At 44.7% G+C, this 144,179-nt stretch overlaps 1 protein-coding gene and 1 long non-coding RNA gene across 2 annotated transcripts; one reads left to right on the top strand and one right to left on the bottom strand.

The window, feature by feature from the left end:
* Positions 1 to 37,956: 37,956 nt before the first annotated feature.
* Positions 37,957 to 99,917, bottom strand: LOC130358399 (uncharacterized). The gene is made up of 4 exons (XR_008889507.1): positions 99,812 to 99,917; positions 85,090 to 85,164; positions 83,348 to 83,368; positions 37,957 to 38,523 (listed from the first exon to the last, which is right to left on the bottom strand). It is a non-coding gene; the product is annotated as an uncharacterized LOC130358399 (long non-coding RNA).
* On the top strand, positions 99,908 to 102,918 carry LOC130358397 (protein spinster homolog 1-like). The gene is made up of 2 exons (XM_056561592.1): positions 99,908 to 100,017; positions 101,359 to 102,918. Exon 2 carries the CDS (start codon positions 101,384 to 101,386, stop codon positions 102,896 to 102,898), a length of 1,515 nt encoding a protein of 504 aa, XP_056417567.1. The 5' UTR covers positions 99,908 to 100,017; positions 101,359 to 101,383; the 3' UTR covers positions 102,899 to 102,918.
* Positions 102,919 to 144,179: the final 41,261 nt, after the last annotated feature.

The raw sequence follows: 144,179 nt of genomic DNA on the forward strand, positions 1-144,179 counted from the left end.
TACCTGAAGGGTTAACTGTATCCCGTGCCATGAAGAATAGGTGTTTGAAGGTAATAAGTATGCAATTCATATCAGGGTTGAGACATGTTACCTTCTGAGCCCTGTGATATGATCAGTCACTTTTACAAAGCACTCTGAGCTTTATGATACTGAGAATACCGGAGGGAGCTACCTGCATTATTCAGTCAACACATATTAACCCGAGGTAACAATTGATGTCTCACAGAATCGTTCCTACGCTTCACCTCTTACTTCATTGTTAACATTCTCAGGTGGCGGCGCGGGGATAGAACGAGATATTGAAAAAGTAAACAGATGGAAACTTGACATTGGTATAAACCTGATATAATGCGTCTATACAGCAAACTAATCCCCATTACAAGTCCCTGTCATTCATCCCGAATACTAAAGTGCAACTCAATCAAATTACCGTGAATGCTTTAAAACATCAGACATATAGAACCACCTGCCATATTGTGTGGACACCAAAAACAGCTCTCACCCATCCAGGAATTGACTCTGTTCAGTGACTAGTTTTATAGTAGAATGAAAAGAGAAGCAGTCGGCACTGCGGCTTGTACCCAGTGCACGTGAAAGGTAGTATAGAAAATGAAGAAGGTCCCGGCACACGGTAGATAGCGTTACACTGTTTTATTAAGCTGCACGTGTTGTGGCTCCTCCTTAGCCTTTCTTAACAGCTGATCATACATAGCGAAATTACATCTTATAGCATCACATGGGTGTAACAACATGCAACATAGTATATGCAACAGTTTTACAGTAGGTCTTCTATGGTTTCAGAACAGATGGACTAGTCTTGGGAAACCATAACTATGTTGCTGGCTGTCCTTCATTGAGCCATTTTTGGTATGAACTGACCTGCATTCCAGGAACATCCAATACCTGCTATTTTGAAGATGATCTGCCCCATTCACCCAGACCAGTGGTCCCTAACCCTGTCCTCATGACCCATCATTCAGTTTTTTTCAGTTACTCCATTGGAACAGAACACGGAAAATTCCAATCGTGGACTGTGGGTGGGCCTCTAGGACTGGGTTGGGGACCTCTGGCCTAGACAACACTATTTGGCTCCTGTCAAGATTGCTCAGATCCTTCTGCAGATTTTTTCTGCATTTCAACACACACATTTCTGGAATTGACTGTTCACTTGCTGCCTAATATATCCCACCCCTTGATAGCCACCATTGTCACAAGATATAGTCATAATTTATAAGTCATAAGTTATGGCTGATGGGTGTATAACACCACAAATGATTGAAAACATTCTCATTGTCCTGAGTTCTGCTACAAATAGGGATCATGATATTTTGCGGATCTTCCTACGAAGCCAGTAATGTTTTACTGAGCCAAAAAATAGAAGGACCAATAAGACTATTGGCCCTAAAAATGATGGTTCTCATTCCTAAAGGTATTAAATATGGGGTACTGGAGGGACATGTGCCGTAAGTGGTGAATGAAAGGGGAGATGTGCCAAAAAGCTAATTTGTACCGAGCTTGGGCTGAATACTGAATGTTTAACGCTGAGCTACACCTACTGACTTTACTGATTAAAATATGGTACCATTTATTTACTGATAATGAGACCAATAGTGTCCTCTGCAGATCCTAGGATTTATTTTCTCTACTAATCCAAAGAATGAAAGGATCCTTTCCTATGAATGCCCTGGGAAGAAGAGGTCTCTTTCCTTTTTAAAGGGTACTCCGTCGCTAGACATATTATCCCCTACCCAAAGGATAGGGAATAACATATTTGATCGCGGTGGTCCAGCCGCTGACTCCACTCCGTGACGGATGACTGGCGAACACAGACGCCACACCCCCTCCATTTATGTCTATGGGAGGAGACGTAACGGCTGTGTACTAGCCGTCACTAGCCATAGGCATGAATGCAGGGGGTGTGGCAGTGATACCACATCTCGGAGGAAGCGCCGGGCACAGAATGCCGGGGGCTGCACCGAGATCGTGGGGGTCTGCAACCTTTAAGTGAGTAATGTCAAGTGAGTAATGTACTTTACATCCTCACCAGTTCCTCGCGTGGTGCCTTCCTCTCCTGGCGGCGCTCCTCGACTGAGACGCAGGCCGGCGACGTCACTGTCATGTGACGTCACATTGTCACATGACAGTGAGGATTCGCGTGGCCCCGGAAGAAGAGACTCCGCTCCGATGGCACCAGGGCAGGTAAGTAAACCGACGACGCCGTGACGGCGGCTCACGGGCTCAGATCATTCCGAGACACTGCATTGTCCCGGAATGAGGGTGACCGGGACCCGGGACAAACTCGCGGAGCCGCGGCAAAGGAGTAAAAGAGCCGCATGTGGCTCCGGAGCCGCGGGTTGCCGACCCCTGGGATAGGGGATAGGATGTATAAGGCTGGAATACCCCTTTAATGAAATGTAGCAGTAACCAATGTAGCTCAGGCAAGCTGATCTTGTTTCAGACCAACTCCTTTCTGCTGCTCTCTGGCAGTGCCCACACATCTGGGAGATCAGGTTCAGGACTCCAACACACCACAGAACTGGAGTATGGGACTGACTTTATCTCCAGAACCTTTGGTCACTACCAAAACCTGGATCCAAAATCCAGTCTTATCCTGCTGAGGAAAGAAGCCTCAGTGATACATACCTCCCATCCACCATTTTCCCAGCAGCTTGCTTACACTACATACAATTCTGTAGACATGGATGGAATTCATCAGTCTCTGCACATCAAGATGCGGGTAGTACTTCTAGAAACAATATGCATTCCTGCTCTATTTTCTTTGACATAATCACTCCACTGCCCTAGATTACGAATGATTTAGACATTAACCCTTTCTGTGCCAATGTTTTGGCCTATACCACAGTGATGCAACCATTGTCCCCTTCTCTGCCCTATAGTGCACATTTTGATAAATTTTAGTGGTGCCCCCGAATCACCGAAACAGACACACAGCTGCTTGTCTATTTGGAAGACTGTTTTGGTACTACATTTCCCTGTTGAAGACACATTACTTACTCTTGTCTCAGGAGATATATCAAATCCATAGAATTAACACACTGTTACAGTTTTCTAACCTTAGAAAGTATTGTCATTTATTTATGCTTTATAAAGGGAAAATCACTCTTGTTTATCAAAACTTTTAATATTTGTTCTTAGGAAGAACATTCACTACCGGTGATAGTACTTATTTAAAGACGTTCTCCATTGTCCAACTTAAAGGAAATATGCAGCCATAACAACTTACAGTGGGGATCAAAAGTTTGGGCACCCCATGTAAAAATTTGTATTAAGAAGCCAAGGAAAGATGGAAAAATCTCCAAAAGGCATCAAATTACAGATTAGACATTCTTATAATATGTCAACAAAAGTTAGATGTTATTTTCATCATTTACACTTTCAAAATAACAGAAAACAAAAAAAAAATGGGGTCTGCAAAAGTTTGGGCACCCTGCAGAGTTAATATCTTGTACTGCCCCCTTTGGCAAGGATCACAGCTTGTAAACGCTTTTTGTAGCCAACCAAGAGTCTTTCAATTCTTGTTTGAGGTATCTTTGCCCATTCTTCCTTACAAAAGTCTTCCAGTTCTTTGAGATTTCTGGGCTGTCTGTCAAGCACTGCTCTTTTAAGGTCTATCCATAGATTTTCAATTATGTTGAGGTCAGGAGATTGTGAAGACCATGGCAAAACCTTCAGTTTATGCCTCTTGATGTAACCCCCCCCCCCCCCCCCCCCGTGGATTTCGAGGTGTGTTTAGGATCATCCTCTCTTTAACTTCAGCTTTTTCACAGATGGCATCAAGTTAGCTTCCAAAATTTGCTGAAATTTTATTGAATCCATTTTCCTTCTACTCGTGAGATGTTCCCTGTGCCACTTGCTGCAATACAACCCCAAAGCATGATTGATCCACCCCCATGCTTAACAGTTGGACAGAGGTTGTTGCCATTAAATTCTGTTCCCCTTCTTCTCCAAAGTACCTTTGCTCATTCCGGCCAAAAAGTTTAATTTTAACCTCATCGGTCCACAGAACTTGTTTCCAAAATGCATTAGGCTTGTCTAAATGTTAATTTGCAAAGTTCAAACGCTGATTTTTGTGGTGAGAACATAGAAAAGGTTTTCTTCGGATGACTCTTCCATGAAGACCATATTTGTACAAGTATCTCTTTATAGTGGAATAGTGTACCACAACTCCAGTGTCTGCCAGATCTTTCTGGAGGGATTGTGCAGTCAAACGTGGGGTTTGAATTGTTTTTCTCACAATCCTGCGAGCTGTTCTGTCTGATATTTTTCTTGGTCTTCCAGATCTTGCTTTAACTTCCACTGTTCCTGATGACTGTCATTTCTTAATTACATTCCGAACAGAGGATATTGACATCTGAAAACGTTTTGTTATCTTCTTATAGCCTTCTCTAGCTTTGTGAGCGTCAACTATTTTCAGTTTCAGATTTCTAGACAACTGCTTAGAAGAACCCATGGTGCTGATTGTTGGGGCAAGGTCAGATGAGTCTGGGCATTTAAAACCTTTGAGATTGACATCACCTGGTCTTACCAGATGATGATTGAGAACAATCCATGACACTGGCAGGTCTCAGCTTTGAAAAGGGGGCAGTGCATGCTATAAATTCTGCAGGGTGCCCAAACTTTTGCAGACGCCATTTTTTGTTTTCTGTTATTTTGAAAGTGTAAATGATGGAAATAAAATCTAACTTTTGTTGACATATTATAAGAATGTCTAATCTGTAATTTGATGCCTTTTGGAGTTTTTCCATCTTTCCTTGGCTTCTTTATGCACATTAATACAAATTTTTACCTGGGGTGCCCAAACTTTTGATCCCTACTGTATCCCCTATGCACAGGATAGGGGATAAGTGTCTGATCGCGGGGGGTCCGACCGCTGGGATCCCCGGCGATCTTCTGCATGAGGCGGCCGACACGCCTCCTCCATGTAGTTCTATGGGAGAGGCGTGGAGGCAGCGTTTGTGCCTCCCTGCCTCTCCCATAGAGCAGTATGGGGAGCGGGTGTGCCGCCTACCTCACGGTGGTCGACACCACGTGCATTAGCCGCTCTCACAGAGCGGTAATGCCGGGGCCCATTTGGGAGATCGCGGGGGGTCCCAGCGGTCGGACCCCTCAAAATCAAACACTTATCCCCTATACTGTGGATAGAGGATAAGTTGTTATGGCTGCAGTTGTCCTTTAAAGAGGGTCCTTGTATCTGAAGCACAAAGAGCCCTTCAGCACTAGCTAAATGGTTCTTTAATCTGACATGTATGAGAGCCATGCTCTATGACTCTTACAGACACTTGAATGCTTTTAGAGGCCACATCATACATCTATAACACATCCTTAATCATTCTAATTTATATGTGTCTACCCTCCTGGGGCTTTATAACAAAGGCTCCTCCATAAGGCATTGTTATTAAAGGGCTTGTCGCTATTTTCAATTAAAGATTACTGGGGAATGTTAAGGCTGGCCATTTATTTCCCCTGAGGCAGCCTCTACAGGAGAAATATACAGTGGGGCTTGAAAGTTTGTCAACTCCTTTCTCTATTTCTGAAAAAATCTGACCTTAAACTATGTCAGATTTTCACACAAGTCTTAAAATTAGATAAAGAAAACCAAATTAAATACATAATTTATTATTTTGAAAAAAATATCTAATATCAGGAAGACAACAATGGTATACATGGCAGGACTGTAAGGGAAAGCTGCTTCTCTCTAAAAAGAACATTGCTGCCTGTCTGCAGTTCTTTTAAGTTCACCTGGACAAGTCAAAAGGCTATTGGAACACTGTTTTGTGGACAAATTAGACCAACATATGGCTTGTTTGGCATAAATGATAAATGGAGAAAGTAAAACACTGCATTACAGCATAAAAACACTCTAACATCTGCAAAATATGGTGGTGATAGTATCATGGTTGGGCCTGCTTTGTTGCATGTAAGCCAGGACTGTGTGCCATCATTGATGGAACAATAAGTTTTGAATTATACCAGCAAATTCTAAAGGAAAAAAGTCAGGATGTCTGTCCGTAAGCTGAATCTCATGAGAACACTGGTCATGCAGCAAGTTTTGGAATGACCAAGTCAAAGTCTTGATGCTAATCCAATAGAGATGTTGAGTAAGGACCTGAAGTGAAAAGTTCATGGGAGGAAATCCATCAACATAACAGAGTTGAAGTTGTTTTGTATGAAGGAATGAACTAAAATTCCCACAACCTGATGTGTAGGATTAATTCAACAATTACCAAAAACAGTAAGATGCACTAAGTGTTGCACGAAACAGTCATACCAGATACTGAGAGCAGAGGTTTCCATGCTTTTTAACTCATTTGTTGTATTTGTTACTTTATCTACTTTTGAGACAAATGTTAAAATCTGATGTAGTTTTAGCTAAAATTTATGCAGAAATATTTAAAACTCTGAAGGGTTTACAATCTATCAAGAACCCCTGTAGAAATATCTCCAAGAGAGAGAGAGAGTGTTTTTTTTTAAAGTGTATCTCCTCTCTGGCTCATAAAGAGGCAGATTAAATCCTTCCTTTATTACATCTATAAGATATACGACCATTGTATGTTCCATAACTATATGGAAACCTGCTAATTGGATCTGAAGCCCTCAAAATGTCATCCAGAAGTAGGAAAAAGTGAGGATAAAAAAAAAAACACTAAAACTAAAAACACTAAAACAGATAAAGTCCTTACATATAAAAGTAAGAAAGCTGTAAATCACTGTCTATGTAGAGAGCAGGAGCTTCTTCACGGTCCTGTACTGTACACGCAATGTCCTAAAAAACTGATAGCCGCCTTCACCTGGTGTCCAAAGGAGCAACTAACCCTGGCACAAGTAAAGAGTAGTACAGAACATCTAATACCTCCCTGTACTATAGGGGGCGCTTCCAGACAGACAGGGCTTCCATCAGAAATTTTGGGGCCCCTTACACAGCTCAAGGTCTGGGCCCACCCTAGTGGCCCGCCCCATCCCCTAGGGTCCATCCCAACTCCGCCCCCTGAATGCCCCCTCCCTAGGACCCACCCCAAATTAAATTTTTATTTTTAGAACTACAAAGTCAGTAAAAAGTGAGTCAGACCCTCATCAATGATTTCAGTACGTTATTCAGTGATGAATTATTTTACTCTGCTCCTTTCTTCAGCACAATAATGCCCACTTCTTTACAATCTCCCCATTCATATTGCCCCATACAGAGATAGTGCCTGCCTTGTGCCGCCAATATGGTTGTAGGCCCATTTGTGCCCTCACATAGCTTTTGTAGGCCCCTCTGTTAACAGTTGCCCCCAAAAAGCTTTAGTAGGCCCCTCTGTCAATAGTAGCCCCATATAGTTTTGGTAGCCAACAACAACAGGTATTTGCCCAACGCCAAAGAAAGGGTGCCCCAGAAATCAAACAACACATATACCCAATACCTTTAAACCCCTCTACCGACTAAAATATAACTTTTATTGAATAATTACCAATAAAAGTGAACATATAAGAAAAAAATTCTAATGACATCCCTAAAACAAAACAAATTCCAATATAGAGTTGCTACCACGGAAATTTACCAGAGCTGTTTATTGATCAACAGAATAATGTAGTGGTGCCATGAGTAGGAACACTATTCCTCTTATATAATTCAATATCCACTAGCCTCCTATGACACGATGTCTATCATGGACCCTAAAATAACCTGGTTAATAGGTATAGAATTGTGGGTGTTTCCACTTGGGTGCCAAGAGTGATCTTATGAAGCTATTGCACCTTAATAAATGCCGTACACCTCCACAATAAATATATTTGGTGAACTAAAACTGGAGCTGCTAACTAAAACCTAACATTGCTACCTCCTACATGTTTCACCACTATACTGTGGCTTTCTCAAGTAAGACGCAAGCAGACCATATTGGAGTTTTTCTTGTTTTGCATCATGAGTAGTGACCTACCGGAGCTGTAATTTTAATTAACTTTTCTTATCTATTCACTTTTTATTGGTAATTAACTCCTTGGGGATGCAGGTATTTATCATTTTTGCACTTTTGTTTTTTTCTCCTCACAATCTAATAATAATGTTTTCAATTTACTACAACAGGCTTGATTTTTCCACCAACAATTCTACTGTGTAATGACATCAATCACTTCACCACATAATCCATGGCAAAACCAAAAGAAAATTATTTGTGGGGTGAAAAAAAAAGCCATTTTGTTTCTTTTGGGGGCTTCTGTTTCTCTGTAGTACACTTTTTGGTACAAATGAAACGTTATTCTAATTCTGTAGTCCATATGATTAAAATGATACCCAACTTATTTGGGTTTTATCTTATTTTAATACTTTAAAAAATATGAGGGAGATTTATCAGAACTTGTGTAGATGAAGAGAGTGGCCAATCAGATAACTTCTTTCATTTTTTAAAAAGAAAAAAAAATCTGATTGTTTGCTCTGGGCAACTGGTAAACGTTTCCTCTGCAAGGGTTTTGACGCAAGACGCGTTTCGGCTGTGCAGCATTTCTTAATATGCAATTGAGAAACGCGTCTTGTGTTAATCAACATAGTTCCACATTGAAAAAGAAACAGTGAGCGCCGAGATTCATTTCTCTACATTTGTAAGTAACATAGACCATTACCATCTGGCCTATTCTTTCTTTATGCCAAATAAGTAAAAAATTTAAGCAATCTTATCCACACCAAATTTACACCAACATCTGCTACCTCTAATATGGAAGCCAGTAAATTCTATTTTAGACGCACCAGATGTTGGTAATAAATTACATTTTAAATAGATTCATTTACAAAAGAAAGAAAAGATTTAGGGCTCAGTGTCGGCAGTGATTCTGTCTACAGAGGCTTCAGGCTCATGCCATGATTCTAAAAACAGCACCAGATAATCATTGGGGGTATTACTGAGGTATTGGGATCACTCATCTTGGCGACTAAATGTCTGCTGTGAGATATACTTCATATGTCGGCATTAGAAGTCTTGTGTGTAGAACAATGCTTACTTCTCCTCTGTAGGGAGACCCTGCACCCCATGAAATGGTCCCTACAGATACAATGCAAATGTAGTTCTAAAATCCATATAGGACACACCATCAGTTACCATTTCTTTTATCGCACAGGTTTAAAGGTGGAAGCCAAGTGTCAAAGCAAAGTGTAAGAGTCAAATTTATTAAAAAGAAATGACTGCATGAACATTTGTCTTCAGAGCCTTTGCTATGACATGGAAATTTAGCTCTGGGGCCTCCCCATTCTCTTGATCATCTTTAAGATGTTTGCAAAAAGCACCTAAAGGACTCTCAGACTGTGACAAAAAAGATTCTCTGGTCTGATGAAACCAAGATTGAACTTTTTGGCTTTAATTCTAGGCGTCACGTCTGGAGGAAACAGGCCCTGCCCATCACCTGCCCAATACCATCCCTACAGTGAAGTATCGTGGAGGCAGCATCATGCCTGGAGGAAACCAGGCACTGCCCATCACCTGCCCAATACCTTCCCTACAGTGAAGTATGGTGGGGGCAGCATCATGTCTGGAGGAAACCAGGCACTGCCCATCACCTGCCCAATACCATCCCTACAGTGAAGTATCGTGGGGGCAGCAACATGTCTGGAGGAAACCAGGCACTGCCCATCACCTGCCCAATACCATCCCTACAGTGATCATGGTGGGGGCAGCAACATGTCTGGAGGAAACCAGGCACTGCTCATCACCTGCCCAATACTATCCCTACAGTAAAATATGGTTGGGGCAGCATCACATCTGGAGGAAACCAGCCACTACCCATTACCTTCCCAATACAATCCCTACAGTGATCATGGTGGGGGCAGCATCATGTCTGGAGGAAACCGGGCACTGCCCATTGCCTACCCAATTCCATCCCCACAGTGAAGCATGGTGGGCAAGATCATGTCTGGAGGAAACCAGGCACTGCCCATCACCTGCCCAATACCATCCCTACAGTGAAGCATGGTGGGGCAAGATCATGTCTGGAGGAAACCAGGCACTGCCCATCACCTGCCCAATACCATCCCTACAGTGAAGTATGATGGAGGCAGCATCAAGTCTGGAGGAAACCAGGCACTGCCCAACACCTGCCCAATAACATCCCTACAGTGAGGCATGGTGGGGGCAGGATCATGTCTGGAGGAAACCAGGCACTGCCCATCACCTGCCCAATACCATCCCTACAGTGAAGCATGGTGGGGGCTGCATCATGTCTGGAATATCCCCTCCCCTCAAATGAACCATGACATGCTCTAAACCCTGCAACATTAAAGGGGTACTCCGGTGCTTAGACATCTTATCCCCTATCCAAAGGATAGGGGATAAGATGCCTGATCGCTTGGGTCCCACCCCTGGGGACCCCCGTGATCTTGCACGCAGCACCCCGTTAAAATCAGTTCCCAGAGCATGTTCGCTCCGGGTCTGATTACCGGCGACCATGGGGCCGGAGCATCGTGACGTCACGATCCGCCCCCTCCATGCAAGCCTATGCGAGGGGGCGTGACAGGGGGTGTTCCTCGCTGTGGGTGTTTCCTCCCCACCGGGCGGCATTTTTTGTCCTCGTAACGGCCAGTGTAGACTTGGAGTTGGTTGCCAGGGGTGAAGACACTGCGTTTGGAGTAAACAAGGTTTGGTGTGCCAAGGGATCCTCCATTTCGGGACCTGATTCCATAGAGTCCCCATCAGAGAAGGTGAAGCTAACCTTCGTGTCTTTCTTGGTGTAATTTCTACAGCTCCGATTGTTCTTTTAAATGAATCAGTGAGTTGAGTCAGTTGCGCCTACATCAGGCCATTGGAAAACAGAGTCCGTTCTGTAATCCTGTAAGTCCTGGACAAACTTTCTCTATTTAACCTCGGCTATAGAGTCCTCCAGTTTGGCTATTCCCTCCATCATTCTGTTATCATATTCAGCAAAGGAGGGGTGATTTTCAAACTGGGTTAAGTTAGCTTGTAGGTCAGTGATTTTTGCGGTGGCAAGAGACAGAGCTTCTTCTTCATACATTATGATGATTAATTTCATGAAGCGCATTGAAGACTCCGCCAGCAAATTGTCCGAGTCTCTGCAGCATTGGTCTGAAAAATACGTGGTTGGGAATGTCTTAATGCAAAGGCCACGTGGGACCATATTTTGTTCAGCATAATTCTTAACCTTAATGTTGAAACATCCCACCATATTTTGGTTTCAGACACTATAGCGTCCTCTAGTTCCCGCATAAGGATTCTGATCTCCACCGAATCCTGTATGTTGGTGTCTTTAGCATTAAAAATATGTTGCATACGTTCACGTCGAGATGGACGTTCTTCCAAGGGCTTTAGGCATAAACTGTAAACCATGTTGTATACACTCTGGATAAGACTGAGGGAGCAGATGCAAAGGTCCAACAGTTCATGGTCAGCAGGTGTGGTCAGCCAGCTCACCTCCACGTCCGGCCAATGCAAGGAAACTGTAAACAAGAATTTCCAGCACGGCAGCTTCTCATATGAACTTCCAGCTTTATTGCAATGTAAATAATCCAACACACATGACAGGAGAATGGTGACGCGTTTCGGTCTGTTCACCAGACCTTAGTCATACAACAGTGGATTAACCCCTTAAGGACGCAGCTCATTTTCACCTTAAGGACGCAGCCCTTTTTTGTAAATCTGACCACCGTCACTTTAAGCATTAATAACTCTAAGATGCTCATACCGATTATTCAGATTCTGAGACAGTTTTTTCGTGACATATTCTACTTTATTTTGGTGGTAAATTTTCGTCGTTACTTGCATCCTTTCTTGCAGTTTTCTAACTTTGAAACTCTCTGCTTGTATGGAAAATGGATATTCCAAATAAATTATATATTGATTCACAAATACAATATGTCCACTTTATGTTGGCATCATAAAATGGACATATTTTTACTTTTTGAAAAAATTTGAGGGCTTCAAATTATAGCAGCAATTTTCAAAATTTTCAAGAAAATTTCAAAATCTGAAGGGACAGATGTTACAGAACTACAACTACCAGCATGCCTGGGCAGTCTAGGCATGCTGAGAGTTGTAGTTTGGCAACATCTGGAGGGCCACCGTTTGGGCACCACTGCAATAGTGGTCTCCAAACTGTGACCCTCCAGATGTTGCAAAACTACATCTCCCAGCATGCCCAGACAGCCTTTGGCTGTCTGGGCATGCTGGAAGTTGCAGTTTGGCAACCACTAGAAGGGCAGCAGTAAAGATCGCTTTATTGCCGCCTTCCTCCCCCCCCCAATCGCCTCCCTACCTGTGCAGCTGATCTCCCCAGTCTCCACCGATGATCGGCGGTCCCCACGGCATCTTCTCCCCTCAGGTACCCGCCCCCATCTTCTCCCCCCGTTCTGCCCTACATCCAGAGGTGGGCAGAGCGGGGGGTTTCCATGGCAACCCCCTGTTGTGCGCTGCCATTGGTCAGAACTCATTTCTGCCTAATGGCAGGGGATGGGAGGAAATCGCAGCACTGCAATCTCGCTCCTATCCCTCAGGATGATCGGGGCTGTCACTGGCAGCCCTGATCATCCCTATTTTCTGGGCGATTGGGTCACTAGAGACCCGATCAGCCCGGAATAGCAGAAAATCTCATGTCTGAATTGATATGCGATTTTCTGCGATCGCCGACATGGGGGGGTGGGGGGATGTCGATGCCTGCTGAATGATTTCAGCAGGCATCCCGGTCTGGTCCCCAACCGGCTAGCGGCGGGAACCGGAATTCCCACAGGCATATGCATACGCCCTACGTCCGGAAAAGGTTAAAAACTAGAACCCTATGTAGGGAGAGGAAGCTGGCTTGATTCCAAACATCTGTGGAACCCAGTCAGCTTAACTCTTTACATATTCTTAATACACAGTGAGTTAAAGTCATTCATGTTTTATAAACATAAATAAGGGGCAATTTCAAAAGTCACAGGGAAATATATAAGAACACAAATGTAAATGTAGAAATATGTAATACCCTAGACCAGTGTTTCTTAACCTTGTTGGAGGTACTGAACCCCACCAGTTTCATATGCGCATTCACCGAACCCCTCTTAATTGGAAAAATAAAATGTGATTTTTTCAAATTCAAAACATAGGAGGTATATATTTAAGTGTATATTTATACATAGGGGCACAAAATGAACAAAACCATTAAGAACAAAAACCATGAAAACATGATTTTCATACAAAAACATAATGAATATTTAGTGCAAATCAGTGTGACTTCTGCTGTTGTCTTTCAGAGACCAGTTCAGAAATGCGCGGCTTTACCTTGGCAAGTGCCACTCTCATGTCATTTTCGCAACAATGGCAGTGTTCCCCCACATTAGGCAGGCAGTGTTCCCCCACATTAGGCAGGCAGTGTTCCCCCACATTAGGCAGGCAGTGTTCCCCCACATTATGTAGACCAGTGGTCTCCAACCTGCGGACCTCCAGATGTTGCAAAACTACAACTCCCAGCATGCCTGGCCAGCACGCGTCTCCTCTTTCTCTATCCTCCGGTCCTCGGCGGCTTCGTTTCCATGGGCGCACGCACGGGACGTCAGTGACCTCCCCCGCCGAACCTGGTTCGAACCCAGGTTAAGAACCACTGCCCTAGACATATAGCGGGAATATAGAGAGAGACGCACAAATAAACCGTATCAAATCTGCAGGGTGTGAATTGGTGTCAACATCCCATATAAAAGATGATGAGAGACAACCACACCCAATGCATAGATGGAAAGCAGTGAGACACTTCACATTTCACTGGAGGCTTTTTCATACCATAAAATAACCAATCAATAATGAACTAATCAATAATGAAATCAAGGACATTTTAGGAAATACAGCAGCTATGTGACATCGACTTCTATTCTTCAGGTCTGCAATATGGCTGCTTTACCAGACAGGTAATCTCTTCAAGAGACTGGACAAGCTCAGGGAGTACTGTGAGCCCTGCACGGTGTACTGCCTGCTACCTAACTTTCCCAGTGTCCTAAAGAGAATATCTGTCTGGTAAAGCAGCCAAATTGGTACCTTTCAGGAGACTGGAAAAGCAGGGTGACCCCCATAATATTACATGCCAACCAGCTTTCCCAGTCTCCTGAAGCCCCATAGGCAGCTCATCCCCCCTGCACTTCTCACTGCTGCAGCGCTGCCATGTCCTTTATCTGCCCCCGCACCGATGTCTTCTCTTCCCTACCACCCAGACAATTTACAGGAAATATCATGATTCACTGTATACTGGTGCGTGGTGGCCATTTCTGCTGTGGCTCTGTGTCTATGGGGTGGCATGGCCCAGACTCCGGGGGCCAGGTCCGTCAGTAGTGGAGTAGCTGGACCACTGGGCCATTAACCCTATGGGCACTGGTTTGAGAAATAAGCATACTAACTACCTTATGTTAAAAATGCACTGAAAAGCAATAGATCAATGTATAACATCTTTAATTGGTTATGGGTCTATATAAATGGATGGTATGGAGTTTTTATTATTGTGTGGGGGGTTTGTTTGGGGTCCGTATAGAAGCCAGGTCTGATGTGAGATCTTTTTAAAAAGGGGGTGGGGAATGGTCTGTAGTTTGTACTAATGGGGAGTTCTGCATTTTTTAAGAGTTTTTATTTATTTATTCTTGGAATCATTGGGTCTGTATTTGTTTGGGACCTATATTTATGTAGGGTGGCTGGAGTATTATATATTTCGGGTTTTGGTCTATACAGTGATCCCTCAACTTACAATGGCCTCAACATACAATAATTTCAACATACAATGGTCTCTTCTGGACCATTGTAACTTGAAACCAGACTCAACATACAATGTACAGACAGGCCAGATCTGTGAAACCCGTCAATGGCTGGAAGAACTGACCAATCAGAATGGGCATTTTACTGGTAAAACCCCTGTATTCCTGAAGCGTATGCACTGACTGATGTCTGGTAGCGCCCCCTACAGTACAGGGAGGTATTACATGTTCTGTACTACTTTTTACCTGTATTACTGAAGTGTATGCACTGACTGGTGTCTGGTAGCGCCCCCTACAGTACAGGGAGGTACTAAATGTTCTGTACTCTTTACCTGTGCCAGGGTTACCTGCTCCTTTGGACACCAGGTGATGGTGACTCCATTACTTTTTTTTAGGACATTGTGTGTACTGTACAGGACCCTGAAGAAGATCCTGTCCTCTACATAGACCAGTGTTTCCCAAGCAGGGTGCCCCCAGCAGTTGCAAAACTACAACTCCCATCATGCCCGGACAGCCTTTGGCTGTCCGGGCATGCTGGGAGTTGTAGTTTTGCAACAGCTGGAGGCTCCCTTCTTGGGAAACACTGACATAGACAGTAATTTAACGCTCCCAGCAGATCTTTTTTACTATTATACGTAGGGATTTGCTTTATCTATATTAGTTATCTTCTTATTTTTCTTTAATTCTCCCTTTTTCCTATTTTTGGATGACATTTTGGTGCCTTTAGAACCAATTACCAGGTTTCCATAGAGTTCTTGTCTCAACATACAATGGTTTCAACATACAATGGTCGCCCTGGAACCAATTAATATTGTAACTTGAGGGACCACTGTATATGTTTTGGGGTTTGATGTGTTGTCTGTGTTAGTTCAGGGGGTTTGTATTTATGTTTAGGTGCAATACATTGTATGTGATAAATTTGTAGGTGCATCCTGTACAAGCAAGGGGCAGATGTCTAATAACATTGACCGCTACCGAGCGCCAAGAGTCATCATGAAACAGAATTCTTTGAGGGATAGAGAACAAAGGTTGGGCATGGCGGCAGTAACACAACGATGTCAGCTGGGTGTCATTCAGTGTCTGGAGTACAGCAGATTCCCACCACCTTTCTACTCCATTGAAGTCCCAGCAGGTTGTACTCTAGTTCAACCCTGTGCACTGAATTGTCTGCAGCATAAAACTACAAAGCAAAGCTGGATCGACGCTACATTTGGCTGCGATTTGTTAGTAGATCATGATGGACAGGCTGCAAACCAGACTGACAGCAACTGGCACGTATAGAAAGAACACAACAGGCAGCTCCTAATCTCCAATTTCCTTTATCTTTTCCATCAAACCAGTAAGGGAATCAATGTGAACGGGAAAAAAAAGGTATTTAAAATCAAATTTTAATAAAGTGTGTGTGTTTCACTTTTTTTCTCTATTTAAAATTTTTTTTTTGGTAGTACCACTACTCCCAGCATGGAATAGACTATCTATCGGATGGTAGCCAATCCCCGCTCTCAGAGGGAGTACAGAGCAAAGATGCAGAGCGCGGGAGAAAGCCGCTCCGCATCTCTGCAATAGATAGGACGATCGCATCGGGTGTCAGTAGTGACACACGCTGTGATCTGTCCTTAACTGCAGGTACTACTGCTATCAACATGGAGCACACTCTGCGCCATGCTGAGAACATTAGAACCTGCATTAATAGACAGATCGCAGCGAGTGTAACTTCTGACACCTGTTGCGATCTGTCTTTTAATGCAGGTAATACAGCTCCCAGCATGGAGCAGAGTGTGCTCCATGTTGGGAGCAGTAGTACCTGGAGTTAAGGAAGATCACAGCGGATGTCACTCCTGACACCTGTTGCGATCTTCCTGTATAATGTTTAGATGCGGCCGGCCGCTCTTCTATGGTCCCCTGCACTGACGTATCTATACACCTATTCATTTTTACCACAGAGAGTTGTGATTGGCTGGAACCCTCTGGCCAATCACAGCTCTCTGTGGGAAATATGAATAGGTGTATATATACAAGGCAGTGCAGGGGACCATAGAAGAGAGGCCGGCCACATCTATAAATTATACAGGACCCGGGGCGATCTGTCAATTAGTACAGGTACTTCTACTCCCATCATGGAACAGTGTGTTCCATGCTGGGAGTAGTAGTACTACCTAAAACATGTAAAAAATAAAGAATAAAAAGTGAAAAACATACACACTCTACATTTTTATTATTGTCGGCTAAATTTTTAGTGCCCTACCTGCCGACATAAATTGATCCCTGTTTAAAAATTTTAAAAAATTTCGTTATAAAAAAGATGAATTTCGTTAAATACAATTTTTTCCTTCACTACTGTATCTTTTTTTATCATTTCTTTTTTAATGGTACCCTACAAAATTTTATAAAAAAAAAGGTATGTCCATCGCTTTTTTGGATCGCTAAAGTCCAAAAATGAAGTTAAAGAAGTTAAAGCTTATACAGTGTATGAAAACTGTCCAACCCTTGATATACTTTGTCAGGAACTATTACTGTTGCTGAATAAATTCATATACTGTAGACCTGAGCAAACACATAATAATCCTATATTCTGCTCTAGTCTTAGATATAGAAAATGTCAAATTGCACCCAAAATGTATAATGTTGCCTGTGATCCTCTAGATGTTCGGCTGCAGGGAGCCCAATACAACTGCAAAAAGCCTGTACAACTAGAGCGGTGTTTCCCAACTAGGGCGCCTCCAGCTGTTGCAAAACTACAACTCCCAGCATGCCCGGACAGCCAACGGCTGTCCGGGTATGCTGGGAGTTGTAGTTTTGCAACAGCTGGAGGCGTCCTGATTGGGAAACACTGCACTAGAGCTTCAGGATTTCCCTGGTGAAGTTACCATAGATCCTACGTCTCTATTTACTGCACCACACAGATGGAGTAGGTGGCAATAGGGGGAATCATGGGGGAGATCTGTTAGGAAGGAAGGTATGGAGACAAGATTGTGTCAGAGGGGGTCTTAAGCTACAGTCTATGGGTGGTCACTGGGAGCACAGTTTATGGGAAAACAGTATGTAAAGGGAGGCATGGGGAGCTGTTTTTGTGAGGGGAGGAATTCTGAGTCGTTTGTGAAGAGGAGGGGGGTCTATTGATTTTAACTGGGGTCTGAATAAATTTAGCAATTTGGTATGTGGTGTCTGGGGTGTTGCAACGGTGTAGCAGGGTCTGGTGGTATTAACCCTGTGCGGTAAGGTATCATTGACCTCTGATTTGTCGTGACGCCAGGATGTGGTTATTTTCTGCATATGGCCCTGCCAACAACCAACCCAAAAACGGCAGGCAATAAAGGAATGTCCACAGCAGGAATTATGAGATAACTGGACCTTTACTTAAACTTCCTATGAAACAGTCTTTACAATTATGCAGTTTCTCTAGAGGCAACCGGGATGCAGGATACGTCACAGGCTTGCTGGGACTTGTAGTATCGTGCTCCATGCAGGCCACTGTGCTACTAATTGTATACCTGAGTTGAGTAGTAGTCACTAGAATTGTAGATAGAGCTTAATAACTCACAGTTTGAAGTGGCTGCAGGTTCCTTAGGCTTTGGCCTAGATGAGATGAATTTAGTAGTATATGCTGAGATTGTGCCTGGCTGAAATCCAGGAGATAAGAGAAAAGAGAGAATTTAGAGACTGCAGCCCCTTATATACTAGGGGGTTGGTTGCAAAGCCTGTAGGTCCTGTACCCAGGGAACTCTGGGTACATCACATGAAAGTAGATCACATGACCCAGAAAGGTCCTATACATTTTATACATTTGTACAAACTTTATTTTCTACACACAAACCTTTACTTATGATTTGCAAATGGGAGGATGGGGTGCAAATTCAATATTCGCCTCAGACAGCAGGAAAGCTAGGCTGTGTCTTCTCTTATTGGAGAATCCTTCTCCATATGGGTCAGACCGCCATGATGACTTCCAGCCACAACTCCTTTCCACTCCTCTCCAAGGCTCTTTTCTAACACCTTTTTCATTTTTGCCTCACCCATGGTGTCCCAAATGGTAATTATGCCCCTATTGGTTGGTAGATTCCCCCAATAGGTAGAAAGTTGCCTTCTAGTAGGAAGAGTTACCTCCAAGTGGGTAGAGCTTCCCCCAGTTGATATAGCTACCCCCAGTAGCTATAAGTAGCTAATAAGTAGAGCTGGCCCTAATAGATTACATTGCTCCCAGCAGACTGAGCTCCCCCCAGTAGTTGAGGGTTCTCCCCAGTAGGTAGAGCTGCCCTCCAGTAGGTAGGCTTCTCCCAGTAGGTAGAGCTGCCCTCCAGTAGATAGGCTTCCCCCAGTAGGTAGAGCTGCCCTCCAGTAGGTAGGCTTCCCCCTGTAGGTAGAGCTGCCCTCCAGTAGGTCGGCTTCCCCCTGTAGGTAGAGCTGCCCTCCAGTAGGTATGCCTGCCTCCTTGTAGGTAGAGTTGTGCCCCAGTAGGTAGAGTTTTTCCCAAGCAAGTATAATTGCTCCAGTAGGTAGAGCTGCCCTTCTGTAGGTAGGCTTCCCCCTGTAGGTAGAGATGCCCTCCAGTAGGTATGCCTTCCTCATTGTAGGTAGAGTTGTGCCCCAGTAGGTAGAGTTTTTCCCAAGCAAGTATAATTGCTCCAGTAGGTAGAGCTGCCCTTCTGTAAGTATAATTACCCCAAACCCTCTAGTAGGTATAACTGCGCCTAGTAAGTAGTATTGCCACTCCAGAAGGAGAGTTGTCCCCATAAATAAAGCAATAACTAAATGTACTCAGGTCCTTTTCTCTCGCACACTGACAATTTATCCTCTTCCTATGGCTGTTGCAGGCTGTGCACAACGACTGATGTCATCTTGGGTGCGCTGTGCCATTTCTGGTCTTCAAGAGGGAAAGGGAACACTTTTTGACTCTTAGGGGGAGATTCATCAAGACCAATGCTGAGGAAAATGACCAGTTTCCCATATCAACCAATCAGATCGCTTATTTCATTTTTCAGAGGCCTTTTCAAAAATGAAAGATGCGATCAGATTGGTTGCTATGGGCTATCTGCATATTGATGAATCTCCCCCATAGTGACTGACATTCTATCTTTGCTGCTACACACAGTCACTCACACAGGACAGTGGCAAAGCACCAACACCAAGTTAGGGTAGGGTCACACCTATCGGATCAGCAGCGTATTTTATGCTGTGTATACACTGGTGACTCGACCCATAGTGTGCCTCCAGCTGTTGCCACCCCGCCTCACCCCGCCCCCTGGCCTACTCACAGCGGCAACCTTCTGCTCCGAGCAGCCACACGGGCCTGAGAGTCTCCGAGTACACTGTGCATTTGCATGGCCACTGGCAGGCCCCTGTGTTGCTGTTCGGAGCGGAGGGTTGCCGCTATGAGAAGGCCAAGGGGCAGGGCGAGGCGGGGTGGAAACAGCTGGAGGCACAATATGGATCGGGTCACCGGTAAAAAACACTGTGGATCCATTACGTTTGACCCTACCCTTACATTGATAGCTGCCTCTGTCTCTAATCCAGACCCAAAAAAAAAAGAAAGGGCATTAGAGTCCTTAGGGTGTCTATCTATCTATCTATCTATCTATCTATCTATCTATCTATCTCATATCTATCTCACATCTATCTCATATCTATCTATCTATCTCACATCTATCTGTCTATCTATCTATCTATCTATCTATCTATCTATCTCATATCCATCTATCTATCTCACATCTATCTATCTCATATCTATCTATCTCATATCTATCTATCTATCTCATATCTATCTATCTATCTCATATCTATCTATCTATCGCATATCTATCTATCTATCTATCTATCTATCTATCTATCGCATATCTATCTATCTATCTATCTCATATCTACCTATGTATCTATATCATATCTATCTATCTCATATCTATCTATCTATCTATCTATCTCATATCTATCTATCGCATATCTATCTATCGCATATCTATCTATCTATCTATCTCATATCTATCTCATATCTACCTATGTATCTACCTATCTATCGCATATCTATCTATCTCATATCTATCTATCTCATATCTATCTATCTCATATCTATCTATCTCATATCTATCTCATATCTATCTCATATCTCTCTCATATCTATCTCATATCTATCTATCTATCTCATATCTATCTCATATCTACCTATGTATCTATTTATCTTCCCTGCTGTTCAAGTTTACAGATAGCCAAGAATTACGAAAGCCCGGGCTCCTGATCCATCTCCACTAATGACATTATATTTTACATGATGCTTTACATATTTTTTATACAAAATCTATAATTAGACTGGAGTTAAGAGGAATGTATTCTTCATATCTGGGATAAGTCAGACAATGTATTCAGATCTGATCCCCATCAGTCAGATGACTTCTCATTATTCTCATCTAATCACCAAGTGGAATAATGTGAACGTTCCCTGATTAATAAAACAATACGACCACATAGATCATGGACGGAGAACAATACCTGTATAATCTACAGGAAGGGCCTGCCTCATTGGTGATAGGGATCATCCCACTTAGCATTTATTTCTACAACATATTCTGTAGCGCTGTACAGAGGTTGTTATCAATGACGTCAGTCTCTGCATCCAATGGGGCTCACAATCTAATTTCCCTATCTCAGGGACAGCCAATAAGGAACAACTCATTGAAAGCCAATTCTTGGTTTGCAGAGACCCACCAAACATGATGAGACCATAAATATTACATATAGATGTCCTTGGAACTCAAGACCCCAGCCCAGGGAAGTAGGTCTGAACTGAGACTAAAAATCCACCCTGGCACACAACCCCCACCACACCACATACCATATTGACCTCCCTATCGATATTCCAGAAAAATGACTACACGCTATGAGCGCTATGGTGAATTGTGCTATACAGGCGGTATCACAGTCACATGCACAATACATAACTATTATAGCTGAACTGTCACCTCTCCTATAATGCTATTGTAGTGAACACTTGCATTACCTATGAAATCCCAATTACTTGGTACTCTACATTGTGCCGTGCACCATTGACTACAGTCCTTGACAAACTCGGCCTTGGACTAGTAGAAATGTAATGCTGGTCTTCCTTTCAAAGACCGTTGAAGTAAGATGTCCCCCAGGCCATGGCAAAGCTGGTACATGGGTTAAATACCTCAGATCCTTGCAGGAACCAGGATAGGCCTTGACAAATTACTCCTTATTGCTTCCTGTGGTCGTTCTCTGTCTCCCTTACTCTTGCTTCTGTGTACTCCATACTTAACTCAACAGAGGATTCACAGGGGGCTTAAAGGGGTTATCCAACATCAGGTGACTTTAGTAATTAAGTGTCATACAGTAATGGACATGCTTACCAAGGATCTGTGCTTGTGTTGGTGGTAAATGGCCGTGTCCTGTGTCCCCCATTACGCTGCTGGCTTGTTTTTGGGAACTGGCTACTTCCTGTTTCTCTGGCCTCCCACAGACTACAATCCCCAGGATTCTTTGTTTCAAGGTGGGAGGTGACTTATTTCCCTTCCACCCACCCATTGCAGCACAGCCCAACCTGACACACAAGCTGTGGACCTGTGTGATGATAGATGCACGTACATGTGCACCGATAACACCCAACAGATGAAGCAGCCAAGCCCCCTTTCAGCACCTTACTTGTGATGTATTGTTTCAGGCCACACAGCAAGCTGGGAAATGTCCGAGACAAAACTCATTTTGTAGGGTGGCGAAAATGAACCTCCGGAGAAAAGCAAGACAAGAAATTTTTATACCAAACACCAAACACAGGTGACGTATATTAGTAACTAGACTTACTTTGCTGTCATAAAATCCCATAATACCCCTTTAAATAATATTAGATTGGGATACCCCTCCTCAGGTTCTAAATGCTTAATACCTGACTAAGTAGAGCTGGTTAGGAAGAAACTACATCTGAGCTTGTTGTGTGTGTAAAGTTGTCCATAGCAACCAATCAGATAACTTCTTTAATTTTTCGGAGACCTTTTTAAAAATGAAAGAAGCCATCTGGTTGGTTGCTATGGGCAACTGCACCACTCTTCCAATACCCAGGTTTTGTTAAATCTCTCCCTTAGTATACTGCCTATAGGTAAATAGATATAAAAAGAGCGAAGCCGGGTAAGACGATGGACCAAGAAGACCCCTCGGGGTTATCCAGGAAAAATCTTTTTTTTTTATATAAATCAATTGGCTCCAGAAAGTTAAACAGATTTGTAAATGACTTCTATTAAAAAATCTTAATCCTTTCAGTACTTATGAACTGCTGAAGTTGAGTTGTTCTTTTCTGTCTAAGTGCTCTCTGATGACACCTGTCTCGGGAACCGCCCAGTATAGAAACAAATCCCCATAGCAAACCTCTTCTACTCTGTGCAGTTCCTGAGACAAGCAGAGATGTCAGCAGAGAACACTGTTGCAAGACAGAAAACAGCAACTCAACTTCAGCAGGTGATAATTATTGAAAGGATTAAGATTTTTTAATAGAAGTAATTTACAAATCTGTTTACCTTTCTGGAGCCAGTTGATAAAAAAAAAAAAAAAAAAGTTTCTTCCTGGAATATCCCTTTAAATCCGTCTCTGTCATTCTAGATGTCACACAACTTTAAATGGAAGCCGGAAATCAGCAGAGGCCATCTGCCTCAATTGCTCCTGTCATGTCACTACCTGCTGCCAAATTGGTGGGCGAAACAATCCCGCAGGACAAGGTGGAATCATGGGTAAAGATGTGAGACAACTGAGGAGAAGGTAAACAGGAGTTGTTAAATAGAGTGGTGGCCTCCAAACTGTGGACCTCCAGCTGTTGCAAAACTACAACATCCAGCATGCCTGGACAGCCAATGGCTGTCCGGGCATGCTGGGAGTTGTAGTTTTGCAACAGCAGGGGGTCCGGAATTTGGAGACCCTAGATATAGAGGTTATATAAAGGAACACATACATGAATACTGTAAGAAGTGCAGGAAGTACATAAGGAAGCCAATTTGCCAAATAAGAAGACACCATTGTATTTGTAGTATGGGGTGTGATGCAGGGCAGATGGAATTACCCTAGGGACAGATGGCATTAACCCCTTGTATTCATGATGCCAGGGCATGGTTTATCCTCAATACCACCCGAAGGTATACCGCTGGATCCTGGGCTAGGCACAGGGGGCATTAATGACTCCGATGCCAAGTTATGGGCAATGGTAGCTTTTCTGAGTGACAGATGGCACAGTCTATACAGTTCAGCCAGGGCCCACAGAGGTGACCAGTGACTTCAGAGACCTTAAGGGCTTGCTGGGACATGCAGTGGTGTCGGACAATTTAGTGCAGGCCACATTGACTTGACAATAGATGACAGTGACTGACTTAACTTGACTGGAGACAGACTGAGCTGTGACTGTAGTTACTTGTAGACTTGTATCATGTGGCTGCAGACTTGACTTGAGGCTCCTATGACTCCAGACTCTTAGGCTCGACTGCACCTCAGCAAAGACTCAGGAACTAAGAGAGAGAAGAGACTCCTCCCAGGGCTTTTATGGGGGAGACTCTGGTGGAGTCCCATTGGTCACCCTTAAGTCACCTGGTCACTGATACCTCCTGGGTAACAATCACATGACAACTCACATGACAACTGATGATCACATGTTAACCTTTCTTAAAGATACAACATTCTTATGTACATAACATAGGGGTTATTATACAATTACAGTAGAACAGATGCAGGGGTGGCCCAGGGGACACTGCAGGGAGGCTGCCTGACAGGGCAGCAAGGGAACAGGGTAACAGCTCCCGTACTGGGCCACCGCATATTTATAGGGGCATTACTAAAGTTCATGCGTTTCACCATACTTGTGTGTGATCTGTCACCAGGTGTCCCAATTGTGGTGGCGGGGTGTGTGGTGCAGGGTAGATGTTGTTACCCTAGGGGCAGATGGCATTAACCTCTTGAATCCGTAATGCCAGGGCGTGGTTAAGCCTAAAACCACCCGAAAGTATACCGCTAGATCCTGGGCTAGGCACAACACCAAGTTACGGACAACGGTAGCTTTACCGAGATTAGACAGTTGGTAAAGTCCATACAGTTCAGCCAGGGCCCAAGGAGGTGACCAGTGATCAGAGACCTTAAGGGCTTGCTGGGACTTGTAGTAGGACTGGACAATTGAATGCAGAGCACGCTGACTTGACAGATGACAGGGACTGACTTGACTTGACTCATAAAGCTGTGACTTTAGCTTACTTGACGGTGGCTGCAGGACTGGACATTGAGGTCTCCGACACTCTGGACACACACACTAGGCGACTCCACTGGACCTCAGCAGAAGAGCAGAGATCAAAGAGAGAGAAGCTCCACCCAGGGCTTATATGGGGGAGACTAGTAGGGAGCCCATAGGTCACTCTTGGAATCACCTGGTCACTGGTACCTCCTGGGTAACTATCACATGACATATCACATGGTATAACTCTTAAAGCAACATTACATTTTATAACACTTTACATGGTAAAACATATTTACAATGGGGAACAAGTGCAGGGGGCCTTGGGGACATTAAAGGAGGATGCCTGACAGGAAAGCAGGAGAACTCCTTCTCTTAATTAAAGTCTTCCTCGATGCCCAGTCTTGGAGGGCGGAGGACTGAAGTGGCCACTGAGGCCTAGTGACAGTTCCTGGGGGCATTTATGCACAATGTCCTTTTCAGGTCTGGATTACGAAACAAGATAAATATGAGTTCATGTGGCATGGTGAATGTCCATACATGCTCTTTAAACATATGGGGTTAATTTGACCTTGTAACTGCTTTCTGAAGACACTCAAGACAACAACAAACATATCAATATACATAGATTCACGGATTGGGATGCCGGAGGCTATCTACCCAAATGCCTTGGCTGATGGGGCCCCTCGGTTCTCAACTCTTCTCCCCAGAACTCAATATACGTTGTTGCACTATACAACAGTGTTACCTTTACATTTATCAATTCTGTCACTCTACGTGCATTATCTAGAAATCAGGTGAACCCTCTGGCCAGTAGAGTACCCTGTACACGTGGACAGGAGAGAAAACATTAGACACGTAACTGTATATTAGGGATCGACCGATATCGTTTTTTTAGGGCCGATACCGATACCGATAATCGGTGCAGGTTAGGGCCGATAGCCGATAACTTATACCGATATTCCGGTATAAGTTATCGGCTATTTAACCCCCTGCAACACCGCTACAGATCATTGATTTAAAGCGGGCGCTTTAAATCAAGGATCTGCAGTGGCTTTTTTCGGGGCCATAGGCCGCCGCCGCCACCACCCGCTTCTCTCCCCCTACCTGTCAGGGTGGTCTGGGCCATCCTTCCTGTAGTGTCCGGGGGCATTCCGGGTGAAGAGTGAACTCGTCCGGGCTGTTCTTCTTCTCCGGCGGTCATCTTCTCCACTCCGGGCAGGCTCCGGCCTAGTACGCTGCATAGACGCCGCTGCGCAGTGACGCCCGTGCACAGCGACGCCCGTGCGCAGCGACGCACCTGACGTCACGGCGTAGCGGCGTCTATGCTGCGTACTAGGCCGGAGCCTGCCCGGATTGGAGAAGAGGACCCCCGGAGAAGGACAGCCCGGACCGGTTCACTCTTCACCCGGAACGCCCCCGGACACTACAGGAAGGAAGGATGGCCCGGACCACCCACATTACGGGTAAGTAAAATTTTTTTATTGACTCGGAGGGTGGGGGAGGGGCCCGACCGGTATAGCGGTATGGGCAAAAATCCATACCGGTATACCGCCCAGCATCACGGTGGGGGGTGCGACGCGGTGCGGTGGGTCGGGGGTGCGGTGCGGCGGGTCGCGGTGGGGGCGGACCGGGGGCGGGGCATTATCGGCTTATCGGCAAGGTAATTGCCGATACCGATAATGCCCAAAATTGTGATTATCGGCCGATAATATCGGCCATACCGATAATCGGTCGATCCCTACTGTATATATTTAGAACTTGTGGATTGGGATGGCAAATAATGTTACAGTCCTATCTTAACTATTTGCATATGTGTGGACTACTTTTACCATATGTGAACTGACTATGTGTGGTACATAACTTTACATTATGAGTTAATCTTTGTACCTGGCGGGAATTTGTCATGGCAGTGAGGTAGTGGCTACACTTTTCCTGACCGGGTCAGAATACCTCCTATATAAATTGCCAGGAACAGCAGACACTGTACATCTTGACATTTTGTACAAACACATTATATACATTTTATTACAATACACAATAACCATTATAGTATACTAATGTAAGAATTTACTTGTGCAAAGGTAATGAGCAAATATACATTACTCTAACGGTATATACATATTTTCATTGTACCTTCATTGTACCGCTCCACAGTCCTGGTACATTTTAGAGTTCTTAGTAAGGAATCATGGCTAGAAGCCGAGCACATACACTTACGCAATTGGTCACAAATAAACTTCTTTACAAGTTTGTCAGGCACTTTTCTTAAATGTTGCATAACCTGTGGAGGACAAAAGTACTTCACAAAGAAAGTTAATGATATATATCAGAATAATCACGGGTAGACTTCCCTAACATGGGAACTTGTAATCCCAGTCTCGCCGGTCGGACTGCTTCCGAGGCTGGGACATGTAATGGCGTCCAAGGGACTGTGCCCCCTCCATGGGGCTCATGCGGGTGTTCCAGTTCACCCATGAAAAGGTGGACTCTGTAATGGTGGGGCTGATGGTAACCCCCATTTGGATCACAGCAGCTTGCGCCACTGGGGGAACAACGGTTGGTGCCTGTTGGGCTGGCCAAACTTCCTCTGTGGGAGTATCCGAGGCACTTCAGTTGCTGCCTGCTGGTTAGGCCAAACCTCCTCGCCCACAGGAGTAGGCCTGGGCACATTCACATATGACCATGGTAGATACTTTGTTGCCATGACAGGAACTTCGGGCATGTAGACCTCCTCTTCCTGGACGGTACCTCTGACTTTAGGCAAAGGGATCGGCATCCCAGTCATCCAATGGGAAGTAGGCAAACAGAATCTGGGTTGGATTCTTCGGTCGGGTCACCGCTGCTGCCCATTCTCCTCTCAAGCTCTGTACAGGAGTATACTGATCCCTTGCATGATTTAGCCTAAAACCACTCAAAGGTATACCGCTGGATCCTGGGCTAGGCACGGGGGGGGCAATAAAGACTCGAACGCCAAGTTACAGACAACGGTAGCTTTACTGAGGGTAGACAGTTGGTAAAGTCTAAGCAGTTTAGCTCAGGGCCCAAGGAGGTGACCAGTGAGGCAGAGACCTTAAGGACTTCCTGGGACTTGCAGTAGGACTGGACAATTGAATGCAGTCCACGCTGACTCGACAGATGACAGGGACTGACTTGACTTGACTCATAAAGCTGTGACTTTAGCTTACATGACTTGATGGTGGCTGCAGGACTGGACTTTGAGGCCCCCAACAATCTGGACACACACACTAGGCGACTGCACTGGACCTCAGCTTAGCAGAAGAGCAGAGATCAAAGAGAGAGAAGCTCCACCCAGGGCTTATATGGGGGAGACTAGCATGTAGCCCATTGGTCACTCTTGGGATCACCTGGTCACTGTTACCTCCTGGGTAACAATCACATGACATATCACATGGTATAACTCTTAAAGTAACATTACATTTTATAGCACTCTACATGGTAAAACATATTTACAATGGGGAAACAAGTGCAGGGGCCTTGGGGACACTGAAGGAGGCTGCCTGACAGGACAGCAGGAGCATGGGGTAACACCTCCCGTACTGGGCCACTAAACAATATCCCCCCCCCCCCCCCCATTTATGGAAGCCCTTACGCCATACAAAGCTGAGAAGAAAGGTGAGTATCTAGAAGTGTTCACAGATGTGGACTTGGTGAGTGCAGATTTATTTGGCTGTTTCGCTCCCATCGCTCGGCTGCGGTTTTCTAATGATAGGCTGAGAAAAGACTGAATTAGCAGTAAAATGTGCTGATCCATTCGTACGCTCGCTCGCATGTGTCTGTACAAAGCAAATTCTCACATCAGAGAAGTTTCCTCAGTAAAAAAGATCCTGTTCATTAAAATTCACACATAACACTTTGTAGGCAAAACTCTACTTTTAATTACATTTAGCAGTATAAGGCTTTATGAGTCACTTTGTAATAATTTTATTGTTTTTTTTCTTTCATTCATTTACTGTCATTTCACTTTGTATTATTTATACATTCAAAAAATCATACTATTAGGGGGAGATTAATCAAAACCTGTCCAGAGGAAAAGTTGCTGAGTTGCCCATAGCAACCAATCAGATCACTTCTTTCATTTTTTCTGAGGCCTTTTTAAAAATGAAAGAAGTGATCTGATTGGTTGCTATCGGCAACTCAGCAACTTTTCCTCTGGACAGGTTTTGATTAATCTCCCCCTAATAGTATGATTTTTTGAATGTATAAATAATACAAAGTGAAATGACAGAAAATGAATGAAAGAAAAAAAAACAATAAAATTATTACAAAGTCCATAACACTTCTGTGAAATCACACTGTCCACTCAGGAAGCAACACTGATTGACAATCAAGTTCACATGCTGTTGTGCAAATGGAACAGACAACAGGTGGAAATTATAGACAATTAGCAAGGCACCCCCAATAAAGAAGTGGTTCTGCAGGTGGTGACCACAGACCACTTCTCAGTTCCTATGCCTGTCATCAATGAGATTATTAATGGTCTGAGGAACGTTCTGCCATGGCGAATGCCCTTGGGCACTCAAATTATCAACATCCTCTACTGGCTGCTCTCTGTGCAATTGCCGACCAATAAGGCTGGGTTCACATCACGTTTTCTCCCATACGGGAGCGCATACGGCAGGGGGGAGGCTCATTTTTGCGCTGTATGACCTTTCCCCCCGGACCTAAAACTGTGGTCAACCATGGTTTTAGGTCCGATTGTAAATGCGCATACGGTGCAAAAATGAGCCGACCGGACCAAACGTTTCACTCCGGCCGGCTCATTGAAATGAATTACATAAGGGAGCGCATAGAAAGGCATACGGGAGCGCAAGGTTTTAGCTCCCCTCTGCCATATGCGCTCCCGTACGGGAGAAAAATGTGATGTGAACCCAGCCTAGCACAGATGTTTTTGAAGGGAGGCAAGCCCAGAGATGCTGTAGGCCATGGTAGCACATTTAGGCCACAGAGGCCGCTTACAGTAGTACAGTAGTGTGCGGTCTGGCTTTGTCGTGTTGAAAAACTGCTCCTTGGACACTTCGGAGAAATGGCCATACTACTGGTTACACAACCAAATCAATGTAACACTGATCTGGTAGAATGCTTGGATGAAGACTAGTGCCACACCACACCATGATTCTAGGAGTAGGACTGTTGTGACCTCTGTGAAGGTCTCTATTCATGGCGCTGCCCAAGTTATCTCCAGACCAATGTCCAGCTATTATAGAGTCTGAGACAAACGGCAGACTCACAGCTGAAGAGAATAGACCCCCATTGGCGTCTTGCTCTACACCATAATCTTAAAGCTTGTTCTTCTGTGTTGCAATTTCAGTGTTGAGGAAGAAACGTCACACCCATCCTACAGCTCGGCATTAGATTGATTTGGTTGTGGATAGGGCTGGGCGGTATAATGGTTCATACCGAATACCGAAATTTTTGTGCTGCACGATATGAATTTTAACCCATACCGCAATACCGGTTTGGCCCCTCCCACTCGGGAATCAATTATCAGCCCAGCGCTGCGCTGTCCCCACATCGGGGAACTAATCCTATATGACCTGCGAGCGCTGTTCTGCCCCCCCCCATTAATTATTAGCCCAGCGCTGTCCCCATCACGGTACTACTCACATGCGCTGCCCTCCTCATCCTGTTTGTTGCGGCCGCCAACCTGCAGACCTCCAGATGTTGCAAAACTACAACTCCCAGCATGCCCGGACAGCCATCGGCTGTCCGGGCAAGCTGGGAGTTGTAGTTTTGCAACATCTGGGGGTCCGCAGGTTGGAGACCACTGCTCTATACTGTGCGGTATCCCTATGCCCAGGCTGCAAAAAAAATAAACAAAATAAACTTTAACTCACCTCCCGTTGGTTGGTCCGGTACCGGCCTCACTTGTTTCCTGGGGACGGGAACGTCGCACAGCTGTCAGCCTATCACCAGCCACAGCGATGCTTCTTACACGACAGTGGGCTCAGCCTATCACCGGCCGAGGCGGAACATCGCTGCGGCTGGTGATAGGCTGACGGCTGTCCGACATTCCCGTCCCCAGCGTAAGGCCGACGTAGGTGCATTAAAGTTTATTTTGTTTACCTTCTGCAGCCCGGGCATAGGGATAATGCCAAGTGTAGAGTGCCAGCGCCGGCGGCCACAACAAACAGGATGAGGAGGGCAGCGCTTGCGGGTGATATGTGAGTATTTACCCCGATGGGGATATGGGCTGATAATATTGGGGGGGCTAGGAAATACCGTTATATAATGTGGAACCGCCAAAAGTTTAAAAAAATACCGTGATACAGACAGTTTGTCATATCGCCCAGCCCTAGTTGTGGATCCAACAGCCATTTCTCCGAAGGGTTCCAGGAGCCGATTTTCAACATGACAAAGCCAGGTCACATGGTGCTTGTGGTACTGTGAGCAGCCTGCGTGAGCTAAACTTACTACAATGGCCTGCAGCATCCCTGGACTTGTCTACCAACGAGCACATCTGGAACGTCATTGGTCAGCATTTGCCAACAGCAGATCTTGCTGATTTGTGTGCCCAAGTGCATTCAGCGTGGCAGAACATTCCTCAGACAGCTGTTAATAACTTGATTGATGACATACCAAGGTATGTAAGGGCGAGTATTTTGAAGCTCATACTTCATTCTGAATAAATTGAGATGTTTTGAATATTTTGTTTTCATTTTTTATCATATGCATATTATTATAACATGTCTATCCTGTGATTTCCATAATTACTTTACTTTTCCTTCTTGGTGTTACAAGGAGCCCTTAGTCATAAACCCCTATTCAGATATTGCCCATTAAATGCAACTTTAGATGAAAAAAATAAAAATCACTCCAAACTCCGAGGTTAAAGGGGTATTCCAGGAAAAAACTTTTTTTTATATATCAACTGGCTCCAGAAAGTTAAACAGATTTGTAAATTACTTCTAGTAAAAAATCTTAATTCTTCCAATAATTATCAGCTGCTGAAGTTGACTTGTTCTTTTCTTTCTGGCAACAGTGCTCTCTGCTGACATCTCTGCTTGTCTCGGGAACTGCACAGAGTAGAAGAGGTTTGCTATGGGGATTTGCTTCTACTCTGGACAGTTCCTGTGACAGGTGTCATCAGAGAGCACTTAGACAGAAAAGAACAACTCAACTTCAGCAGCTCATAAGTACTGAAAGGATTATGATTTTTTAATAGAAGTAATTGTAATTTACAAATCTGTTTAACTTTCTGGAGCCAGTTGATATATATAAAAAAAAAGTTTTTTTTTCCTGGATAACCCCTTTAAAATATTGCTACTGTGAGGTGTCACGAACCCTATAAATAAGGGGATTCCAATGATTAGTGAGGTATCACAACTTTCTTATAATACTGTGTTAAGGAGTCTGCAGACCTCCACAACATCCACCACACAGTATATACTGTATATATATATATATATATATATATATATATATATAAATATAATTTTTGGTTATAGTTCTATTATTGTACTGTAATACTGTACAATACTTAACAATACTAATACTTTTGTATACTATGCTATAGTTTACTATTGTATACTGTACTATGCTGTTCTACACTGCACTATACTATACTTTTTATGCTTTTGTTATATTTCAGCATGTTTGGTATTTAATGTACTGGAAATGCAGTAGAAATCTCCAAATGAGGTTAACTAGCGAGGAAACAGAGTGTGATTTAGTTTTAGGTGAAGGTTTTATGATGTTTCCTATTTGGCATGATGAGGTTTCATCCAAAATGCATTACAAGTAATTACAGCTAAATGTATTAAGAGATGTAGTCAGGAGCTAATAGTTGGTGTCATTTTCTGGTTGATAGAATGATACTTTGTAACTCTTTAATTTACTATAATTACGTTTTCTGTGAGTCCCCAGTTCTATCGTTTTCCTGCCTATTTTAACCCCCAAAATTATTTTTCAAAACATATATTCCTGCAGGAATGTCCTCCCTGCTATTACGGCACTCTGCATGATTTATACCTAGGTTTTATAGGGGGGAAAAAGGTTCTTATTAGTAAACAGAAATGACAAAGTGTGTATTGGGTCCTATAACAGATATAACTCTTATTGTGATAACATAACAAATCATTAAAGGGGTACTCCGCCCCTTAGACATCTTATCCCCTACCCAAAGGATAGGGGATAAGATGTCTGATCACGGGGGTCTAGCCGCTGGGGAACCCTGCGATCTCCCTGCTGCAACCGGCATTCGTTTAGAGCGTCAGGTGCAGTGCCGGTGGCTCGTGATGTCATGGCCATGCCCCCTCCCATAGACTTGCCATCACGCCCCCTCCCATAGACTTGCTGTCACGCCCCCTCCCATAGACTTGCATTGAGGGGGCATGGCCGTAATGTTACAAGCCTCTGCCCCGTATCGCCAGTCATTTAGCATGGAGTGAAGTTCCCCCGTGCACCGGATGTCTGGGGTGCCGCAGCTGAGATCACAGGGGTCCACAGTGGTGAGACCCCTGCGATCAGACATCGTATCCCCTATCCTTTAGATAGGGGATAAGATGTCTAGGGGCCGAGTACCCCTTTAAAGGGGTATTCCAGGAAAAAAAATTTTTTTATATATCAACTGGCTCCAGAAAGCTAAACAGATTTGTAAATGACTTCTATTAAAAAAATCTTAATCCTTCTAATAATTATCAGCTGCTGAAGTTGAGTTGTTCTTTTCTGTCTGATGACAGTGCTCTCTGCTGACATCTCTGTCTGTCTCGGGAACTGCATCTCTTTTTTTGGGAGGGGGGTAGGGAGGCTGGAGGAAAATAATGATGAATTGCATTTTAACACTGAGATTGTTTTTAAAATACATTTTTCAAACGTTTTTAAATGTGTACGTTTGTAAAATACACCAATATATGTATTGCAGTGTACTGTAAAATTGTTCTATGACACCCTGTTTATGGAATAGTATAATAGAAGTCCAATCATAGCATCTAAGGAGGCAAGTGATTATGGGGTGCCAAATACCACACAGAGAAAACAGTGATCTCGGCACCAGCCACCTGCTGCTGTTCAGAACAAGGCACTTTCCCGAAGGTCTATCGTGTTCCCTGGAAGTCACACCTGTAGCCCATCTGGTGCTAGACCCGCCATGTAAAGCAGGACAGTAGAAAATATATTGAAGAACAGATGCGAAGCCCCGGCCCAACAACGCGCAAATGGTCCGTCGTCAGCTTGAATTCCCCCGCATGCATTCCATCTCGCTCCCCTGTATGTGAACCCGCTATTACCTTTCATAAGGAATAAAGAAGTCCCTGTTTCAAGAACTTGGTGAGTGCTCCGCATCTGTTCTACAATATATTGATTATGGGGTGTGATTGGAGGCCAGATTGCCCCAGATACTGTCATCGAACCAGAAAGTCACTGCTTGTGACGGAACGCGTGGGGACCTGTTTCTGGGGGGTATTTTTTGCTCATACTGTGGTTATGTACACTGCTGCTATCTAATAATGTATAGGTTATTGTTTATTATGGAAATATTTGTTAGTCCTACTCTTTATGGATTTTTTGGAATAGTGCAATAATACCCTTACCTGTTTATTTGTACAGGGGTGCATGGTAGAAAGGAAGTGTTTACGAATATCAATTGGGAATTGCAGGTGTCCTTTGGGGGAACCCTCCTGGTTTGCTGGGGGTTCTCCTCCGTGGCTTTGGGAGACCATATATTATCTGTCTCCCTTATTTTAAATGTTTTTAAATGTGTGTCACATATACAGTTTTTGTATGATTTGAATAAAGTACTTTTTTGCTATTTATATTATTGGTGTGCGCCCTTCTGTGCCTTCCCTTTTTCTTGTTTGTAACTTTTATGACTACAATATATGACATTACTGATACGGGTCCTTATGCAGCGAATTGTTTTCTTGTCAGTCATTAAAACATATGTTGTATTTTCCTGAAATTGATAATTACCGACCATTTTTTAGAGAAGGTTCCTAATGGATGACAGAAATGACGGCTTTCGCTCTCCACGTACAATTTACTCGGTAATCATACAAAAGCGGGAAATTAGGCCATGGATCTAAATGTGAACAAATTGCTCCAGTCGTGGAGATTAGGCGCAGCTCATAATAACCGTGTGAGTTACTGAGCATCTGTCTGCAAACACATACATGGTAATCACCATTTCCTCAGGCTTTGGAGTCAACAGATTCGGAGACAACTCGGCCAAACATGGCTTAAAGAAGACATGAAGTGTAGATAAGAAGAGGGAGCGCGACAGGTCCGAAGATAAGTGGATACGAGAAGGGAAGTCTTTCATCATTGAGTCTCATAATGACTTTTTTTTTATCCCTCTGCCTCCGCCGTATTCCCAGACTGCTGATATCTCATTTACTGGTAATTTGGGATATTTTTGAATAATTTCTACTTTAGACATTTTACACACAGTTTCTAAGTAAAAAATGAATATAGTCTAAAATGGAAGAATAAGGGTGAACACGTTGATGGTAAAGTTATGTTGCCATGAACAGGCCTGGATTGTGGAACTTGTAAATGTAGTATTTGGGTAGTATTTTTGGGTAACTAGTGCTTTTTGAATTGAGGGTGCATATTGTCAGATGCCAGTGCTGAGTATGAGTCTTATTTGGACCTTAAAGGGATATTTCAGCCTATTTACAGAAAATAATATAATATGTCGATGGGGCTGGGAAAAAAACTGAAAGAAAACATACTTAACTAGCCCCATTCCCCTGAAGCTTCTGTTCACCTCCCTCTGGTCTCCTGATCTTCTCTCTTCATGTTAACTCTTCTATGTTTGAAGAGTACCTGTTATATTCCACAAAAAAAGTTATGTTATTCAGTAGCTAATCCTGATCGTGTACAGATGTACCTATATTTCTCTCACATTTCTTCTTTCTGTTGCTCACTCTTCATGACTCATCTTCCTGTGCTGAGTGCTGGGTCTCTTCATCCAATCACTGCAAGCTGCTCTGCTCTCATGCTGCAGTTTGATAGCAGGGAAAAACAGGATATCCGGCTCCCAAGAAAAAATAGTTAAAAATCCAACTTAAATGAAAAATCATATAAAAGCACAAAATATAGGTGGAAAAATGGTGAAAAATGAAAACATAAAAACACAAACAAAACTCTGACACGTTTCAACTTATCAATAAGTCTTAGTCATGGCATTGACTAAGACTTATTGATAAGTCGAAACGCGTCGGCGTTTCATTTGTGTTTTTATGTTTTCATTTTTCACAATTTTTCCACCTATATTTTATGCTTTTATGCGATTTTTCATTAAAGTTGGATTTTTAACAATTTTTTCTTGGGAGCCAGATACCCTATTTTTCCCTCATATTGCTACACTTGGAGAATCAGCTATAGTGATTTCCTCCGAGCTTCCAGCCGCATACAATGCTGATGCTGCCTCAAACACCATCCGTATAGGAAGGGTGAGCTGATCTATATATCTACTGTGTCCTGCAGTCTGATAGGACAGGAGTGAAAACAGAGGAGTGCTAGTCCCGCCCTCACTTCCTGGAATTTGTCCCTGCCTGTGCTTCAGCTGGGACAAAGACGATGCTGCAGCCAGACAGGATTATGTTCTGGATGGTTATGGGGTGTTTTTTTAATTTATTTTTATAAGCACTAAATCCTATAAAAAAGGAATAAAAAATTTCTTATGAAGAATTTTAGAAAGGTTAAAGGGGTATTCCAGGAATTTTTTTTTAAATTTCATTATGCTACAGGAGCTGTAAAGTTAGTGTAGTTCATAATATAGTGTCTGTACCTGTGTGTGACAGTTTTATCACAATTCTTCTGGGATTTTAACCCCAACATTTATTTTTAACAGCATACAAAATGACTGTTGTCTCAGATTTTTCCCAGGTTGCAATCCGGCCAAGACCTGACCTCACTAGTCAGCTGATGACAGGGAGCCTGTCTGCTTCAATGGGTGGAGGGATCGCTTGGTGGGAGAGAGATCAATCTGCAACTAATGCAACAGCTGTAGGCACCCTGATTGAAAACCACAGGTCTTTTGAATGGATGCAGCTCATTTACGTTTCAATGGGTGGGGTGGCTGATGTGTGGGAGGGAGGAAAATGGAATTATGGGATTTGTAGGCAAAGAAGAAAACTCAAAAAGGAAATGCCAGTCCACAAAAAGCTAGCCACAGTGTTATGGTAATCTCACAACATAGCCATTTAGCCCCAAGACAAGCGCCGATCCTTCCTAAGCATGTCAATTACTGCCTGCCAGGTATGTACTAAAATCCCCTCATGGTGGATAACATCTTTAATGTTTTGCCAAGATTTACAACATATCAAAAGTGTTTGTATTTGACATTGCCCAGTTTTTAACTAAGGGAGTAAAATGTCTCCTTGAAAGACAATCAATCTGACTTTAGCTTAAAGTCCAAACAATGCTTTCTGGGAAAACAATAAGCAAAGTAGCTTCCATCCTCCAATTGTAAGTGATCTCCAATAAATGGCACCCGATATCAAACTTCTTTCCTTTTGGATGATACCTAATTTGTGTAAAATCATGTTTATAAAAGCGATTTGGAATCCTGGGTAAATAAAATCCAATAGACCATACAATTTTTTTCTGCAAAATTTGTACAAAATCTGATTAAAAAAAAAATCTCTGTAAGCCTCTGTATGAAATCAGATGCATATGGAAATTTTGTAAGGGTCCATATACTTGTATAGGTGCAATAACAGAACCATGTGCACGAGACCTAACTGTGCTGTCACAAAAAATTCCCTTATTATAGTGAGTCTGCAATGCTGCATACATTTCCCATGAATCTTCTGACTGAGGGTGGGGTAATTGATCCCTGCACCTGGTCATCAAATTATCTGAAGTAATTAGACTTAAAAATGAGTTGAGGATAGTTCATATCATGAGTTATTACTGCATTTTCACTCATTCTTAGCATTTTTGCAGCGATTTTTCAAAATTACTTATTTTTACCATGGTTTGCGCAATTGTGGTAAAATATAAACATTTTTGCCTCAATGTTGGGGAAATCATGATAAAAAAACACAAGTTGGGGGAGGGGGGGCAGGGGTGTGGGAGCTAACAGGAAGGGATCTGGTTGGTGACGATGTGGTTCGCAAGAAGTCATCTGACCCAGGCCCAAGAGTGATTTGTGAAAGTTAGACTGGTGATCACTTGAACAAATAAGAGCAGTAAAACTCATAGATGAAGCTGTGCTGGAATGAAATAAATGGAGCTATATGACTAGTGATGGTGAGTGTCTAGGTAAGTCATTGACTGTCAGGGCCATCCTCCAACAGGTGCCCTTGTACTCCTGGCAGTCCAGACTGTTCTGCATACTCCTCCCAGCAGTGATCCCACTTGTGCTTTAGTCTGACCAGGCTCCTCCCGGACTGGAGCATCTCCCTGTAGGCTGCAAATGCTGGGGTTCTCCTGAATTGCCTCTTCCTCTGTAGCTACAGGAACTGCTAGTAACCACTCCTGGCCTCTTAAGGGAACATGCACTCTTCTCTTCCCGATGATAGTTGTTGGGTGGCTTCTGCCGCTGATGGTGGATACATGCCCATTATTATAAAAAATGTCCCTAGCACTCCTGTGCCACTATTCTTCTACTCAATCCATCTATTTCCAATTTCCGGAAAATAAGAGGAGTTCACTGCAAGAAAAAGGAGAAGACCAAAGATGAAGAATATTGATTCCCACTTCATCACAGTCGGCTCCCGTCCCTTCTACACTCCTATGTTTCCATACTGTGGTGACATAACGTATGGTTTTTAATAACACATAACACGACCTTGATTTCTTCTCAGGTACAATAAGCCCCCAGGAAGCAATAGATTCAATGATATTTATGATTTTAATATCCAAAAGAAATGCACTTTTTGAAATCTGTTGTTCGGTCAAAATCAAATAATTCTTGTTGTCCAATGAATAATTTACCAAAACCTAGCAATAAAGGAAATCTTAAAAAAGGGTCGAGAAATGGAGATGAAAGCACTAATCCTCGGAGATATGTTCTGGGCAAGCAAACCACCCGAGGTCTATAGTCATACTGCATATAAAAAAGTGTCATTTTAGTGAGTTATAGCCCAAAGTGTCTGTACTGTACTCAACAACTTCCATGTACCCTCTCAGGATTTTAGGCTTTTAAAGTCATTTTAGCCTCTAAAACAAAAAAGTATTGCCCCACAAAAGTGCACAATTCCATATATTTTAGAATTTTGCCTTACATATATATTTTTTTCTGGCTCCGTGATACATTATATGATAAAATAAAGCATGCCAATGAAAAGTACAATGTTTCCCTCAAATAAGAAGCCCTAATACAAATTTGTCAATGGTAAAATAAAAAAGTTATGGGTCTCAGAATGTGAGGAGCAAAAAATGTTAGCCAACAAAAAATAAAAAATTGCTGGGTCATGAAGGTCATGGGTTAAATGGAAGTCATTGGTAGTATAGGCTTATATACTCCATTATATGATCCACAGATATAGGGGGAGATTTATCAAAACCTGTGCAAAGGAAAAGTTGTCCATTTTCTCATTGCAACCAGTCAGATCGCTTATTTATTTTGCAGAGGCCTTGTAAAAAATGAAAGAAAAGATCTGATTGGTTGCTATGGGCAACTGGGCAACTTTTCCTCGGCACAGGTTTTGATAAATCTCCTCCATTGTCTTTTATTTCTATAATTTCTTTTATTTTCTTTGTGTTTCTGATTATTAGGGTTCCAGCAGCCGTATATAGCAACATTAGAGGGCCAGTACAGTGCCAGTGTACATATAGTTTTTTCAAGTTATAAAATAAAATCAGGACATCATATTTCACATAAAGGACTCCATTTTTACATGAATGTGGTTTGGATCAGCCTCATCAAGAAAGATCTGGACTCAGAGGGCATTTCCGTTGATTAACTCTCCCTTTTTTCTTTGTCTGGCCAAGATCGCCATGAGGACTTCTTCAGGCCACAACTCAACAGTGCCACTGAAAGTAACAGTAACAGAGAGATAATGACCAAACCTGTAATAGTAGTCTGCTGTCTTTGAGCTGCTGGGTTTCCGATGTCATTGCGCTTGCCTGGGAATCTGAGTATTATTCTTATCAAAAAAATTTCTGTTAAGGCACAGGGGACATTATTACTATATTGGAGCACAGGGGACACTATAACTATATGGGGACACAGGGGACATTGGTATCTCCACCGTAGTGTGTGTGTGTGTGTGGGGGGGGGGGGGGTTGTTGGTATTGGTTGTATCAGTATTTGATGTAGATCCTGTATATGTGGCCAGGTTGTGGAGTGATTATTTGTATATTGCTAGTAAGTGCAGGACTGTATTAGGCAAAGTTTTGCTGTTGTATAAAGAAACAATTTGGGGCAAGGCTAGCATTTCAATGGGTACAGGTTTTATGATAAAAGAATATTAGAGAATATTAATGAGGAAGTGCATCTAGGTGTGGTGACACGGGGGGTGCAAGTTATACTTGTCAGGTCGTAATGCAAGGGCACCGTTATCCTATACACGGTCTGTGGTGGAGAAAGCGTCTCCTGGGCCAGGCCCAGGGGCAATTAACACACCAATGCCAGGTTACGGATAACTGACTTTTATGGAGGCAGGAGTAGATGGTACAACACTCGCAGTATGGAGCCGAGTAGAAAAAATGCAGTGTAACCCTTGGGACCCCTGTTAACTTGCTGGGACATATGGTGCTTTTCACCCATTAGATAGACTGGAAACTTGAGACTTGGAGATTAAGAGATATCCCATGCTGTCTAGGGTGCTGCAAAGGTCCAATTTCGGACACCGCCAGGGTATGGCTCACCAACTTCTGTATGGGGAACACTTGCAGAACGGCGGGGCTGATTTGATTAAAAGCTTCTCCTTAGGCTTCCCATGGAATCACCTCACACTTCTTCCACCTCCTTTCCAAACTGTAGCTCACATAGAGCTCTGCACACAGCAGTTACTAGACTCACTCACTCAACTGGGGCAGCTCCTCCCCCCCTGCACTATATACAGGGCAATTTGGGGTTCCCATTGGGTAACAGGGTCACCTGGTTACTCTGCATCTCTCTTCTTAAGGGAAAAGTACACAGATAACATAATACTGTCAATACAGCAAAGTGCATAAACAAATTAAACAATAGAACAGTGGGCCCAACACAGGAGCAGCAGGCTTGCCTAAGGAGATCCAGGACAGCCTTTGGTGCTGGGACACCACGCATTTTATTTTTTTTATAGATCCTAGTAACACCCCTCATATGAACAAATCTATTCTATTTGATTGGCTCCTCCTCTTCACAACTGGCTGCAGGAGAACACCCATTCCACAGCTCTATTTGCAAAAGGAGACATAAAACATTAAGCCCCATCCCGGCTACACCTCAGGGTACATTCACACTATGGAATGTCCATTGATAACTACACTACAGATAAATAAAACAACAGCAAGCAATGCAAAAAAGAAACAAGCAGTTTGAGAAAACACACAATACATGTATATGCCATTTTAGGGCCAGATCCATGTATACCTATCCCAGCGCACATTTCACTGTTGGGCGCTTCATCAGAGGGGCATGAAAATTGTGCAGTGTGCACAGTGCAGCAGGATCCCATTGAAGACAAAAGGATCCTGCACACAGACAGTGTGTGCCGCTTATCTCCTGAATACTTTTTTTTTCTTTCAAGGTTTAGTGTCACTTTAATGCTTTGTCAGGCAAAAAGTTCCAGATAATATCTTTGTCTCTGGGTTAAAAATTACCATTTCCATCAAATGGCAAACTGGTGCAGAACTCATAAAAGTCATATGGGGGAATTTATTATTCTCTGTACCAGCGCAGAGTGCCAAAATTGCGCAGATTTTTTCTTCTTCTTTTAGAAAACCCATCTTTGTGCAAAAATGTTGTGCAAACTCCAACTTTACGCAAAAAAATAAATAAATTGAATGTAGCCTGAGCAAAAAAATTGCACAATATTCCCACTCTGTGCTAATGCAGGGAATCTTATATCCCTATCATAGTTTTCTGTTTACAGGACATGTCCTAAAAACGACTTTTATAAGATATCAAAGGACTTGGAGGCTTCTGTAACTCATCCATTATACCAGCGATCGACTACAAGAGAAGCCTTTATTTCACTGATTGTGGAGTACTATGTAAATGGTACTTGGGAGATTTCTGAGTGATTTCTAAAGTTGAAAAAATAATTTCGATCCTAATGAAAACATTTCTGCTTCTACTGAAATTACAGAAATATTGTTCCAATAAAAGCAGAATATTAGATTGTTTGTGCGGCCACATGTACAGATGCGTCCACCATTAACTTTCTTTGGTTAAAGAATTTATCTGGTGCAGGACACCTTATCCCCATCCAAAGGATAGGAGATAATTGTCGGATCGCAGGGGTCCAACTGCTGGGACCCCCCGCGATCTCCTGCATAGCGCCTCGCTAGGGCTGGGCGGTATGGCCAAATATGTGTATCGCGGTATTTTTGTAACTTACGGGGTTCCACGGTATATAACGGTATCCCCCCCAAAAAAATTATTAGCCCAGCGCTGTGCTGTTCCCATCGGGGTACTACTCACGTCACCCGCAAGCGCTGCTCTCCTCATCCTCCTGTTTGTTGCTGCCGCCGGCGCTGACACACTCTATACTGTATCCCTATGCCCGGGCTGCAAAAGGTAAACAAAAATAAACTTTAACGCATGTTCCTACATTGGCCTTACGCTCTTCCTGGGGATGGGAACGCCGGAAAGCCGTCAGCCTATCACCAGCCGCAGCGATGTTATGCCTCGGCCGGTGATAGGCTGAGCCCACTGTCATGTAAGAAGCCAGCTTCTTACATAGCAGTGGGCTCAGCCTATCACCGGCCGAGGCGGAACATCGCTGCGGCTGGTGATAGGCTGAAGGCTCTCCGACGTTCCATTCCCTAGGAAGCTGATCCGGACCGACGGGGAAGGTGAGTTAAAGTTTATTTTGTTTACCTTTTGTAGCCCGGGCATAGGGATACAGTATAGAGCAGTGGTCTGCAACCTGCGGGCCTACAGATGTTGCAAAACTACAATTCCCAGCATGCCCGGACAGCCAACGGCTGTCCGGGCATGCTGGGAGTTGAAGTTTTGCAACATCTGGAGGTTGAAGACCACTGGTATAGAGTGTCAGCGCCGGCGGCCACAACAACCAGGAGGACAAGGAGGGTAGCGCTTTCAGGTGACATATGTGAGTAGTACCCCCGATGGGGACAGCGCAGCGCTGGGCTAATAATTGGGGGGGGGGGGGGGGGACGACGATGGAGAACCGCACTCGCGGGTCACATATGATTAGTTCCCGGATGGGGAAGCGCTGGGCTGATAATTCATTCATTCCCGAGGGGGAGGGGCCAAACCGGTATTGTGGTATGGGTTAAAATTGATATCGTGCAGCACAAAAATTTCTGTATTCGGTATGAACCGGGATACTGCCCAGCCCTACGCTTCGCTCTCCTAGTGCACGTGGTGATTTCGGCTCTGTGCAAGGAGACTGTCGTCCCCTACTTGAAGCGGGGGACAACATACTCCCTTCAAGTATCTCTATGGGACAGGCCGAGATACAGAAATAGTGTGTCTTCACCTTTCCCATGTGTGTTTTTCACAACTTCCTGCCATTGCCGACACAGCTCCTTCCCTGCAGAAAACTGGGGTGCCATGTAGGAGATCACAGGGGGTACCAGTTGTCCTGCACCACATAAATACTTCAGGGAAGCCAATTCTTCAATATAAAATTTCAGTACAACATGGCAAAATGCTACCAAAAGGCTGCAATGCACAAAACATCCACTTGGTGGCCACAAACAAAAACATGTCGCTTATACTGTACTCCAATCGGAAAGTTTGGTACGGCCTTGTGCTACAATTAAAATGTAAATGACAAAGTGAAAACAGAATGCTAGAAATGTTTGCTAGTTTATTGAAATAATAAAAAAAAAAATATTGTATTTACATAAGCACCCCCTCCAGGGATGAGGCCACAAGGTTTCCACACCTGCGTTCGTGGACTTTTTGCCATTTTTCCTCTCAAGCTCTGTCAGGTTTGATGGGGACCATCGACAGACGCCATTTTTAGGTCTTTCCAGAGATGTTCAATACGGTCAGGGCTCTGGCTGGGCCACTCAAGGACATTCACAGAGTTGTCCCTGAGCCGCTTCTGTGTTGTCTTAGCTGTGTACTAAGGGCAGTGTTTCCCAACCAGGGTGCCTCCAGCTGTTGCACAACTAGTTTTGCAACAGCTGTAGGCACCCTGATTGGGAAACACGGACTTGGGGTCATTGTCTTGTTACAAGGTAAATCTTCCGTCCAGTCTGAGGTCCAGAGCGCTTTAGATCAGGTTTCATTAAGAATATTTCTCTACTTTGCTCCATTTAGCTTTCCTTTAAAGGGGTATTCCAGGAAAAAACGTTTATATATATATCAACTGGCTCCAGAAAGTTAAACAGATTTGTAAATTACTTCTATTAAAAAATCTTAATCCTTTCAGTACTTACTTACTTTCAGCTTCTGAAGTTAAGGTTGTTCTTTTCTGTCTAAATCCTCTCTGATGACACATGTCTCGGGAAACGCCCAGTTTAGAAGAGGTTTACTATGGGGATTTGCTTCTAAACTGGGCGTTTCCCGAGACAGGTGTCATCAGAGAGGATTTAGACAGAAAAGAACAACCTTAACTTCAGAAGCTCATAAGTACTGAAAGGATTAAGATTTTTTTATAGAAGTAATTTACAAATCTGTTTAACTTTCTGGAGCCAGTTGATATATTAAAAAAAGTTTTTTCCTGGAATACCCCTTTAACCCTGACCAGTCTCCCTGTCACAGGCGCTGAAAAACAATCCTACAGCATGATGGTGCCCCTGCCATGCTTCACTGTAGGGATGGTATTGGGCAGGAAAAGCAGTCTCTGGTTTCTAGACATGATTCTTAGACTTGAGACCAAAAAGTTCAATCTTGGTTTCCTCAGACCAAAGAATGTTGTTTCTCACAGTTACTGAGGAGAGGCTTCTCTCTGGTCAGAGAAGAATGACCATTGGGTTCTTGATCACTTCTCTTACCAATGCCCTTCTCCCTTGATGAATTAGTTTTGGTGTGAAGGAAATTTTTATGAAGAGTTTTGATTGTTCCAAACTTCTTCCATGTAAGAATTATGGAGGCCACTGTGCTCCTGGGAACTTTCAGTGCAGCAGAAATGTCTTTGTCCCCTTCTCCAGATCTATGCCTCCAAACAATTCTTTCTCTGAGCTTTACAGGCAGTACTTTCCATCTTATGGCTTGTTTTTTGCTCTGATATGCAATGTCAGCAGTAAGATCATATATATATATATATATATATATATATATATATATATATAGACTTTGATAAGCAATTCCTTACTAAACACACATTTTTGGGCATAATGTTCTTGCAGAACAATATTTAGTTTTTTAATGGCACTATTTAACGTACTATTGAAAGAATTAAGAAGCGTTCAAAAAATATTTTTGGTATAGAATGAAAAAATAACCTTTGTTCCACCACTTCCTATACCTCCTGTATACTGCTTCATACAGATGAGAGAGCCGTGGCAGGATTCTGGAGATCACAGATGGTCATAGCGGTCGAACCCCCCTTCACGATTAGATGCTTTTCACCTAGCGTGTTGATAGGGGAAAATTTATTTTTTGAGGGTTAACTCTTGATGGATGCATCAGCTGGCTACTGGAGCCCATTGCAAGTATTATTGCTACCAAGGCTGCAGTTATTTCGATATAGGAAATGGCAGGGATAAAAGTTTTATCCGTGAGAACTTGGACATCCTAATACTAAATAGTAGCAGAGTGAGCAATTTCTAGTATCGCTTCCCCGATCCAAAACATATGGAGCTGTTCAGTCCTCTGATTATAGGACAAAATTGTGGTTTCTCTCAAATGTCCATGTACTGCCGCTGACCTCAGAGTATAATCCATCTGTACACATGGAGATATTTTGTGGTTTCCCAAATATCATCTGGGCAAACACTGTCAGTTTTGGTCATCCTGTTTTTTCCATTAGATCTTTTTATTTTTTGTAATTTCTTTACTTTATCTGATTCACTTAATCCATTGAGAAAATTGTGCTTCTTGCGATGCCATTCATCTTTCCCGGGTCACCTCTGTCACAAATTGTTCCAGTTTGCAATCTGTTCCGTGTGGAGAAGAAGGTGTTCTCTCATTCTCATAAATGAAAGTAATAAGGAGATTGGTTGGGCAGCAAATGGCTATTTTTTATCTCACTGATATGATGATCTTTAAGGGGCCACCTAAAGGTAGTTTGCCCCCTGTAGGTAGAACCCCTTGTAAGTAGTTTTCCCCCTGTAGGTAGGACCTGCCTGTAGTTAGTTTTCCTTAGTTTTCCCCTGTAGGTAGCTTGCTCCCTGTAGGTAGGACTTGCCTGTAGGTAGTTTTCCCCTGTAGGTAGCTTTCCCTCTGTAGGTAGTTTGCTTCCCTGTAGGTAGGACCTGCCTGTAGGTAGTTTTCTCCCCTGTAGGGGGGGGGGGGGATACAGAAAAATCTGAATTCCCAGCCACTGGCAGGGGATTCAGATCACCATTGCAACTACTAACCATGACCATAGCAAAACCCCACCCTCAGCAGCCGTCGTCCCCCATTGAATTCACCCCCAGCCCCACTTCCCCCATTACCCTGGGACCCCCACCCCGGTGCCCTCAGGTGGCACTGCGATGGCACAGGCCATCTGCTTCCTCTGGCATTGCAGTGGCTGATGGGAGCAGATGTGCCGACGTGCCCCGTGCAGGCCCTGCATCTGATCCTAGCCCCTAAGGTTCCCCTGTCTGCAGTTGCTGGCATACTTAGTTGCGGGGGAAGGAGTCAGTGTGGCCTAGCTATGAGCGCAGCCTCTGGGCTGTATCCCGAGACCTGATCTGCGGCGCTGATTTCCACTTTTGCGGATGCAAATGAGAGGGCCAAGGACGATGTGTGTGTGTGTATGGGAGATGGTGAGAATGTATGATGTGTGTATATGTGTGTAAAACTCGGCCACACAGGCTGCTGAGATGATACGAGGCACAGGTAGGATATAGCAACTCGTAGTCAGGATAGCAGAAGGTCAGGGCAGGCGGCACAGATGCGTAGTCAGGGATGTAGCAGGAGGTCAGAATGCAGACGGCAAATGAGCAAGGTCAGGTCACAGAACTAAGGGTTAGAAACACGGCAAGGCAATTCCGAACTCCGGCAAGCGTGCCCTATGGGGACAGGGACACGCGCACCAGAGCAGAGAGACAGAGGAGGAGGCAGAAGGAGCACTAGGTGAGTGACGGGCTGGGATTCGCATGTGGAAACGTCCCGCGATGTGAATCCCAGCCCCGCCAGCAGCAGGGGTAAACGGGGCCATGCGCTCACGGCCAGCGTGTGCGGTCGAAGCGCGGAACACAACAATGTGTGATGTGTGTATGTAGGATGTGTGCATGTATGTATGTATGATGTGTGTGTAGGATGTGTGTGTTTGTATGACAATATACATCCCGGCTATTCAATGTTTGTATTATGTGTGTATGTATGATAGATGTGTGTATGTGTGGAAGAAGGTCTGAGATGCAGGGCATATGGAATTACCTTAGGGGCAGACGGCATTAACCCTTTGTATTTGTGACGTCAGGGCGTGGTTAATCCTCAGTACCACCCGAAGGTATACCGCTGGATCCTGGGCTAGGCACGGGGGCAATAATGATTTTGACGCCAAGTTACAGACAATGGTAGCTTTCCTGAGTGACAGATGGTACAATCTATACAGTTCAGCCAGGCCCACGGAGGTGACCAGTGACTTCAGAGACCTTAAGGGCTTGCTGCTACTTGCAGTAGATTTTGACAATTCTCTGACTTGACAATAGATGACTGTGACTGAAAATGCTGTGGTTGTAGCTTACTTGTAGAATTGTGGCTGCTGGACTGAATTGAGGCCTCCTATGGACTCCAGACACACTCTAAAACTTGACTGCACTGCAACTCAGCAGAGAGAGAGAGAGAAGAGACTTCTCCCAGGGCTTTTATAGGGGAGATTCTGGTGGGGTCCCATAGATCACCCTTAAGTCACATGGTCACTGATAACTCCTGGGTTACACTCACAAGACAACTGGTGATCACATGTTAACCTCTCTTTCTATATTCACTATACAGTATAACACATGGAAAACAATATGTACATAAGGGGACAGGTGTAAGGGGACCCAGGGGACACTGTAATGGGGCTGCCTGACCGGGCAGCAAGGGTACGGGGCACAACTCCTGTACTGGGCCACCACAAACTCCCCCTCAGCCGTCACAGCCGTCCTTGGCACCCAGTCCTGGAGGGCGGACAACTGGAGGTGGCCACTGGGGCATGGTGATGAGAGTTCCTGGGGCATTATTGTTGAATGTCCTTCACAGGTCTGAACATGAAAACATAACTGGGGATGAGTCTATGTAGCCCTTTGTGAAAATGTCCATACATGCTCCATGTGATAATGGGACATAAACATGTGTTTATTACCCTTGTAACTGCATTCTTAAGACAATTAAACATACTTAAACACATTTGTTGTGGATTGGGCTGCTACTCCTCCCCAGAACTCTATACACGTTTTACACCATACAACAATGTTACCTTTGTATACAGCAACTCTGTCTCTATACATGCTTTATTTATATCTCAGGGGAACCCTCTGGCCAGTAGAGCTCCCCGCACACGTGGACAGGACAAGACAATTGTGGACTGACAATATACATCCTGGCTAAAGTCCTAACTAGCTACTACATGTGACCAGTCTATATCCAAGCTCTATGTACATCACTAAATTAGTTATGTGTGAATTGACTAGATTGGACTATATGTTGTACAACTTTATACATTGTACTGCAACTTATTGTTTGTACCTAGCTGGTATTTGTCCCTGCGTCAACCTTTGCGATCTGCGCAACACCACCTCTGGAGAATCTGGAACTCTTGAGGTTTCTGGAGCTCTTGGGACTTCTGGCGTTGCAGCTTGCTCTTCCTCAGCGAACTCAGGAGCTGATATTCGTTCAAGAATGGCTGGATCCAGAGTTGCTGGCAGCTGTGCTAGAGAGGCTGGAGACAGGGTTGGCATCCTGGAGGCTGGTGTATAGCCAGAGCCAACAGTGACAAGACTGGGACTGGCGTGGAGACTAGTGTGGGTTGAACCAGCCCCGGGGTTGGTGAGATACAGAAGATCGCAGGCTGATTTGGAGAAAACATGGGCAAATCGATAGATGATTGTGATTAGAATAATGATCCACCATGGTGAAAACATAAGTATACCTGGACCGGGTTGGAGACAATTTGACATGGTCTAGCGCAACCAACTGGTTGGGCCTTTCACTCTGGATGGAATGGAGTCCTTGCTTACATTCTTTGTGACGTTACAGACAGCACATTCACTGCACTGTTTCTCATTGTCACTCCACATTCCGATCCAATAGAATCTTCGCCTGACAGTAGCTTCAATCTTGTGGACTCCAAAGTGTCCTGGCTGATCATGATATGCGTTGAGGACCATAAATCTTATCTTAGGGGAACCAGAATCTGATTGAGTCGATCACCATATACCGGATCCAAAGAATTTCGGTACAATAGTCCTTTGTGTACAAACAGTTGCTTCCTCTGACGCAACAGACGTTTCAGCTCATAATCACAGTGGGCCCGGTGTAGATGGGTTGGTACCTTTTTTGCCAGAAGGTAGTCCAACAGATCCCCCATGACCCGACTTTCATCTTGAAGGGTCTTCACTGTCCATCAGTGCGGTCACCACATTCTGGTTCACAAACCGTTGATAAAATGGGGCATCTCCACGTCTTCCCACAGGTCTTCGACAGGTGGCTCTTCGCCGGGGGTCATTCGAGATGCATTGGTATTAACGTTTGACTTGCTGCTTCTGTACTTGATAGTGAAGCTGTGATGGGCCAATCTTGAACCCCTTGCTTTTCAATGGCACCCAACTTGGCAGTGTTCAGGTGGGCTAATGGGTTATTATCCGTGTAGACAGTGAATGGTGTGGCGGCCAAATAGTCTTTAAACTTTTCGGTCACTGCCCAGACCAGGGCAAGAAGTTCCAACTTGAATGAGCTGTAATTAGCATTGTTCTTCCCTGCTCCTTGCAGGTTACTTGCTCTTGTCCACCCTGGACCTGGGATAGGACGGCTCCCAGACCTTCAAAACTGTCATCAGTGTATAGCTGAAATGGCTGACTGTAGTCTGGAAACACCAGGATGATTGGTTCTGTCAACAAATGTTTAAGAGCTCAGAAAGCTGTCTCTTGCTCTTTGGCCCATTCAATTGGTAGTCTTCCAGATTGTGAGGGGTTCTGCAATCTGGGCGAAGTGTGGGATGAAGTGGCGGTAGTAGCCGTCAAATCCCAGGAAGCTCCTGACATCTTTCACCTTGCGCAGGGTTGGCCAGTTCTTGACAACTTCCCCCTTTTCAGGATTGGTCTGGACTCCCTCTGCGTTGAGAACATGACCCAAGTATCAAAGCAATGGACTTGAGGTTTGAGCAAATGACACTTTGACCGTATATTCTTCAATCCATGCTTGATTAGGACTTGAAGGACGTCTGACAGATGGCTGAGGTGTTCCTGGTAGGACTTGGAATACACAATGACATCGTCGAGGTATAATAGGACACTTTGAAAATTCAGATGGCCCAGACACCTTTCCATCAGATGCTGGAACGTAGCAGGGGCATTGCACAGCCCAAACAACATACTTTTAAACTCGAACAGTCCCAGGGGTGTCACGAAGGTGGTCTTTTCCTGGTCCTCCACAGCCATGAGCACTTTCCAGTATCCGCTGGTTAAGTCCAGGGTGGAGAAATAAGCAACAGTCCCGAGGGCTGTGAGTGAGTCTTTGATCCTTGGCAAAGGATAAACGTCTTTATGTGTAACATTGTTCAGTTTCCTGTAGTCAACACAGAAGGGGATGGTGCCGTCTTTCTTCTTGACCTGGACAAGTGGCCCTGCCCAGGTGCTTTGATTTTCTTGGATCACGTCTGCCTCTTTCATGTCGGCCAGCATCTTCTTGACAGTCTGATACATGCCTGGCATGACCGGACAGTGTCTTTCCTTGATAAGTGGGCTGCCACCTGTGAGGATTCGGTGTTGGATCATTGAAGTTTTCCTAAGTCTGTGGGGTGCTTGCTGAAAACCTCATGGTACCTCTTGGTAACATTGATGATCGTTTCCAACCTGGAGTTGCGCCCACCAGGGCTCTGGAGGGCTCACACTGGATCCTTTGGCCACTTGAGCTGCATGCTGTCGGGCCACCAGATGCTCTGTCACAATGTCCTTCAACTCTAGGAGGTACTACTGAGCTACCGGAGTGTATTTTTTTTAAACAGTAGCAGAATCAGACAAGTTTACTAATCACACCGTGACAGTGACAAGGCTTCTCGCAGCTTGGACAAGAGGATGATTCTAGTTGCATAGGTTCTAGCAGGGCCTAATGGTCCCTATTCTTGACTCCGGGACATGCACGACACCAGATAATAGTCTCTGTGTTGGGTTGTAAGCTCACCGACCTGATGTCTTAAACTCGTACTCTGCAGATTTCACCTTGCTTGTAGGCAAGCTTCTGCTTCGCCTGTAGAATTCTCAAGTGGTGCTGCGCAGCCCGCTGGCCTGAAGGGGACATATGGGGAAGAGAGGCATGCAAGGCTTGAAAAAACTATTTTTCATAATATTCATTCCCAATATAAACTCACCAGACCCCTTATCTGTCACATTAGTTACAATTACTCACTGCCCAGTACCGTAAGTACATGCTTTCCCAACATAATAGTTGGCTCCCAGTATCCATGTCTGGGGATTGGTTGCTCATTTCCTGCTACTACCCTGAAATTGACATCATCAGGCTCACACAATAAACTAGCATCCCAATGCTAATAAAAAACACTTTTAGGTATGGTAGACACTTGTGATGTATATATGTATGTATGATGTGTGTATGCATTATTATGTGTGTATGTATGATGTATTTGTATGATATGTGTGTATGTATGTTTGATACAAGTATGTATGTATTATGTGTGTATGTATGATAGCTACAGTGGGGCAAAAAAGTATTTAGTCAGCCACCAATTGTGCAAGTTCTCCCACTTTAAAAGATGAGAGAGGCCTTTAATTAGCATCATAGGTATACCTCAACTAAGAAAGACATAATGAAGGGAAAAAAAATCCATAAAATCACATAATCTGATTTTTAAAGAATTTATTTGCAAATTATGGTAGAAAAAAAGTATTAGGTCGCCTACAAACAAGCACGATTTCCGGCTCTCACAGACCTGTAACTTCTTCTTTAAGAGTCTCCTCTGTCCTCCACTCTTTACCTGTATTAATGGCTTTTGTTTGAACTTGTTATCAGTATAAAAGACACCTGTCCACAATCTCAAACAGTCACACTCCAGACTCCACTATGGCCGAGACCAAAGAGCTGTCGAAGGACACCAGAAAGAAAATTGTAGAGCTGCACTAGGCTGGGAAGACTGATACTGCAAAAGGCAAGCAACTTGGTGTGAAGAAATCAACTGTGGGAGCAATTATTAGAAAATGGAAGACATACAAGACCACTGATAATCTCCCTCGATCTGGGGCTCCACGAAAGATATCACCCCATGGTGTCAAAATGATCACAAGTGGAAAAAAAAAAAAGACTGAAATGCCACAATGCATGCACACTCAATACACAATTTAATGCAAAAAATACAAGTTTATTAACACCATGTATGTATATAAAAAAAAAGACACAATAAAAACATTAAAAAGGCTACATGGAGCCACACTACAACAGTGGGACCTGTAAAGATAACCTTTGGACATGGATGAAACATACAGGGACCCCCTGACCATGCAAAGTGGCCTATCAATAGAAAATACAATGTATTTACCAATATCAAACATGCACCTTGACACAATAGCAGCATAAATGACAAAGAATAAAGTGCATAATGTGCAATGCACAACTGCAAAAAGGCAATGTGTATGAAAATAGATGAAACAAAAAATTATATGCTTTAATACAATGTGTATACCAATATCAAACACACACCTTAACACAATAGAAGCATAAATGACAATGAATAAAGTGCATAATAGGCAATGCAAAACTGCAAGAAGGCAGTGTGTATGAAAATGGATACAACAAAAAATGATATGCTATAAAAGAGATCACCACAATATGCAGGCCACAGACGGAGGAAAGGAGGGACAGTAACCCAGTCAGCTCATGTTCACAGGAACAAACCCCACACGTTCCGTCACCAGATGTGACTTCCTCAGGGGACATAATGAGAAAAAAAATCCATAAAATCACATTGTCTGATTCTTAAAGAATTTATTTGCAAATTATAGTGGAAAATAAGTATTTGGTCACCTACAAACAAGCAAGATTTCTGGCTCTCTCAGAGCTGTACCTTCTTCTTTAAGAGTCCCCTCTGTCCTCCACTCGTTACCTGTATTAATGATACCTGTTTGAACTTGTTATCAGTATAAAAGACACCTGTCCACAACCTCAAACAGTCACACTCCAAACTCCACTATGGTCAAGACCAAAGAGCTGTCGAAGGACACCAGAAACAAAATTGGAGAGCTGCACTAGGCTGGGAAGACTGAATCTGCAATAGGTAAACAACTTGGTGTGAAGAAATCAACTGTGGGAGCAATTATTAGAAAATGGAAGATATACAAGACCACTAATAATTTCCCTCGATCTGGGGCTCCACGCAAGATCTCACCCCATGGTGTCAAAATGATCACAAGAACGGTGAGCAAAAATCCCAGAACTGAGGGGAGTGGCTTGCCATGGCTGAGTGAGGACGCATGTAGCTGGAGCTCCGATCCTGCACTCGCCATTATTGGTGTACCTGGCCTAAAATATGGGGAGAACTTACAGGAAGCACAAGAAGGGGGCCCTCACTTGTCCCCCCTCTCCTCAGAAGGACTTAGGAGTTTATTTCTTGGGCTCCCAGCCCTGCCGGAGCGCATCTTTACCTCCTGGCAATATGGCCGCCGGCTCCTCCATGTCTCCGGGCACTGCCACTGCTCCGCTGGTCTCGGCTTCTCCGCAGGCTCCGACACCTGTCTCCTCCAAGCCAGCGGGATCGGCTGCTGCATCCCCGCTGCCACAGGGATCAGTCTCCTCTGCTGCTTGGCAGTCTCCTGTGAAGACCCTGCTGACCGGAGCCTCTCAAAATGGCAGCGTCGGGCTGTCAGCCCGCGCTTCTCCTGCTGGGGAGGCCTGCCCTCCTACTTCAGTGCTGGCACCTCACGGCACTCAGGTAAGCACAGTGCTTACCTCCACTGGCCCCCAAGATGTAATGTCCGCACATGCTGAGCCCTCTGGCCGGATGGACCAGGCCCCTACTCACCTGTGCTCCTCTCCAACAGACAGCAGGCGGGCCTGTCAGCCCTCATCTCCTGACATCCCCATGGCTCCCAAATAACCCACAGCCCTGCTGGAGGCTGTTCATGGCAGCAATCATGCTGTGGAGCTGTGGACCCCTGAAGAGTGGCCCTACATCTCCCAGTGCACCCCTCCTCCTGTGCTGGCTTTCTACAACGTGCCCAGTCCCCTGCCACCACAGTACAAAGGGACTGCTGCCTCTCCCTCATGGTCCTCGGGCTCTCCATGGGATTCCCCCTCCCATCTCCCCTCCCCCATGGACCATTTGCTACCCATGCCTGATGCTACCCAGGGGCGAAACACTGTGAGGAGCTGACCCCTCATACTCCATCTCCAGTCTGAGGTGTACCCCCTCCATCTTTGGGGTTTCTGCTTCTGGACATGTTGCTACCCATACTACACAGGCCCTGACAGGGCTGCCCCCCTCCCCATCTCCGGGACACTCTCAACCATCTCTTATTGATTGTCCTGTTACTCTGGCTGATCTATGCTCATTGGTGGCTTCACTCCCCACAAAAGATGACCTCTCTTCTTTGGCTAAACAATTGGTAGCGGAGTTCAAGGAAGAATTTGTTCAACTTCGCCAGGACTTTTCTGCACTGTCCACTAGGGTGGTGGCGGTGGAGGCCGCGCAAGAATCCTCCTCTTCTTCTATTCAAGCCTTGCAAGATTTTGTGAGGCAAATAGTGACCAGCTCCTCACCCTGCAACAGCATCTCGACGACGTTGAGAACCGTAACAGATGAAACAATATTCGCCTGCGTGGGTTACCTTAAGCAGTAAGCCCGGATTAGCTGTACCCTGCCCTGTTGACCATCTTCAATGATCTTCTGGAACATGCACCTGACACTCACATTGAAATGGATAGGGCACACAGGGCCCTCAGACCTCTTAGTCCTGATGATCAACATCCCAGGGATGTTATATGCCAGGTGCACTTTTATGCCATCAAAAAAGACATCCTTCATGCAGTGCGGGCCCGCAGGTGCATTTTCTACAGAGATGTTCAAGTCCAGCTGTTCCTGGACTTATCCCATCACGCTCTGGCCCAGAGAGCTGCTCTCAAACCCATCCTTGAAGCCTTAAGGGAGCATGACCTCCCCTGCCGGTGGGGGTCCCATTTCCCCTTTCAGTCCGCAAAAACATGAGGATCTTCACTGTGTGCTCTCCTGAGGATCTGCTGGGATTCTCACGGGACCTGGACTTATCTTCCATCACTCTGCCTGATTGGCCCCAACTGACTTCTGGTGCCCCAAAACGCCCTATGATTAGGTCCCCTCAACAGCCCAACAAGCTATGCTGCTCTATCCAGCCCCCTCAGAGTGGTCACTGGCAATGGCTGATCCCCCGTTGGGAATCTGTCCCCTCAGGGTCCAAGAATAGACCCCCCCTCGGCCACCTTATTGTCTTGATTTTGTTTTTGGTATGTTATGTTCCCTTTTATGTAGGATGGCTGTCAGGGTCCGGACTGGTATGCAGCGAGGACACTGGAGGTGGATCCTCTGTGTCAGTGAGGTGATGGCGTGGGCCGTACCAGGGGAACGGAATCTAATGGGTTACTGGTTTTCACCAGAGCCCGCCGCAAAGCAGGATGGACTTGCAGCGGCAGGTAACCCCCAGGTCGTTCCACCTGATAGCGACTCAACCCCACTGACAGCTGAGACAGGCGCGGTACACAGGGACAAGGCAAGAGCAAGGTCGGACGTAGCAGAAAGTCAGGGCAGGCAGCAATGGATCGTAGTCAGGGGCAATGGCAAGGGTCTGGATACACAGACTTGGGATACACAAAACGCTTTCTCAGGGCACTAAGGCAACAAGATCCGGCGAGGACAGGAAGGGGAAGTGGGTTTATATATGAATGGGAAGTGATTAACAACTGATTGGGCCAGGCACCAATTAGTGGTGCACTGGCCCTTTAAATTTCAGAGAGCAGGGACGTGACAGCCGGAGAACGGGACAGGTGAGTGGATTGGGATGCGACCCGCGGGCGGGCGCGTCCCGCTACGCGGATCGCATCCCCGCCGGCAGTGACAATGCAGTGCCCACACATACACTATCCTCCCTACAATCCACATTCCCATTCAGTTGGCCAAGGGGGGGGGGGGGGGGGTTGGGAATCACGTACCTAGGAACGGTGATTCCGGCCAACTTCTCCTCTCTGCTGGCGCGTTTCCGAACGGATTTAGAATCCTGGAATCGTAAGGATTGTTCATGGTTTGTCCGAATCTATATATATAAAACTCAATGGGGGATATTTATCAAAGGATATAGACTGGTTTTTCCTGTCTAAATTTGTCGCACAGTAAGTCGCAGTCTAAATATGTGCGACTTTTCTGCGACTTTTGCTTTAGAGGATTTTTAGAACATGATGCATTCTAGTCTATTTTAGACAGAAAAATGCATTGGTGCTGAATTTATCAAAAGTGACTTTTCAGCGACAAGTCGCATCGGCTGAAAGTATTCCGAAATGTCAGACCATGCTGGAGCAGGTTTAAATACAGTCTAAAGCATAGATCAAGAAGTCCGTGCACAGAATTTATCAAGAGCCGTGTGCACAATAGACCAGCCTAACCCTCTGTAGTTTGGTCTATACTGATGCAGGACATAGACAGCTTTGATAAATCTCCCCCAATGTGTGTATATATGTGTGTATGTGTGTGTGTGTATATATGTTCCAGCATCACGTCCAAACCGCTAAAGATATTAACATGAAACTTGGCACACATGTTACTTATATGTCAACAACAAACATAGGATAGGTAATTTATCCCTTACCCACCCTATTTGCCAGGGTCGGGGTTTTTATTTAAAGTCCCATACAAGTCTATGGGAAATATATGTTACTGCATAACTTCCAAACAGCTGGAGATATTTCAATAATACTTTGTCACATGTTACTTATATGTCAAATAAAAATATATAATAGTTAAATTAACCCCTAACCTGCCCCCATATGTGAAGGATGGGGTTTTTGTTTCAAGTCCCATGGAAGTATATAGGACTTCTGGTGCCTTACTCCACAAGCTCCGCTTTGCATCTCCTGGTGAATGTGTCAGTCCGGCTGGTAAGCCACACCCCACCTCACAAAGAAATGCCCACATTTTAGGCCACACCCATTTTATTTTCAGATTACAATATCTTTACCACAACGCAGCCCCACCTGAGGACCGGATATGAGGATTAGAAATGAGGATTAGCTATGGTGACGGGATATGAGGATGGGATATGAGGTTGGGATATGAGGATGGGATATGAGGACGGGATATGAGGTTGGGATGTGGGGACGGGATGTGGGGTCGGGATATGAGGATGGGATATGAGGTTGGGATATGGGGTCAGTATATGGGGATGGGATATGGGGACAGGATATGGGGACGGCATATGGGGACAGGATATGAGGTCGGGATATGGGTTCGGGATATGAGGTCGGGATATGGGTTCGGGATATGAGGTCGGGATATGAGGTTGGGATATGGGGTCAGTATATGACGTCAGGATATGGGAACGGGATATGGGGACAAAATATGAGGACAGGATATGAGGTCAGAATATGAGAAGGGGATTTGGGGTCGGGATTGGAGGAGGGGGATATGGGGGTCAGCTTCCTCCTTTGTTGCTTTTCCCCCACATGGATAAGGTAGGAAAAACCGGGCAGCGCCGGGAACTCAGCTAGTAAGTATTATAAAAATGACTCTGCTACTCCGCTTATTATATTTACTACAGACCATTCCCAATTACATCCCTTCTCCATTCTGGAGACAGTTTCAGACATGCTTTGGTTCATTTGTATGGGCTTCCGCACGCCCTCGATTGAACCGACTCACTCTAAGTCCTAAGGTGCTGGGTCGGTCTCCCTGACTGCCATACATACTACCTGGCCTGCGCTCATTCACGTGTTCCAGATTTGTTCCATAATTCATCTTCCAAACTGAGGGTTCGCCTAGCACAGGAGATGTGCCTTATGGCTCTCTCCACCCTGCCCTGGACATGGTCTCAGTCCCTCCAAGCCTCTACCCCGGTGTCTTTTACTACTCGCCATACCCTGGCTACTCTACATTATGTGGGGACACAGGCTACTCTGATTGATCATAATGGCCCCCTACTTCCCATCACCGACAACCAAACCAGGGTCCTCCTTCAATAAAAGCTTCTTTGGAGTCTCGTTGACGAACCCCCTTTGTTTTCATCATGTTCTAGCTGGTGGTGCATTGGATGCCTTTTTGGGTGATCGCCCGTCATCCCAACGTGCTCCCTTGCCTACCTCCAGATGATGCTTCATTGTTGGTACACTTCTGTACCGAGCTCTTGTTGGTAGTGTGAAGGTGACGAGGGTACCATGACTCACATATGATGGAGTTGCCCTAAGCTAGCACCCTTTTGGAAGTCGGTTCTTTGGGTTATCCAAGAGGTCACTGGGGTTCATGTGCCTCCTAACCCTGAGACGACCCTGCTTTATATGGTCCCCATGGCGCAAGCAAAATACAAAAAGTCCCTAGCGCGTCACTTCCTCCAGGTGGCTAAAACGATTATTCCTAGATGGTGGAAAAGCCAGGACCCCCCTCCCTGGAGGATTGGTTCACTGAGATTGCCCATATCAAACACATGGAGGAACTTTTGGCCGTCCAACCTGCTGATGTCACCAGGCTTGGTGCTACCTGGCTTCCGTGGTCGGTTTTCTGTTCCTCTCCAGCTTATAGACTTCTGTGCTGAGCTCCTGTAAGCTTCAGATATTGTTTGGCTTCTCCTTGGTCTTTCCCTATCTTGTTGTAGTCTTCTTTTCTTTTTGAGTTTGGTGTTTTCTGTTTTCCGATTATACTCTCTACTTGAGAATGGATCTCTGTATCTAACCCCCCCTACTTTACAGTATGTCCCTCCTTGTTTCTTGCCTTCCCTGTTCCTTTCCTCTGTTGTTTTTAAATTCATGCCCAGGCAAGAGTTATGGCCTATCCCATAGGTTCAATTTATGGATGTATAATATGGTTACTTCTGAACATGTTCTTTTTTGTGTTATCTGACCCTTTCCCTTATGTTTTGATTTGCTTGAAAATGTAGGCCTTGCAAGGCCAATGATGTTATTCTAAAAATAAAAAAAAATCTCAGAACCACACGGGGATAGTGAATGACTATAGTGAATGACTTGCAGAGAGCTGGGACCAAATTAACAAAGGCCACCATCAGTAACACACTACACTGTCAGGGGCTCAAATCATGCAGTGCCAGACATGTCCCCCTGCTTAAGCCAGTACATGTCCGGGCCCACCTGAAGTTTGCTAGAGAGCATTTGGATGATCCAGAAGAGTATTGGGAGAATGTGTTTGGAGGAGAAAGAATGCTGAGTTGCATCCAAAGAACACCATATCTACTGTTAAGCATGGGGGTGGAAACATCATGCTTTGGGGGTGGAAACATCATGTTTTGGGGCTTTTTTCTGCTAAGGGACCAGGACGACTGATCCATGTAAAGAAAAGAATGAATGGGGCCATGTATCATGAGATTGATTTTGAGTGAAAACCTCCTTCCATCAGCAAGGGCATGGTAGATGAAATGTGGCTGGGTCTTTCAGCATGACAATGATCCCAAACACGTCACCCGGGCAAAGAAGGAGTGGCTTCGTGAGAAGCATTTCAAGGTCCTGGAGTGGCCTAGCCAATCTCCAGATCTCAACCTCATAGAAAACCTTTGGAGGGAGTTAAAAGTCCGTGTTTCCCAGCGACAGCCCCAAAACATCACTGCTCTAGAGGAGATCTGCATGAAGGACTGGGCCAAAATACCAGCAACAGTGTGTGAAAACCTTGTGAAGACTTACAGAAAACATTTAGCCTCTGTCATTGCCAACAAAGGGTGTATAACAAAGTATTGAGATGAACTTTTGTTATTGACCAAATACTTATTTTCTACCATTATCTGCAAATAAATTCTTAAAAAATCAGACAATGTGATTTTATGGATAATTTTTTCTCATTATGTCTCTCATAGTTGAGGTATACCTATGAGGAAAATTACAGGCCTCTCTCAAGTGGAAGAACTTGCACAATTGGTGGCTGATTAAATACTTTTTTGCCCCACTTTATGTGTATGTATGATAGATGTGTGTAAGCTAGATGTATGTATATATGATGCATGCAAGTATGTACATACATAAACATATCTGGTATCACTGTGTGCGTAAATGTTTGAACTATAAAAATATAATGTTTATTAAACTACATGGTCAATGGCGTATATGTAAAAATATACCAAAGACCAGAATTGCATATTTTTGATCACTTTGGATACCCTAAAAAAATTTATAAAAACCGACCAAAAAGTTCCATCAAAACAATAATGGTACCGATAAAAACTAAAGATCACGGCGCAAAAAATTTGCCCTCACACATCCCTATTTACGGAAAAATAAAAAAAGTTATAGGAGTCAGAAGAGGACATTTTTAAACTTAAATTTTCGTACAAAAAGTTATACAAAAGAAAACCTATACGATTTGGGTATCATTGTAACCATATGGACCAACAGAATAAAGATTGCGAAAATTGCTCTGCGTAGAATCGGAAGCCCCCAAAATTTACAAAATAGAGGGTGCAGCCTAAAATGTTTGTGTGGCAGGTTTTGTTGAGACCAGTTGTGGGAGGAAAAGCCGTGGATGTAACTACTATATGGTCACTGTATGGGGGATTCAAGTCTGTCTATGGTGGTTTTATTCAGTATCAGTATGGTAATATTATCCTGTCATTATATGGCGGTAATGATAGTCGTCCTGGTGTAGGTATTATTTTATGTGAAAATCCTGCGTGCGCCCCTGGTAAGTGGTGATACATACTCTATATGCATCACCACCATTCTCTTACATTCAAAGGCCACGGGGGGATGCACAATATTCTGCGTTGCCTGGGTGCTTCGAACCCATGGCTATGTCAGTGATGGGGGGCACCAAAATACACCTTTGTTTGTGGAAAAAAATAAATCTTGCACTGCCCTACTGCCTGTAGGTAGTCCCCCCTGTATGTGGGCCCCATGCTGATAGTTTGCCTTTTGTAAGTAGAACCCCCTTCTCCCCTCTGTAGGACCCCCTGCAGGTAATTTGCCTTTTGTAAGTAGAACCCCCTGTAGGTAGGACACATTGCAGGTAGTTTGCACTTTGTAGTTAGCTTGCCTACCCTGTAGGTAGGATCTCCCTGTAGGTATTTTGCCTCCTGTATGTAGGACTTCCTTGTAGGTAGTTTACCCACAGTAGGTATGACCCCCTGCAGGTAGTTTGCTTCCTGTACGTAGCTTCTACATAGTTCCCTCTGTCTGTGGCCCTGTCCTGTGTTAAACTGTAGCTTCGCTCTCCCGGTGGCAGAGTAATGTGAATGGTCACACCTGCTTGTCCTCAATGTACAGAGCCCTGCTTGTCCTCAGTGTACAGAGCCCTGCTTGTACTCAGTTCACAGAGCCCTGCTTGTCCTCAGTGTACAGAGCCCTGCTTGTCCTCAGTTCACAGGGCCCTGCTTGTCCTCAGTGCACAGAGCCCTGTTTGTTCTCAGTGTACAGAGCCCTGCTTGTCCTCAGTGTACAGAGCCCTCCTTGTTCTCAGTGCACGGATCCCTGTTTGTCCTCAGTGCACAGAGCTCTGCTTGTCCTTATTGTACAGAGCCCTGCTTGCACCAAGCCCTGCTTGTCCTCCCTCACTTCCTGTATTTTGTCTCTGCGCAGAGACACACAGGCAATAGCTACAGGGACAAGATAGAATTTTTTACCCAAAAATATAAAAACAAATTTAACCAATGTATATGACAACTATACCTATAAAGTTATTATCCACATTATATGGAAAGTTTTATTATACACATTATATGAAAACGACAATTCCTATATCAGCAATCTTATTGACCCAGCAGACGGAGGCAAACACTTCTAACAATCCAGGAAGATCAGGAACTGAAGTATGTGCTCAGTCAGCAGACGTAACATCAACCCCAGGACAAGACATTGTTCTGATTGACTGAGGAATTGGTCAGTATGCAAAGGGAAAAGAAAAAAAAAAGAAACAAAATTTTACTAGGACAGAAAAAAGCTGCTAATAGAACCAGTAGGTTTTATCTTAATTGAAAATACTGTAAGGAAATATTTAGTGAGTACTCCAGTGGAAGTGTATTTTTCCTCTTGAACCGGGTTGCAAAAAGTAAAAAAAAAAAAAAAAAAAACTTTAACTCACCTTCTGGCGTTCCCTCGATAGCGGGTCTCTTCCTCCGGTCCCGGTCCCACAAACCAGTCAAACTGTGAATCCTATCAAGATTTATTCAATGACAGTCTTGTCATCATCTTCTGGGACATCCTCATAACAATCCAAACCCTGAATTTCCTAGTGAATTTCTTTGTGACTCCATTTCTTTCAGGATCAATGGCCCAAATCTCTCATGTCTAGCAATAGCACTGTCCTTAAATGAGTACTTCTTGTCAAGGTAGCCTGCTCGTAGTGCATTTGCAATGCAACTGTCAGTGATTTTCTCCCATGAATTCTTCACCCAAGTCACAACCTCTTGCAGTTAATTTTCACAAAGTTTCCATGCTGATTTCTCTCCATTCTATTTTTAGTGTTGTCATTAATTTCCATGCGCAAATTGTCCTTGAATGGCTTGTTTATTGCAATATCAAGAGTCTGGAGATAGGCTGTTGTTCCTATGGGAATCATTATTTGATCTATTTTTTTTTTGTGAAGAAATTTCTTCATGTCTTTAGCGCGGTGAGTGCTGGCTGCATCCCAGACTAGCAGACCTCTTTGGCTCCCTCGCGGCAGCATTAAATGGACCCACTTCCTTATAACTGCTTGTGTGGCCCAGGCTTTTTCAGTTTCAAGAATAAAAATGCCTGAAACACGTTCAATCTTATCCTTCTTGCCCTTAGAAATGATTAAAGGTGGGACTTAAGTGCCATCCAGACAAATTGTCAAAATACAGGTAACAAGTGCACTTTCGTAAGCAGTAAATGTACACTCAGGAGGCACCCTGCTGTTCAATTGTTGTTTGAGATGCTTGGTCCAGAAACACTGCAGTTTCATCCATAGCAATCATGTTGGAAAGATTGTATTTAGAGAAGTCAGTGTCTTCAATAAAGGACTTGAATGCAAGTGCTCGCTTAATAACTTCAGCAACTTCCAGCCTAAACAGTTCACTTTGCTGAAGGAAATTATCCAACCAGTGTTAGGGTATGTTCACACTAGGGAATTTCCCAGCGGAATTACGTAGTATGAACTTAACATTAGTGTGAATGGGTCTCCGCACACTGCAGAATTTCATCGGCTGACAATTCCGCCGCTGAAATTGTTCCACGCAAAGAAAGAACATGTGCATTCTTTGCATGGAAGTCCGCGAGCACTGCATAGCCGTCAATGGTGATGGCGCAGTGCCGCACAGTCCTTCCGCCGCTGCCTGCTGCCAGTGTGAACATACCCTTAGGCTCAATAAAGAAACTTCGCACAATACTTACCTTTTGTTGGATTATATTCAAGCGGACTGTGCCTCGTACCCCGGCATTTTTCAAGATAGCATCGCTATCCCCATACTTATCTGCTACTATCAGCTGGAACTTCCATACCTGATCTCCGGGTGGTTGCACCGCACTACGTACCATGGCTAAAAACCTTACTCCAGCGGATGTGTCTGCCAACACAGCCCAAGAAGGTGAGTCTATCTCTCACCACACTACAAAATTGACAATCTATCAGACGTACTGTCCCATGGGAGGCTCTGCCTTTTTTTCTCCTTAGTACTTTATCCAACCAGTGTTGTGAAGCTTTGAATTCTTCGGGAGCTATGTCAAACTGTGGAGCCATTGCAAGGACAAATTCTTGAATATGAGCCCTATTCACAACCAAAGCCTTTGCTTTCCTGTCAACAACCCATTCACAGATCAGATCTTCCAGCTCTGAAAATAATGGTTGCCAACCTGATCCACACTTGCGCTTTTTAGCATTTCCGTTGTCCACTTGTTGACTGAGGTTACCATACTCTACTTGCCATTTTCAGACCAATCAGATACTCAACAGCTTCTCTTTGCAGAAAGCAGTCAGATTTCCCCCCCCAAGAGTCTTTTCTTGTACTCCATGGAATAGCTCTTTCTTCTTGCGCTCATGTCTAGGGGTAAAAATATACAAGCACTGTTTACCGGTATTTCTTGTACTTTAGACCCTTCACCAGAAAAGCAGTCACCCCCTAAAGAATCAAAATGACACACTAGATCAGAGGGGGGATTGAAATGGCCCAGGGGTATCAAGGATGTGGGGAGGATGATCACTTAGTACCCCCTTCTGATCCTGCTGAATCCACTGGCACAGAACAGGGGTGAGGCTGGGACAGAACAGTGGATTCTCTAGTCTCCCCCCACCTCACCTCACCAGACATTCCCCCCCCAGGCACCCTTGTGTGTCTGTGCCACTTCCAGCCGGATTCCACAAACATTGCCCGATTCCTGCCCCGCGCGGCAGAGCGAGCAGCAGCAGGTGGCAGCTTGTCCTGGCTTGGCAGCGGCGCAGGCTCTGTGATGACGAGGGATATTCCCCTGCGCAACTTCAGGGGCGTCACTCGTCATCCAGAGAGCTGGCCACCGCAGCTTACTGATTTAAAGTGACCACGTGCTGTCTGAGCAGCTCGGGCTGCCTGCTGCTACTGAGAGGTCAGACGTCTTATTTTTGGGGTGAGGCCCTATTTTCAGGGTGAGGCCCTATTTTCAGGGCAGGGAGGCATTATTTTCGGGGCAGGGAGGCCTTATTTTCTGGGGAGGTCTTATAATTCGCCAGTAGGTAAAACATACAATAGGCCTTATTTTTGGAGGAAGTTCTACTTTCGGGGAAAGACAGTACAGACCCATCTAAGGGCTTGTTTTTTGCGTCACCAATTGTACTTTGCAACGACATATCCTATTTTATAACAAAATCTATGGCGAAACAAAAAAAAATTAAAAATATTTGTGGGGTGAAATAAAAAAAAAAAACAACAGAAAAACAAAAATGCAATTTTGTAACTTTTGGGGGCTTCCGTTTCTACACAGTGCACTTTTTGGTAAAAATGACACTATATATTTATTTTGTAGGTCCATATGATTAAAGTGACCACACAGTGTCTGCTCTCACTCAAGCCAGAACAAATGCGGGCTTGAGGTGAATGGATTCGCCGCTGTAAAGATCTGTATTGTCAATAACGGTGATTAGTGCGCACAGACAGTCTCTGCTCTCAGAAATGCCCGTCTTTGGCAATGGCTGACAAATATATAGGGCTCTCCTTCATATAAGATAGGGATAGGTATAAGGCTATCCTTCATGTAAAATAGGGCCAGGGACTATTGATAGGATTCAGTTTATTGGGCAGACTAGATGGGCCAAATGTTTCTTATCTGCCAACACAAATTCTATGACATCACAGGGCTAGCTGGCTGCTGATAGGCTGCATGCCGCCATGTGATTTAGGGTGATCCCGTCTACCCGCCTTCCCAGACTTCCTTGGCCCATGTCCTCACACGTGTAGCCGCCATTTTAGCCACCCGGCCCGCACAAAATGTAGTGAATGAAGCGATTCGTTACCACGAAGCGCGAGGAAATTTGGATTCGTTCAGAATCAAATTTCTAATGAAATTTGGAACAAATTTGACTTCGTCAGCTTTGATTCGCCCATCTCTAGTGTATGCCATCGACCGTGCAATTTATTTAACATAATATTTTAATAGTTCAGACATTTACACACGGCAATAACTGTCACGATTCGGCTTCCAGGTAGTGGATCCTCTGTGTCAGCGAGGGATTGGCGTGGACCGTGCTAGTGGACCGGTTCTAAGAGGCTACTGGTATTCACCAGAGCCCGCCGCAAAGCGGGATGGTCTTGCTGCGGCAGTAGCAACCAGGTCGTATCCACTAGCAACGGCTCTACCTCGCTGACTGCTGAGAAGGCGTGGGACAGAAGGACTAGGCAGAGGCAAGGTCAGACGTAGCAGAAGGTCGGGGGCAGGCGGCAAGGTTCGTAGTCAGGATGGGTAGCAGAAGTTCAGGTACACAGGCTTTGGACACACTAAACGCTTTCACTGGCACAAGGCAACAAGATCCGGCAAGGGAGTGCATGGGAGGAGGTCAGATAAAGGCAGGGAGCAGGTGGAAGCCAATTAAGCTAATTGGGCCAGGCACCAATCATTGGTGCACTGGCCCTTTAAGTCTCAGAGAGCTGGCGCGCGCGCGCCCTAGAGAGCGGAGCCGCGCGCGCCAGCACATGACAGCAGGGGACCGGGACGGGTAAGTGACCTGGGATGCGATTCGCGAGCGGGCGCGTCCCGCTGTGCGAATCGCATCCCCAACGGCCAAGACAGTGCAGCGCTCCCGGTCAGCGGGACTGACCGGGGCGCTGCAGGGAGAAAGACGCCGTGAGCGCTCCGGGGAGGAGCGGGGACCCGGAGCGCTAGGCGTAACAGTACCCCCCCCCTTAGGTCTCCCCTTCTCTTTGTCCGGTAACTGCCTCCCCTGGGATGAGGACACCGGGAAAGAATGGAGGGTTTCCTCAACGGCAGGCAGTACAGCAGGAGTGGGAATGGGGAGGGAGGGCAGAGGGCGAGGCCTGGCACGGGGCAGTGTGACACCAGGACGGGGGCCATGGGGAGGCACAGAGGCTTGCCTGACGGGACTGGGAGGGGGGGAGAGGCACTTCCTGTGGCAGGCAGAGTCCCAGTTCCTGATCTCCCCGGTGGTCCAATCAATGGTGGGGGAATGAAGCCGGAGCCAAGGCAGACCGAGGAGGACCTCAGAGGTACAGTTGGGGAGAATGAAGAACTCAATCCTCTCAAGGTGGGGTCCAATAGACATGAGGAGGGGCTCTGTGCGGTAACGCACTGTGCAGTCCAATCTGGCTCCGTTGACCGCGGAAATGTAGAGCGGCTTGACGAGACGGGTCACCGGGATGCTGAATTTATTAACAAACGACTCAAAAATAAAATTTCCAGAGGCACCGGAGTCCAAGCAGGCCACGGCTGAGAGGGAGGAGTTGGCTGAAGAAGAAATCCGCACGGGTACCGTGAGACGTGGAGGAGCAGACTTGGAACCAAGAGACGCCACACCCACGTGAGCTGGGTGCGTGCGTGCGTTTCCCAGGCGTGGAGGACGGATAGGGCAATCCACCAAGAAATGCTCGGTACTGGCACAGTAAAGACAGAGATTTTCTTCCCTACGGCGATTCCTCTCTTCCTGGGTCAGGCGAGACTTATCCACTTGCATGGCCTCCTCGGCGGGAGGCCCAGGCGTAGATTGCAACGGATACTGTGGGAGAGGTGCCCAGAGATCTAAGTCTTTTTCCTGGCGGAGCTCTTGGTGTCGCTCAGAAAAACGCATGTCAATGCGGGTAGCTAGATGGATGAGTTCTTGCAGATTGGCAGGAATCTCTCGTGCGGCCAGCACATCCTTGATGCGACTGGATAGGCCTTTTTTAAAGGTCGCGCAGAGAGCCTCGTTATTCCATGATAACTCGGAGGCAAGAGTATGAAATTGGATGGCGTACTCGCCCACTGAAGAATTACCCTGGACCAGGTTCAACAGGGCAGTCTCGGCAGAAGAAGCTCGGGCTGGCTCCTCGAAGACACTCCGGAGTTCAGCGAAGAAGGCCTGGACTGTGGCTGTGGCAGGATCATTGCGGTCCCAGAGCGGTGTGGCCCAAGACAAGGCCTTTCCTGAAAGAAGGCTTACTACGAACGCCACCTTAGACCGTTCTGAAGGAAACAAGTCCGACAACATCTCCATATGCAGGGAACACTGAGACAAAAATCCACGGCAGAGTTTAGAGTCCCCATCAAATTTGTCCGGCAGGGACAAGCGGAGGTTAGGAGCGGCCACTCGCTGCGGAGGAGGTGCAGGAGCTGGCGGAGGAGATGGTTGCTGCTGTAGCAGAGGCAGAAGTTGCTGTAACATGGCGGTCAACTGCGACAGCTGCTGTCCTTGTTGGGCAATCTGCTGCGATTGCTGAGCGACCACCGTGGGAAGATCAGCGAGACTTGGCAGCGGCACCTCAGCGGGATCCATGGCCGGATCTACTGTCACGATTCGGCTTCCAGGTAGTGGATCCTCTGTGTCAGCGAGGGATTGGCGTGGACCGTGCTAGTGGACCGGTTCTAAGAGGCTACTGGTATTCACCAGAGCCCGCCGCAAAGCGGGATGGTCTTGCTGCGGCAGTAGCAACCAGGTCGTATCCACTAGCAACGGCTCTACCTCGCTGACTGCTGAGAAGGCGTGGGACAGAAGGACTAGGCAGAGGCAAGGTCAGACGTAGCAGAAGGTCGGGGGCAGGCGGCAAGGTTCGTAGTCAGGATGGGTAGCAGAAGTTCAGGTACACAGGCTTTGGACACACTAAACGCTTTCACTGGCACAAGGCAACAAGATCCGGCAAGGGAGTGCATGGGAGGAGGTCAGATAAAGGCAGGGAGCAGGTGGAAGCCAATTAAGCTAATTGGGCCAGGCACCAATCATTGGTGCACTGGCCCTTTAAGTCTCAGAGAGCTGGCGCGCGCGCGCCCTAGAGAGCGGAGCCGCGCGCGCCAGCACATGACAGCAGGGGACCGGGACGGGTAAGTGACCTGGGATGCGATTCGCGAGCGGGCGCGTCCCGCTGTGCGAATCACATCCCCAACGGCCAAGACAGTGCAGCGCTCCCGGTCAGCGGGACTGACCGGGGCGCTGCAGGGAGAAAGACGCCGTGAGCGCTCCGGGGAGGAGCGGGGACCCGGAGCGCTAGGCGTAACAATACCACATATGTTTATTTTTTATTACAGTATTTCATTTTTTTTTTAATGGGAAAAGGAGAGGGGGTTCAAATTTTTTAGGGAAGGGGCTTATTCACGTTTACTAACTTCTTTTTTTTTTACACTTTTGACTTTTTTTTCAGTTTTTTTTTTGGCTCAGCATTGATCATTGTGATCGATGCTCTGCTGCTCTAGCCTGCCATGGCTGGCTGGAGCATCAGAGGACTGATTGGATGGCAAGGAGGCAGGTAAGGGCCCTCCCGCTGTCCACTTAGCTGATTGGGATAAGGACGGCATTGGCCCGTTTGAGTTGTCCGGCATTAACTGTGGGTCCTGGCAGCTGATAGCAGTCGGGACCCATGGGGTATGAAGCAGGCTCAACCCACTAGAGTCCTTCACACTAAGGGAGCGGGACCAGGGTGTACAGGTATGCCCTTGGTCGTTAAGTACCAGGACCCAAAGGCAAGGTTAAGGGGTTATAAATACCACAACTGCATCAGTACACAAAATGAATACATCACTACTTTGATAGATTTGATCAAGCAGCCTGATGATAAAAAATGCCCATATACAGTTTGCCTGTATTTCCTACGCCAACCGGCCAATGGAGTACATTTGCGCAAAAAACTGCAATTTTTCATTATTTGTTGCAAAATAATAACTTTGGAAAATCCATCCAACACATTAGTTAACCAAGCCTCCTATAAGCACACAGCAAAAAAACAAAAAACAAAAAAAAAACAGTGAACCAACTAAATGAAACTAGTGAAAAAGTAGATGATATCTTTGACACACACGTCCTTGCACAATAGATATACACATACACAATTTAGCAGTAGCACACCACTTGATCTAGAGCAAAGCTTTCCAAACTTTTTTATGATGGTGACAATCCTTTTAGATGTGCATAGTTTGGTGACACACTCCTTGTCGTACTGCCAATTGCACGTATGACGGGCTACGGAGCACAATGTGATACCAGTATCCAATATCATCATTACAAGTGTGGCTGCTACCTCTTTATCACCCCCCCGTGCCATTTTAATTCCCACCCCTCCCTCTTTATCATCCTTGGCCCTTGTGCCACATCATCCCTCCCTCCACCCTCTGATCCCCTGCTGTGCATTTTTCACCTTGGCTGTGTCCCTCAGTGTAGGCTCACATGCAGGGGCTCTGGAACTCAGCTAGACTGTCGTCCTCTGCGCTGCACCGAAGTTTTTGTGTTCAGGGTTTAGGAACATAACAAAGTGTACTTCCACAGTCCCCCCCCCCCCACTTTTATGAGAATCCATTCCCATCTATTTCCAATAGGGTTCACAATCTAAATCCTCTATTACACTTAAACTTGGGACAATTTCATTGGAGGCCTGTCTATCTAGCAGTATGTTTTTGGAGCATAAGAGGAAACTTAAGAAACGAGAAAAAACTGACAAGAAGTACATGCAGATGTTGACCTGGGTTGGATTTAAGCCCATGACCCCCAGCGCTGCAAGACGGCAAAGCTAAGTACAATGATCCAAACATCCTAATAAGTTCCATTCGCAGGCACTTATTGTCATATTGGTCAAATATTTGGGCACCAACTGTGATTTTCAAGCCTTATTCCATGCAAGCAAGTTTATTTCATGTCCACATTAATTTCATATGGAGAAGGTCTGAATACTGAGCTAATATTGGACAAAGCAACTATTTACGTGACCATATGTTTCCTTCATCTGTAGTCAATGTGTGCTTTGTATTTCAAATGCTCATGTTTCTTTATTGTGTTTTTTATATATATTTTTTGCACGCAGGGAAATTTAAAAAGGGAATCTCCATTTTTAGATACTTGTGATAGTTCCTTTGAATATGTCATACATGTCTGGAATACCCCTTTAAGTCCTTGCTCCTCTGAAGATGGTTGGCTAACATCCTGTCGGGCCTTCTAGGTTTGTTCTCCAGTAGTGGCTGCTCAATAATACTATCAAGGAAGACCTGTAGGGCAGAATTTCGGACCAGAGGGGCACATGACAGGGGGATAATGAGCTGCGGAGGAAGGGGTTAATGTGGGTTAAGTCACGTAGAGAGGAAGGGGGGAGTAGGAGGAGTTAGGAGGATACTTATAGAGCGAGCAGTAAGGGGAGCAGTCAGTCGGCACATTAGCTAACGAAGAAGATTGGCAGAAGCGCTCCTACCTGTGAGATGGCGTCCATAGATGAGGTGCTGAGGTGGCTGAGGGAGGAGGCCCTGCGGCGGGGTGACCGGTGGCTGGAGGAACAGTTCACATTCTTGTCCCAAGAGGTGCTGCAGCTGGCCGTGGTGGGCAGTTTTTGCTTAACAGTATGCAGGCCCTGTTGCACGGCGGAGGGTTAGGGAAGGTGGGATCCTGGTGGCGGGCCTGTGGGGTTGTCGGGGGCCGGGGGGTCCTCGGGTGGCGGTTCTGCAGGGGATCACCTGGTGTGCAGGTTGGGTCTCTGGTGGGGTCGGCGGCGGGCACTACGGGAGAAGTGCAGCGGGGGTTTCAGATGGGGGGCTAGCTGGGCCTTCGGCAGTCCTGGCAACTTCAGGTGCTGGGGGGATGTGAGACTGACAGATACCTCACAGGGGTAAGTATATGTTTGCTTCGAGGGTCTCCTGGGGTTGCACCTGAAGGCTGAGGTGCAGGAAAAAAATTGGAAGGGCGAATATGTGGTGATATTCTTTCTACTCCCCTTCGAAAAATTTTACCTGAACCGGGTCAAGCCGAATAAGGGGAAGAAGAGGATGAAAGAGGAGGAGGAAGAACGTCGGTGGTATCGCTTGATTCCAAGGACGTTTGCTAATTGGCTACAGGCCATTGCCATCTTGGCTAGTGTAGTGGGTGAAAAGGCGCCAGAACATTGTTCCGGGCTTTTTTGTTATATGGATGCTATAGGTGAGGCGTATCACGTCTATAGGGGGTTGCGATACGACAAACAATTTAGACAGCAAATGGCGGCGCGGCCTTCCTTGAGGTTGGACCACAAGTAAATAGGCTTGTGGATGCGGTTTATGGCTGCTCGGCGGGGAGGGCAGTAGTCCTTTCGGGACGGCGTCGGCGGCTGGTGTGGGAAAGGGCGTGCATTGGAACGGAGTGCCGCTTTAAGCAAGAGTGCTCCGGGTACGGGGGCATTCACAGTCTTTCCCACTGTTTTAAGAAAGGCAAGGGGAAGGGTAGAGATTCTGACTTCAAGAGGGGCGACTCCAGTGAAGGTGGAAAGGATGGGGCCCTTCTTAGACATTTATTCAAATAGGGAGTCAGCGGCTCTGTGGCGTAGTAAGTTTTTGGAGGGATTTAGAATTCCGAGTTCGGCCACTGGTTCTGTTGGGGCTGTGCGGAATTTGGTTTCGGCTTGGTCCGCAATGAGTTGGTTGCGGAGAAACTGTTGAACGAGGTTGCGTTAGGTAGGATGGCGGGCCTTTGGAGTCCCCTCCTTCGCCGGGTATTCAGGTCTCCCCTTTGGGTTTGGTGCCTAAGAAGGAGCCCAATAAGTTTCGGCTCATTCATCACATCTCCCATCCGTAGGGGGGGAATCAGTAAATGATGGCATTGATCCGGCTATCTGTGCCGCATCATATGCGTCATTTGACACTGCCTTGGTGTGGGTGAGATGCTACGGGCGGGGGGCTCTTTTGGCAAAGACAGACGTTGAGACAGCCTTTCGGCTGTTGCCCATCCATCCTGATAGTTCTCCGTTACTGGGTTGTTGTTTGGAGGGACATTATTTCGTGGATCTTTGTTTACCCATGGCGTGCTCGGTTTCTTGTTCGTATTTTGAACAGTTTATTTCCTTTTTGGAATGGGTGGTGAAGCAAGAGTCGCAAAATTACTCTGTGCTCCACTATCTGGATTATTTTTTGTTCATTTGCCCGGCGGGGTCAAGGGTTTGCGCGGTCCTGCTTCAGGTTATGGAGTGGGTGGCCAGTTGGTTTGGGGTCCCCGGAAAAAACGGAGGGTCCGGCGACTGTTGTTATATTTATGGGGATCGTAATTTACACGTGGCCATGGAATGTTGGCTGCCGGAGGACAAGCTTGCTGAGTTGAGGGTGGCGGTGGAGCATGGGTGTCAGGTTCACAAGCTGCGTTTGAGGGAGGTTCAGGTGTTGTTGGGGACAGCTCAACTTTGCCTGCCGTATCATGCCCATGGGTAGGGTGTTTTGGCGGCGGCTACTTCGGGGGTGGTGTGCGCGCATCATTTTGTTCTGCTGTCCACTGATTTGCGGGCTGATTTGGGGGTATGGCGGGAATTTTTTAGTTGCTACAATGGCCGGTCACTGGTCATGGGGCGTCCTGTGTCTAGTGGGGACTTGAATCTGTATACTGATGTGGCGGGTAGCTGTGGCTTTGGAGCTTATCTCCAAGGCCAGTGGTGCTCGGGATAATGGCTTGATGCTTGGTCGACGGCAGGGCTCACCAGGAACCTGGCACTTTTGGAGTTATTGCTCCTTCCCTAGGGGGTGTACCTTTGTAATAGGCTCACATGTGGGTGTTCCTTTCCTGTATTTTCTTCTGTATGTATGTAACTGTTAGGTCCGTAATAGAGATGAGCGAACTTACAGTAAATTCGATTAGTCACGAACTTCTCGGCTCAGCAGTTGATGACTTATCCTGCGTAAATTAGTTCAGCCTTCAGGTGCTTCGGTGGGCTGGAAAAGATGGATACATTCCTAGAAAAGAGTCTCCTAGGACTGTATCCACCTTTTCCAGCCCACGGGAGCACCTGAAAGCTGAACTAATTTATGCATGAAAAGACATCAACTGCCGAGCCGAGAAGTTCGTGACGAATCGAATTTACTGTAAGTTCGCTCATCTCTAGTCCGTAAAAAACATCGGCCTCAAATGCGAAGAGTTCTCGCTCATGAGCTCTGTCGTATTTCCAGGCGACAATTCGGAGTCACATGTTAGTTGTTCCCAGAAAGATGAAGCAGAGCATAGGTTGAAAATTGCAACTTTCAAAAGCTACCCTTCATCCATTCCTGGAAAATAAATTTAGGAAACACCCGTGCGTTCAAAATGTCCTGTTTACCCCTATACCCATTCCTCAGGGTGGGTACTTTCTGTAATGGTGTCACATGTGAGTGTTTAATTTTTGTATTTTCCTCTGAATGTATGTAACTGTCAGCTACTGATATGCCCTAGGTCACAATTACAAAGTGACCTCTATGACTTCTGAGCCTTGTTGTGCACCCGCCCAGCACATACCCCCACATGTGGATGTATTTCCATAGTCAAGAGAAAAAGCCCTCCAAAATATGTAACCTAATTCTCCCATTGCCCCATGTGAAAATGTAAAAAATTGGGTAACCCCTGCATTTTAGTGTAAAAAAATTTAAATTTTCAATTTATGGCCCACTGTTCAAAAAACCTGTGAGGTGTAAGTACTCACTGTACCCCTTGCTACCTTCCTTGAGGGGTATAGTTTAGAAATTGTGGTCACTTGTTGTTGTTGTTTTTTTTTTTTTTTAGATTTTATGTCAGATCCTCTTTAGGCCTCAAACCTCATTGTTGCTGTCTCACTCCTAAGCACTGTTTTGCACCCGCATAGTGCTTTACCGCCCCTTATATGGGGTATTTCCTCATTCTGGAGAAATTGGGCTACAAATTTTGTGGTGCTTTTTTTCTCTTACTACTTGTGAAACTTAAAATTTTTTGGTAATACCAGCATTTCAGTGTTAAAAATCAATTCTTTCACTTTTACGGCCCACTGTTCAAAAAACATGATAACCCTTGTTACATTCCTTGAAGGGTGTAGTTTCTAATATGTTGTCACATGTGTGGGGGTTACTGCTGTTCTTGCACAATGTGGGCTTTGTAAATGCACATGGCCCCCGACTTCAATTCCAACAAACTTTTCACTCCCAAAAAAAATCAATGGAGCGTCTTCTATTCTGAGCATTGCAGTGCGCCCGAAGACCACTTTACATCCACATATGGGGTATTTTCTATCTCAGGCAAAATTGCACTACAAATTTTTGGTGCCTTTTGCCCTATTACCCTATGTGAGAATGAAACATTTAGGGTAACATTATCAATATAGTCTCAAAATGAAACATTTTCTACTTTTACAGCCCACTGTTCAAAAAACCTGTGAGTTGTAAGTATGCACTGTAACCCTTGTTACATTCCTGGAGGGGTGTCGTTTCCAAAATAGTGTCACATGTGTTTTTTTTTTGCTGTTCTGGCATCATGGGAGGTTTGAAAATGCATATGACCCCCGACTTCAATTTCAGCAAAATTCTCTCTCCAAAAGTCCAATGGTGCTCCTTCTGTTCTGAGACCTGTAGTATTCCAGCAGAGCACTTAACATCGACACATAGGGCCTTTTTTTAATCTGAAAAAATTAAGCTTAAAATTTTGGGGTCCATTTTTTCCTATTACACCATGTGAAAATAAAAAATTTGGATTCACACCATCATTTTAGTGCTAAAAATAAAATTTTTCACTTTTACGGCCCACTGTTAAAAAAACCTGTGAGGTGTAAGTACTCACTGTAACCCTTGTTACATTTCTTGAGGGGTGTAGTTTCCAAAATGGTGTCACATATGGAGGGTTTCTGTTATTCTGGCACCATGGGAGGTTTGTAAATGCACATGGCCCCCGACTTCAATTTAACCCCTTAACGACGCAGGACGCTCATCAACGGCCGGGACCCGCGGCTAATACCACACATCGCCAATCGCGGCGATGTGCGGTATTAACCCTTTAGAAGCGGCGGTCAAGTGAAAGTGACCCGGCTGCTCAGTCGGGCTGTTCGGGACCGCCGTGGTGAAATCGCGGCGTCCCGAACAGCTGACCGGACACCGGGAGGGCCCTTACCTGCCTCCTCGGTGTCCGATCGGCGAATGACTGCTCCATGCCTGAGATCCAGGCAGGAGCAGTCAAGCGCCGATAACACTGATCACAGGCGTGTTAATACACGCCTGTGATCTGTGTAGAAGATCAGTGTGTGCAGTGTTATAGGTCCCTATGGGACCTATAACACTGCAAAAAAAATGTAAAAAAAAAGTGTTAACAAAGGTCATTTAACCCCTTCCCTAATAAAAGTTTGAATCACCCCCCTTTTCCCATAAAAAAATAAAACAGTGTAAAAAAATAAATAAATAAACATATGTGGTATCGCCGTGTGTGTAAATGTCCGAACTATAAAAATATATCATTAATTAAACCACACGATCAATGGCGTACGCGCAAAAAAATTCCAAAGTCCAAAAAAGCGTATTTTGGTCACTTTTTATACCATTAAAAAATGAATAAAAAGGGATCAAAAAGTCCGATCAAAACAAAAATCATACCGATAAAAACTTCAGATCACGGCGCAAAAAATTAGTCCTCATACCGCCCGTGGAAAAATAAAAAAGTGATAGGGGTCAGAAGATGACATTTTTAAACGTATAAATTTTCCTGCATGTAGTTATGATTTTTTCCAGAAGTGCGACAAAATCAAACCTATATAAGTAGGGTGCCATTTTAACCGTATGGACCTACAGAATAATGATAAGGTGTAATTTTTACCGAAATATGCACTGCGTAGAAACGGAAGCCCCCAAAATTTACAAAATGGTGTTTTTTTCGATTTTGTCGCACAATAATTTTTTTTCCATTTCGCCATAGATTTTTGGGTAAAATGACTAATGTTACTGCAAAGTAGAATTGGCGACGCAAAAAATAAGCCATAATATGGATTTTTAGGTGGAAAATTGAAAGGGTTATGATTTTTAAAAGGTAAGAAGGAAAAAACGAAAGTGCAAAAACTGAAAAACCCTGAGTCCTTAAGGGGCTAAGCAAAATTCTCTCTCCAAAAGTCCAATGACGCTCCTTCTGTTCTGGGACCTGTAGTGCGCCAAGCACTTACGTCCATATATGGGGCATTTTTTAATTGGGATAAATTGGGCTTCAAATTTTGGGGTCCATTTTCTCATATTACCCCTTGTAAAAAAGAAAAATTTGAGATAACACCATCATTTTAGTGTTAAAAATCAAATTTTCCATTTTCACGACCAACTTCAACGCAAACCCGTCAAACACCTGTGAGGTCTTAAGGCTCACTATACCCCTTGTTAAGGTCCTTGAGGGGTGTAGTTTCCAAAATAGTATGCCATGTGTTTTTTTTTTTTTTTTTTTGCTGTTCTAGCACCATGGGGGCTTCCTAAATGCAACATATCCACAAAAACCATTTAAGCAAAATTCTCTTTTAAAAAGCCAAATTTTGCTCCTTGTCTTCTGAGCAGTGAAGTGCGCCAGCAGAGCACTTAATGTCCACATATGGGGTGTTTTCTTAATCAGGAGAAATTGGGATTTAAATTTTGGAGTCCATTTTCTCCTATTACCCCTAGTGAAAAAGAAAAATTTAGGGTGACACCATCATTTTAGTGTTAAAAATCAAATTTTCCATTTTCATGTCCAACTTCAACGCAAAGTCGTCAAACACCTGTGAGGTGTTAAGGTTCACAATACCCCTTGTTACGTTCCTTGAGGGGTGTAGTTTCCAAAATAGTATGCCATGCGTTTTTTTTTTTTTGCTGTTCTGGCACCATAGTGGCTTCCTAAATGCAACACAGGGCACCCCTTGAGGGGTGTAGTTTCTATAATGGGGTCATTTATGGGGTATTTCTCACAGAAAGACCCCTCAAATACACTTCAAAACGTAACTGGTCCCTGAAAAATTCAGATTTAGAAATTTTCGTGAATATTTTGAAATTTGTTGCTATACTCTAATGTCTTCAAAAAGTAAAAACAAATGTCAACTTTATGATGCCAACATAAAGTAGACATATTGTATATGTGAATCAATATATAATTTATTTTGAATATCCATTTTCCTTACAAGCAGAGAGTTTCAAAGTTATAAAAATGCTTAATTTTCAAAATTTTCATGAAATTTAGGGATCTTTCACCAAGAATGGATGCACGTAACAACAAAAAGTAGATGTTAAAGTAGAATATGTCAGTAAAAAACAATCTCAGAATCAGAATGAAAGGTAAAAGCATCTCAGAGTTATTAATGCTTAAAGTGACAGTGGTCAGATGTGCAAAAAAGGGCTCAGTCCTTAAATGGGCACTGTCAGATACAAAAACTTTAGATATGTTGTAAAGCATGCAAAACCAATAGGTTTCATTAGAAAGTTTTCAGTATTTCATACTGAAAAGGCCAGTCAAAGGACTGCCCCCCCACCTGCTTGGACACACACTAGTCCTGCTGTCATGGACACACTTCCTTGATTGACAGGTGTGAGTGCAGGGCTCACAGCTGAAGGAAAAATCCTCCCACTGTCATCTTGTGTCCCGCTACTGTCAGTGAGGACAAGCTGGGATTTGTAGTTTTGCTAATGCTAGGGGAGATGTGAGCAGACAGCATACTGAGGGAGGGGGCGGAGACCTGCACAGTGAGACCACGCCCCCTCTCTTTGAGAGGAATTCAGACTAGTGAGCTAAATTAAAAGTGTAATAAAAAAATGAATAAAGGTGCTAGACACAAAAATTAGATGCACATGGTCAGGATTAGGTACTGAGTGATTGTCACGATCCCGGCTGGTAGGAGGTGGATCCTCTGTGCCAGAGAGGGATTGGCGAGGACCGTGCTAGTGGACCGGTTCTAAGTCACTACAGGTTTTCACCAGAGCCCGCCGCAAAGCGGGATGGTCTTGCTGCGGCGGTAGTGACCAGGTCGTATCCACTAGCAACGGCTCAACCTCTCTGACTGCTGAAGATAGGCGCGGTACAAGGGAGTAGACAAAGGCAAGGTCGGACGTAGCAGAAGGTCGGGGCAGGCAGCAAGGATCGTAGTCAGGGGCAACGGCAGGAGGTCTGGAACACGGGCTAGGAACAAACAAGGGAACGCTTTCACTAGGCACAAGGGCAACAAGATCCGGCAAGGGAGTGCAGGGGAAGTGAGGTGATATAGGGAAGTGCACAGGTGGGAGCCAATTAAGCTAATTGGGAAGATTGGGCCAGGCACCATCATTGGTGCACTGGCCCTTTAAATCGCAGAGACCCGGCGCGCGCGCGCCCTAGGGAGCGGGGCCGCGCGCGCCGGGACAGGACCGAGGGAGAGCGAGTCAGGTACGGGGGCCGGGGTGCGCATCGCGAGCGGGCGCTATCCGCATCGCGAATCGCATCCCGGCTGAAGGCGGACCCGCAGCGCACCCGGTCAGTGGATCTGACCGGGGCGCTGCAACAACGAAGATGAGGCGAGCGCTCCGGGGAGGAACGGGGACCCGGAGCGCTCGGCGTAACAGTACCCCCCCCCTTGGGTCTCCCCCTCTTCTTGGGGCCAAAGAACCTGAGGAAAAAAAACTCAATTTTTACGAGACAGTCCAATCTTTTATTGTAAAAACAATAGATGTAGAGGGGTCTGGCGAGACTGGTCACAGGAACGTAGAACCTGTTGATGAGAGAGGCCAAAAAAAATTTTCCTGCAGATCCGGAATCCAAGAAGAGCATAGTAGAGAAGGAGAAGGTAGAGGCAGATATCCGCACAGGCACAGTAAGGCGTGGAGAAGCAGAGTTGACATCAAGAACTGTGTCACCTTTGTGCGGAGTCAGCGTACGTCTTTCCAGGCGGGGAGGACGGATAGGACAATCCTTCAGGAAGTGTTCGGTACCGGCATAGTACAGGCAAAGATTCTCCATGCGGCGTCGTGTCCTCTCTTGAGGTGTCAAGCGAGACCGGTCAACTTGCATAGCCTCCACGGCGGGAGGCACAGGAACGGTTTGCAGAGGACCAGAGGAGAGAGGAGCCGGGGAGAAAAAACGCCTCGTGCGAACAAAGTCCATATCCAGGCGGAGCTCCAGACGCCATCCGGAAAAACGCATGTCAATGCGAGTGGCAAGATGAATGAGTTCATGTAGGTTAGCAGGAGTCTCTCGTGCGGCCAGAACATCTATAATGTTGCTGGATAGGCCTTTTTTAAAGGTCGCGCAGAGAGCCTCACTATTCCAGGACAACTCGGAAGCAAGAGCACGGAACTGAATGGCGTACTCGCCAACGGAAGAAACACCCTGGGCCAGGTTCAGCAGGGCAGTCTCGGCAGAAGAAGCTCGGGCAGGCTCCTCGAAGACACCACGGACCTCAGTGAAGAAGGACTGGACTGTGGCTGTGGCAGGATCATTGCGGTCCCAGAGTGGTGTGGCCCCAGACAAGGCCTTTCCAGAAAGGAGACCACGGCAGAGTCTAGAGTCCTCATCAAATTTGTCCGGCAGAGACAAGCAGGGGTTAGGAGCGGCCGGTTGCTGCGGAGGAGTTGCAGGAGCCGGCGGAGGAGATGGTTGTTGCAGTTGCAGCTGCTGTAACTGTGACTCCAGTTGCTGTGTCACGGTGGACAAGTATGCCAGCTGGTGATTTTGTTGGGTGATCATCGTGAAAATGTCGGCAAGACTTGACAGCGGCACCTCAGCGGAATCCATGGCCGGATCTACTGTCACGATCCCGGCTGGTAGGAGGTGGATCCTCTGTGCCAGAGAGGGATTGGCGAGGACCGTGCTAGTGGACCGGTTCTAAGTCACTACAGGTTTTCACCAGAGCCCGCCGCAAAGCGGGATGGTCTTGCTGCGGCGGTAGTGACCAGGTCGTATCCACTAGCAACGGCTCAACCTCTCTGACTGCTGAAGATAGGCGCGGTACAAGGGAGTAGACAAAGGCAAGGTCGGACGTAGCAGAAGGTCGGGGCAGGCAGCAAGGATCGTAGTCAGGGGCAACGGCAGGAGGTCTGGAACACGGGCTAGGAACAAACAAGGGAACGCTTTCACTAGGCACAAGGGCAACAAGATCCGGCAAGGGAGTGCAGGGGAAGTGAGGTGATATAGGGAAGTGCACAGGTGGGAGCCAATTAAGCTAATTGGGAAGATTGGGCCAGGCACCATCATTGGTGCACTGGCCCTTTAAATCGCAGAGACCCGGCGCGCGCGCGCCCTAGGGAGCGGGGCCGCGCGCGCCGGGACAGGACCGAGGGAGAGCGAGTCAGGTACGGGGGCCGGGGTGCGCATCGCGAGCGGGCGCTATCCGCATCGCGAATCGCATCCCGGCTGAAGGCGGACCCGCAGCGCACCCGGTCAGTGGATCTGACCGGGGCGCTGCAACAACGAAGATGAGGCGAGCGCTCCGGGGAGGAACGGGGACCCGGAGCGCTCGGCGTAACAGTGATATATACATAAAAAATATCATTTTTGTTGGATCGGACGGGTAAGCTTTAACCCCTTAAGGACCAAACCCATGTTCACCTTAAGGACCAGGCCAGTTTTATTTTTGCATTTTAGTTTTTTCCTCCTCGCCTTCTAAAATCCATAACTCTTTTATATTTCCCTCTACAAACCCATATAAGGGCTTGTTTTTTGCGTGACCAATTGTACTTTGTAATGAAACCTCTCATTTTACCATGAAATGTACAGCGAATTCAAAAAAAGTATTTTTTTAGTGAGGAAATTTTAATGAAAACCACAATTTTGCACATTTTGGAGGATTTCATTTTCCCACTGTACAATTTACGGTAAAAATTACATGTGTTCTTTATTCTGTAGGTCAAAATGGTTAAAATGATACCCATGGCTAGATACTTTTATATTTTTGTACCGCTTAAAAAAAATATCTAAAACTTTTTGTACAAAATCAGTGATCTAAAATTGCCCTATTTTGACCACCTATAACTTTTTCATTTTTCCGTATATAGGACTTTTTTTTTATGTTTACGCTGTTCACCGTATGGAATCATTAAAATTATATTTTGACAGTTCGGACATTTACACACGTGGCGATATCAAATATATTTATAAATGTTTTTTTCGCTTTATGGGGGTAAAATAGGAAAAACTATTACTACTATTACTACTTTTTTTCACTTTTTATTTTGACAGTTTTCAACTTGTTTTTAACACTTTTTATGTCCCCATAGGGGACTATCTATAGCAATCATTTAATTGCTAATACTGTTCAGTGCCATGCATAGGACATAGCACTGATCAGTATTATCGGTTATCTCCTGCTTTGGTCTGCTTGATCTCAGACCAGAGCAGGAGACGTCGGGAGACGGACGAAGGCAGGTGAGGGGACCTCTTTCTGCCATTACAGATGATCAGATCGCCGCGACAATGCTGCTGGCGTTCCGATCATCTATTTTATCATGCGCATTGCCGCACATACCGTGATCTGTACAGATCACGGCATCTGAGGGGTCAATGGCGGACAGCCGCGCGACCGCGGATGTCGGCCATTACCGGCGGGTCCCTGGTTGCTGATAGCAGCCAGAACCTGCCTCGTATGACACCAGTACCACTCCGATGCTCGCGGTCATACACAGGATGTAAATGTACGTCCTGGTGCGCGTAGTACCACCAAACCAGGACGTACATTTATGTCCGTGGTCGTTAAGGGGTTAAGGTGAAAATGAGCTGTGTCCTTAAAGGGTTAATGAATGATGTTCATACAAAAGTTTGTGGTTACAATGTTCTAATTGTTCTGTTAAATAAAATTGGTCTGCTGTGGCCTTTGCAAAAAATAATTTGTCAGAATTGCAGTTTTTTTCATGCCAACAGTAAATCAATAAATAATATGAAAGTTGAAAACTTGAAACCTGTCCCACAGATAACATGCTCCTGTATAGCTTTATGTGTGAACTTGTAAAAAAAAAAAAAAAAAAAAAAGGTTACAGGCTTTGGAATGTATCGATTAAAAAAATATATAAGTTCCGTTTCACTGGAAGACAGTTCTGAAAATCCTATAAGAAATTACTGTAGTCAGTTAGTTAACGAACAAAATAAAAGCCTTTGGCTTGGATGTGAACATCTGCTTAAACTCCCTACAATAAGACATTTGCACTTCTTCGTAAAATGTGATTGCGCTTGCGTTGTTACAGTATATTTCAATATATTTTTACTAAAAGCGGAATTAGTATACAGAAAACTAATTAACATAATGATATGGAAATGTTTTACAAGGTCATTAGCGGGTGATGGATAATTTTTTTATTTTTTATTTTTTTGACAGTTCATCACACAACTGTATGCAAATGTAAATTGAAGGTTATCTACATAACATCCTTATCTCCGCACACAATGTAATTACTATTAAGCGATAAAGCCTAAGGTAGCGGTTTATCAGCAGTCATGCCACGGTTAGCCTCAACACAAAAACAGGGAAAATATTTATATATCTATTTAAAAATTAATTTTCAGTGTAATTTTCAGGGAACAATTATTAATTTAAATAATAAACGGACGGTGTATGGAATAATCGAGTCGAAATGATTACACAATAATTGTTTATATTGGCATCTCAAAGATAGGAGACTGCGGTTTATCTTTTATTCAAGGACTCACCTTTCCTGAGGGAATGCAATGCTTGTTCACAAGGTGGGGAAGAATTGGTTCAAGGGTTATGGAAAGAGCATAGAGGAAAAGAAAGAAAAGGTTATTTTGTAACTTAGCATCATAATGGAAAACCTAGTTTAATCTTTGCCATTAGGCCCCCACTTTGGTCTTAGAGTATGTCACCTTTTATAGCCTCTGTGGGGCACTTAGTTCTTTACCCACACTGGCAAGTAACATGTGAGTAAGTGATGGGCTGACCATACACATGGGACTGCCAATCTAGTTCTATGGGATTGTCCATTTGATCAATTGTGCAAAGGACATGCTAGAGTAACCTGGTTAGGCTCAGGGCCAGTTTTAGACTAAGTGTAGTGGTGGGCAAAATTAAAAGTTGGGCCCCAGAATGGCATGACCAAAGATTTTCCTGGTTTCCTCTGTTTTGTGATACAGAATACACAGCACTAGGTTACTGATCACGCACCATGTGAATACGGCCTGAGATCCCAATGAGGGGAAAAGTATCTAAGGCCATAACAGAAACGCATCAGGGTCCAAATCTAAGATCTATTGTGGTAGCCCTTGGGGGGTGTCTGGTAGTGGTGGTATAGTATCGGTATATGAGGGGTTAATGTTAACCCTATAGTTCGTGATGCCAGGCTGAGGGCTGGTATGCTGAATCAATGTTCCGGCCTATCGCCGCCCTTCCCAGTAATGATAGGTGCATGAAATAACTGAAGGTCCACAAAGAGATTGAACGTGAACAACTTTACTGAAGTGCTTGCAATATCCACGGCACAGTAACAGTCTCATATAAACAGTCCTTAGGTTGCTTAGTGACTGACAGTTGTTGCAGACCTTGAGTTAGTTATACAGTCTCTGAATTTAGGGAGAGATTTGCAGATCCGTCCGGATTTAGGGGAGTTATTAGGTCCGGTGATGCTGCAGAGTGTTTGGGGATTGATACACTCTATAATTAGATTGTTCAGCCGTCGCCACAAGGCTCAGGCCTAACTCACTGCGTTAGTTGCTGCGCAGATCCTTCTCTCATGACAGCCCACGAGGTAAGAGAGAGAAACATGGCCGCCGCTCCCCTATATGGGCAGGGGCGGGGCGAATCTGATTGGTCCGAACATCTGCCATTCACCATTACATGGTGTAATGGGATTGCTTACGTCACAGGGCCTCCAAAGGTCCTTAAGCTTAATACCATAGAGTTCACCTAGTCACATGACCCTCAGGTCCTGCAACACTATGGAAACAAGTAATTAACCATTTATTTACATATATGTTATCCTATTTACATTAATCTTTGCATAAAACACTGATATATAAACTGAAATAGAGGCGACTAGGGGTAGATTGGATGACAGGGATCCCTACGTCCTAGGGACTCTGGCTATGGGGACCCATACATAAATAGGTAACGTATAGAATGCGGTACCGGGACACCCCACTATTATTAATATTTTCTGTGTTTATGAGAACGTTCACACGTTTGTAACTAGCAGCAGGTTTCCACTGTGAGTTACACTACCATTCACTTGTTTGGTCACATGGACATTCCGTAATAGTGGCAGGTTTGCAGACCTGTTAATGAATGATAGCGTAACCCGCAGCAGTTTTACCACATTGGGAAACTGGCTGCTAGTTAGGAGCATGTGCACGTACCCTGAAGGACCACTTCAGTAAAAAAAAAAAAATTATCCACTATGTCCGGGCTGCCAGAATAAAAATAATAAACATTAACTAACCTTTCACTGCTCCCCTGGTGCCGCCAATATCGGAGTCCCATCCTCCGGTCCTGGTCTGCTTCTGGCTTTTGGTGCCTGAATAAAATAATACATAATGTTAATGATCCCGTACAGTGAAAGCCGGTTGTGTCCTGAGGGGTTAAAATATGAAATCAAACCCCATTCCCCATTTCTAAGGTGTAACTATACACTGTTCCCTATGGAAGCCCCCCTCCATCCAATCCCCTTAACTTCTACTCTCCTCTCCTATGTTTGTTAAACCCATAGACAGCATACACAGACTTACTATGTATCTTACAAGACCTGGGATGACTCCTATTGGCTTAAAGTCCTGATGATGTCACCAAAGGGCCTAGAAGATTCAAAGTAAGTGTGTGTGCTGTCTATGGTCTCTGTGCAGCCCAGACGGCTTTCAGGCTATATTCTCACTATTGTATTCAGGGCCGAACTGGGAATAAAAACCAGCCTGGAAATAATTGCAAACCAGCCTTACAGCCACTGGCATTGGGGCACAGACGTATTCCTCTTTTTTTTTTTTGTATATATATATATATATATATATATATATATATATATATATATACATACTGTCTAAATCCTGTATACTGAGACTAATATTACCACTAATACTAGTATACATAGCAACAGGATTGCAGCCAGGGACCAGGGCAGGACATCGGAGGCACCGCGGGAGCGCTAGGGTATGTCAAGGTTTTTATTTTTCCATAAATAACATAGAATGGGCATGCTTCTAGAAAAACAGATTATCCATCCAAATTGCAAGGGGCCCTCTTTTGGGTGGGGGCCCTGGGCAACTGCCCAGGTTGCCCTCCCCTAACGCCGGCCCTGGTTAGGCTGACCATATGTCCCATATATTTCAAGACTTTGCCATCTGCCTAATCTTAAATTGGCATTTGGCACCAAGGCCACTGTAAGTTAGTGAGTAGTGGCTGCAGGTACAGAGTAAAGAGTGATGCCTCTGACGCTGCACTTTGTGGAGAGGAGCAGGAGGACTTCAGGGAACCTCAGGAGAGGGCGAGTCCTGGCCCTGGCGTAGACCCTGGAGTGGAGTGGGCAACAGGATGGTAACTAAATTTCAGCTTCAGGGTCTGTGGCCCCAGCCTTGTTTCTGTCTTCACTCTCATCTTAGACCATTTGAGGGACCCTCAACCTACATCATTGACATCCTACTGACCACCTCTCTGCTTCTGGTATGCACTAATTGCTAATCCAATTCAGGGAACGAGTGATGCCCCTGACATTGCGCCCTGAGGAGCAAAGCAGCAGGACTTCAGGAGAGTACATGTCTGGACCCTGACATGGACCCTGGAGTGGGCACTGGGGCAGTAACTAAACTTAAGCTTTAGGGTCTGTCTTTGCTCTCATCTTAGACCATTGGCTTCCTACTGACCACCTCTTCACTTTTGCTATGCTCTCATTGTCAAACCAATTCAGGGAACGAAATTTGTCCTCATCTTTGTACGGAGGTAGAACTGGTCCTCATCTTTGTACGGAGGTTGAACTGGTCCTCATCTTTATACGTAGGTTGAACTGGTCCTCATCTTTGTATGTAGGTTGAACTGGTCCTCATCTTTGTACGTAGGTTGAACTGGTCCACATCTTTGTACGTAGGTTGAACTGGTCCTCATCTTTGTACGGAGGTTGAAGTGTTGAACTGGGGATTTCCTTACATGCCACATCCCAGTCTAGCCAATTTTTTTAAATGTAGCGCTAGATCAGAAAATATATGTAAAGCAATGAACTCTGTGACTACTTATAACCCTTTTTAGTTTGCACTTATTGCAGCCATCATATCTGTCTTGCCTTCTCAATCTGGATGCCTTACAAAGACTGCGCTTAGTTTCCCAGCAATTCTTCCTCCCTCCACCTCAGAAGCACCTGGTACAGGACGAGTCCTAGAAATGATTAGACCGTCAACAAGTGACATAATTAACCTTCTGTCTTTAATTCTCATCAAGAGCGAATTCTCCAAGGCTGAGTTCAATATAATTCAAGAGCCTTGGGATAAATCACATTAAAGCAAACCGTAATGAGTGGTTTACAGATTTACAATTATGATAATGAAGAATATTATTAAATGAGGTGGAAAACAGCAGATTTGAAGAAAAGTTTGTTGCTTCCTAGAGGGTCATATTTCATAATAGATTACAAGAGCTTCTAATTGACATTTTAACTCTTCTTTAGGTGTAATATTTTTGGCATTCTTAAGGGGATATTCCCATAGGATATGTCATAAATATCAAACAGATAGGGTGTCCAGCTCCAGGGCTCACACCTATCTTGACATAGAGGGCATCACTGACCTCCTTGGGCCGGAGTTTGGCCACTGGAGGTGGTCAGGAAGTTAAAACAGCTGCATGAGCCTATTATACACAGTTTACATAATCCCATAGAGTTGTGTAAACAGCATAGAATTACTACTTTCTGTTGCTTCTGTAACTCGGGAGTTACGGGAACAGAGTAGCTTGCTGTGCAATGATGTTTATGAACTACCATTAATGTCAATGGAAGTCACACAAACTGTGCAAAACAGCTTGCCCAGCTATAGATTCTCAACCACCTCCAGTGGCTGAAACCAGACAGGAAGAGACTAGGAGATCATCAGTCTAAAGACAGATGGAAGCCCCAAAAGTGGGACACGCATCTATCAGACATTTATGGTAAAACCAGTGTATAAGTAAAGAATGGACAGAAAGGCTAGTAGTAAAGTAAGCCCCACCAGGGATGGTCAACTTAGCCAAAACTAACAAACAATTATATTTTTAAAGAAACATTATAAAAATGTAATTGTGAAAGGGATGTTCCTGGACCTAAAGGGGTATTCCACTGTAAAACATTTTTTTTTAAATAAACTGGTGCCAGAAAGTTAAACATATTTGTAAATTACTTCTATAAAAAAATCTTAATCATTCCAGTACTTATCAGCTGCTGTATGATCCACAGGAAGTTCTTGTCTTTTTGAATTTCCTTTCTGTCTGACCACAGTGCTCTCTGCTTACACCTCTGTCCATGTGAAGAATTGGCCAGAGCAGGAGAGGTTTGCTATGGGGATTTGCTCATACTGTGGACAGGTCCTAAAATGGACAGAGGTGTCAGCAGAGAGCACTGTGGTCAGACAGAAAGGAAATTCAAAAAGAAAATAACTTCCTGAGGAGCATATAGCAGCTGATAAGTATTGGAGGAATTAAGATTTTTTAATAGAATTCATTTCTGGCATCAGTTGATAAAAAAAAAAAATAAAAAAAAAAATAATGTTGCCCAGTGGAGTACCCCTTTTTAAAAAAAGAGGGCCTCTGGGACCCAACTGGTCAGCAAAACATAGGGGTTCCCTGTTTGACCGTGTGTACCATGTGCATCTAGTAAAAGAAAAGAGACTTTTACAAGATCAGATACAGCTTATTTTGTGCAACCTTTTTTTTTTTTATACTATCACATAACTACTTCTATTTTAAGTGTGTTGGGTACCATCATGGGCATCAGGATTTCCTCCATATATACCAATTTGCTCATGCCATCTTGGGAACAAATTAATCTTCTCAAATTGAAGAATATAGTGCTGTAGCATTTACTGTATATATTGATGATATTATATAATATTAACTGGGATTATTCTATTTCACCATGTGCAATGGTTGACCTTAACTTTTCCCAAGTACTGGTAATACTTCAACAGAATTTCTAGGCATAAAACTATCAGTAATTGTAGATAAATTGAAATGTAATATTTTCCATAAACCAGTGGCATAAAATTGCTTTATTGTTCATTCAAGTTGTTATCTGCTTCAATGGCTGTTAAAATACCTATTTACAGGACAGTACAGGAGTATAAAATGGAACTGAACTAGAGACAACAAGTTTGAGATGGCAAGGAATAACCTTCAAAACTTGTCACAAAATAGTTGTCACTATGACCCCAAGTTTACAGATTGTCACCACTACATTCTTCAAAACATCACTCATAGTAGATAAGCAAAAACACGATTTTGTTGTCGTGCTTATGGTGTAATTGTAGTTATTAAAAGTTAAGCACAATAGTGACCCTGAGTACCATGCAGGCTAGACTACTGTTATGCTACAAATATCGGAAATAATACCAATATAGTGTATAATACTATTATAATGGACTTGGCATTACTATTTATCCAATAGGCACAATACATCTATCTGTAATTGTTGAGGCTAGGTTCACACAGCCGTTTACTTCCATCCCGCTTTTCTCCCGTCACTGCCTCCTAAACGGACCATACTACTAACGGATGCAAACTGATGCAAACGGATGACATTCTGCGGCATCCTTTTGTATCAGTTTTTCATCCATTAGTATGAAAAGTCAGCCACCTACAGACTCCCGCAGCCAGGACTACTACTCCCATCATGGAACAGACTTGTTTCCATGATAGGAGTTGTAGTTCCCGGGCTACAGGAGTCTGTAGGTGGCTGGGGAGACTACATTAGTGCTTGTACTTTTACCCCCATCATGGAACAGAGTCTGTTCCATGATGGGGGTTGTAGTACAGGGGCTGAGGGATTGATCCCACCAGGTCTCACTTCTGAGACCCGATGTGATCAGAAGTTATAAAGCAGGGGAACGGGCGGCATGATCTGCTCCTCTGCAATGTATTGTGTTTTAACTTTCATTTATAAATCCCCCGCGGGGAGCCCTGAATGGCCAGTACCGAGGAGCCATTCAGGGCTCCCGGCGGTGTTTTTAAAATGAACATTGTGAGTGGCAGAGGGCCCATATCTATATTAAAAGCGCTGTGGGGTACAAGATATACAGTGCTGCAGGGGGGGGGGGGCAGACATATAGCCTATAAATCTAGCCCCCCAGCACATTTATAATATGCCCCCTGCAGCGCATTAATAAAAATATGTCCCACGCTAGCGCATTTGAAAATATATGCCCCCTGCAGCACATGTATAATGTTCCCCTTGCAGCACTATATGTGAAAAGTATTCTGTCAGCAGCGGGACGGCCCGATGCTGCTGTTACAATACTTTTCATACATAGGACTGCAGGGGCATATGTATATAGAAGTGCTGGGGGTGGTGGTCAGATAACGCTATACGTCTGCCCCCAGCGCATCTATATACACATGCCGCTGCAGCGCTATGAATGAAAAGTATTGTAACAGCAGCATCGGGCCGGCTGCTGCTAGAATGCTTTTCACATATAGCGCTGCGGGGGGCACATTATACATGCGCTGCGCTGCGGGGGGCATATTATAAATGCGCTGGTGGGCTAGACATATAGTCTATATGTCTGCCCCCCCTGCAGCGCTATATATCTTGCCCCCCACAGTGCTTTAAATATACATATGGCCCCCCTGCCACTCACAATGTTCATTTTTAAAACACAGCCGGGAGCCCTGATTGGCTCCTCAGTACCGGCCATTCAGGGCTACCCGCGGGGGATTTAAAAATGAAAGTTAAAACACTCGCATGGGGTCTCAGAAGTGAGACCTGGTGCGATCAATCCCTCAGCCCCTGTACTACAACCCCCATCATGGAACAGAGTCTGTTCCATCATGGGGGTAGTGGTACAAGCACTAGTAGCCTCCCCAGTCACCTGCAGACTCCTGCAACCGGGGCATTACTACTCCCTTCATGGAAACAAGTCTGTTCCATGATGGGAGTAGTTGTAGTCCCACAAAACTGCAGGAGTCTGCTAATGTCACCTCTTCTGAGCATGCTCAGAAGTAATAACGGTTAGTATAAACCGGGGACAACGGCTGACATTAAAAGTTTATCCGTTTGACATAGACTTCAATGTTAAATTTAAAAGACCCGCTTTACATCAATGGGATCCATTTACAGCCCTTTGTAACCCGTTTTCAAAATTAGTAAACGGGTTGCATAATGGGCATTTTTTGAATGGAGCAGGCGGCTGTGTGAACGAGCCCTAACATGCATGAATAATACGATAGGCTGCTCTCCTACTGCAGATATCTGGGACAAGTAAAACAGCATCCATGAAGAATTATGGTTCTGTGCATGAGTACTTGGAATAGACCCCTTCCCTTTTACAAGCATGCCCACAAAACCATAGTAAATAAAACTCATTTCAACTTCAATTAACGACTTAAGGACCCATTTAGGCATTAAAGACACAGCCAATTTTTTTTTTGTGTTTTTTGTTTTTTCCTCTCCTCCTAAAATTCATAACTCTTTTATTTTTCCACCTAAAAACCCATATAAGGGCTTGTGTTTTGCGGGACAAATTGTAGTTTGTAATGACATCTTTAATTTTACCATAAAATGTACAGCAAAACCAAAATATTATTATTTTGCAACATTTAGGGGTTTTTAGTTTTGTACACTTTGGGACAGTTTTTGTCTGTTTTTTTTTTGCGTAGAGTGTCTGAGACATGTCTGCGCCAGTCTGCACCAGTTTGCGCCAGTGTGCGCCTGAAAAATTCAACAAGCCCGGCATTGCACTGTGAAAAGCCAAAAAGGGGGCATGGTCTGTTGCAAAGGGGGCGTGGTCGACCCGAAAAGGGGCGTGGTTTCACAACCCGACCGATTTACTATTGAATTCACAAAAAATCCGATGGGTAAATGGCTGGAAATATTGACCTAGAAAAAGCTGGTCAGAAAATGTTCCCGACTTTTCCCAATAGTAAATAGAGAGGAATCCTGCAAGTCTGAAACAACTTTTCCCACTAGTAAAAACCCGACACTCTTAGAAAATGAGGCACTTTATGGTAAAAAAAATTGATGCATTATCTTTATTCTGTAGGGTATTGCGATTAAAATGATATTGTTTTTCTATTTTGTACTACTTAAAAAAAATGTTACCTTTTTTTAAATCAAAATTTGTATACATAAAATTGTCAGCAAACTTGGAAAGAAAAACTGTGCAATCCAACCACCAAAAAAAAAGAAGTGTAGAAAAAAAGGCATTTTGCATAGTTTTAGCATTCCTATTTTTCTAAATTTTTTTTAACATGACCTAATAAATTATTGAAATTTTAATCTAATTTCTTTTTTCTGGGGAGCTGAATTGCACAGTTTTTCTTTTCAAGTTTGCTGACATTCACCAAGGAAACGGCTTGGCTTTGATCTGTGCTTCCTTCTACAAATGGATGCATTTGTGCTGTAATCTGTAATTTTTTTGGGTACTATTTTTGGTTTGATTAAACTTTTTACCGTAATTGCTTTTTATTCATTTCTGATATATGATGTAGTTTAAAATCAATATTTTTGTTTTTTTTTATTAGGGGAGGGGGTTTATATAAATGTAAAATTTATTCTTATTTTATGCTTTATAATTTCCCATAGGGAACTTTTATAGGCAATCATTAGATTGCATTCAATGTATAATGCTATGTCTGTGGCAAAACATTACACAGTTAGATCGGGGAGTCACTGATATACATCATTGGATGGGCGAACGACTGCAGGAGGCCGGTAAGGGGACCCTCCTCCACCATTTTAGCTCACATTATCCCTGCGATCACGCTGCAGGGATTCAAAGAGCTCCACTAAGCTACCAGGAACTTTCATTTTCACTTTATAGGCTGTGATCGGCATTCATCACAGCGTCTAAAGGGTTAAATAAATGACTAGCAGCAGCGAGATAGCTTAGCAGTTAGATTAGCAGTTAGTGTCTGGCTATTGATAGTAACCGACACTCACTGCTCTGAAGCGAGCGCAGCTCCTTCACTCACTTCAAACCCGCTTATAGAATCAGGGCATACAGGTACGCCTTTGTCCCTAAGTACCAGGACATAAGGGTGTAAATGTATGCCTGATGTCCTAAACTGGTTAAATCATATGGAGTTTTATACACACAATTTATACACACTCAACCTGAAGATAAAGGAGTACATTTCTTGAGCAAAATGAATGAAAAAGATATCACATTTGTATGATTTTTGGGCAAAAAATGCATGCGCAACAAAACAAAAAAATGCATATGATACATCTCCCCCTATGTATATTATCATATGCACTGTTAAAAATAAAGCAATAAAAAAAACTATATTTCTTTATGAGCAAGACTAAACTGGTGAGTCTAGTGATACATTTAGTTTAACAGGGGCGGACACAGACAACAGAGGGCCCCTGTGCAAAGAATATGCCTGCCCCCCCCCCCCCCCACCCAGGTAATATGTTTGCTAGGTAAGCAGGTAGTATGTTTGCAAGTAGTAAATTAGGTAAGTAGAACATTCTCTAAGTAGGTAGGCAAGTAGTAAGTTTGCAAGTTATTTAGGCAGGTAGTAAGTTCAGTTGGTAGGAAGGCAAGTAAAAGGTTTGCCGCTAGGTAGGTAGGTTACCGTATATACTCGAGTATAAGCCGACCCGAATATAAGCCAAGGCCCCTAATTTCACCCCAAAATCCCAGGAAAAGTTATTGACTCGAGTATAAGCCTAGGGTGAGAAATACATCATCCCCCCCTGTCATCATCCAGAACCCCGTCATTAACACCCTCATCATCATCACCCTGTCATCATCACCCTGTCATCATCCCCCCTTCATCATCCCCCCTTCATCATCACCGCCTGTCATCATCCCCCCTTCATCATCCCACACCCCCCTTCATCATCCCCTTGTTATCATCCCCTTGTCATCATCCCACCCCCCCCCCCCCCTTCATCATCCCCTTGTCATCATCCCCACCCCCCTTCATCATCCCCTTGTCATCAGCCCACACACCCCCTTCATCATCCCCCTGTCATCATCCCACACCCCCCCCTTCATCATCCCCTTGTCATCATCCTCTTGTCATCATCCCACACACCCCTTCATCATCCCCTTGTCATCATCCCACACCCCCCCCTTCATCATCCCCTTGTCATCATCCCCACCCCCATCAGCTGTCCGGGCTTGCTGGGAGTTGTAGTTTTGAAACCTCTGGAGGTCCGCAGGTTGAAGACCACTGTGGCCTTCGACATCATCCAGCCCCCTCTCACCCCCTTTAGTTCTGTACTCACCTCCGCTCGGCGCTGGTCCGGTGCTGCAGGACTGTCCGGTGGGGAGGTCGTCCGGTGGGATAGTGGTTCCGGGCTGCCATCTTCACCAGGGGGCCTCTTCTCCGCGCTTCGGGCCCGGAATAGAGGCGTTGCCTTGACGATGACGCAGAGGGATGTTGGTAATGAACGTACCTCTGCTTCGTCGTCGAGGCAACGTGACTATTCCGTGCCCGAAGCGCGGAGAAGAGGCCCCCCGGTGAAGATGGCAGCCCGGAACCACTATCCCACCGGACGACCTCCCCACCGGACAGTCCTGCAGCACCGGACCAGCGCCGAGCGGAGATGAGTACAGAACTAAAGGGGGTGAGAGGGGCTGGATGCTGTCGAAGGCTGCAGTGGTCTTCAAACTGCCGACCTCCAAAGGTTTCAAAACTACAACTCCCAGCAAGCCCGGACAGCCGATGGCTGCCCGGGCTTGCTGGGAGTTGTAGTTTTGAAACCTCTGGAGGTCCGCAGGTTGAAGACCACTGAGGGCGGAGAGTTCACTCGAGTATAAGCCGAGGGGGGTGTTTTCAGCACGAAAAATCGTGTTGAAAAAGTCGGCTTATACTCGAGTATATACGGTATATGTTTGTTAGTTAGGCAAGAAAAGCATTTGCTAGGTAGGTAATATGTTTGGTTGGTTGGTGGGTGGCCACGTTACATTTGGTAGGTAGGCCCTTAGTCCAGTGTTTTCCAAACAGGCTTTGGCTGTTTGGGCATGCTGGGAGTTGTAGTTTTGCAACAGCTGGAGGCACTCAGGTTGGGAAACACTGGACTAAGGGCCCAACTACCCACCAAAATGCCACCTTCTGCTGCAAAACTCTAACTTCCAGCTTAAGACTGTCCGAGCATGCTGGGAGTTGTAGTTTTGCAACAGATGGAGAGACAATGTTTCGAAAACACTGCCGTAGTTAGTGTTTCCCAACCTGGGGGCCTCCAGCTGTTGCAAAACTACAACTCCCAGCATGCCCGGACAGTCTTAAGCTGGGAGTTAGAGTTTTTTAACAGCTGGAGGCACCCAGGTTGGAAAACAATGGACTAAGGACCTACCTACCAAACCTGAGTGTCTCCAGCTGTTGCAGAACTATAACTCCCAGCATGCCTGGACAGCTAAAGACTGTCAGGGGAATGCTGGGAGTTGTAGTTTTGCAACAGCTGGAAGTCCCCAGGTTGGAAAATACTGACTAAGGCAGTGTTTTCAAAACAGTGTCTCTCCAGGTGGTCCAAAACTACAACTCCCAGCATTCCCGGACAGTCTCTAGCTGTCAAGGCATGCTGGAAGTTATAGTTTTGCAACAGCTGGAGGCACACTTATTTGTAAACACTGGTGTAACACTGGAGACACACTGATTTGTAAAACTGGTGCTGAAACAATGATGACACTGAGCGCACCGTGATTCACTGACCTGCAGGAAAAGCAGAAGGCAGCGAACAGAGAACGGGACACCAATATTGGAGCAACGGGGGAGCATAGACAGTTGAGTTAGTTTCTTTTGGAATAATTTTCATCCCTGGCACAGTGGATAAAACTAAAATAAAATACTAAAAAAGCCAGCAAGTAGAAGTAAAACGTCCGTCTTTATTTTCAGGGTTCTTCCTTAAAAGCCTTCACGGTGGCAGACAAACTGTGAACATATCAAAAATATGAAATATTGCACAAACAGAGGGGGGTCCCAAGCATGGCTGACGCGTTTCTGATCTATCGATCCTTACTCATAGCCTGTAGATCCTCAAATGAGGCACCCTTATATACTCCAGGGCATATTCCCCATTCCCACAGGAAGGGGAGGGACAGGTCCACATCACATGTGCGCGTGATTAAAACAAAAACATGGGACCAAACACAGATAAATTATTCGGAGACATATCAGTAATGTAATATTAAATCTGTTTTGCTATTTAGACCATGGGGTTGAATGCAATTCAAAAGATAAATCCACATGATTTCCCTATTGTGGAGGGATCGAATATGGTCACCTCCCCTTTTATTTAGCTTCACCTTCTCAATGCCTGAGAACCTGAGGGAAGTGGTGTCTGAATTATGACATATTAGAAAATGTTTAGATATGTTAGAAATGTTCGAGCTTAAAGGGCCAGCAGCATGTCTAATGTGCTCTTGCATGCGTTTTTTAAGGGACCTTTTGGTGGAACCCACATATGTTAAGTGACATTGTGTGCACATGATTTTATATACAACAAAAGTGCTATCACAGTTTATAAAGTTGTGAATGACATGGCATTTGCCATTCACCGTACCTTCTATTTTCTGGCATTTTTCGGCAAAGGGACATACCACACACCGCGATTTACCGCACTTGTGGAAGCCCTTGGTGCTAATCCACTGGGTGGTAACACTAGCCATGTCCACCATACTGGGAACAAGGAGATTGGATAGAGTAGGTGCCCGCCTCACAGCTGACTTTATAATCTCCCCTACCGTGGGATCTGTTGATAGCAAAGGTAAGTGTTTAATTACAATGCGTTTGATGTCATTAAATTCTGGACTGTACGTGGTGACAAATGTAGAACAATCTTGTGATTCAGTTGGTTGCTTACTTGTAAAAAGGGATTTTCGATCCATAGGATCCACTCTCGACCGAGCTTTTTTCAAGAGCCATCCAGGGTAACCTTGAGCCGCCAGGCGTGTGCATGCTGCATCAGCTTCCCTGCGGCACACCTCGGCGGAAGAACTGTTCCGCTTAATTCGTATAAGTTCACCTACTGGTATGGCTCTTACTGTTTGTTTGGAATGGCATGAATTCGCCCTTAGGATGGTATTGCCTGATATCTTTTTTCTGTAAGGATCAACCTCAATTTTATTTGTATCAGGGTTGCCACGTAATATGACATCCAAAAAGGGGGTTTCACTTTTACACCATGTGTGGGTAAACGTAAGATTGAACCGATTATTATTGATATATGTCATGAATGCATCAACGGTCAGATGGTCAGACGACCAAATGATGAACACATCAGATACATACCTCCCATACCATGCGAGGCATGTGGAAAATGGATTGGTGTCAGAAAAACTGCTCCTCCCACCAAAAAACAAAAAGGTTAGCCCGAGCTGGTGATGACTTTGCTCCCATTGAAGCACCCGTGCACTGCAAATAAAAATTGTTACCAAACATAAAATATTTAGAAAATCTCATCAGTATATCCGAGATAGCTGATAATGCCAGGTTTTTCGGAATACTGGAATAGAGCGATTCAATGTCGCAAGTAATCCACGACAGAGAATCACTCCATGTGAATTCATCCATGATTTTTAGCAAGTGCTTAGTGTCCTTGATATAACTTGGGCATTGCATAACCAGAGGTTGCAGAACTGAGTCCAACCACTCGCATAGGTGCTCGTTAAGGGATCCGATCCCCGCCACGATCGGAGGCATCGGCGGCGGGAATCGGTCCTTATGCAGCTTGGGTAGCGAGTGTAAGATAGGAATAATTGGAGCAGGCACAAAAATATAATCCACTTCTTTTTGGGTCAAAATAGATCTGGCTTTCCCCTCTTCCAACAGAGTCAACAGTTCTTTTTTAAAAGGTTCAGAGGGATCCCCACAAAGTTTAAGGTAAGTTTGATCATCAGATAGTAGATTTTCATTTAAATTGATATACAGTCCCGTGTCCATACATACTACCGAGCCGCCTTTATCGGCGGATCGGATCGTCAAATTTTTGTTTTTCTTTAATTTCTTTATGGCAGCAGCCTCCTTTATATTCAAATTAGGACGAGTTGTATTGGACATTACTTTTGATTGTAGATAAACCAAATCTTTCATGATAAGGTCCTGGAACCAATCAAAAATTGCTGGTCTGGTCTGTATGGGGTAAAAATTTTGGTTTTTAGTGGAGAAGGTATGTGCAGTATTCACTTCATCACAAATTGATATCCCACTATTTTTAAGGAGACAGAGATCTCTAAAAGCAATTTGTTCTGCTAACGTATGCATTAGTGGTAAATCAGGGTTTATAGAAAGTTGAGGTGGGTCCGATGGTTCATCAGCATTTTCCACAAAAAAATGTTTCTTAACTGTTAAAGTTCTCACAAATTTATTTATATCCAAAATTGTCCGATAAACATCAAAATGGTGTGTAGGAGAGAAACCCAGTCCTTTCCACAGGACCGAGGTTTCTTCATCTGTAATGATTTGTGCAGAAATGTTAATGACTTGAAAATCCACTTTAATTACTTTTTCCGTTTGTCCTTGTTACGCTCCGAAGCTCTTCTTCCTATGTTTTCTGCCACTGCGCCTTCCTCGTTTTTTGACTGTCTTCTCGCATTGCGATTCTTGTGAGTGTTCACATATTGCGGCTCTGAGTCCCCGCTAGTGTCCGTGGTATTTGAACAATCTGAATTTTCAGTAAACTCCTGGTCAGAAGAACTAAATTCACATGGAGCGATTCTCTGTCATGGATTACTTGCGACATTGAATCGCTCTATTCCAGTATTCCGAAAAACCTGCCATTATCAGCTATCTCGGATATACTGATGAGATTTTCTAAATATTCTGTGGATTTGAGACATTACATTATTGAGGTTGTAGATTTTGTGTTAAAACACAATTATTTTATGTTTGGTAACAATTTTTATTTGCAGCGCACGGGAGCAAAGTCATCACCAGCTCGGGCTAACCTTTTTGTTTTTTGGTGGGAGGAGTAGTTTCTTTTTTCTGACACCAATCCATTTTCCACATGCCTCGCATGGTATGGGAGGTATGTAGACGATGTGGTCATCATTTGGTCATCCGACCATCTGACCGTTGATGCATTCATGACATATATCAATAATAATCGGTTCAATCTTAAAGGGGTATTCCAGGCAAAAACTTTTTTTTTATATATATCAACTGGCTCCAGAAAGTTAAACAGATTTGTAAATCTTAACCCTTTCAGTACTTATCAGCTTCTGAAGTTAAGGTTGTTATTTTCTGTCTAAGTGCTCTCGGGAAACGCCCAGTTTAGAAGAGGTTTGCTATGGGGATTTGCTTCTAAACTGGGCATTGCCCGAGACACGTGTCATCAGCGAGGACTTAGACAGAAAAAAACAACCTTAACTTCAGAAGGTCATAAGTACTGAAAGGATTAAGATTTTTTAATAGAAGTAATTTACAAATCTGTTTAACTTTCTGGAGCCAGTTGATATATAAAAAAAAAAGTTTTGGCCTGGAATACCCCTTTTAGTCCCAGGATGCCCTTGGTCCTAGTGGGGTTAAAAGGTCAAAAGATTAAAATATATAAACTAAGAAGACACTGTGAAGTACTTGATAATGATGGTGTGAGACCATTGAAACGTTGCTCTTTGCACATTTGGGATGAATAAATAGTTTTCATTTCTTCACCATACCTTGAGTGCCACAGCATTTTCCTTGGAACTACGTATGCAGAATCCTGGACACGGACCCTAGCTGGAGGCACCTACTCACGCTTGGAACTATATATATATATATATATATATATATATATATATATATACACACAAATCAAAAAATATGTTGCAATCTCTTGTAATACCTTTTTTATTGGACTAACAGAATTTTGTAGAGACAAGCTTTCAGGATTCCTCCCTTTATCAAGTCCAATAGACAAGGACTAATGATCAAAGGACTTTATAAATTATCAGGGAGGAATCCCAAAAGTTTGTCTCTACAAAATTCTGTTAGTCCAATAAAAAAGGTATTACAATCTGCATCACTGGACTAATACGGCTATCACATTTACTATACAGATATACACATACCTGAAGATGGTTTAGAACCCTGTGATGTCATACATGCTTGTGATGATGTCACCGTAAGCGGTACAAGGAGGTGCGCGCCGGCTGCAGTCTCTTCAGTGTGTTTTGCAGTCACAACCTGTGGTGCAAAGTGTTTTGTTAGAGAGTTTCTATTTGCGATAGAGAATTCAAGATTTTGACCGTTCCTTGTCTGAAGAGAGAACCACAAGGTAAGTCTCAGCCTCTTCTATTCATACATACACAGGGCTTTTTGTTTAACAGTTTTTTTTTATTGCTGATGCTTTTTTTTTAGCAAAAAAAAACAAGAAATTAATTTCCAAAAGAAATAACAAAAGTTCTATTCCTCATAGCATTGTGACAATACTTGGCTTAGGCATTAAACATAATAAAACGCACAGATAGTATCATGACTAGAGCTTCTTCTTGCAAAACTGCTAAAATGCAATTATGCCCAAAAAAGCCCCCAAGAAAAAGAGTCCTAATTCATGAAGTTCTAAAAGATATAAGTCTATGAGAAAGATTTGGTGGTGTAGTAAAAGAATGACAGAAAGATTAGGGCAGAAATATAATAGTATATCATAGAATACTGTGTGTACTAACAATAGAAATACTCGGGGTACTCCGAAAGGGAAAATTTTCAAATCAACTAGTGGCAGAAAGTCATATAGGGGACGGATAGATCCCAATGAGGTGGGGTAGGTTCATTATTAGTAAATGTATATAGCAGGATAGCCCAATTTTATCTACTGTATGAAGTTCACATGGCCCAGTGACCATACAGCCAATAAGCCCTTATAATCCACCATTACTGGGACAGATTCAGGGTTATCAGACATTACTAGGACCGGACAGGTTTAGGGTTATCAGATATTACTAGGACCGGACAGGTTCAGGTTATCAGATATTACTAGGACCGGACAGGTTCAGGGTTATCAGATATTACTCGGATCGGAGAGGTTCAGGTTATCAGATATTACTAGGACCGGACAGGTGCAGGGTTATCAGATATTACTAGGACCGGACAGAATCAGGGTTGTCAGATATTACTAGGACCGGACAGGTTCAGGGTTATCAGATATTACTAGGACCGGACAGGTTCAGGGTTATCAGATATTACTAGGACCGGACAGGTTCAGGGTTATCAGATATTACTAGGACCGGACAGGTTCAGGGTTATCAGATATTACTAGGACCGGACAGGTTCAGGGTTATCAGATATTGACTAGGACCGGACAGGTTCAGGGTTATCAGATATTACTAGGACTGGACAGGTTCAGGGTTATCAGATATTACTAGGACCGGACAGGTTCAGGGTTATCAGATATTACTAGGACCGGACAGGTTCAGGGTTATCAGACATTGGAAACCTCAGGGAAGACGTCTCTATATAAAACACTTATAGAGAAGCGTCTTCTTCTGAGGCTGCGATGGTCTTAGTGTTATCTTGTGGTTCTGTGCTGGACATTTCTGCTCTGTATGAAGGATCTATTGTATAATGACAGGAATGATGACATGTTGTCTAATGTCTTCACTTATCTCTCTCTCTCTAGTGTTTTCAGGCTCTGACCTGTGACCATGGCCTCTCCACAAGACCCATTGCTGAAGGAGGAGGAAGAAGCAATGGAGGACCATAGTGATATGGATGTAGAAAAGGGCGATATCCCTGAGAGGCAGAACCTGCCATCTCTAAGCGTGATGTCCGCCGCACGTTCCATCATCACAGTAGTGATCCTCGCCTTTGTTAATTTGCTCATCTATGCAAATCGCTCCAGCGTGGCGGGGGTGCTGCCTTATATACAGAAAGCATATGACACCAATGCTAGTCTGTCCGGCTTATTGAATACATTGTTCATTGGAAGCTACGTGCTGGTCGCACCAATTGCCGGATATTTGGGCGACCACTGTAATAAGAAATATACTGTTTGCGCAGGAGTCATCGTTTGGCTGAGCATGACACTTACCCTGTCATTCATCCCTGACGGGTACTTCCTGCTCTTCCTGCTGACGAGTGGGCTGGTTGGAGCCGGAGAGGCGACTTTCTGCACCATCGCCCCCTCCATCATTGCAGACCTTTTTACAAGTGACCAGCGGACCCGCATGCTGAACGTGTTTTACTCCGTCATACCTGTAGGCTGCGGACTAGGATACATCATCGGGCCCAAAGTGACTGATGCAGCAAGGGGCGATTGGCACTGGGCATTTCGGGTCACCCCTGGCCTGGGCCTCATAGCTGTGGCTTTGATGATTTTGGTCACAAAGAAGCTTCCAAGAATGACTACAAACGGGAAGAAGAACAACAAATCCCAGAAGTTTGCCAAATGGGCGACAGATCTGAAAAAACTATTTCAAAATCGAAGCTTCATGTTAACCACCATGGGATCGACGGCTGTATCCTTCATAGTGGGAGCCATAGGTGTATGGGGTCCGTCATACCTGACCCACGCACGAACACTCCTACAAGAGAAGGACCCTTGCCGTGCTGAACCGTGTGACTATCACGACATCCTAATATTTGGTGTGGTTACAGTCGTTTCCGGCATTCTGGGAGTTGTAGCAGGGACGGAGATAAGTAAAAGATATCGCAAATCCAACCCACGGGCGGACCCGCTTGTGTGTGGATGCGCGATGATGCTCTCCGCCCCTTTTCTTCTGTTGGCATTGACTTTTGGCAACATCAGCCTCGTTGCCACCAACATCTTTATCTTCATCGGAGAGACGCTTCTGTCAGTAAATTTCACCCTCATATCTGACATTATACTAAAAGTAGTAACTCCGTGGAGGAGATCTTCAGCCCTGGCCATGCAGATGACAATCTATCACCTCCTAGGTGACGCCGGCAGCCCGTACCTCATCGGCCTGATATCTGACACCTACGAACGAGGATATGCCAAATCCCCTCTTCTGAAATACCGCAGCCTGGAGTATGCCCTCATGACCTGCACCATAATGGCAGTCATCGGAGGGGCCTTCTTCATGGCCACGGCCCTATATATAGAGAGGGACGAAAAAGAAGCAGAGATGGAATCAGAACCTCCGTCATCCTCCTCCTCCTCACTGCTTCCTGCCGATGAGGACTGCGCTTCAGACTGAGGAAAAGTCATTGCCTACCTTTATCTCGTTCACTTCATTAAAAAAAAAAAAAAAAAAAACTGCATTTGTTCTATGTTCCACTTTACCCCTTATTCTCTACCCAGGGGCGGACACAGACAGCAGAGGGCCCTTGTGCAAAGAATGTGCCTGTGCCCCCCGCCCAACATCAATTGTTCAGAACCCCCCCTCCATGTGTCACTTACTCAGGTGGACCCCCATATGTCACTGTATAAGTTTCTAATTATTTATTAAGGCCTCCCATATGCCGCAGCTCATTCAAGCCCCCACATTAGGTAGCATAGATTCCCAACATTAGGTAGCATAGATTCCCCACATTAGGTAGCGTAGTTTCCTCACATTAGGTAGCATAGTTTCCCCACATTAGGTAGCATAGATTCCCTACATTAGGTAGCAGTTTCCCCACATTAGGTAGCATAGTTTGCCCACATTAGGTAGCATAGTTTCCCCACATTAGGTAGCATAGTTTCCCCACAATAGGTAGAACAGATTCCCCACATTAGGTAACATAGTTTCCCCACATTAGGTAGCATAGTTTCCCCACATTAGGTAGCACAGATTCCCACATTAGGTAACATAGTTTCCCCACATTAGGTAGCATAGTTTCCCAACATTAGGTAGCACAGATTCCCCACATCAGGTAACATAGTTTCCCCACATCAGGTAACATAGTTTCCCCACATTAGGTAGCATAGTTTTCCCACATTAGGTAGCATAGTTTCCCCACATTAGGTAGCACAGATTCCCCACATTAGGTAACATAGTTTTCCCACATTAGGTAGCATAGCTTCCCCACATTAGGTAGCATACTTTCCCCACATTAGGTAGCATAGTTTCCCCACATTAGGTAGCACAGATTCCCCACATTAGGTAACATAGTTTCCCCACATTAGGTAGCATAGATTCCTCACATTAGGTAGCCATAGCCCCCCAAAACACACAGACAGACACAGACACACACAGAGACACACTTACCTGCCCTGCACAGCGCTTCTCCTCTCTGTCAGCGGCCTGACGAATGACGTCACTGACGTCCTCCTGAGCGGGTCTGCAGAAGTACGTCACTTGTGCAACGTCCCTCGTCAGACCCCGGTCGGCCGGAGGCAGACTCACTGTCTAAAGTGCCCGCTGCGCTATTATACCCCGCAGCTGCTTTAGAACAGTGAGCAGCGGCGGCGTTAACCCTACCATGAACCTACTAGGCACAAAAAAAAAAGGGGGCAGCAAAATGCCACCCCTGAAAAGGGCCACCTGGGACTTATGGTCCCACCGGGTCCCATGGTAGGGCCGACCAGAGGCGGCTCTAGACTTTGTGAGGCCTTAGGCGAAACTTGAACATGAGGCCCTGCTTTATTTTCTGCTGAAATTACATGGTGGTCCGGCTGTGAGATGGTTATACTGTGACATCACTGTGTATTATCCCTGTACTGTGCCATCACTCTGTGTATTATCCCTGTAATGTGACATCACTGTGTATTATCCCTGTACTGTGACATCACTGTGTATTATCCCTGTACTGTGACGTCACTGTGTATTATCTCTGTACTGTGCCATCACTGTGTGTATTATCCCTGTACTGTGACATCACTGTGTGTATTATCCCTGTACTGTGACATCACTGTGTGTATTATCCCTGTACTGTGACATTACTGTGTATTATCCCTGTACTGTGACATCACTGTGTGTATTATCCCTGTAATGTGACATCACTGTGTATTAACTCTGTACTGTGCCATCACTGTGTATTATTCCTGTACTGTGATGTCACTGTGTGTTATCTCTGTACTGTGCCATCACTCTGTGTATTATCCCTGTACTGTGACATCACTGTGTGTATTATCCCTGTACTGTGACATCACTGTGTATTATCCCTGTACTGTGACATCACTGTGTATTATCTCTGTACTGTGACATCAATGTGTATTGTCCGTGTACTGTGACATCACTGTGTGTATTATCCCTGTAATGTGACATCACTGTGTATTATCCCTGCACTGTGACATCGCTCTGTATATTATCCCAGTACTGTGACATCACTCTGTATATTATCCCTGTACTGTGACATCACTGTGTATTATCCCTGTACTGTGACATCACTGTGTATATTATCCCTGTACTGTGACATCACTGTGTATATTATCCCTGTACTGTGACATCACTGTGTGTATTATCCCTGTACTGTGACATCACTGTGTATATTATCCCTGTACTGTGACATCACTGTGTGTATTATCCCTGTACTGTGACATCACTGTGTATATTATCACTGTACTGTGACATCACTGTGTGTATTATCCCTGTACTGTGACATCACTGTGTATATTATCCCTGTACTGTGACATCACTGTGTGTATTATCCCTGTACTGTGACCTCACTGTGTGTATTATCCCTGTACTGTGACATCACTGTGTGTATTATCTCTGTGCTGAGACATCACTGTGTGTATTATCCCTGTACTGTGACATCACTGTGTGTATTATCCCTGTACTGTGACATCACTCTGTATATTATCCCTGTACTGTGACATCACTCTGTATATTATCCCTGTACTGTGACATCACTGTGTATTACTCCTGTACTGTGACATCACTGTGTAGTATTCCTGTACTGTGACATCACTGTGTATTATTCCTGTACTGTGACATCACTGTGTATTATTCCTGTACTGTGACATCACTGTGTGTATTATCCCTGTACTGTGACATCACTGTGTGTATTATCTCTGTACTGTGACATCACTGTGTGTATTATCCCTGTACTGTGACATCACTGTGTATTTTCCCTGTACTGGGACATCACTGTGTATTATCCCTGTACTGTGACATCACTGTGTATTATCCCTGTACTGCGACATCACTGTGTATATTATCCCTGTACTGTGACATCACTGTGTGTATTATCCCTGTACTGTGACATCACTGTGTGTATTATCCCTGTACTGTGACATCACTGTGTATATTATCTCTGAACTATAACATCACTGTGTGTTATCTCTATACTGCAACATCACTGTTGATACTAACACTGCACTGTGACATCACTGTATATATAAATCCTGTATACCCTAATGCCACTGTACATATTTACCTTGCACTGCGAGTGACAATACGGGGTAAATATGCACAGTGACATCACAGTTCAGAGTTAATATAAACAGTAATGTCTCTGTACAGGGACAATAAACAGTTTTGCCACTACAGGGTTAATAAATGCAGTGTTGTCACAGTAGAGGGTAACTATACAGTGATGTCATTGTACCGGGAAAATATACACAGTAAGAGAAGCACAATGAAGCACAGTGATGTCACAGTTTATGATGAAGCACAGTGATGTCACAGTTTATTATGAAGCACAGTGACGTCACAGTTTATGATGAAGCACAGTGACGTCACAGTTTATGATGAAGCACAGTGACGTCACAGTTTATGATGAAGCACAGTGACGTCACAGTTTATTATGAAGCACAGTGACGTCACAGTTTATTATGAAGCACAGTGACGTCACGGTTTATTATGAAGCACAGTGATGTCACGGTTTATTATGAAGCACAGTGATGTCAGTTTATTATGAAGCACAGTGACGTCACAGTTTATTATGAAGCACAGTGACGTCACAGTTTATTAGGAAGCACAGTGATGTCACAGTTTATTAGGAAGCACAGTGACGTCACAGTTTATTAGGAAGCACAGTGACGTCACCGTTTATTAGGAAGCACAGTGACGTCAAAGTTTATTAGGAAGCACAGTGACGTCACAGTTTATTAGGAAGCACAGTGACGTCACAGTTTATTAGGAAGCACAGTGACGTCACAGTTTATTAGGAAGCACAGTGACGTCACAGTTTATTAGGAAGCACAGTGACGTCACAGTTTATTAGGAAGCACAGTGACGTCACAGTTTATTAGGAAGCACAGTGACGTCACAGTTTATTATGAAGCACAGTGATGTCACAGTTTATTATGAAGCACAGTGATGTCACAGTTCATTATGAAGCACAGTGAGGTCAGTTTATTATGAAGCACAGTGACGTCACAGTTTATTATGAAGCACAGTGACGTCACAGTTTATGATGAAGCACAGTGACGTCACAGTTTATGATGAAGCACAGTGACGTCACAGTTTATTATGAAGCACAGTGACGTCACGGTTTATTATGAAGCACAGTGATGTCACGGTTTATTATGAAGCACAGTGATGTCAGTTTATTATGAAGCACAGTGACGTCACAGTTTATTATGAAGCACAGTGACGTCACAGTTTATTCGGAAGCACAGTGATGTCACAGTTTATTAGGAAGCACAGTGACGTCACAGTTTATTAGGAAGCACAGTGACGTCACAGTTTATTAGGAAGCACAGTGACGTCAAAGTTTATTAGGAAGCACAGTGACGTCACAGTTTATTAGGAAGCACAGTGACGTCACAGTTTATTAGGAAGCACAGTGACGTCACAGTTTATTAGGAAGCACAGTGACGTCACAGTTTATTAGGAAGCACAGTGACGTCACAGTTTATTAGGAAGCACAGTGACGTCACAGTTTATTAGGAAGCACAGTGACGTCACAGTTTATTATGAAGCACAGTGACGTCACAGTTTATTATGAAGCACAGTGATGTCACAGTTTATTATGAAGCACAGTGAGGTCAGTTTATTATGAAGCACAGTGACGTCACAGTTTATTATGAAGCACAGTGACGTCACAGTTTATTAGGAAGCACAGTGACGTTACAGTTTATTAGGAAGCACAGTGACGTCACAGTTTATTAGGAAGCACAGTGACGTCACAGTTTATTAGGAAGCACAGTGACGTCACAGTTTATTAGGAAGCACAGTGACGTCACAGTTTATTAGGAAGCACAGTGACGTCACAGTTTATTAGGAAGCACAGTGACGTCACAGTTTATTAGGAAGCACAGTGACGTCACAGTTTATTAGGAAGCACAGTGACGTCAGTTTATTAGGAAGCACAGTGACGTCACAGTTTATTATGAAGCACAGTGACGTCAAAGTTTATTAGGAAGCACAGTGACGTCACAGTTTATTAGGAAGCACAGTGACGTCACAGTTTATTAGGAAGCACAGTGACGTCACAGTTTATTAGGAAGCACAGTGACGTCACAGTTTATTAGGAAGCACAGTGACGTCAGTTTATTAGGAAGCACAGTGACGTCACAGTTTATTAGGAAGCACAGTGACGTCACAGTTTATTATGAAGCACAGTGACGTCACAGTTTATTAGGAAGCACAGTGACGTCACAGTTTATTAGGAAGCACAGTGACGTCACAGTTTATTAGGAAGCACAGTGACGTCACAGTTTATTATGAAGCACAGTGACGTCACAGTTTATTATGAAGCACAGTGATGTCACAGTTTATTATGAAGCACAGTGATGTCACAGTTTATTATGAAGCACAGTGACGTCACAGTTTATTATGAAGCACAGTGATGTCACAGTTTATTATGAAGCACAGTGATGTCACAGTTTATTATGAAGCAGAGTGATGTCACAGTTTATTATGAAGCACAGTGATGTCACAGTTTATTATGAAGCACAGCGATGTCACAGTTTATTATGAAGCACAGTGATGTCACAGTTTATTATGAAGTACAGTGATATGACAGTTAATTATGAAGCAGAGTGATGTCACAGTTTATTATGAAGCACAGTGATGTCACAGTTTATTATGAAGCACAGTGACGTCACAGTTTATTATGAAGCACAGTGACGTCACAGAGACTACAGAATGTACAACTGTACGTATGATGAAGATGGCGGGATGCTATCGAAACGTCACACATACATGGGGGAATAAAACACTTTGTTTTTGCACCTTATCTGGTAGTGCTGCTGGATCTTTCGTTTTGTAGATAGATAGATGATATATAGATAGATAGATAGATAATAGATATGAGATAGATAGATATGAGATAGATAGATAACAGATATGAGATAGATAGATATGAGATAGATAGATAGGAGATAGATATGAGATAGATAGATAATAGATATGAGATAGATAGATAGATCAGTGTATCCCAACCAGGGGGCCTCTAGCTATTCCAAAACGACAACACCCAGCATGTCTTTGGCTTTATGAGCATACTGGTAGTTGTAGTTTTGCAACAGCTGGAGGCCCCCTGGTTGGGAAACACTGATCTATCAATCATATATCTATCCATCTATCTCCTATCTATCTATCTATCTATCTATATCATATCTATCTATCATCTATCTATCATCTATTAATCTATCTATCTATCTATCTCTCATATCTATCTATCTTTCATCTATCTCTCATCTATCTGAGATAGATATGAGATAGATAGATAAATAGAAAGATAGATACATAAATAGATGGATATAGATAGATGGATAGATAGATAGATATGATATAGATAGATATGAGATAGATAGATATGATATAGATAGATATGAGATAGATAGATAGATATGATATAGATAGATAGATAGATAGATATGAGATAGATAGATAATAGATATGAGATAGATAGATAGATAGATATGAGATAAATAGATAGATATGAGATAGATAGATATGATATAGATAGATATGAGATAGATAGATATATATGATATAGATAGATAGATAGATAGATAGATAGGAGATAGATGGATAGATAGATAATAAAAAAAACTCCAGAAGAGCAGCACAACAAAATTAAGAAAACCAATGCAATGGTGCACGCTGGGTGTGGACCTTGGTGAGAGGTTCACTTGTACTAGAAAAAAGCAAGAGACCAGCAGCACACAGAAAAATTAGTGCAAAAAAGGTGGAGATTTATTGCATTATCCCAGTGTACAAGCTCCTTGAGAACGGTGACGAGAGGTCGCTGAAACGTCGCTTCTTTTGTACACTGGGATAATGCAATAAATCTCCACCTTTTTTGCACTAATTTTTCTGTGTGCTGCTGGTCTCTTGATTTTTTATTTTTTTTTGGGATAGATAGATAGATACTAGATAGATGATTGATATAGATCAGTGTTTCCCAACTAGGGGGGCCTCCAGCTGTTGCAAAACTACAACTCCCAGTATGCTCATAAAGCCAAAGGAATGCTGGGAGTTGTAGTTTTGCAACAGCTGGAGGCCCCCTGGTTGGGAAACACTGAACTACCTCCCACTGTCTCCTACAACTTTCCCCCTCTCCCCCAAGCAAGTTACTTACTTTAAAAGGGCAGCATGAGCAGTGGGCACTGGGCAGGTAAGTCTTCCATACTGGTGGTGTCCGGGCCTGTATACACACAGCGGGCCTGCTCCACAAGGTCCAGTATACAGGGGAGTGAGAGAGGGGGAGGAGCTTCCTGTCTGCTCTTCCCAGTCTGCATAGCGCGGCCCCTGCGTGGTGACAGGGCTGCAGGCTGAAGATTTATTAAAAGAAAGGATGGCGGAGTAGATGGCTCCGGGGGGCGTGCAGCGGGGGCTCGGGCCCCTTACTGGTGGCCATGAGAGCTGCTAGTGACCTACTGCTGCTAGGGGGGGGGGCAATCATGATGTAGGGGGAGCCGTGGCCCCCCTAACCCCGCAACCCCCCCCCCCCCAGAGACGCCACTGGCTGCAGGGGTGGTTGAGCGCAGCGTCCATCCGGGTGCTGTCAAACTTGCTGTGGTCGGGGAGTATGCGGTGGTATGTGGCCTAATGCTCGCCTCTGGGGCCGGACCTGGAGAGGGCAGCGGCCCCCTCTCACGCTGGGCCCCTGTGCAGCTGAACCGGCTGCACAGGCGATATGTCCGCCCCTGAGTTGAGACCAGTGTACAAAAACAACAATGGTAAAAAGAAAGAAATGAACAGGATTTAGACATTTTGTACTGAATACCCCCTGATGATTCACAAAACCCGGTGAAACATGTGTTGGAGCTTTCAGGTTTTAGCAGATATTTCTTTTTCTTTGCTACAGAGCACGGAGAAGATTTACTATTTTGTGGCTCAAATTGATTTATATTTCTATAGTCAGACATAAGGTGTTTATGCTGAACATGAAATACTTGCTTATTATTTGTTTGCTGCTACCAAGTCCTTCTAATTTCACCCATAAATGTTGTATTTTACACATTCTGTTATCTCTTTTGCCTGTAAAGGTTTTGCCCATATAGTTAACATTATATTTACTGCTATTTTTTTCAATGATTTCTACCCATCTAAATTCAGAATTCAATTTAACGTTGAAAATTCTTATTTTTGCAGATGAATACACAAGGAGAAGATGGCAGATTTATTCCACAAATGCTTCAGCCGAGATTCAACGTATTTATAGTTTATATTATAAATATCAGATGCAAGTAAAAGCCAATTGTGTTGTAATAATGTAGGCTTCTACTACTGTGTTGGAGCTGGATACTAATAAAATTCATTTTATGTCGGTATATTAGTCCAGAAAATGGAAAACTTTGAAACGTTAGCTATTATATACTGATAACAAGCAGCACGGGGGATGCAACCTACAAAATGAATGTAGGGGATAAGTATCTAATCGCGGGGGGGAGGGGGGATGGGGATGGGGGTACGACTGCTGGGACCCCCGCCTTCTCCGGAACAGGACACTGGCTCTCAGTGAAGGAGTGTGTGTTGTCTACCGTTCTCCATAAATTTCTATGGGAGCGCCGGTGATGCTTGAGTGCTGTACCTGGGTCTTTTCAGTGCTTCCATAGAAATGAATAGAGCGCTTGCTAGGGCTGGGCAGTATACCGGTTCATACTGAATACCAACATTTTTGTGCTGCACGATATGAATTTTAACCCATACCGCCATACCGGTTTGGCCCCTCCCCGTCGGGAATGAATGAATTATCAGCCGCAGTGTACTGTTCCCACATCGGGGAACTAATCATATGTGACCCGCTGTTCTGCCCCCCCCCCCAATTATAAGCCCACTGTCCCCATCGGGGTACTACTCACATATGTCACCCGCAAGCGCTGCTTTCCTCGTCCTCCTGTTTGTTGCGGCCGCCGGAGCTGACACTCTATACCAGTGGTCTTCAACCTCCAGATGTTGCAAAATTACTACTCCCAGCATGCCCGGACAGCCGTTGGCTGTCCGGGCATGCTGGGAGTTGTAGTTTTGCAACATCTGGAGGTCCGCAGGTTGCAGACCACTGCTCTATACTGTATCCCTACTCCCGGGCTGCAAAAGGTAAACAAAATAAACTTTAACTCACCTTCCCCGTCGGTCCGGACCAGCTTCCTAGGGAATGGAACGTCAGAGTGCCGTCAGCCTATCACCGGCCGCAGCGATGTTCCGCCTCGGCCGGTGATAGGTTGAGCGCACTGTCATGTAAGGAGCCGGCTTCTTACATGACAGTGGGCTCAGCCTATCACCGGCCGAGGCGGAACATCGCTGCGGCCGGTAATAGGCTGATGGCTCTCCGACTTTCATGTCCCCAGCGTAAGGCCGACATTGGAACATTCGTAAGGCTGGGTCCACACTACGTTTTGTCCCATACGGGAGCGCATACGGCAGGAGGGAGCTAAAACCTCGCGCTCCCGTATGTGACCGTATGCGCTCCCGTATGCCATTCACTTCAATGAGCCGACCGGAGTGAAACGTTCGGTCCGGTCGGCTCATTTTTGCGCCGTATGCGCTTTTACAACCGGACCTAAAACTGTGGTCAACCACGGTTTTAGGTCCGGTTGTAAAAGCGCATACGGCGCAAAAATGAGCCGACCGGACCGAACGTTTCACTCCGGTCGGCTCATTGAAGTGAATGGCATACGGGAGCGCATACGGTCACATACGGGAGCGCGAGGTTTTAGCTCCCCCCTGCCGTATGCGCTCCCGTATGGGACAAAACGTAGTGTGGACCCAGCCTAAGTTTATTTTTTTTTACCTTTTGCAGCCCGGGCATAGGGATACAGCTATAGAGTGTGTCAGCGCCGGCGGCCGCAACAAACAGGAAGAGGAGGAGAGCAGCGCTTGCGGGTGACGTGAGTAGTACCCTGATGGGGACAGCGCAGTACTTGGCTAATAATTAATTGGGGGGGGATACCGTTATATACCGTGGAACTGCCATAAGTTACAAAAATACTGCGATACACATATTTGGCCATACCGCCCAGCCCTAGCTCTTGCAGTCTCCAACACATGCTCCTCACTGAGAGCCGTGTCCCTTTCCAAAGATCGCGGGGGTCCCAGAGGTTGCCCCCTGCTATCAGCTACTTATCTACAATGGATTGAGGATACGTTTGTTTTGTTCTCCTTTAAGTTATAGTGTTGTTTTTCATGTTACAGTGTATATCATTCAGGGATCGTGGGCTTGTTTTAAAGATGACTCAAAGTACTTAGGTCTCCTTTTTTTGCCAATTAATGTATTCCAGGAAATTGGCATAGGTAAACTGATAAATTTGCACCATTTATGAAATTTGATATACATGAACAATATGGCTGTGGAGACCATGGGCGTTATGTCTGCGCTGTCACGACATTATGACATTACTCCAACATTGATAGAGTGGCAGATTTAACATGAACACTATATCAATAAAATGATATTTTACAGCACAATATGTAAAAAAACATTTATTTAGAAAACAGCTATTATTCACCACTAGAGGGACCTAACAGCTAGCTGCCGTCTGGGAACTAAGGGTGGGGGGGTGGGGGGGGGGGGGGGAATTCATCAATCTATATAGAGTCATTTTAGGTGTATTTTCTTGCGCAAAATCTTGCGTAAGGATATTTCCTGCGTTCTTTTTATGCATATTTTTTGGTGGAAATTTTTCTAAAAATATCACCATTCAGGTGTACCGTAGAGCTGTTTTTCTGGTAGACATGAATTTACTAACTGCATCTTTTTTTTATTGCGCACAAAAAGAACGCAAGTGTCATTTTTTTGCGCAAATATACACCAGCTCCGAGCACACGTACAAGTCTGCCTTATATTTTTTTCAAGAGCTGAGATGGGCTGGATTCTATTACTGCACATGATTCACAGAGACCCGTGCGCAAGTTTAGCAAATTTTGCGCAGCTAAATGACAAATACACGTAGCAGAAAGGGGTAAAAAAAAAGCTCTACCATACACTGATGTTGATGAATCCCCCCCTAAATGTTTAAACAGTCCATACACCTGTTCCCCTTGCCAATAAGCCACTCCCACATCATTAAAGTAAAAAATTTACTGACACATTTTTTATAAAATACTCCTGAAAATACACTGTGTGAACAGTGACATATGGTTCTCCTGCACTAGATCAAATACTCAGGGTTGTACTGCAGATAAACCTGATTAAAATGATGAATTACTTACCCGAATCCGTCGTCCTCTGCCATAGGTACAGCACTGTTGCTAATGTGTTAATGTGGTCTTTTGCGCAATGGAGACGGGATCCGACTTTCTAAGCTTCCCCGCCTCCATCCTCTGTGTCCAGATAAGCCCATGGGACTTGAATATGCATATTCTTCACTCCATGTCTGTTACGCCGAGCGCTCCGGGTCCCCGCTCCTCCCCGGAGCGCTCGCTACACTTCCCTCACTGCAGCGCCCCGGTCGGTTCCACGGACCCGGGGCGCTGCGTTACCACCTCCGGCCGGGATGCGATTCGCGATGCGGGTAGCGCCCGCTCGCGATGCGCACCCCGGCTCCCGTACCTTACTCGCTCCCCGTCAGTTCTGTCCCGGCGCGCGCGGCCCCGCTCCCTAGGGCGCGCGCGCGCCGGGTCTTTGCGATTTAAAGGGCCACTGCACCGCTGATTGGTGCAGTGGTTCCAATTAGTGTTTACACCTGTGCACTTCCCTATATCACCTCACTTCCCCTTCACTCCCTCGCCGGATCTTGTTGCCCTAGTGCCAGTGAAAGCGTTCCTTGTGTGTTCCTTGCCTGTGATTCCAGACCTTCTGCCGTTGCCCCTGACTACGATCCTTGCTGCCTGCCCCGACCTTCTGCTACGTCCGACCTTGCTTCTGTCTACTCCCTTGTACCGCGCCTATCTTCAGCAGCCAGAGAGGTTGAGCCGTTGCTAGGGGATACGACCTGGTCACTACCGCCGCAGCAAGACCATCCCGCTTTGCGGCGGGCTCTGGTGAAAACCAGTAGTGACTTAGAACCGATCCTCTAGCACGGTCCACGCCAATCCCTCTCTGGCACAGAGGATCCACTACCTGCCAGCCGGCATCGTGACAGTAGATCCGGCCATGGATCCCGCTGAAGTTCCTCTGCCAGTTGTCGCTGACCTCACCACGGTGGTCGCCCAGCAGTCACAACAGATTGCGCAACAAGGCCAACAGCTGTCTCAACTGACTGTTATGCTACAACAGTTACTACCACAGCTCCAGCAATCATCTCCTCCGCCAGCTCCTGTACCTCCTCCGCAGCGAGTGGCCGCTTCTGGAATACGACTATCCTTGCCGGATAAATTTGATGGGGACTCTAAGTTTTGCCGTGGCTTTCTTTCCCAATGTTCATTACACTTGGAGATGATGTCGGACCAGTTCCCCACTGAAAGGTCTAAGGTGGCTTTCGTAGTCAGCCTGCTGTCTGGAAAAGCCCTGGCTTGGGCCACACCGCTCTGGGACCGCAATGACCCCGTCACTGCCTCTGTACACTCCTTCTTCTCGGAAATTCGAAGTGTCTTTGAGGAACCTGCCCGAGCCTCTTCTGCTGAGACTGCCCTGTTGAACCTGGTCCAGGGTAATTCTTCCGTTGGCGAGTATGCCGTACAGTTCCGTACCCTTGCTTCAGAATTATCCTGGAATAATGAGGCACTCTGCGCGACCTTTAAAAAAGGCCTATCCAGCAACATTAAAGATGTTCTGGCCGCACGAGAAATCCCTGCTAACCTACATGAACTCATCCATCTTGCCACTCGCATTGACATGCGTTTTTCCGAACGGCGTCAGGAGCTCCGCCAGGATATGGACTCTGTTCGCACGAGGCGTTTCTTCTCCCCGGCTCCTCTCTCCTCTGGTCCCCTGCAATCTGTTCCTGTGCCTCCCGCCGTGGAGGCTATGCAGGTCGACCGGTCTCGCCTGACACCCCAAGAGAGGACACGACGCCGCATGGAGAATCTCTGCCTGTACTGTGCTAGTACCGAACACTTCCTGAAGGATTGTCCTATCCGTCCTCCCCGCCTGGAAAGACGTCCGCTGACTCCGCACAAAGGTGAGACAGTCCTTGATGTCTACTCTGCTTCTCCACGTCTTACTGTGCCTGTGCGGATGTCTGCCTCTGCCTTCTCCTTCTCTGCTGTGGCCTTCTTGGACTCTGGATCTGCAGGAAATTTCATCTTAGCCTCTCTCGTCAACAAGTTCAACATCCCGGTGACCAGTCTCGCCAGACCCCTCTACATCAATTGTGTAAACAATGAAAGATTGGACTGTACTATACGTTTCCGCACGGAGCCCCTTCTAATGTGCATCGGATCTCATCACGAGAGGATTGAACTGTTGGTCCTCCCCAATTGCACTTCTGAAATCCTTCTTGGACTTCCCTGGCTTCAACTCCATTCCCCAATCCTGGATTGGTCCACTGGGGAGATCAAGAGTTGGGGGCCCTCTTGTTCCAAGGACTGCTTAAAACCGGTTCCCAGTAAACCTTGCCGTGTCCCTGTGCTTCCTCATGTAACCGGTCTCCCTAAGGCCTATATGGACTTTGCGGACGTTTTTTGCAAAAAACAAGCTGAGACTCTACCTCCTCACAGGCCTTATGATTGTCCCATTGACCTCCTCCCGGGCACTACTCCACCCCGGGGCAGAATCTATCCTCTGTCCGTCCCAGAGACTCTTGCCATGTCTGAATACGTCCAAGAAAATTTAAAAAAGGGCTTTATCCGTAAATCCTCCTCTCCTGCCGGAGCCGGATTTTTCTTTGTGTCCAAAAAAGATGGCTCTCTACGTCCTTGCATTGACTACCGCGGTCTTAATAAAATCACGGTTAAGAACCGCTACCCCCTACCCCTCATCTCTGAACTCTTTGATCGTCTCCAAGGTGCCCATATTTTTACCAAACTGGACTTAAGAGGTGCTTATAATCTCATCCGCATCAGAGAGGGGGATGAATGGAAAACGGCATTTAACACCAGAGATGGACACTTTGAGTATCTGGTCATGCCCTTTGGTCTATGCAACGCCCCTGCCGTCTTCCAAGACTTTGTTAATGAAATTTTTCGTGATCTACTATACTCCTGTGTTGTTGTATATCTGGACGATATCCTGATTTTTTCTGCCAATCTAGAAGAACACCGCCAGCATGTCCGTATGGTTCTTCAGAGACTTCGTGATAATCAACTCTATGCCAAAATAGAGAAATGTCTGTTTGAATGCCAATCTCTTCCTTTTCTAGGATACTTGGTCTCTGGCCAGGGACTACAAATGGACCCAGATAAACTCTCTGCCGTCTTAGATTGGCCACGCCCCTCCGGACTCCGTGCCATCCAACGTTTTTTGGGGTTCGCCAATTATTACAGGCAATTTATTCCACATTTTTCTACCATTGTGGCTCCTATTGTGGCTTTAACAAAAAAAAATGCCGATCCCAAGTCCTGGCCTCCTCAAGCGGAAGACGCCTTTAAACGACTCAAGTCTGCCTTTTCTTCGGCTCCCGTGCTCTCCAGACCTGACCCATCTAAACCCTTCCTATTGGAGGTTGATGCCTCCTCAGTGGGAGCTGGAGCTGTCCTTCTACAAAAAAACTCCTCCGGGCATGCTGTTACTTGTGGTTTTTTTTCCAGGACCTTCTCTCCGGCGGAGAGGAACTACTCCATCGGGGATCGAGAGCTTCTAGCCATTAAATTAGCACTTGAGGAATGGAGGCATCTGCTGGAGGGATCAAGATTTCCAGTTATTATTTACACCGATCACAAGAACCTCTCCTACCTCCAGTCTGCCCAACGGCTGAATCCTCGTCAGGCCAGGTGGTCTCTGTTCTTTGCCCGATTTAATTTTGAAATTCACTTTCGGCCTGCTGATAAAAACATTAGGGCCGATGCTCTCTCTCGTTCCTCAGATGCCTCTGAAATTGAACTCTCTCCTCAACACATCATTCCTCCTGACTGCCTGATTTCCACTTCTCCAGCCTCCATCAGGCAAACTCCTCCAGGAAAGACCTTTGTTTCTCCACGCCAACGCCTTGGGATCCTCAAATGGGGTCACTCCTCCCATCTCGCAGGTCATGCGGGCATCAAGAAATCTGTGCAACTCATCTCTCGCTTCTATTGGTGGCCGACTCTAGAGACTGATGTGGTGGACTTTGTGCGAGCCTGCACTATCTGTGCCCGGGATAAGACTCCTCGCCAGAAGCCCGCTGGTTTTCTTCATCCTCTACCTGTCCCCGAACAACCTTGGTCTCTGATTGGTATGGATTTTATTACTGACTTACCCCCATCCCATGGCAACACTGTTATTTGGGTGGTCGTTGATCGATTCTCCAAAATGGCACATTTCATCCCTCTTCCTGGCCTTCCTTCAGCGCCTCAGTTGGCTAAACAATTTTTTGTACACATTTTTCGTCTTCACGGGTTGCCTACACAGATCGTCTCGGATAGAGGCGTCCAATTTGTGTCTAAATTCTGGAGGGCTCTCTGTAAACAACTCAAGATTAAATTAAATTTTTCTTCTGCATACCATCCTCAATCCAATGGACAAGTAGAGAGAATTAACCAGATCTTGGGTGACTATTTACGACATTTTGTTTCCTCCCGCCAGGATGACTGGGCAGATCTTCTACCTTGGGCCGAATTCTCGTATAATTTCAGAATCTCTGAATCTTCCTCCAAATCTCCGTTTTTCGTGGTGTACGGCCGTCACCCTCTTCCCCCCCTCCCTACCCCCTTGCCCTCTGGTCTGCCCGCTGTGGATGAAATTTCTCGTGATCTTTCCACCATATGGAAAGAGACCCAAAATTCTCTCTTACAGGCTTCTTCTCGCATGAAGAGATTCGCAGATAAGAAAAGAAGAGCTCCTCCCATTTTTTCCCCTGGAGACAAGGTATGGCTCTCCGCTAAATATGTCCGTTTCCGTGTCCCGAGCTATAAGTTGGGACCACGCTATCTTGGTCCTTTTAAAGTTTTGTGTCAAATTAATCCTGTCTCTTACAAACTTCTTCTTCCTCCTTCTCTTCGTATCCCTAATGCCTTTCACGTCTCTCTTCTTAAACCTCTCATCCTCAACCGTTTTTCTCCTAAATCTGTTCCTCCCACTCCTGTTTCCGGCTCCTCGGACATCTTCTCTGTCAAAGAGATTTTGGCCTCTAAAAAGGTCAGGGGAAGAACTTTTTTTTTAGTGGATTGGGAGGGTTGTGGTCCAGAAGAGAGGTCCTGGGAACCTGAGGACAATATCCTGGACAAAAGTCTGATCCTCAGGTTCTCAGGCCCCAAGAAGAGGGGGAGACCCAAGGGGGGGGGTACTGTTACGCCGAGCGCTCCGGGTCCCCGCTCCTCCCCGGAGCGCTCGCTACACTTCCCTCACTGCAGCGCCCCGGTCGGTTCCACGGACCCGGGGCGCTGCGTTACCACCTCCGGCCGGGATGCGATTCGCGATGCGGGTAGCGCCCGCTCGCGATGCGCACCCCGGCTCCCGTACCTTACTCGCTCCCCGTCAGTTCTGTCCCGGCGCGCGCGGCCCCGCTCCCTAGGGCGCGCGCGCGCCGGGTCTTTGCGATTTAAAGGGCCACTGCACCGCTGATTGGTGCAGTGGTTCCAATTAGTGTTTACACCTGTGCACTTCCCTATATCACCTCACTTCCCCTTCACTCCCTCGCCGGATCTTGTTGCCCTAGTGCCAGTGAAAGCGTTCCTTGTGTGTTCCTTGCCTGTGATTCCAGACCTTCTGCCGTTGCCCCTGACTACGATCCTTGCTGCCTGCCCCGACCTTCTGCTACGTCCGACCTTGCTTCTGTCTACTCCCTTGTACCGCGCCTATCTTCAGCAGCCAGAGAGGTTGAGCCGTTGCTAGGGGATACGACCTGGTCACTACCGCCGCAGCAAGACCATCCCGCTTTGCGGCGGGCTCTGGTGAAAACCAGTAGTGACTTAGAACCGATCCTCTAGCACGGTCCACGCCAATCCCTCTCTGGCACAGAGGATCCACTACCTGCCAGCCGGCATCGTGACAATGTCCTAAGAATGTGCAAGTCTATGACCATGTGACCGCTATTCTTGCAGAGCACAGGAGCTGCTTTCTCGTTACAAGTCTAGAACATGGACTGAAGACTTATGCATATTCAAGATTTGGGAGGGCTAATTTTAGCAAGGAGAAAGGATGCAGAAAAGCTCGGAAAGCTGCCTCTCGCCTCCATTGTGCATAGGACGACATTAGTATATTAGCAATGGGGGCTATAACTCCGGCACAGAGCCACAGATTGGGGTGAATGATAACCAGGTTCATTTTAATTAGGGACACCCGCACTATAACCCTGTGTATTGGGTTGAACCAGCTGTCAGTTTTCCCTTTAAGAAATCCAACAAACAAGATCTATTATATCCAACCAGACAAAAGAAGTGACTGGGCACTGCAGGCAAGGAAGGTAAGTGGATATAGACAACACAGGTGTCTATATGGCAGTGGGGGTGGGATGAAACATGAAGCAGGATACAGCGTGGTGCTCACATATAGCAATTGCAGTAGTCTTCAAATGTGCAGAAAAGAAGAAAAGTTGGAGCACACACCTGTTTGACTTGCTTGAACTGGTTTATTTCGGTAAATTCTGATCCAATTCTGATCCAAGAGCTGGAGCGGCGGGAGCTATTCATCTGGACGACCGCACAGTTTCACGCTGACAGGTGTTTCTCCATCTCCACGGTGACTCGAGTCACCGTGGACCTGAAGAAACGCCCGTCAGCGTGAAACTGTGCGGATAGCTCCTGCCGCTCCAGCTCTGTTTGGTCTAGGGGTGTCGGGATGTTGGATCGGAATTTACCGAAATAAACCAGTTCAAGCAAGTCAAACAGGTGTGTGCTCCAACTTTTCCTCTTTTCTGCACATTTGAAGATCTATTATATGTAAAATAGGTAGATGATCTTCATATTTTATTTTGTTATTTTTCTTATTATTTTGTTAAAGATCCGGGACACTTGTGGCAGACATTCTGATATGTCCAGTAAACCATCAACACGACAGGCAGATATTACGGCTGACATCTTGCCAATTTGTACAAGGTGACTTTTTTCCTCTGTTAATTACATTTAATTTACTAGATAATAGATGTCATCTTTCAGAACATGTGTTTTAGTTACACATGGATATTGGAGGAATAATAATGATCCTGTTTGTACTGCGAGCAGGGCCGGATCGAGGTCTGCGGAGAATTCTGCACAAAACCTTGTCATTTCTATTGGAAGGAGAGGAACAGATAATAGTGACTTAAATGGGCGCTGTCAGATTCAATTATGTTTTTTATATTGTACATCTTGGTAAAACATTAACCTTTCTAATTTACTTTTTTTTTAAATCCTTTTTTTTTTTAATTTGTAATTTTTTTTATAGAAATCATGGCATAAAAAGACCACTAGGGGTCCCTATACCATCCAGTACATAATCCAGTCAGGCTGCAGCACAGGCGGGGACAAAGCCCAGGAAAGTTAGAGTGAGCCAAGCACTCTTATGTGCTCACTCCTGTCCTGTCTATCAGACTGCAGCATAAAAACAAAGAGGAGGGGATTACATAGCAGACTGGAGTGATTGGACGAAGAGGTCCAGCACGGCAGACTCAGGGAGGACGTGAATGCATGGTGAGTGAGGGCGGACACGGTGCTTGCCTCAGACACGCCTCTTCCTGAGCAGTAGATGTCAGAATAAGTGAGCAGCAGAACAGAGGGATTTCTGAGCTAGATACAAACGATAGACACATGAAAATGACATGTAAAGAATCCGTATAACCTAGTGAGCAACATATAGAAGTATTATTTTTTTCTGTGATATAACAGGTACACTTTAAGGATACAGACCATTTTGCTCATGGGACACAGCCAATTTGCCTTTTTGCATATTAGTTTTTACCTTCTTTTTTTTAAGAGACATAACTGCTTTATTTTTCCATCCACAAAGCCATATGAGACTTTTTTTTGCGAATGTATTTGTGGGAGGAGGGGGGTGGGTGTGTAAAAAAAAACTTTTCTTTAAAAGTGCACTTTATGCATGTTTTCTTTGTTCTGTGGGTATATATGATTAAACAAAACCCACGTTTACTTGCTTTGCCATTATTGTACTGCTCTTGAAAAACCTTTTTAACAAAATAAGTATATATGAAATTATTGCCCTATAACTTTCTTATTTTTCCACAAACGAGGCTGTATGAGGACAAATTTTTTGCCCTGTGATCTGTAGTTTTCGTCAGTATTAATTTGCTTATATGTGACTTTTTAAATGTATGGTAAAACCCAAAAATAATTTTTTGTGTAAGGAAATTTAAAGGAAAATCATAATTTTGGAAATTTGGGGGGTTTACACTTTACTATAAAAAATACATGTTTTCTTTATTCTCTGGGTCAATACAATTAAAATGATACCCATGGTTACATACATTTCTATTATTGTATTGCTTTTAAAAAATCTCAAACTTTTTTTTACAAAGTCAATATGTTTAAAATTGCCCTATTATGAACACCTCTAACTTTCTTATTTTTCCGTATTCAGTGATGTGTTTTTTTGCACCATGATCTATAGTTTGTTTTGGTACCAGATTTGCGTATATGTGACTTTTTGATCGCCTTTTATAAAATTTTTTTGCAGTTTGATGTGACAAAAAAGCTGAAATTTTTGCATTTTTTTTACGTTTACGCGGTTCGCCGTAGGGGATCATTAACATTATATTTTTATAGTTCGGACATTTATGCAAGCAACAATACCAAATATGTTTATTATTTATCTTTTTTTTACACTTTTATGTATAAATATGGGGAAAAAGGGGGATTTAAAACTTTATTGGGGAGGGGATTTTTCACATTTTTTAAAGCTTTTTTTAAAACTTTTTTTTACATTTATTTTTACACTTTTTTTTAGTCCCCATAGGGGACTATTTATAGCAATCATTAGATTGCTAATACTGTTCAGTGCTATGCATAGGGCATAGCACTGTACAGTATTACCGATGATCTTCTGCTCTGGTCTGCTGGAAGGCACATCAGTGCAGAAGACCCCGGAAGACGGACGGAGGCAGGTGAGGGGACCTCAGCCCGCCATCTTGGCTGATGTGATCCCCAGCCATTATAAGTGCCGCACTGCCGCAGATGCCGTGATCTGTATTGATCACGGAACCTGAGGGGTTAATGGCAGACATCAGCATGATCGCTGATGTCCGCCATTACCGGTGTGTCCGTGGCTGCTGACAGCAGCCGGAACTTGCCGGGAATGAAGAGAGTGCAGCTCCTGCGCTCGTATCACAGCCGCACTGTAAATGTACGGCGCTGTGCGCTAAGAGGTGCTATGCAGCGCCGTACATTTACGTCCTTAATGGGTTAAGCGTTTTCGTCATTCACTGTACAGAATATTTTACATTATATTTTAATAGTTTGTGAGTGAATACAAGCACCGCAACTGCTTCAGATGCCGTGATCAATATTGATCACACCGTCTAAAGGGTTGATGGAGAACATCAATGTTATAGCAGCCAGGGCCTGCCATCTATGAAATGAACGCAGCTCCTGTTTAGTTGGAATTCCCCTTAGGATGAAAATGTACATTCTAGTGCATTAAGTACCAGGGCTCCAGAACCTACATATATGTCCTTAAAGGGTTAAATAGGCACTGTCATTTGAATAAACTTTGCATAAATCAAGTACAAGTGAATATAAGAAACTTTGTAAGTTATCCTATTAGACAAAAAGGTTTCCTTCTCCTGACATCAACATTTCCCCATCCTGCTGCTCTTCTTCACTGAAAATCAGCTCAGCTTTGTCCTGTGTCTGCAAGACAAGCTATACAAGTCTATGGAAGAGAACGCTCCGTCCACCAGCTCTGTGAGAACTGAAAATTATACATGAAGCCTGCAGAGCGAAAATCTGCGGAAAAATACAATATACAAAAATATAATGACCATGAATAGTGCTATGTATACACACAGGACAGCTGAAATTATAGGTACACTTTAAAGGGGTACCCCCCCTACCTAGACATCTTATCCCCTATGCAAATTGTAGGTCAATAGATGTCGGATTGCAGGGGTCCGGCTGCTGGGACCCCCGCGATCTCCGGCCTGGCACCTTTATGTTCAGAATGCCAGCTGTGCTAGACTTCAGGTGGCCGTGGTCATCACGCCCCTCCACCAATGTCTATGGGAGGGGGCATGATGGCTGTGGGCGCTCATAATCCGGCATGGAGAGGAGTTCGCTCCATGCAGCGGATTACTGGAGTGCCGGGCCGGAGATCGGCCAGAAATTAGTTATCCCCCCCCCCCCCCCAATTAGACATCCTCTCCCCTATCCTTAGGGGATAAGCTGTCTAGAGGCAGAGTACCCATTTAAGGGAATATTTTGAATAGTACTGTCACGATGCCGGCTGGCAGGTAGTGGACCCTCTGTGCCAGAGAGGGATTGGCGTGGACCGTGCTAGTGGACCGGTTCTAAGCCACTACTGGTTTTCACCAGAGCCCGCCGCAAAGCGGGATGGTCTTGCTGCGGCGGTAGTGACCAGGTCGTATCCACTAGCAACGGCTCACCTCTCTGGCTGCTGAAGATAGGCGCGGTACAAGGGAGTAGGCAGAAGCAAGGTCGGACGTAGCAGAAGGTCGGGGCAGGCAGCAAGGATCGTAGTCAGGGGCAACGGCAGAAGGTCTGGAAACACTGGCAAGGGACACACAAGGAACGCTTTCACTGGCACTAAGGCAACAAGATCCGGCAAGGGAGTGCAAGGGAAGTGAGGTAATATAGGGAGTGCACAGGTGATAACTCTAATTGGAACCACTGCGCCAATCAGCGGCGCAGTGGCCCTTTAAATCGCAGAGACCCGGCGCGCGCGCGCCCTAGGGAGCGGGGCCGCGCGCGCCGGGACAGAACAGACGGGGAGCGAGTCAGGTAGGAGAGCCGGGGTGCGCATCGCGAGCGGGCGCTACCCGCATCGCGAATCGCATCCCGGCTAGCAGCAGGATCGCAGCGCCCCGGGTCAGAGGACGTGACCGGGGCGCTGCAGCGGAGGAGGTGAAGCGAGCGCTCCGGGGAGGAGCGGGGACCCGGAGCGCTCGGCGTAACAGTACCCCCCCCCTTGGGTCTCCCCCTCTTCTTGGAGCCTGAGAACCTGAGGAGCAGACTTTTGTCAAGGATGTTGTCCTCAGGTTCCCAGGATCTCTCTTCAGGACCACAACCCTCCCAGTCTACTAAAAAAAAATTTTTTCCTCTGACCTTTTTGGCAGCCAAAATCTCCTTGACCGAGAAGACGTCCGAGGAGCCGGAAACAGGAGTGGGAGGAACAGATTTGGGAGAAAAACGGTTGAGGATGAGTGGTTTGAGAAGAGAGACGTGAAAGGCATTAGGGATACGAAGAGAAGGAGGAAGAAGAAGTTTATAAGAGACAGGATTAATTTGACACAGAATTTTGAAAGGACCAAGATAGCGTGGTCCCAACTTGTAGCTAGGGACACGGAAGCGGACATATTTAGCGGAGAGCCATACCTTGTCTCCAGGGGAAAAAACGGGGGGAGCTCTTCTTTTCTTATCCGCGAACCTCTTCATGCGTGAAGAAGCCTGTAAGAGAGAATTTTGGGTCTCTCTCCATATAATGGAAAGGTCACGAGAAATTTCATCCACAGCGGGCAGACCAGAGGGCAAGGGGGTAGGGAGGGGGGGAAGAGGGTGACGGCCGTACACCACGAAAAATGGGGATTTGGAGGAAGATTCAGAGACCCTGAAGTTATACGAGAATTCGGCCCATGGAAGGAGATCTGCCCAGTCATCCTGGCGGGAGGAAACAAAATGTCGCAAATAATCACCCAGGATCTGGTTAATTCTTTCTACTTGTCCATTGGACTGGGGATGATATGCAGAGGAAAAATTTAATTTAATCTTGAGTTGTTTACAGAGAGCTCTCCAGAATTTAGACACGAATTGGACCCCTCTATCCGAGACAATCTGCGTAGGCAACCCGTGAAGACGAAAAATGTGTACAAAAAATTGTTTAGCCAACTGAGGCGCAGAAGGAAGACCAGGAAGAGGAATGAAATGTGCCATTTTGGAGAATCGATCAACGACCACCCAAATAACGGTGTTGCCACGGGAAGGGGGTAAATCAGTAATAAAATCCATACCAATCAGAGACCAAGGCTGTTCGGGGACAGGCAGAGGATGAAGAAAACCAGCGGGCTTCTGGCGAGGAGTCTTATCCCGGGCACAGATAGTGCAGGCTCGCACAAAGTCCCCAACATCCGTCTCCAGAGTTGGCCACCAATAGAAGCGGGAGATGAGTTGCACAGATTTCTTGATGCCCGCATGACCTGCGAGATGGGAGGAGTGACCCCATTTGAGGATTCCGAGGCGTTGGCGTGGAGAAACAAAGGTCTTTCCTGGAGGAGTCTGTCTGATGGAGGCAGGAGAAGTGGAGATCAGGCAGTCAGGTGGAATGATGTGTTGCGGAGGGAGATCAACTTCTGAGGCATCCGAGGAACGAGAGAGAGCATCGGCTCTAATGTTCTTATCGGCAGGACGAAAGTGAATCTCAAAATTAAATCGGGCAAAGAACAGAGACCACCGGGCCTGGCGAGGATTCAGCCGTTGGGCCGACTGGAGGTAGGAGAGGTTCTTGTGGTCGGTGTAGATAATAACAGGAAATCTTGATCCCTCCAGCAGATGCCTCCATTCCTCAAGTGCTAATTTAATGGCTAGAAGTTCTCGATCCCCGATGGAGTAGTTCCTCTCCGCTGGAGAGAAGGTCCTAGAGAAAAAACCACAAGTGACAGCATGCCCGGAAGGATTTTTTTGTAGAAGAACAGCTCCAGCTCCTACTGAGGAGGCATCAACCTCCAATAGGAAGGGTTTGGAAGGGTCAGGTCTGGAGAGCACGGGAGCCGAAGAAAAGGCAGACTTGAGTTGTTTAAAGGAGTCTTCTGCTTGAGGAGGCCAGGACTTGGGATCAGCATTTTTCTTGGTTAAAGCCACGATAGGAGCCACAATGGTAGAAAAATGTGGAATAAATTGCCTGTAATAATTGGCGAACCCCAAAAAGCGTTGGATAGCACGGAGTCCGGAGGGGCGTGGCCAATTTAAGACGGCAGAGAGTTTGTCTGGATCCATCTGTAGTCCCTGGCCAGAGACCAAATATCCTAGAAAAGGAAGAGATTGGCATTCAAACAGACATTTCTCAATTTTGGCATAGAGTTGGTTGTCACGAAGTCTCTGAAGAACCATACGGACATGCCGGCGGTGTTCCTCTAGATTGGCAGAAAAAATTAGGATATCGTCCAGATATACCACAACACAGGAGTATAATAGATCACGAAAAATTTCATTGACAAAGTCTTGGAAGACGGCAGGGGCATTGCACAGTCCAAAGGGCATGACCAGATACTCAAAGTGTCCATCTCTGGTGTTAAATGCCGTTTTCCACTCGTCCCCCTCTCTGATGCGGATGAGGTTATAGGCGCCTCTTAAGTCCAATTTAGTGAAGATGTGGGCACCTTGGAGGCGATCAAAGAGTTCAGAGATGAGGGGTAAGGGGTAGCGGTTCTTAACCGTGATTTTATTAAGACCGCGGTAGTCAATGCAAGGACGTAGGGAGCCATCTTTTTTGGAGACAAAGAAAAATCCGGCTCCGGCAGGAGAGGAGGATTTACGGATAAAGCCCCTTTTTAGATTCTCCTGGACGTATTCGGACATGGCAAGAGTCTCTGGGGCAGAGAGAGGATAAATTCTGCCCCGGGGTGGAGTAGTACCCGGGAGGAGGTCGATAGGGCAATCATAAGGCCTGTGAGGAGGTAGAGTCTCAGCTTGTTTTTTGCAGAAAACATCCGCGAAGTCCATATAGGCCTTGGGGAGACCGGTTACTGGAGGAACCACAGAGTTACGGCAAGGGTTACTGGGAACCGGTTTTAGACAGTTCTTGGAACAAGAGGACCCCCAACTCTTGATCTCCCCAGTGGACCAATCCAGGGTTGGGGAATGAAGTTGAAGCCAGGGAAGTCCAAGGAGAATCTCCGAGGTGCAATTGGGGAGGACCAAAAGTTCAATCCTCTCATGATGAGATCCGATGCTCATAAGAAGGGGCTCCGTGCGGAAACGTATGGTACAGTCCAATCTTTCATTATTTACACAATTGATGTAGAGGGGTCTGGCGAGACTGGTCACTGGGATGTTGAACCTGTTGACGAGAGAGGCCAAAATAAAATTTCCTGCAGAACCAGAGTCCAAGAAGGCCACTGTAGAGAAGGAGAAGGCAGAAGCAGACATCCGCACAGGCACAGTAAGACGTGGAGAAGCGGAGTAGACATCAAGGACTGTCTCACCTTTGTGCGGAGTCAGCGTACGTCTTTCCAGGCGGGGAGGACGGATAGGACAATCCCTCAGGAAGTGTTCGGTACTAGCACAGTACAGGCAGAGGTTCTCCATACGGCGTCGTGTCCTCTCTTGAGGTGTCAGGCGAGACCGGTCGACCTGCATAGCCTCCACGGCGGGAGGCACAGGAACAGATTGCAGGGGACCAGAGGAGAGAGGAGCCGAGGAGACGAAACGCCTCGTGCGAACAGAGTCCATATCTTGGCGGAGTTCCTGACGCCTTTCAGAAAAACGCATGTCAATGCGAGTGGCTAGGTGAATAAGTTCATGTAGATTAGCAGGAATTTCTCGTGCGGCCAGAACATCTTTAATGTTGCTGGATAGGCCTTTTTTGAAGGTCGCGCAGAGGGCCTCATTATTCCAGGACAATTCTGAAGCAAGTGTACGGAATTGTACGGCATACTCGCCAACGGAAGAATTACCCTGGACCAGGTTCAACAGGGCAGTCTCAGCAGAAGAGGCTCGGGCAGGTTCCTCAAAGACACTTCGGATTTCCGAGAAGAAGGAGTGTACTGAGGCAGTGACGGGGTCATTGCGGTCCCAGAGCGGTGTGGCCCATGACAGGGCTTTTCCGGACAGAAGACTGACTACGAAAGCCACCTTAGACCTTTCAGTGGGAAACAGGTCCGACATCATCTCCAGATGCAGGGAACATTGGGAAAGGAAGCCACGGCAAAACTTAGAGTCCCCATCAAACTTATCCGGCAAGGATAAGCGTATCCCAGGAGCGGCCACTCGCTGCGGAGGAGGTGCAGGAGCTGGCGGAGGAGATGACTGCTGAAGCTGTGGTAGCAACTGTTGTAGCATAACGGTCAGTTGAGACAGCTGTTGGCCTTGTTGCGCAATCTGTTGTGACTGCTGGGCGACCACCGTGGTGAGGTCAGCGACAACTGGCAGAGGAACTTCAGCGGGATCCATGGCCGGATCTACTGTCACGATGCCGGCTGGCAGGTAGTGGACCCTCTGTGCCAGAGAGGGATTGGCGTGGACCGTGCTAGTGGACCGGTTCTAAGCCACTACTGGTTTTCACCAGAGCCCGCCGCAAAGCGGGATGGTCTTGCTGCGGCGGTAGTGACCAGGTCGTATCCACTAGCAACGGCTCACCTCTCTGGCTGCTGAAGATAGGCGCGGTACAAGGGAGTAGGCAGAAGCAAGGTCGGACGTAGCAGAAGGTCGGGGCAGGCAGCAAGGATCGTAGTCAGGGGCAACGGCAGAAGGTCTGGAAACACTGGCAAGGGACACACAAGGAACGCTTTCACTGGCACTAAGGCAACAAGATCCGGCAAGGGAGTGCAAGGGAAGTGAGGTAATATAGGGAGTGCACAGGTGATAACTCTAATTGGAACCACTGCGCCAATCAGCGGCGCAGTGGCCCTTTAAATCGCAGAGACCCGGCGCGCGCGCGCCCTAGGGAGCGGGGCCGCGCGCGCCGGGACAGAACAGACGGGGAGCGAGTCAGGTAGGAGAGCCGGGGTGCGCATCGCGAGCGGGCGCTACCCGCATCGCGAATCGCATCCCGGCTAGCAGCAGGATCGCAGCGCCCCGGGTCAGAGGACGTGACCGGGGCGCTGCAGCGGAGGAGGTGAAGCGAGCGCTCCGGGGAGGAGCGGGGACCCGGAGCGCTCGGCGTAACAAGTACATTTTACATGAAAAAATGTACTGAATATTTTTGCATTTTATAATATCTTTCGGTCTAACCTTGAAATGATTTTGATGCTGTGAATAACTTGTCCTGACATGTGGCTCCCATCATCACGATGATGGGTTCGCGTACAGAGTAAATATTTTCAGGGTAGTTATATGTTGGATTTAGAAGGGATTTGTGAATATATTTAGTTTGCCATCATCATGTAATGTCTGTGGAATGGCGGCATTAAAGCACCCGGTGATCTGCGCTCTTCATGAATACATTTACTTCTGCTTAGATCAAAAGTCTTTGGGGGGAAAAAACAATAGAGATTCATGATGTGATGACAAATGGGCAGGTTAATTTTCTGTAGAATCCAACACATTCTGATGATAAATGGGAATGTGAAGCGCTTTGTAATGTGGGGCTTTAAAGGATAATATACGATGCCTATGAAATGCAGAACAATGTTATATAAACGTACAGCATGATAAATAGTGGCACACTTTCAATATACCGGGAATTCAGGGGGAGGTTTATTGCCAGCCATTCCACTGCTGAGAGGTAGAGAATCATATTTTACCAAAGTGTTGTAGGCATGACATTTCCTAGTGCTCGCCGGACTATTCTGCACTGAACCGGTGATCCACTATAGCAGTGTTTTCCAACCAGTGTGCCTCCAGCTGTTGCAAAACTACAACTCCCAGCATGTCCAGACATGTTGGGAATTGTAGTTTTGCATCAGCTGGATGCACACAGGTAAGGAAGCACTGCCCTGTAGCTTGGCACAATAAACATCTGCGGAGGCTCCTTGGCAATAGCTATTTTGATGCCATTTAAAACTGTCCTTTCCTATAGAGAAGACCAATCTGGTCAACCAAAACAGTAAGGGATGTGATATTTTGCGAATATATGGACGAATATTCATCCTATGTTTGCGAAATTCGCATATTCGCTATGTTCATTCACTTTTTCTATGCAAAAATCGTAATGAAATTCGTATAGTGCGCATGCGCGATTATATCTTTCAACTAACACTAAACCTTACACTAGAACCAATTTGCTAAACTAACCTGCCCTATCTAACACTATCACCTTTTTTTTTTACATAGCACACATCTTTGTTGTGATGTGTACTGTGAAAACAAAATAAAAAAAGGAATATTCGTCATTATGAATATATAGCGCTATATTCTATATATTTGCGAAATCGTGAAGTGCCGATATGTGCGGTAAAAATTAGCATTTTGAATATTCACGCTCAACACTAATTACCACAGAGGATGATAACATAATATTACAAAGGGATCTGGGGAAGCTGGAGGCTTGAGCACAGACATGGCAAATTAAATTTAAGGTGGCTAAATGTAAAGTTATGCCCTTGGGCTGTAAAAAGGACTTGGGGGTACTGGTAGACGGTAAACTCAAGTTTATTCATCAGTGCCAGGCAGCGGCTCCCAAGGCTAACAAAGTCATGGGATGTATCAAGAGAGGCAGAGAGGCTCGTGATAAGGACATCGTTTTGCCTCTGTATAAATCATTAGTCAGACCACATATTGAGTATTGTGTACAATTTTGGGCACCTGTATGAGAAGGACATGGCTGAACGGGAGAAGGTGCAGAGGAGGGGACAAAGATACTTGGTGGGATAATATTACAGGTTATGAATACTAGATTTGTGGGTATAGAATGTTGATCCAGGGATCGATTCTGATCGCCATATTCGAGTTGGGAAGGAGTTTTTCCCCTGGTATGGGGCAATTGTGATCAGCTTCATTGGGAATTTTTGTCTTCCTCTGGATCAACACAGTATGGTTTTTTTTTCTTTTTTTACACAGTGCTCTAAATTTTTACACAGTGCTGTAAATTTTTTACAAAATTAAGTTTGCCCAAAAATGTGTAACTTTTTACTGCAGAAAACTGGCGCACAAGCCTTGACAAATTCCCCCATCTTTTCTTATTTCGTGCAGCAGGGACTTGACACTGGGTAATGTCTTTCCTTGCTGTGGGCACTGGTTTCAATAATGGGAAATTCATAATAATAATATCACTCAAACCATTCTATGTAGGGTCCTACACAGGGTGTGCACAAGACATCCTATGACACTAGAGGATAAAAGCAACACCATTTAGCTGCAGAGGGGAGGGATTTGGGTGGGTTAGGACAGAGATGATGGGGCATTTTACTGATAGAGGAACACCCTGGGGCCACTTGGCCACTCATTTGCTTAAGTTATTAAAGCTTTGTTTTCCCAGTTAGTCTTACTCTCGATGTATGATCAGCAACAGAGGAAGGGTTTCTCTTGGTTTATCTGGAGCTATTCAATGTTAGCAGTTCAATGGGCTATAAAAACACTGACAGATTTCCTTTATATAATTAAAAATAAATTAATTTGAACTAAAATGTGTGATAATTAATTAGATCAATTGTTTACATACAATGGATATTTACATGACAAATATTCTTGATTTTTGTGCATACGGCAGAAATGGGATGATGTGATAGAATAAATAGCAGAATGACTATTAGAAGAACAATGTTGTATGATGAATTACCCAGCAAAAATTGATGTTCCTTCTGAGATAATAGCAATTTTTCACTTGCTAGACATTGATGAATTTTGCAAGAAGTAAAAGAAAGTGTATTTTTTGCTATGTGTTGGCGAACATAGCTAACTTGTCTGCTCCTCCATGTTGCCAGGGGGAAAATATAATTTATGCCATAAATAGTCATTTTTAGCACCCAAAACCAAAGTTGTTTGACCACATCCCAACACTATAAAGAATATATTTGGAAATGTAAATACTATTTTTGTTTTACAATTGTAGTCTCTCCCCTCTTTTATAGCGAGCACTCCACCCATACGTCTGCATATGGGTTTCCTCCTAGCATTCTCCTAGCCCTCTGGCACATGGTAGGTGCTCACACTGGTGTGGTGCTCTGTGGTGGTCATTGTTGCTGTGATGCTTTGTCTGTGGGGTGGAGTGGCCCAGAGCTAGGGGCTTGGTCAGGCAGCAGTGGGGCTGCCTGGCCACTAGGTCATTCCTCCTGTGGGCTTGGTGTGGCATGACAGTGGTCGCCGCCCGGGGCCAGTGTTGGGTTGGGGACCCACTCTGAATAGGTGGCCTTGACGTAGCGAGTAGGCTTGTACTTTTTTATTTAAATGTATACTAACAACCTGTTAGTTTTTTATTTATACTGAGAAGCAAGTAGATCAAAATACAAATTGTGGATGTGCGGCTATGTTTCTGTTTCTCTATTTTTGTTTTACAATAAGTAGTAAGACACCAACCTCAAAAACAAGGAAAAATAGAAGTAAAGTAGAAGTAAAAAGAATAGAATAAAAGAATATTTTGGAAATACAAGCATATTAAAAATGTACAATTTCCCATTAATAATGTATGTTACCAAATTCATATAGACCCTATTTATGATTAAAGCTATACTATAATTAAAAAAAACTTTGGGCATGTTACTCAGACATGTCAAAAGTTTTTATCGCACTAGTCCCAGTCCTGGCCCCCTCTACAATATCTAGTTATAACTGTGCTCCTCACCACCCAGCTATAAATACAGTCCAACCTTTTTTCTGCATATGTCTTATGCAGAAAAAAAGGTCGCATCTGTTGGCGGAAAAGTTACTGAGTTGCCCATAGCAACCAATCAGATCGCTTCTTTCTTTTTTTTAGAGGCCTTTTCATAAATGGAAGAAGAGATCTAATAGGTTGCTATGGGCAACTTAGCAACTTTTCCTCTGGACAGGTTTTGATAAATATCCCACAGTATTTTTGAAGATTAAATTAAGTCGATTTTAACCAACAACAGAGTGCTGGACTTATTCAGTGACTGGGACCTCAGCTCTTGACTTAGCCATGTGTCTGGAACAGCAACTAACAGGAGCAGAGGTGACTACTATTACCTAGAACTGCATGGGCCAACAGTATACCTTCCTGTGGCCTCAATTTTTAATGGTGCCCTATTAGGTTTTTCCACATAAATTCTAAGACAAAAACATTGTGAAAATCATAAAGTGGTCCATCATATGTTACATTAGTACATGGTCTCTTAATCATGAGAATCCCAAAAGTCAGTCTCTTACTGATCATAAAGTGATGGTGATATGTTGTTGCTTTATAAGACAGGACTACTTCTTTAACTATCCTGCGTCTTCCATTCACCACCATTTATGCATCATGTGTTCATGCAACTGCTATTTATTTATCACGATTCAATGTTCTCTTCTGTCATTTACAAACAAGATTACTCACTTAGGGTGCATTCACACCACGTTTTGTACATACAGGTGCCGGATCGGGCAGGGGGAGGGGCAGACCGGGCGCTCCCGTACCCCGACCGGATCAGCCCGTGACTCCATTTACTTTAATGACCCGACCGGAGTCAAACGGTGACTCCGGTCGGCTCAGTTTCATCCCGTATGCGGTTTCCTGACTGAACCTAAAACCGTTGTTTACTACGATTTTAGGTCCGGTCCAAAACCGCATACGGGTCAAAACTGAGCTGACCAGAGTCACCGTTTGACTCCGGTCGGGTCATTAAAGTAAATGGAGTCACGGGCTGATCCGGCCGGGGTACAGGAGCGCCCGGTTTGCCCCTCCGGCACCCGTATGTACAAAACGTGGTGTGAATGCACCCTTAAAGGAATTGTCTTATCTCTTCTGATTACCTCTCTCTGCTGCTCCCATCTGCTCACACTCCCATGATTGCTGGTGGATGTGCTGGGCTCAGAGAGTGGTCAACTGTCTCTGTGCTTCTGTGTCAGTTGCAAAACTACAACTCCCAGCATGCCATTGGCTGACAGCCTCGAGACCACTGGTATGGGAAGAGACACATCACCTACCCAACTGGGACCCGCCCTGAGGACTAGTTACCCGGGTCCCGGGGGCATTTTTAAACTATGATCACTCTGACACGCCCAAGTGTGTCAGAGTGTCCCAGGATTGTGATGCCTGCACCAGTTTTATGTTGTATGCATACAACGTACGCTGTTTGGGACCTCCTCTCTCTCAAACAGCAGGACTCCACTCCCCAACTTCCCCTCACATAGCAGGATTCCACTTCCACCCCCACCACATTGCCAGACTGCATTAACCCAGCCTACCCTCACTTAGAAGGACTACCCACCCCCTCCCCGACATAGCAGGACTCCCCCCCCCAGAAAACACAAAGATGAATAGATGAATAAAAAAAATATGTATATAATGATATTTGTTTAAAGCTTAGATAATAAAATAAACACATTCATCATCACTACAACATATATATTTTTTACATTGCTAAATGTTGGTGCAGATACCTGCTTCTTACAAATATTTTGCGCCTTTTTAAAAATGTTACGCCAAGATGGGCAAGTGGGCCTAATTTGACATAAAGGGGTGTGGCATTGTGTGGAGGGGACAGCTGGTAACGCAATTTTCAAGTGTAGCAAATTTACTAGGCCTAAATTGTAGCTGAAATTTGTGCCACATTATATGAATGGCCACACAATATGCCACCTCCCATTATGTGGCCATTCATTCGGCTAACTGGCAGTTCACCCATAATAAAATCTTCACCCGTCATAAAATAATCTTACTATAATGGGAAAACTTAATTTTAATATATCGCCGTCTACGTCATGGGATAGCATTGTACTGTACAAAGAAATGCTTGCGCATCAATTGCTACAATACCATCACAATGTGATATGTTAGATTCCCGTATGAAGGGTAAATTGTAATCTTGTTCTGGAGAGCTGCCAAATATTATCACTGATTGAAGTGAAATGCCTTAATATTTCATAGTCTCATCTAATATAATGTAGGTGTATGTTCAAAAAAATGAAATCGATGGAGAAAAGCCCCTGAGGTTACCGGACTCATTGCTTGATTCATTGCAATTCTAATCCATGCATACTTCTTACACTTAAACATGGTAGGAAATGGAAATTCAAACTGTTCCAGATTATAATGCCTTTGACACTTCTCACTTAGAACATTATAGTCAATCACTCATACATTTAGCAATCATCAAACATTAGAGGTCCAATATTTAAATGACCTCCCCGAAGGATTCCAGGATGATAGGCAATTTACAACTAGGGAGTGACACAAGAGAACAATCGACATGCCTCCAAGATTAAAGATATACCCAGCTTTTATTACAGCGTTTCATCAATGAAATAGTCAAAGTTCCCCATAGAGCTGTAAGATGTTTCTTGATCATAAACTTAAACCCCGGGTTCCATCATCATAGGAGGGATGCAAATCGTCGTAGTCTCTGATTTATACGGAATATCGCAAAGGACAGAGTGCAGAGCAGAATGCAGGCTAAGCCTTGAGATATTAGAACAGGTGGCAAAATCAAGCTGTAATGTAAGCAGCTAATAAGATTGGCTTAGGTTGCGGTCTATTAGATGCTGATGATCTCACAAACACTTCAGAAAAATAAGCTTGGATCAGTGATTAGATATAGAAAACTACACATTCTCCTCTGTAAATATACGATATGAATTTAAAATTCACATGGAAAATAGGAAATCCTGTCTGAAATTCTTGGACGTGATGGTTAACATTATAGACGGAGCCGTTACCACCAAGGGCTACCGTAAGCCTACGGCATGCAACTCCCTTCTGCACTTCGGGAGTTACCATCCCGATCATGTCAAGAGAGCTGTCCCTTACGGACAGTCATTGAGATTACGGAGGATAAATTCACGTAAGGAGGACTTCGAGGTGCAGGCGGGGGAGTTGCATGCCAGGCTTATGTCCCAAGGGTACCCGAAAAAAGTGCTGGATTTGGCCCTGAAAAAAGCCACGAACATTGAGAGAGAAACACTGTTAAAAAGAAAAGTTACTAATAAGCAAACATACAATAAGGAACAGAAGCGCTTTGCTTTTGCTTTCACATATAGCCCTATGGCACAGAAAATTAAAAAGTCCATTATGGAGAACTGGAATCTGCTGCAGGGTGATCCGGACCTTCAGGATTTTACTCGGAATCCACCCCTTATCACTTTCAAAAAATGTAAAAATCTCACGAATATGCTAGTCAGCAGCTCCCTAAAAATTCCCTCCCCCAGTACTAACTGGCTCGAGAGAGATCTGCCAAAGGGCAATTTCAGATGTGGAGGGTGCAACTGGTGTAGCTTTGTATGTACTGAGAAATTTGTGAGGTTAGGCGGGGTTGAAATTCCATGTAAAACCTTTTTTTGCTGCAGAACAAAAAATGTAGTGTACGCTATCCGCTGCAGCTGCAACCGTTTTTACATTGGATGCACTACTCGTGCGGTCAATGTGCGGTTTCGGGAGCATGTCAATTCCATCAGGACAGGGAAATGATCACCCCGGCTCATCACGCATATACGCGATGAACATAACAGCGAAGTTACTGTGATGCGTTTCTTTGGAATTGAGCGTGTTATCCCGACAGCTGGGACGGATATTAAGAAAAATCTACTTCAATGAGAAGGGCGTTGGATCTTTGAGGACTGAGGCCCAGGGTAATCTGGGACTTAATGATAGACTGGATATGACTGTCTTTTTATGATATTTTTGCATATTGGTTTTATATTGTTTTTATCTGTCTTCTGCAGTATTGCTTTTACATGAGCTGTTCTAAACGCTCCCCTTCCGTCACGTGACTGAAAAAGGTGTATATACCTGGGTCAGGTGTCGGAAGGGGTGTGGTCTGAAGAAGCGCCCCTGTGTGTGACGTGAAAGCCGCTTACCTGTACTGCAGGATCTCCTGGCGTCAGCTCCTGCATGTTGATTAGCACCTGAAACAAAGAAGTGTTTGCACCGCCTTTGGAGTCCGGTATCGTGAGTGCTCCCCCCTCTCTTCCCATTTCTGAAATGAACTTTTATTTGCATTTTGACTGCTGTTCATTGGGGGTTAGAGGCACTGAGGACGGGCAGTCGGTGTTCCGTTCGCATCGGGGGACTCTCCTTAGCACAGTGCATTTAGTGTCCACCGGCCGACATTTCGGGAGTGCCGATCGCTCTTTCTGTTGCTTTGTATACAGGTAAATATGTTTGGTCAGGAGTTCTATATCAGACCAAGTTGTTTCTGGTAACTTTTCGGGATCAGCTGTCTAAGTCTGTACATGAGGAGTAGAGTTGAGCAAAACTTTTTAAAAGTTCAGCTCGCCAGGATTCCTATGACTTTTTCCCAGCATTTTAACCCCTTAAGGACATAGCGTTTTTCCATTTTTGCACTTTCGTTTTTTCCTTCTTACATTTTAAAAATCATAAAACTTTAAATTTTGCTCCTCAAAATCCATGTGATGGCTTATTTTTTTGGGCCACCAATTCTACTTTGTAATGACATCATTGTGTCACAAAATGAAAGAAAAAATGCAATTTTCTAACTTTTGGGGGCTCCTGTTTCTACGCAGTACATTTTTCAGTAAAAATTGACACCTTATCTTTATTCTGTAGGTCCATAAGATTAAAATGATACCCTACTTATATAAGTTAGATTTTGTATTCCTACATGCAGGAAAATGTATACGTTTAAAATTGTCATCTTCTGACCCTTATAACTTTTTATTTTTCAGCGTACGGGGTGGTATGAGGGCTCATTCTTTGTGCCATGATCTGAAGTTTTTATTTATATCCTTTTTGTTTTGATCTGACTTTTTGATTGCTTTTTATAAATTTTTTAATGGTATAAAAAGATGCTATTTGGGACTTTTTCATTTTTTTTGCGTGTATGCCATTGACCGTGCGGTTTAACTAACAATATATTTTTATACTTCAGACATTTCAGATGCGTCAATACCACATATGTTTATTTTTATTTACAGTTTTTTTTATGGGAAAAGGGAGGTGATTCAAACTTTTATTAGGGAAGGGGTTAAATCATCTTCATTAACTTTTCTTTTTCCCTTTTTTTTTTGCAGTGTTATAGCTCCCATAGGGGACTATAACTTGCAGAACATTGATTCAATACACTGAACAATGCCTTTGCATTGCAATGCATTCAACAGTGTTATCAGCGGGTGATTTCTCAAGCCTGGATTTCAGGCTTGGAGCAATCAATCGCTGGTCGGACGCGCAGGAGGAAGGTATGGCACCGTGATGGTCCCGATCAGCTCGATTGAGCAGACGGGAAGCTTTCACTTTCACTTTAGACCCAGCGATCAACTTTGATCGCTGCATCTAAAAAGTTAATGCCAGACATCTGCCGGAACAGCAATGTCCGGCATTAGCCACAGGTCCTGGCTGCTGATAGCAGCCAGGACCGTGCGGGTATGATGTGAGCTCAGCTCCTGAGCTCGCTTCATAACCCTCCCATGCCGCAGCGCCGTATAAACCCAGCATTTTGCGGCAAGGGGTTAAAAATTCTCCCTTCTTGGAGAAACAAAAGGTTTGGAAAGTGAAAAAGAAACAATGGATTTTCCAAATATCTCCTGTTTTTGAAACAGGATTGGTGTCTCAAGATAGCAAGGTAGAAATATCTTTTGTATGAAAAGACGGAAAAAAATATCCCTTTTTTGGAGATCAAGGGTTATGTATGTGTAGACTTGGCTGGCAGTTGTAGCAGCAAGGGTGATGATGGTGGACCGGTTGTAATTGTAGCCAGCAGACAACAGGTTGTGGTAATTTAGTTGTAGCAGCCAGCAGACAGGACAACAGGTATTGGTGGACTGATGGGACTTGATGTAGCCAGCAGACAGCAGGCAGTGGTAGACTGGTAGGAGTTGTAGTAGCCAGTGTATTTATGTTAAACTCACATAGTGAAAGCAATGATTTGCTAACCTGGGGTCATGTGATTTTACTGCTAGCTGCAAGGTATGCTGGGCTACCCTGACTTTCTCATTCCTATTAATAGCACTGATGCCAGTCTCGCACAAGCTGAGCCTGGCAAAGTTTGAAAATTCTGCGGATCGTTCATCTCTTATGAGGGGTATCACTATCTTTGGTCATGATATAACTTGTATGTGGCATTTCTCACCAGTTTCCCCTCATCAGGCTTCATCTCTAATTTTCAGTTGTTCCTGAGCTAGTGGGTATAGACTAGTTGCTATGATGTCTCTATACACTGCAAACATGAAAGAGGGGAGTCTTCTTCCCTGTATATCTCTATAGAACACCCTCAGAAACAGGAGCAGTGTAATGGGATTAACCAGCATCTGCAGGCACAGTAAACCAGAGTAGATAAGAGTCGGTAACACCAGGTTTTTAGTGAGTGCAGTGGAAAGGAGGAGAGACAAGTGGTGCTGTAGCTTGTGTCTTTACGCTCCGTCTTCCCCCAGCTGAGAAGGCACTATCTTGAACAGTTTTAACATCAACAAGTTTGGAAACTTACATATCCCGGATGCTTGGCAGACCAAGCCGGTTGTCCATGACACTTAAACTAGACCCTCCAGTTCTCTCACTTTTTTTTCTCACTTTTTTTCTGCACTATGGACAGTCCCATTCAGTTGTCCTCCCCAAGGACTTAACAAACATGTATAACTATACACATGCCACCTCTGCTTAGCAGGCTTTGTGTCCAGCACAGGGAATTGTAGTTTCAAAGGGACCCTAGCTGTGCTGCAATGGGTGGGGTGGTCGATGTGTGGTAGGGAGATAAGTCACCTCCCACCTAAAAATAAGGGATCCTGGGGATTGTAGTTGGAGGGAGGGAACACACAGGAAATAGCCGGTTCACTCATACCAGCAAGCAGCTTTTTTGGGGGCTCAGAACACAACCATTTATCACCAACACAAGCATGGATCCTTGCTTAGCATGTCCATTATTGTCTGGCAGGTAAGTACTAAAGTCACCCAATGTTGGATAACCCATTTAATGATTTTTTGGTAGTTCTCCTTTAAGTTGGCTCAGTAGTCTGAATTCTGATAGTGAATAAATCTCTACGTGGAGGAAGTTTACTTGACTTGCTTCTTTTTGATTACTGCTCATCTCAAGTCCCAGAAAACAAATGATTTTTGAGAGATGGTAAATCTTTGTCTGTTAAAGAGGAGCCGGTTCTGCCGAGACACTTTCATCAATGAACAATTAATGAAAACTGAAGAAGCAGTAAGACACCTCTTCTGTGGACTGATATTGACCAATTTAAAAGCTTCCTACCCTCCCAGGAATCCTCATTTAATTGAACATCTGAAAGTTTGTTAGCGACATCATATTCTTGGAAGAAAGCATTAAATGCTGTGAAAGTCTATTTCATGGTGTTTGTAAAAGTCTTACTAGAAGCTGCCTATTCATATTCATGCTATACGTTGCATATTTATGCATGATGTAGGGTATGTTCACATAATGGTTTTCCCGGAAGAAAAATCTGAGGTGTATTTCCAGGGAAATCTTTGTTAGAAATCTGCCACTGAGGTTCAGATTCTTGATGCAGTTTCTGTTTTGAATAGCGATTCTGACACTGTTTTGGAGAGAATTTGGGAGCAATTTATTATGCATTTGGTGCAAATCAATAAAAAATTGCCTCTGCTGCAGTCACAGCATTATAAACTGCAAAGCAGGACCGGTTCAGTGTAGAAAATTTTCTATAAGTATCCATCTGTTTCACTTGTCACCTTGGAAGGTAGGGAGGGGTGCAGACCTAGATCTTGCCCAAATAACTTTTTCTACCTACACGAACCATCAAATTGCAGCCCCCATCTGGCCCCTTCACTGCACTAAGTATAGTCAGTCCATTTAGCAACACAGGAGCAGATACAGTATAAAAAAACAGCCGACAAGGGGTTAACCTAAGACTAGCCAAAAGTCAGAAACATAGAGGGCAGCATAGTAAAAAAATAACATACAAAGTCAAGAAAGGCAATGGGTAAAACCTGGATAGTGGCATAGTACAAAATCAGCATGCAAAGAGTTGTTAGGACACAAGCAGAGGTCAGGTACACAGGTCAGCTTAACAGGATACACAGATCAAGGAACATCACTACTTCACAGACCTGCAAAGTCCCTGTGGCAGCTATGTTATTTCCTTAACATGAAGATGATTAATGTTGCTGTTCCCTAGAGGACTTTTATAGGTAATACGTTTACATAAATTTGGCAACCATTTACTGATCTCGGCTGTACTCAGTGGGAATGGCTAACCATAGAGAGGGTGTGATTTTGTGCAAAGGGGCATGGCTCCTACCTGCTGAATTTACTACAGTTTACATCAGCTCAGGGCTGGCATACATTTCTAAGGCTCTCACACAGACACCCTCTCGTGCACCTCTTGAGAAGTCCAGTGTGATTGTACACTACTGGGGATTTACTTTAGACTGCCATATAAAACCCTGGTTTTATTAAACTCCCACTTGGTGTGGGTTTGGACACTGATTTTAAAAACAGAGCCCACTCAGGGTATTTCTAATCACATGACCTAAACCCATACTTACCCATACCCTATTTTCTACAAACTACTGTAGCTATGTTTTCGTGTTGAAAATGTTATTTAAAGTCCTAAAATTTACCTCCTCATGAATACAATAGTGAACATCATTTGTCATAGTATGCAGCTAGTATGTACGTATTTAACTGAATCTGTTTTTTTTTTTAAATTGAATTTTATTAATTTTTTTAAATCTTCAATCATTCTATATTTGAAATCCTTCCTGACCTGGCAACTTTAGATTTTTACTTTACATTTTCTTCCTCCTCCCTTTCTCAGACCCATATGATCTTTATTTTTTCACTGACACAGCCGATGGCTCATTTTTCGTTACTTTTTATAGGCATCCTTCATTTTACCATAAAAAAAGCAAACATTTTTTTCAATGTCTTGCTTTGCATAGTTCTGACTTTTTTTTTGTTTTGTTTACATAGACATAAGTTTTTTTTATTGGTACCATTTAACGGTGCATGGGACTCTTTAATAGTGCAGACATTTCTGCATGCTGTCTGTGATACCTAATATGCTTGCTAACTGGACCTAATATTTTATTATTTTTTAGTTTCAAAGTCTTAATTTAGAATTATTATTATAAATTTTTTTTCAGGGGGGGGGGAGGTTGGATTTATATATTTTTTTAAATGTTTACGTTTAATTTTTTATTTTTTTTACCTTTTCATTGAACTGTACAGCTCACTGCAATGGTATTGTATTGTTTTGTATTGCATTGAGCTGTGAAATTGGGGCTCTGCTAGTACAGCCTGCCTATAGCTTAATTTATTATTGTATATAAATTGAAACTATGAACAAAGTGTTTGGGTGCACATTGGGTGCACATTATTATATTGTATGGGAATAAGATATTTTATGATTCATTTTATTATTTTTCTTTTTTTAATCCCCTCCAGCCCCTGTGATTTTTGGCATTGTCATTTTTCTCTCCGGCCTTCCAAGAGGCATAACTTTCTTATTTTTTTGTTGACACAGCTGTATGAGTGCTTTTTTCATATGGAACACATTGTTTTTTTAATGGCATCTTTAATGCCTTATACAGTGGTCCCTTCAGTTACAATATTAATTTGTTGAAACCATTGTATGTTGAGACCATAACTCTGTGGAAACCTGGTAAATGGTTCTGAAGCCACAAAAATGTCATCCAAAATTAGGAAAAAGTGAGAATTAAAGAAAAATAAGTAGATAATACAGCAAGTCCTTACATATAAAAGTGACACAGATCTGCTTGGGGCTGTAATCACTGATCTATGTAGAGGACAGGAGCTTCTTCAGGGTCCTGTACAGTACACAGTGTCCTAAAAAAGTAATGGAGCCGCCCTCATCTGGTGTCCAAAGGAGCAGCTAACCCTGGTACAGGTAAAGAGTAGTACAGAACATGTAGTACCTCCCTGTACTGTAGGGGGTGCTACCAGACACCAGTCAGTGCATGCACTTCGGTAATACAGGGCTTTTACCAGTGAATGTCATTTCTGATTGATCGGTTCTTCCAGCCATTGACATGTTTTGCAGATCTGGACTGTCTGTACATTGTATGTGGAGTCTGGTTTCAAGTTACAATGGTCAAGAAAAGACCATTGTATGCTGAAACTATCGTATGTTGAGGGATCACTGCATGTTGTATTAAGAAGCTTTAAAAAATGATTTGTTTGTTTTTGTCTTTCCTTTATAGGGTTAACCATTCGTAATAAATGACATGTTCACTTTATTCTGGGGCTCAGTATGATTACAGCAGTGTTTCTGTTCGGGCATGCTGGGAGTTGTAGTTTTGCACATTGGTTGGGAAACACTGGATCACAGTGTTATGAAATGTATATATTTTTTGTTATGTTTTACTACTTTTTAAAAGTAAATACTGCTATATTTGACT

Source organism: Hyla sarda, chromosome 2 (assembly GCF_029499605.1).
Source record: "Hyla sarda isolate aHylSar1 chromosome 2, aHylSar1.hap1, whole genome shotgun sequence".
In the NCBI taxonomy this organism is placed as follows: Eukaryota; Metazoa; Chordata; class Amphibia; order Anura; family Hylidae; genus Hyla; species Hyla sarda.

Coding starts and splice junctions, on each gene's coding strand:
- LOC130358397 (XM_056561592.1), top strand. CDS start 101,384: ATGGCCTCTCCACAAGACCCATTGCTGAAGGAGGAGGAAGAAGCAATG.